Consider the following 144179-nt stretch of genomic DNA (forward strand, 5'->3'; position numbering starts at 1 on the left):
AAAAAAAAAAAGCTGCTCAACATGCTTGCAATCCTGATTTGATTAACAATTTAGCAATTACCTAATGTATTCCTTTAATCAATTAGAAGAGCCTGACATTTCAGAATATTGCAAGTCATAATGCTCATTATTATGCTTGATGGCATCAGTAAAAGAGTCACCAAAATGAACCCTGTCTACAGTTCATTTGTTACCAAAAGAACATGAAAGAGTTGCATGAATAATAAAAGGCAAAACTACAATTATGACATTTTTAATGACATTATTTGTAAAACCTTGCATCGATGTCAAATTCCATGAGCTCGTATTTGTTTTTGACAGGACATCCAAGCCTTTGGAGTCGTTTTTAATCAGTGTTTCCAGGTATTCAATCACTTCAGCTCGCACCACTAGATTTAGCTGCGTGGAAAATGACAAGCAACACTGGTAGAACGCCAACGAGTTTCAGGATTATGTCTTCCCTGTCAGTTCTCATAATGTGTATATGTGGTTGTTTTAAATAAGTCATTGACTAAATCCATTCATGTACAGCAGAGATGTCATCACTAGCATTGACCCTTGTGTGGCTTTTTTTTTTCTCTTTTGTCTCTGAAATTCCTTAATTAACTGGGTGGTGTAAGAAGACAGGGGCAGTGAAGAAGTAACCTACCACGGATGCTTGTCATTTCACAACATGGAACAGAATTAACAGACAAGAAGTGTCGTGGGGCCAAATGTGATCGTGTCACTTTGTGACAAGAATCTGGAGACAATTAGTGGATAAATGATCCGCCCCGCCCACAGGTTATCGTCGAGAACATGCCCCCGAGTCGCTCGAGTCCCCTCAAGGGGGAACACGAGTGAAGCAACAAGCCAAGGTGAGACATTTACTATGGTAACATACAGGAAGTGCCTCGAAGCTGCTGATTATACCCACATCACAGTTACTGCAGTTGTACTATTACATTCATTCACAGGTCGCCCATCAGTGAGGTGAAAAATCCATTCCTGCACATGGAAACGGAAGCAAAGATGACAATCTAATCACACAGTAGCTGTTCGGGAGCTTTTGATCTTATCACATGATCTTCATCAGCGGACAAGAGCTGCCCAGCTGGAATTATGATGTTTAATTTTTCCATATTTTATTCTCATGTTCTCACTCACATCAGTTTAAAAGATGACATTGGGTATGTTTACATGCACACGAAATCTTCACTATTATTCCCAATATGACAATACTGCATAATCCATTTGGCTACTCTGGATTAGACCTTTCTCCGAACGTAGCATTTTCTTATTAAGACATGGGATATGCCGTTATTATTCAGGTTTAAGGAGCATTCTTTGGACATGTATACAGTGCATTCGGAAACTGCTGTTTACAGTCAGCTCTCTGTGTTGTCATGGATACTTTGTACAAAAACCAACTCAGCAACAGTTTGTAAGGTTGTGGGATAGAATTGCATGCTAAAAAGAAAAGCCCACATCTCTGGGTGACTGGAGAAACACACTTACTTTTAAACATTATTAAGACTTGGATATCGGCAGGTTTTTAGATATACAAAAAAAATATTGACGAACTTTTCAAGACGGTAGTTGAAGGAATGAAAAGGAAGGCTGTGTTTGCAAGGTCCAAATCTACCAAAGGTAGGAAACATTGAAAAAATCCTGGCACAAGCAACAGCCGTTCCACTTTTCCATATTTTAAGATGAAAAATGAAATGTAAGGACATGTCAATTAGAGTATACACCAGGGGTCGATAACCTTTACTATCAAAAGAGCCATCTGCGGAGCTGCAAAACATATTTGAGCCTTAAACTGAAGGTAACATAGCCTTTTAATTCTAAATTAGTCTATACTAGTGCTCTGAATGAGCTGAATATGTTTTTCCACAAGCTGGCTACTGTGCAGGGCACTATTTATGATTATTTGGCACTTCGCAGAGCTGGCAGTGAAAGCAAACATGAACTACAAAATTCTCTATTTTATTCCAAGACTTTTTTGGCATCCAAACTCAAGACTAGTTGACATATTAAAACTTTATTTTTTTTTTATTCAGTATATAGACTTCACATTTTTACAATTGCAGAATGTAAGAACTTCTTTAGGCTTTCAACATTCATTCATTTTTCCGTAACCACTTATCCTGTGTTTTTTTTTTGGGGGGGGGGGGGGGGGGTTGGAGCCTATCCCAGCTGACACTGGGCAAGAGGCAGGGTACACCCTGAACAGGTCACCAGACTATCACAGGGCTGACACATAGAGACAGACAACCATTCACACTCACATTCACACCTACGGGCAATTTAGAGTCACCAATTAACCTGCATGTCTTTGGAGTGTGGGAGGAAGCCGGAGTACTCAGAGAAAACAAAATATAGTATATTTTGTGGATGCAAACGTAGTCAGTGAAAAACAGACGTTAACATGGCAAATGAGCAAAATACATTGGCTGATGAAGATCATGTGGTAAGACTGAAAGCTCCAGAACAGCTACTAAATAGACCTTGTGATGAGAGTGTTTTCTTCATAGCCGATTGTTAATTCTCGCTGCCTGTCCACAAGACAAAGGTCTACTTTTTTGTCAGTTATCGAGTCTTATTTTTCTCTAACAGCATCTGTCAGTGCTGTGGGTTTACTTCAACCTTTTTCTTCTCAATAAAATCAACCAGTTTCAATCTTTTCCTAGTGACGTTTTTATTCTCTTAGTGCAGCACTTTGCCTTTGCCTTGAATTGTTTGTGTCTACTAGGGCAAATATGTAGCCTGGTATCTGTGTTTTCCATGTTTTACTACGTCTTTCATGGTGACTCATCATAGCCACAGATATCTAACCACAATTGTTGTCAGCAGCACTTTGCTGACAGGAGCTCCATTCCAATTTTCAGAATGAGTCACCACCTTTTCCTACTTTGAGCACCACTTAGTTTCCGGTTACATTGTTCTTATCCCCCCCCCCCCCCCAAAAAAAAATAAGCCACCACATTGTCCCCAGACGGTATGTACAGCTGGCCCCATGATACTGACAGACAAAAGACTGAATCTCCGAATGATGAGAGAAATGAACCCTACACAGCAGAGTTTGAAGCCCCATAGCCACCAGTTGACAGAATTTGAGGGCTGAGTTGGTATCTGCTACATATTTTGTCCACAGGAGGGGCTACCATGATACAAAGTACTACAAAACTTCTTGTTCTTGTACAAAAACAAACATTTTTGTAGAAATCCTGCATTTTTAAACAACAACTGATACAGAGTGAAAACTGCAGACCGCGTGTAAGGACGGACATGGAGAAGGACTTTGACAGTATACATTGCTTGTAGAGGCTTTGAACATAATCATAGGCATGGTAGAAAGTTCTTCACGATGGCAGAACTTTGGCACGAGAAAGGCATTACAGAAGAAAATAATGAGTATTGGACAAGGTCAGCATAGATGATTCCAAACTAAATATCACTTTTATACATCGGTTCATAGGAAACCATTTGGCACTGACTACCCTTCCCTTTGTTGGTGTGAGATTAGTGTTTGTTTAAATCATTTGAAAGAAACTCAAACCACTGAAGGGAGGGACCGATGGGGTCAAACACACATGGAGGTAAGACAAAAGGGCATTGACATCAACAGAAAAACTACATCTGGTGTTACTGTCACAATAGAGTTTTCCCTTCTGCACAGGTGTGTCAGATGAGAGTGTGTGTGCATGTATGTGTGTGTATGTGTTACGTGTATGTGTTGAAGTCCACTTCTACTATGGACCGGACTTATGTTTTGACCCAAACCTGCTTGGATCCCTTTTTCAATTTACACACACTTTTGAGTCCATCCTTTCCAGCTCCCTTCCGAAAGTGAACGTCACAGTGAGGTGACACTGCTCAGGTATCTATATTTCCACAGGAAACATCTGTCTACATAAGCAAGTGGGTTCAAAAGGAGTCCTGTTTTGACTGCTAGCCTCAGTCTGTGGTTTAAGTCAGAGTTCATTCGACCCCCGTCTCCCCTCCGTGGTTTTTGTCGAGGGGGCATGCTCAGCGCTCATGCCATGGTTTCCTTTCCTGGGAGTCTCCTGTCGTTGAACGTGTGCATGTTAATGACCTCCTCTGTCTTAACGATGACGGGCGGCTGAGGCTTCTGTTTGAGACGGCGTTGGCACTTCAGAGACACGCGCAGCTCATCCATCATGGCGCTGCAGAATGATCGCTGCAGAAGGCAACAGGAAAGAGGGAGAAGTTATAGCTGGCACCATGCTGTTCATCACTCTACTCCAAGCAGTATAGCCATTGTTATTTATTATTACGCTATTATTTTCCTACATACAGTCTGTCTTCATTGGTAATACTTTGGCGGGGTTATCTATGTCCATGCTGGGCTAATTCTTTTGTTTCAATATATCACTTCTAGTGTGTTCTAATGCCTTGTTGTTCTTCCTTTACAACAGTGCTTCTGTGTTAATATCATATAGCAATGCATGGCCAAAAGTATGTGGACACCTAAACATTACCTCCAAAGCTATGAAAAACAAATTATAAAAAGCTGGCAGACGGAAATATTGGCATTGTACGATTCTGCAAACCACAAATAAATTACATTTGCATGTTTCATATCAACATTTCTAAAGTGATGTAACATATAAGCTGTCTTTTTTCAGGAGGTTGAGGTTATGGTGTATGGCACGACACCGAGGCACGACGCCTGCCAAGCTGCAGATTACAGTTTGAGACCAACAAACAAGAAAACAGGTTGTGTTTTAGCAAGTTATCGCTTTGTTCCCAGCAGCTTTTTCAGCACCAATCATAGGTATTTTGTAGCGACCCGTCTGTGTTTTTCCTGCACCTTTTTAGGCCTCAAATGTGGGTGCCAGGATTGTGCTCCCAAAAGCAGGTATTTTAAGCCAAAACATGATTTTTTCCAAACCATAAGCAATTCATTTTTGGCCTAAACATAACCACAAATTAGCCACAGAGTTGATGAAAGTTTCAACATATCTGCTACATAATAACGTGCAAATCTAACATGGTTTGCAGCACTGAACAATACCAACATTTTTCTGGCCAGTGGGTTGCATAAAAACCATAAAGACCAAAAGTACACATGATCATGTAGTAGAGGTGGGCGATATGGCCCTAAAATAATATCACAATATTTCAGGGGTTTTTTGTGATAAGATTTTTGCGATCAGATGTCCCAACCAGAGGCTTTTAAGATGGTCTCTGTTCTTGCAGGCCTACGACCTTGACATTAGACATATAAAAGGAACAGACAATGTTATCACGTGCCCCTTTGTGTTAGGCTTTTGCCTTGTGTTTCCTAAGCCAAATGACTGTTACTCATTCTGCCTGTTAACCTGTGCTCCCATTCTCTTAATTTTCTTCTCAGGTACCAGGGTTGCTGGTTGCTGCTGCTTTTTTTCCATTATTGTTAGTTATTAAGTAGTTGTAGTTTGGAGTGGGTGCGGGGGGGGGTTCTGTATATTGCCTCTCAGTCCCTCTCTCTCTGTTTCCTTGAGGTGTAGCCTGATTGCCTGATCTGGAGCACCTGGGCTAGGTGCTCCTCCAGAAGATAAAAGGCCGAAGCTTCAGTGCTTCTCCCTCTCTCCATCCTGGCAGCACCCTCGTTGGTTTTGTAGATCCTTTTGCACACACGACATCATGCAGCACATTCTCACACACCCACATGCGCAGTACTGATCCTACTGACTTAACACATCACATTCTTTATCTCATTCGTTAATATTTGTTAACTTTAATAAATTACATAATTTACTCGTTTTAGGCCCGTTTCCACTGAAGAAGTTCCTGGTACTATTTGGGGGGCAAGAACTACTACAGGAACGTCCTCTCGCTCGGCCCTCTCAACCGCCGTGTCTCCACTGAGAGAGCGGAGTAGGAGGAGGGTTCCTGTAAAGTTACGGGCTTTGGATGTGGATTGTTGCGCAACCATTTTGACCGGGGCGACGTAGGGACGCCGTTAGCTGTTAGGCGATAGCAGTGTCTGTAATAACTCACTAAATGGTCCGTGAAAAAATTATTTTTTCCAGCGGATGTCTTAGTTACAACATGATTGAGCTAACTGGAGTAGTTTCATGTCGTATCCGACAACGGGAGGCTTTTAACAGATGACGTCCTGATGTTAGCTTTGATGCTGCTGTTAGCTGTCCCTGTCAGCTGATGCTTTCTAGACATTGTGATTTCCCAAAACTGAATACATACCACACACAGCAACACAAAACTGCTTTGCTAGCTCAATCATGTTGTAACTAAGATATCCGCTGGAAAGAATATTTTTTTCACGGGCCATTTAGTGAGGTTTTTTTTTTACATGGTGGTGAAAGCTATATGAACGAGCTAACCCTCGTTTGCTGAGTTTTAAAAATGCCAGCTATTTTGTTGCTTTCTGTTGTCGTCACATCCCTCCTTGAGTATATCCAATCAGCACCAAGTAATCCCCAGGCCCCAGCCGGGAGTCTTTTGGGGCCGTTCTGAATACCTACCGCGAGACAATATATATATATATATATATATATACAGTACAGGCCAAAAGTTTGGAGACACCTTCTCATTCAATGCGTTTTCTTTATTTTCATGACTATTTACATTGTAGATTCTCACTGAAGGCATCAAAACTATGAATGAACACATGTGGAGTTATGTACTTAACAAAAAAAGGTGAAATAACTGAAAACATGTTTTATATTCTAGTTTCTTCAAAATAGCCACCCTTTGCTCTGGTTACTGCTTTGCACACTCTTGGCATTCTCTCCATGAGCTTCAAGAGGTAGTCACCTGAAATGGTTTCCACTTCACAGGTGTGCCTTATCAGGGTTAATTAGTGGAATTTCTTGCTTTATCAATGGGGTGGGGACCATCAGTTGTGTTGTGCAGAAGTCAGGTTAATATACAGCCGACAGCCCTATTGGACAACTGTTAAAATTCATATTATGGCAAGAACCAATCAGCTAACTAAAGAAAAACGAGTGGCCATCATTACTTTAAGAAATGAAGGTCAGTCAGTCCGGAAAATTGCAAAAACTTTAAATGTGTCCCCAAGTGGAGTCGCAAAAACCATCAAGCGCTACAACGAAACTGGCACACATGAGGACCGACCCAGGAAAGGAAGACCAAGAGTCACCTCTGCTTCTGAGGATAAGTTCATCCGAGTCACCAGCCTCAAAAATCGCAAGTTAACAGCAGCTCAGATCAGAGACCAGATGAATGCCACACAGAGTTCTAGCAGCAGACCCATCTCTAGAACAACTGTTAAGAGGAGACTGCGCGAATCAGGCCTTCATGGTCAAATAGCTGCTAGGAAACCACTGCTAAGGAGAGGCAACAAGCAGAAGAGATTTGTTTGGGCCAAGAAACACAAGGAATGGACATTAGACCAGTGGAAATCTGTGCTTTGGTCTGATGAGTCCAAATTTGAGATCTTTGGTTCCAACCGCCGTGTCTTTGTGAGACGCAGAAAAGGTGAACGGATGGATTCCACATGCCTGGTTCCCACTGTGAAGCATGGAGGAGGAGGTGTGATGGTGTGGGGGTGTTTTGCTGGTGACACTGTTGGGGATTTATTCAAAATTGAAGGCACACTGAACCAGCATGGCTACCACAGTATCCTGCAGCGACATGCCATCCCATCCGGTTTGCGTTTAGTTGGACGATCATTTATTTTTCAACAGGACAATGACCCCAAACACACCTCCAGGCTGTGTAAGGGCTATTTGACCAAGAAGGAGAGTGATGGAGTGCTGCGGCAGATGACCTGGCCTCCACAGTCACCGGACCTGAACCCAATCGAGATGGTTTGGGGTGAGCTGGACCGCAGAGTGAAGGCAAAGGGGCCAACAAGTGCTAAACACATCTGGGAACTCCTTCAAGACTGTTGGAAAACCATTTCAGGTGACTACCTCTTGAAGCTCATGGAGAGAATGCCAAGAGTGTGCAAAGCAGTAATCAGAGCAAAGGGTGGCTATTTTGAAGAAACTAGAATATAAAACATGTTTTCAGTTATTTCACCTTTTTTTGTTAAGTACATAACTCCACATGTGTTCATTCATAGTTTTGATGCCTTCAGTGAGAATCTACAATGTAAATAGTCATGAAAATAAAGAAAACGCATTGAATGAGAAGGTGTGTCCAAACTTTTGGCCTGTACTGTATATATTTCATTATTAATTAAAGAAAACCGAATTGCAGTAAAATAAATTATATAGTTTCACATGTTAACAGTTTGCCTTCAAATATTCAGTAAAAACTAAACAAAATAATCTCTCATTTCTTTAGTTTGTGAACAACAACAGTAACTCAGAGTGAGATCCAGATTCAGTATACAATATTAATAGTTCAACAAAATAAAATCTACCACAAATGACACATTTAAACAGCTCCCAAACGCAAACAATGTAACCTGGGATCTATATATATAAATCAACAGGTGATTTCCTTCTTTTAGCAACATCCTAAATGACTGAGTTGTGTTTTTTCCACCTGGACCTTTATGCTCTGCCATTTCTCCTCTAATCATCACACTGTAACCTGTGACAGGCTGCTATGATACCACAACTATTGAACATTCACATATATGTAGTTGAGCCATGAGTGCTACAAAGGTTTACATTACCAAAGGTTTAAAACAAAATTGTGCCACGACACCAACCCCCGTGTGCGCACAGTGAGAGAGGAGAGGGAGAGACGCTGTGCTGCTGCCAGAGGAGCCGCTGAATGAGTTCTCTCTGAGTGGTAACTCACTAAGAGTCTGAGAAGTCTGCGGCTGTTCATAAGACATTCAGGATGACACAGTGTATTCCACACTACTGAAGCTGCTCCTCTTTTTGGAGTCACTGCGGAGTCTGTAATAATTTCGCTTTCAGCCATGCTCATTATTGCTGTGGGTAACAGTATGACGACAGTATGTCAACAAGCTGAAATATTGCGAGTATCACGAAATGAATTTTTCATGTGATAACAAAATTATACTGGTATTATCGTGAACGAGATGATAAGGATAGACATACTTTTGGCTGTATCGCGTTATAATGTCAAGTCAGTCTTATTTGTGTAGCCCCAAATCACAGATTAAAAAGGGCTCTACAATCTGTGCAGCATAACACCCTTTATATTGAGAGTCACGGTTTGGATAAGGAAGAATTTGATGCATCGTCTGACGTTGATGCTGTTGAGTAGTGTCATCAACAGGCTACAAATAAGGTTCAGAAAAAGTGAAAGAGATGTAGCAGCAATTGATGACAGATTGAAATGTTTGACAATAAGTTAAGTCTTTAAAAAATCCCTCCAACCTCTTGATTTGATTGCTAAACATTATTTTTGTAAACTCAGGCCTTCGTGTAAAGGTCTGATGTGTCCCTGATTTTTACCCTTTTTCAGCTTAACTGTCACACAAATGTCTGAATGCTGTTTCACAGCCTTTTTCCACCCTGCCAAGAACTCAGAGAAACATTCAACACTTATATTGAACAAAGGACCAAATATCCACTTCAGCAGATTAAACCCAAAAATATTGGTAGCTTCTTTTAAAACATCAATCACCCCCTCATGGAGTGATGCGCGTTACGTAACATCAGTAATATGAGCCTCTGTTGTCCCTGCATTATGCATGTGGTGTGAAATCCTATAAAATGTCAATACGCTTGTGCATCAACATTGCCAAGACAAATTCCCATACATTCACACTCTGATTATGCAAACTCTAATTCAAATTCTTAGAGGGTGTAGGAGGAGAGGAGATATGAAAGAGGAGGGAGAGCAGTAATGTATGAAGCTATTATTTTTCTGTTTGTGTATGTACGTAGGTGTGTGAGATGGATATCTGTAGGTGGCTTATGCACCAGACCAGGTATTTTTGTTTTTCCCCCTCCGTTTTTACATATATTTGTCTGGCGCATGAATGAGATATTTTGTATACCCCGCAAGAGTGATTACAGACGTAGAGGGGGGCAGGAGGGGGTGAGAGAAAAAGAAACAATGAGGAGGGAGATGGATTAGAGTGATGGAGAAAAGAGAGAAAATGAAGGGGGTAAGAAAGCCGGTGATGTAAGGGTGGAGGAGGTTGGCAGGGGAAGAAAATAGAGAAGGAGAGGCTTGTTGTCTGCATGTAAATTACTAGCACCTTGGCAGCCGGGAGATTGTGGCATTTGCAAATTATCTGAATATTGTGACCCAGTCTTGCGGCTCTTGATTAATGATAGCTGAGATGTGCTCTGAAACATATGCAGACCGTAAAAAAGCCAGAAACTAATTACTGTTGCAATAAAGTAACACGCCGCTGCGCTGTGCTAATTCTGTAGATGTAAATAATTAAAATGCGCTATCAAAAAGACCTTTACAATTATCTGGAAACATCACATGTATGACTTAAAGAGCACTAAAATACATACTCCATGCAGAGTGATGAATCATGTGCACTCAGTACTAAAATAGAGCACAGATAGAACAGTCTGAAATATATTCAGTCTCTTGCTAGAAAGAAATATAACCAGAGGGGGGAAGAGGGAGAAAAAAAGCTGCAAACGTGCTGCACTGTATGCATGGTGCAATCTTGAGATTAAAGGAGAAGTTCACAGTTTTTCAAGTCTGTCTCATACTCGCACTGGTTGCTGTAATGATTCCTCTTGTTCGTACAAGCCGTGCAGAGACATAACATCCTAATGTGGTTTCAAATTAAGAGATGGGGGCAAAATCTGCCATCAGCCGGAGGAAAACAGTGACATTGCATGTTTCTGAAAACCATGAAAACGATCCATTTTAATGTTTCGTACATATATCAATGTTCTTAAAGTGATGTAATATATGAGCTGAATTTGTCATCGGGAGGTTGAGTGGATGGTGGATGGCATCCAAGGCAATCAAGAAACCCCTGTTGATTTAGTGAGTCATTGCTGTGTTCCCAGCGGCTTTTTAGCCACTAAACGTGAAGGTTTTTTAGCGACCTGTCACAGTTTTCCTGCAGTGTTTTAGGCCCTAAACATGGGTGTTTTGTAGTGACCCATTGCTGTTTTTCCTGCAGCTTTTTAGGCAAGAAAATAGACAGTGGCCCAAAAAGTGATTTTTAAAGTGGCTGTTTTTTTTACTGAGACATTGCTGCTTTTCCAACCGATATAGTGGCCTAAAAAGCAGTTCATTTTTATCGAGACAGTGCTTTTCCACCTGGGATATTGGCCCAAAAAGCAGTTGTTTTTTCGCCAAGATACGCTGCTTTTCTTGTTGGGATAGTGCCCCCCCCCAAACAGGATATTTTAAGCAAAAATGCAATCTTTTCCTGACATTACCCAACTGGGTTTTTGTGCCTAAACCTAACCACATGTTGTCCACAGCTTTTCTAAAACCTTAAAGGAATTGACCACTTCAGAATGAAAATACAGACAGTACTTACTGACCCTCATGCCGACAAGAAGTCCAGTGTAGTTTTTTAATCCACAAAACTCGTTCGGGGTATCGGAGGATAACAGCTAGCTGAATTTTTTCATACGCTTGTCCAAAATCATTTTGAAAATGTAATAAAACTCTGCTAATGCATTTCAAAAACGTCAGAACGAGAACACGAGAACTAGCACCACCACTAGCCATCAGCTAGTCTCGCGCGAGTTGCCATGTAAACACAGCACTTCTGCAGGGCTGGCTAACTGACCACGGTGAGAAATGATGCTATAAAGTGGAGTAAATTACATCTTTTCAAGTCAATTTTGCATGCCGCGGCTTCAGGGCACCAGGATTACGACGGACGAGCCGTTCTGACGTTTTTGAAATGCATTAGTTTTATTACATTTTCAAAATGTGGGTTCCATGCACTTCAAGTGTAGCTGTTATTCCAGCTAGCTGTTATCCTCCAATACCCCGAACGAGTTTTGTGGATTAAAAAACTACACTGGACTTCTTGTCGGCATGAGGGTCAGTAAGTACTGTCTGTATTTTCATTCTAAAGTGGCCATTTCCTTTAAGTTTCAATGTATCCGCTATATAAAAATGTGCAAATGTAACGTATCTGTAATTTGCAGAAACGTTCAATATTAATTTTTTTTTCTCATGATTGGGTTGCTTCCACCCATGCAAAAAAAAGGCATTGTAAATGTCAATAGAGGTTATGAGTTAGACAAATCAAGTAGGTACACTAGCTACTAAAAAATCACTTCATTATAAGTCTGACTCACAGGATGTTGACTGTAGGTATAAACCATGTGATTGGCTACCAATCGCAGGCGGCAACATGCTTCCTACCGTTACCAAAACCCTGTGAAGCTATTCTTGTACGGCCAGACTGATCTCCACACTTTATTTTCACGCTGTGTGAAACAACAACTTCCCGGCTAGCGACCTACACGCTAAAACATCTTTTAATGTTTGGGAATTAGCCTTTTTAATGCTAGCACTTGCTTCGCCACCAAAAATAGTTACTTCCCAATACTATTTTGCAAGGGCACTGTCGCTGTATCTTGGCAAGAGGATTGTGATTAGTTTAAAGAAATACAAACACCCCAGAGTGTATTTTCCCCTTTAGTACAGATTTATGATGGTTTCAGCTCAAAGATGTAGATTTTGGGAGGAAATATTTGGAACATGTCCATTTGCTTCCTGCCATAAAAACATGATAGTAGCAGAGAACTTTTATTCTGACCAAATTAAAGACATTTACACCATAAACTGATGCGGAAAAGAGACAAATTGGTGCCTAAAAATTCACCAGAATGCAGGAAATAAATGTTTGATGCTCAGAATTTTCTTGCAGAGGACCCCCAACCCCCCGTTTCATATGTGTCCACTCAAATGTGAAACGAAACCTATGCCCTTGGTTCAGCCTGACCTTTCCCCAAAGCTGGCACAGTGCAAGATAGGTCTGGCTATGGGAGATGACTTTGTTAAAACCCTTCCACTGCAGCTACACAAGGGAACACGCTCTGAAACACAAGAAGGAAGCTAACTTTGTTAAATACCCACTTCTCTGGCTAACCTCATATTGGCTTCAGCTTAAGGGATCTCTTCATGGCCAATATAGACAGATGGAAGAATTACTGAGACCAATGTGACTCAATGTACATATGGGCATGTGAATATTGTTTAAAAACAGACTTGAAAAAATGTGAACTCATCTCCATCTCTTTCCCGAACCTGCAAAAAAGAACAAACTGAGCAAACTGTGGTGTTGCATTTGGTAGTCTGGTTTCATTTCAGTTAAGTTTCCTTTAAAAACAGTGACATACCAAGGAGAAACAGCAAATCTTTATGAGACAAATAGTACATGACACAAGCTTTAATTCCTAACATGCATCAGAAAAGCTTCTAGTACCTTCTCCAGCTGGGCATTCTGCTTAGACTTGTAAAGCACCTCCCCTACAGCCACAAACACTGACAGCACCAGTCCCGCAGCCAGCACGATGAAGATCCCGCCGATGTTCTGCACCCCCAGAGCGCTGGCCTCCTTGCTCTCCTCCTCGGGACAGCCGTTCCCTCTCCACCATTTCTCCTTCATCATGTGCAGCTTCCCTTCCTCCTGCAGCTGCAGAATGGCTATCGTGATCTTGTCTCTGTATGGGGAGCCTGCGAGGAGACAACGAGAGATTAGCGAGTATGGATAATAGCAGGATATGATTAAGCCTGATTATGCCTTGCAAAGTTATTGTTGAGTATATGAGTGTATGTAACCAGCGGTGGTGGGAGTATGAAACGCACCACGGCTTGCATGTGATCATATAACCTGTCATGTTATTGTTGGCTGCTTAGAGGGAGTTTTTTTGTAAGTCCTCCTTCAAATCCCACTAATCCCTATATTCACAGACTGATTCCAAAATTCTCACTCCTCTCTGCAGTGTGTGAATTATAATGCACAGGGAGTTGGCAACAAAGACTTGGCTTTGTGTAGCGAAGCTGCTGTTGATTCTGACGAATTAGCTGCTGTTTGCACACTCTTTCATATGCCATAAATGGTGCGTATAAACAGAAAAAAATAAAACACAGAGGAGCCCAGTCGAGGCTACATAACGGTGCATATGTGTTTGGGATTAAATGTGTGTATCTGAGATAGGGTTGCTTTATCAGAGTGTTTTTTATGCATGTTAATGTCATGGTGAGTAAAAGAACCCAAATCCACAGACAGTGGGAAGGCGCCAGAATTAGCAACAAGGCATTAAGACTCAGCGGGTGCTGACTTGATCAAAGGAGGAGTAATCGCTGCAGAGTACCCGAGTGGGGTCGTGTTCCTCTCCCATCCACGGCGTGTGCGACATAGCACGCGGCCGATCAGGGCACGGCGCACACACTGTGCCCGAACCACGGCGGGAAAGAGCAACACTCATGCGAGCGTTCATGTTTCATTTATAAACTGGTTTAAAAGCTTGTTAGTGTATTAATATGATTACAGAACTCATGCATAATGAAGCCTGATTGTACATTTCCATTTCATGCGCTCATTCAGACTTAAAAGGGGCGAAAAATGTAAAAAATTTTATAATGCAGACGTCATTTTAGGAACATTTTGTGCTAAAACTCCTGGGAGCTAAACTGAACATGGCCCCAGGTAGCAGGTAGCATCACTGTCTGCTGCTCTCATACAGTTCTGCCTGTCAGCCCCTTTAGCTGATTCCCCTCTGTCTCATCTATCATTTATCTATTGCTATCCATCATCCTTTCATCTCCACGTCTCTGTGTATTTACACCGACAAAGGGGACATTAATACAAAAACTTAAAATTACCCAAAGTGCAGCTGATTTTTGAGCAGCATATCAGCTTCTTTGATCATCGTCTATTTCTGTGAGCGTACCTGTGGTGTGCACATGTGCTTTTATCTGTGACGTGCCCGCTTTAAGACAAAGTGCATATCCATTCTGTGCATGTGCAGGAGGTATGTGCAGCCATGAGCAGGCAGTCGTGTGTATGCATGTGCTTGTGCATGTAAAAAGCATATGCTTGCTTCATTTGAAGATGAGAAATCTATCAAGTATCCTAGTCCCCTGATTCTGGCTCCCCTCATATTTCAAATGATTAATGATGGCCTAACAAAGCAGGCCTTGGATAAATGCTAATAGGATGGGTCCTTAGAGAGGAGGATATGGAGAGCGGGGCCTGGGCAAATGGAAAAGCGCTGTGCTTGACACACTGTGCATACACAACTACCTGACAGATGTTCAACACCAGAGGACATCCATCACTCCCACACTGTCTGGCCTCAAGTATTAATGCGATCACAGTTAAAGTCGATAGCCGTAGATGACGCATTTGCGTTTTGGGAGCAGGACGTGTGAAAACCGTCAAGCGCTAAAAGGTTAAGACTTATTATACGGCGTGCTCTGTTTTATTGCTGTAACAGCCCTACGGGGAACGAGATGCTAAACAGTGTTGAGCAGGGCGAAAGTTATAGGCTGGAGGTTGACACGAAGGTTGAGATCTTCATGGCGTTTGGGACGAGGCAGCAAGGAGAGAGCCGCCGTCTGAAATAAAACACTCCCATTCTTCCAGGACGACTTCTGGCATGAAATCACTTTGATTTAATGAAGCAATTACCTATCTCAAGACTTCTTCTATTACAGAAGAAACATTTTAGAGGCTGTGATCAACTTTATTCCTGAAATATTGAGCAATGAACATCAGAGTTAGAGATTGAAATGAGTTAGAGGGAAGTAATAACTTTGAGAGTGGGCATTTTTAATCATTATTTTTATGCATTAAAATACTAAACCACTTACTGCTGAATTAAAGCAATTCAGGGGAATATTTTGTCGTCGTATATTTGATGCACTGTATCGCCACATGAATGGAAAACAGAGCGGCTCCACGCTCTAGGTCTGTGTCCATCTCAAGGGCATCAGTGTAAGTACTCCTGCACTTATGAGGCCACAGTGGGACTATAACTCACAGCATCACCTCAGCTTTGTTACAGCCGCCGCAATCATGGCATCCCTGCAGATCCATAACTGCCCCATACTCATCAGCAGTAGCCAGGTCCAGATGTGGAAGCCTGGAATTAATCCTCCATATTTTGATGGCCTTCATATCTGCGATGATATATGTAGCCATTACAGCTGGTTGCAGTGCTCTCCGTGGCCTCGTCATGACCACTCTAACCTCTGTGACATGAGGAGCGGATACCATCACCAGCTCCACGCCGAGGTCTCTGGGAGTGTCAGGGTTGTAAGCTGCACCTTTATTAACCCCGACAAAGGCTGCTTTATATGCAACAAAACTGAAAGTGGAAAATGGTTCTGACTCATCATGGGATAATGGCGCTTTAAAATGTAAGAACGCGACTTTTCTGACAGGGGCTCGGTCAAATAAGCAGGTGTGAAAAGTTCTAAGTGCTCGTTTCATACTCTCTGAAGTGTTTTGTTGTGTTTTAATGCTCAGACACAATTCAGACGGTGTCAAGTAAGTCACAGGGAATTGCACTAAATTGACTTTCGGGTAGCTTTCTGTGATTGTTTCACTGTCTTGCACTCGCTGCCTCGTGCGACTGCAAAGTAGGCGAAAACACACCATTAAAAGTATTGTTTAACACAGGCTTGCTTCCCCACTCTGTAAATAATCCTGTGAGAAAATCATTATGGCTTGGAAAAAAAAAAAAAAACACGCTCACTACAGCAGAGCTCGGACGGCGCCAGTTTCTCGAGCCCCGGGCACATTTTAACCTTATCCATAAATTCAACCTCTTCAGCCATTCGCTTTTCATTAAGATAAACCTTTTACACCTTGCGTGGTTCAAACATTATACCCGTGACCCCATCAATACAGGTCAACCTTTTCGTTCTTAGAGCTTATGAATCATCTACACTACATACCGTTATCTATTACATAGTATCTGCAGTATTTCTCTCTGAACTTAAGCTTTGCAATTGCTTCTTATCGACACATCAGGCAGCAGCAGAGGCATATAGAAGTTTGAGGTCACTTACCCATAGGTGTTCCCACTCCGTAGGCTTTGGAGTCTATGAGGCCTCCGATCTGGGTGAGGTTGCAGTTGCGCTGGGTGACAAACTCGATGGTGGTGGACTCCATGAGGAAGGCATAGTCCGAGGTCAGCACGCGTTGGATGCCCTCCTCCACATTCTTGACCATCACAGATTGCCTCCTGCTGTTCATGAACTCCCACATCTTGTCATAGGTTGAGATTTTTGTTTTCTACAAAATAGCAGAGAAGAGAAGTGGAATGAGATCGGTATCTGTGTTAGGAATAAATGTGGTTGTCAACTTTAAATTCTGCTTTCTTTTTCATTGTGCAGGCCATTTGTTTCATGTCGTTACAAAATGTAGTTGCTTGAAAAACAAAGGAAAGAATTACTTTCTTATCTCAAGTTATAGTCCTTTAGATTTCCATGAAACTAACCCCTTTGAATACTATTTAGGGTCAGCAATATTTACATTGCGTTACTGCGTTTTTATATAATAGTTTTCAGTGTTAAAGGTACACCATGCAGGAATTGTCAGCTACCATTTCATACAGTATCACCACTGAAAGTAAAAGCCAACCCCAGCTTTGTTCATATGGCGCTTTACCTCGCCATATTGGTGTTTTTTCAGCACTGTTGCCACAATTTTTGTAGCTTCTTCTTGGATGTTTGCTGCTTATTATCTGGCACCTGGTTGCTACCTTTTTATAAAACACCAATCTCCCCAACACGGTCCCGAAAACAGCAAAATAATATGAAAAAAAGAAAAGAAAATACAGGCAGTAGGCAGAGTCTCTGCAGATAAATACATGGCCACGCACTTCTGGTGGGTCATGAATGAAAATTGAGAGGGATTACTTTTGTGTGTGCGGCTATAAATTGTTTTAAAAAAAATCCTGCATAGTATACCTTTAATGACAGAGTCACTGAATTCAAATTGCCTACCTTCACATGACCAATTCAGAGGAAGCGAAGCATGTATATCATCCAACATCTATAGTTTCAATTGTATCTCAATGACAACAGCCTCACTGTTTGCTGTTCGCTCTCCTAACATCATATCAGAGCTGTTTTTAAAGGGAAAGTTCACCCCAAAATCTGAAATGCAGATTTTCTCACCTGTAGTACTATTTATCAATCCAGATTGTTTTGGAGCAGCCGAGTGTTGGCGTTATTGACCATAGAGATGTCTGCCATCTCTTAGATGATAACGGAACTAGATGGCACTTGGCTTGTGATGCTTAAACGCCCCCCCCCCCCCCCCCCCCCCAAAAAAAATCTAAAAAAAAAAAAACCCATACAAAATACACTGAAAAATTCAACAGCAATGTCTCTTTACAGAAATTATGACCTGGTTGCTCAATATAATCCATAGGCCTTGTTGTGAGCAGTTTTATGTAGGAACTATTTTCTTTTTACCGAGCTACATCCGCCAACCGGATCACGGTGTATCTATTCACTGGACCAGAGGCTTTGGAGAGAGCATTTGCTGTCAGGACCCTGAGGCTCTGGAGTCTTTCCTGATTTTACGTGAGTTTTAAGTTCATTTAAACTGTCTTTTATTTCCTCTGTTTTTATATGCTAAAGTATTTTTATCAGTTCTTTTTAAAGTTGCTGTTTTCATGTCTTGTCTGTTTTATTTTTGACATTTAAAGCACTTTGTAACTTAATGGCGTCCTCCTCAGCTGAGCTAGGTGAGCTAGCAGTAGAGAAAGAAAATAGCTCCTACATGAAACAGCTCACAAGAAGGTCTGTGGATTATCTTGAGTAAACAGGTCATGATTTCTGGAAAGAGACATCGTTGTTAAGTTTTTTAAATGTTTTTTTTTGGACACTTGAAGCACCATAAGCCAAGTGCCATCTAGTTCCATTATATTGGAGAGAAGGCAGACATCTCTACGGCTAATATCTCCAACATTCAGCAACTCACACCAAAACAATCTAGACTGATAAACAGCACTACAGGTAAGATGAAAAATATGTATTTTTGATTTTGGAGTGAACTGTCCCTTTAAGCTACTGCTAATGCAAACCAAACATTTCCTGCTGGTTCTCCAGTAAAACAACATCTGTGTTTGGCTGCAGAGTAAACAGATACAACAGTTGTTCATGTGCTGTATTTATGACACAGTATCTGCTACAGAGAGTGTTACCTGAACTATTAAACATTTGCTGTTTCAATTGGTGACAATGTGTGTCTGAAATCTCAAGGATTATAACTTTAATAAGTGAGGATGGAAGATTCCTCGTAAAGCCACTCTATAAACACCCTGGCAGACGCATCTACCTTGAAGAAGGTCATGGTGGCGCCGTCCTCCACCACCCCGTACAGGATTTTAGTCTGCTTGGCCAGGTCATCGGCTGAGTCTATGGGCGACTCCATCCTCTCCACAGTGAGGAAGGCAGCCAAGTTGGCCGTGTACGAGGAAATGATGATGAGGGTGAAGAACCACCAGATGCCTCCCACTATCCGAGTCGACAGAGCCTTGGGCATGAGCTCTGAGCCTGGTGTGAGTGAGGTGGCAGGAGTGAAGTGTTACACTGCAAAATGTATTCATCTCAGCAAGTCCTCAGTACGATTCTAATCTTGTGTTTAAGTTTATTTTAACGTGTTAAATAAAAATCAAATAAGATTAGTTGCTTTAAAAACATGTTTCAAGAGCTCTCTTAAAGTTTTCAGCTCAGGCGGACGCACCACTTGCTTCAAGAAGAAATCACTCGAGAGAGAGAGCTCTTTAAACAAGATGATTGTTGGATCTCAAACAAGTGACATTATCTCCTCTCTCAGTCATGACTGAGTGCTTTAAATAATGCAGGAAACACAGAAAAACACTATTTAAAATTTGCCTCCTGAGAACAAGGTTGTTTGCATAAATCAATCCTATCGAATCAAACACATTCAGTATCGAGTGTTCAGAACAGTGTGGAGAAGTGACAGGCTGTTTGGGCCAGAGAGTCATGTACCCAAGGTAACCTCACATCCTGACTCCACACCCCACTGATCTCTAGGTGCTGGTGGGCCAAGGACAAGAGGAGAGGACACTGGGCATTATCATAACTATGATAAAGAGCATATTAATAGCCTGCATATTATTTGAATAAATCTCAGCAGTCACGCTATTTGAGCTGCTGTTGATGAAAACATTAATTTACATTTATTCAAATTGTAATCTCTAATTGAGGGGTTTAAAACTATGATTTTACTCAAGTGGCATTCAAATCATACACACCTCTTATATATTCTACAGTCCTGTGAGCTAAATTCACTTAATTAAAAAAACATTACATGCACATTGACTCTAAGTCTGTCTCCCGGGCAGCGGACCCCCAGCGGTCTCTCTCTGTTGCCGCTGACTTGGACAAAACAACCCAACCCTCAGAGACAGTGGGATATAGAGAGCTCCAGCTCCACAGAGCAACAGCAGCCACAGGCTGAGGCAACTACCTTGCTGCATGAGAGCCCCAACGCCAAACCAGAAACTATTGAGCAGCGTAAAATTGTTTTCCACCACATCCGAGTCTGGGTTGCATGGATGTGGGTTGTACCACTCGTAAGGGCTGAACCTATAAAAGGGAAGAGAGCACAGAGACAGATATGTCAGCACAAAGCAAAGAACAGCGCGTTCCCAGCTGCAGATTAAACGGCACATAAAACATAAATTTTAAACCATTGTGAGCAGAGGAACAAAGGGAATGTGAATGTGTGGGAATCCTGTGTTGTGGCCTCAGGGTCAGAGCGTGTGCAGAGACCAAAGCAAATCATTCTGGCTTTCGCCGAGATCAACTTATTGGCATATTCAAATGCCATCAGTTTATTGTGAGAACAGATCAATAGGCTGGAATAACACTGTCACTGGTGATAATGTCCCAGTGCGAGATGATCTTTGGAGCTCATTTGGATTCACTGACTCAGGAGCCGTTATGTGTATCCCCGAGCAACTGCAATCACCGTTACTCTGCGGATGCCATATCCCCCTCACACCCCCCCCCGACATGGGGCTTTTTCTCATGGTTTCCAAACAGCTGTCTCTTTTCTTCCACCCCCTAGCTGCTTTTGTTTTTCTCTTTTCCCCACACTCCCCTTCAAAACTCCATCTCTTTTACCCATCCTGCGCCATTCCCACCTCAACAACCTACACCTCATTTCCCCCCGATTGCCTCGTGTCCCCTATGAACCTCTTCCCTTTTACCCCCCAGCCTTGCGCTGCCTGCATCGGCTGATTGTCAGTGTCTTCAGGTCAGTTGTGGACATTTCTCATTTATTATCCTAAGCAAAAGTGGCATGGCATTAGCGCAGGGTGATTGGGTTAGTGTTAAGCATCAGGAACTGATTGAGTTTGTGCTGAAGTGGGTGATAGCGGGAACATTGCTTATGCATAGTTGAGGGGCCCATCAGGTAAGGCTGTTTAGCAGCCCCAGCGACCCCCCCCAAACACGCCGCATGCTAATAAGCCAAAGACCGAGTCTTAAAGGTTCAGACTGCATAGAAATGTGATGCCATTTGTCAGCTGCAGCTTTAGAGATGCACAGGGACGTATATAAATATATAGTGTTTACAAGACACAGAGCAGCATTTCACATTACCAAACCAAATGTTAGATGATGGCAGTTTTATGGCGGCACTATTTGCCACAGAGACAGCGCAAGTGCTGCAGACGCACAAACAGATATGTCATTTGATCTCCCTTTGTTGCTGCAGCAGCCTAATTAAAAGCCGTAGTTTACAAGCATTGCGAACGTGTGCAACATTTTTGTCAGACTGCTCTTCCTTTTCCTGCTACTTTCTACGCCGTCCCCTTGAAAATTATCTACGTGGACACGGCTTTGATGACACGCTATAATTCTTCCTGTCAACCCCATCAGGATGTCTGATTTGCTGGAATGTCAATGAGCTCAGTCTCCTTGGAACCAGAGGCAACTGAAACGGCACAATGGCCTTGTGGAGCTGTGCAGAATGCAGTGTATGTGTGTGTGTGTGCGCTCGCATGTGTTCGTGTATGGGGGTTTTATGTGTATCAAGCCTCTGGCGCATGAATGTTTGCGCATGTGCCTTTATAGCTGTGTGGGTGTGCATTTGTCTGTCGTGGCAACTGTGAATTTGCATTTGCTCAATCAAATCCATCTCAAAGTCAAATATTTTCTCTGATGATTTATTTATGTTGCCGTTTACAGACGTTACACAGAGCGTTGAGCTGCAGTCTGAGGGCAATTGCGGGTATCATCCGATGCGGGCCATAGGTGAGGACGTGTAAATCTGTTTAAATCTATAAAACACGTTCTTGATTGGATTGCGTTTGTCCCTCTCAGCGTCTACATGTGTATTCTGTATGCACCATGCCCACGGCTCCTCTGTATGACCTTTGCCTGTAGCCGGCCCGTATTCCTGCGGGCCGTGTTCTGCACACCGATCACCAGGAAGAAGGGGATGTGGAACATGCGGACGTAAGGTCACCTCCTCACACCGAGCACAAGGGACATGTCGAATTGCACACAGAATTCTAAAAAGATCCCCCCCCCCCCCCCCCCCCCTCCCCACTCCCCCCCCCCCCCTTTTCTCCAGTTCCTCTTCTCCTTCGTCCGTCCCTGGCCACAATAACACAACACGCTCTCTTCCATTAACTGTCAGTTGGATTCAATTACTCTGGCTGGCATTATAGATCTGCTGCCTTTCTTCTCTCAGGCCAAGTGAAGAGGCTGCGTTGGGGGGTGTTCAAAACCACAGGCGTCCGGGACTTGGAGTGCAAAACTTTGACATCCTGTAATTACATGCAAACATTTTTATAATGCAATTTAAATCAGTCATTCTTCTTGGCAGGTGGACATTTTCTACAGTGGGAAAAGGTTTCGCGATCTGAGAGAATACCATTTCTTCTGCTAATAAAGAGAGGAATCAATTCAACCACAAACAGAGCTGGAAGGAACCACTGAGTGAAATGTATTTCTCTGGAGCTTGAAATGAGATAGCTCATTTAGTCGGAAAAAACAGTGTGTGTGTGTGTGTGTGTGTGTGTGGGGGGGGGGGGGGGGGGGGGGGGGTGTGGAAGCAGTTCAAAGACCTGAATCCTTGGTGAGATTGAGGTGTTTAGTGTTTTATTGTGCAAAACCGGGACTTCATAAGCTCACTCCACTCACTCTATTTGCAGGGGATTAAAGAAAATAATATACTCTGCATTTGGGGGATTGACCAATCAATCTGTGGCCGTGCAATCAATACTACAATTATGAGGGAACTAGCTCAGCGGACTGAGGAAGAAAACACTGTACTTCAGATTTTAACTTTGCTGAATATTTTTCGGTCACATAGTGTGAGGACAAGCACTATTTACTGCCATGGTATGCAAAAAAAAGGGCACAGTGCATGCACGCAGACAAGAGCATTTATAATTTAATAAAAGTACCGAGGCCATTTCATTACAAGCAGAAGAATATCAATATAATTGCATGCTAATCACTTACCCTGACCAACCGTGGAAACAAAGGGCTACGGGTATAATTTGCATATTCTGAACTAACTTAGGTGACAGTTGCTGCTTTCCTCTCATGTGATCATTGTGCCGGTAACATTTGATGAAACGTGCATTAAACCCAAACCTCTCAGGATGGAAGCGGAAGGAGAGGAGCCCTGGGGTTAACACACATCTTTGTACATCCGCCATGCATCAGGGGTTTTAGGGGGGGTGGGTTCATCAAGAATATTTTGTAAGAACTGTACTTGTTCAATGTCAGCATTGTACTTGTACATTTCTTACAGCAGATTAAGAGATATATAACGGGTAGCTGATTTTACAGTTGCTGATGCTTGCGTAAATATGCCCGAAATAGTGTGAGGAGTCAGCTGATTTTAATGACCATACCAGTGTTTTTTCTTGTTGTAGCTCATTTACCGTAGGGTACGGTGGGTAATGAAATCTGAGTAAACATTTAAACCCTTTTATTACACTTTTATTCTTTTCATCAAAGCTGCTTTATCAATGCGTGAAAATGGAGATAAAACACTTTATTGCTCTACAACAGTTTGTAGGTGGTGAGTTCAAGTGCTGGGGGGACAATCTGAAATCTGAGGTTTGTTGTTTTGGCAGCCAGCGCACCTTTTTATAAACCAGTCTGCACTTTCAGATGTATTTTAAAAGTTCCAGTGTGTAGGATTTAGGGCGACATATTGGCAGAGATGGAATATAATATAATAACTATCATCCTTCAAAAGAGAGCAAAAAGACAATAAGAGCAATAATCATGTTTAAAGCGAGAAATAATTAACTTCCAGGCAACATTACTTGTGCAATGGGCTGCGTGATGAGTTGAAACAAAGCACAAATATAAATCAATTTAAAAACTATACAAAAAAAACAACAACTTACTTGGACTTTACTTGGACTGTAACTAAACTGGGTTTATTACTGTACGTATTTATTTAATTGGTTGGCAAATAGACTGGGGATAGTTGTGTATTAGTTGTAAATAAATTTGGAAATTTGTTGAAATAATATACGAGCAAACAGAAGAAATGTAAGAAAGGAATAGAGACATATAAGTTTTACTTCTACCTGCTCGGACACTGTTATCTGTGTCTTGTTTGTTTTTTAGTATGTTTTTTTTTTAGTCATTTATTCATTCATTCATAAGTATGTTTTCTTTAGTGTATAATCACCTGAAAATAAGAATCATCATGTTTATTTTCTTTGAATGAGCCAATTATATCTACATAGGAGTGGATCCTCATCCATTGATTCCCCATGTTGCACTGCCATGTTTCTACAGTAGCCCAGAATGGAGAAATTAAACAGCGGCACTAGACAGGGCCATTTGTGTTAGCAGCCCCTCCACGACGAGCCAAACAGCATTGAAAAACACAGATTTTTACATGAAACTGCTTTATTCAGAGATTTTACTGGTTAAAATCACCAAATGTGTTTGTTTTGGAGAGGAGGAGTTCTCTGCGGATAATTCGGCTCCCGCTAAAAACCTCCTGAACATCTGGATCTTAAGTTATTAGAGAAAAAAGATGAGCACACATTAGCAGGTGCTGGGCTAGCCAGCATCATAGAAACATCTTTACTGTGTGCTATTACCAGTTTTAGTCACCTGGTCTGTTTGTTCTGGAGAGGAGGAGACCTCTGCAGACAATTCAGCTCCTGGTAAAAACCTCCTGAACAATGAACACTGAGGGAATTCTAACCAGGAGCTCATGCTTGGCATATGGGAGTTTCAGCTGGTTGCAATTTGCAGTGCTCACTGTTAGATGTCATTAAATCCTACACACGGCTCCTTTAAGGCACCAATAATCCAATTCTGACACAAATAAAGAATTTAAAAGCTACAGTGTGTGTTGTAAAATGGTCAACAGCATATTAAAGAATAAAGACACTGGTATGGTCCTTTTAAGTAATGTATTTAGATTTAATACTCTTTTGTTGTAGACCGGATCTACATCACTGAAGCCATCTAAGAATAAAGAGGCACGGATTGCCTCTCGCAGGAGTGCGTTTGCTACCAGTCACAGCTTGATGATTTTCAGTGAATAAATTCCCCTCTTCAGGCCCAGAGGGAGCAACTGCTGTGTGTTAGTGAAAGCAGGCAAACAGGTAGGGCAGAAGGAAGAGGAGGAAGGAAGGAGGAAAGGAGGAAAGAAGGGAAAGGAGGAGGAGGGGTGGTTGACATGTTACCTGGCTATGACAAACAGCACACAACTGACACCCAAGCAAGCCAGCAGAATATACATCCAGATATCGGGCGAGAGGGGGTTGAGGAAGGAGAAGACTCCGGGGTTGGTGCCGTTGGGCTTGCGGTACAGGATACTTATCCCCAGCGTCATGAACGGCTTCGAGAAGTCGATGACCTTCTCCCTGACGTAGGTGATGGCCAGAGGAGCCACTGCCAGGTCTGCTTTCTGCAATAACATAATGGGAATTGAGTGGGGTGGGACGGGGGGTAGGTGTTTGAGTCAACCAATAAAAAACAACCAATCGAATTAACATCTGATTTCTGTCAACAGCTGTTCTGGTCAATATGTACAGGAAGGAGGGAGAGCCATGACAGAGGAGAGAAAATAGCAGGGGTCATTAGTTCAGATGGATTAGTGGGTGGGAGGCTGACATTTTCTGGAAATTACAGGTTATATGTCTGAGCCGTCTCATGTGGGGACAAAGGTGAGTCACTCAGGTAACAATTTTGGGATTAGATTCATCTGTGACAAATTATCCCTGTGTTCTCTCAAAGTAAGATTAGCCGTCTTTGGCCCTTGGATTCATTTTTGCATAACCCCGTTTTTATAAGAAAGCGACAGTTTTACCTTTTTTCCCTTGGTCAGATTTTCTGCTTAAAGAGACAGTTCATCCCAAAATAAAAAATACATGTTTTCCTTTCACCTGTAGTGCTGTTTATTAATTTAGATTGTTTTGGTGTGAGTGTTGGAGATAGTGACTGTAGAGATGTCTGCCTTCTCTCAAATATAATGAAACTAGCCCATACCCATTGGTAGCTTTGTCACCTTCTACCTATGTCAATGCCTATGTGCAGTTTCACATAGATTGACCACGTCAGTGAGTAGAAGAACGTGGGACAGACAGAATGACTGACTGACAGAATGACACACTGACAGTGATTATGTACAGCATACCATACCATGACTTAGTCATACCAAAAATGAGAAAAAACCCCCAACATTGGGCCACAGGGGGCGCCACAGCGATCAGTCACATTTTAGCCATTTTTAAGCATTTTTCTGTTGTTATAGCGCCACCCAGTTGCCAATTAGAGTTAAACTTCTCCAGTCACCTTGAGGCATCCTGTTCTACATGTCTACCAAGTTTAGTAAAAATCGATATGGCGGTTACGCCTAGATGAGAAATTAGCTCTCTAGCGCCCCCATTTTGTTTGATCGGGTCAATAATGGAGGGGTCCCCTCAGATTATGTGTGGTCATATGCCTACAAAGTTGCATGGTGATCGGTGAAACCCTTGAGATGTTATACACCTTTATGTGATGAGCCACGCCCTCCGCAATATTCATTGCCTTATAGAAGCTCAGTTTTAGTAAGTTTTCCAACTTTTGCCAAGAGGGAACTTTAGATATTGGTCCCTAGATTATGTTCACTGAGTTTCATGCAGATCGGTCAAACTTCCTATGAAGAGATCGATTTTAAGTGTAAACTTCAAAATGGTGGAAAATCTATATAACCGGAAGTTATGGGTTCTTGAGGCAAATTTGTTCCTCATGAGGAGAGGCATCTCTGTTCAAAGTTTCATGTCTCTACAACATACGGGGCATGAGATATGCCCATTCAAAGTTTGCAATTTCAGTCAGTTGCTATAGCGCCCCCCTTTGGCCAATTGATGTAATATTGCTTCATTCGCACCCTCCCATGACCCTCTACCACTGTGCCAAATTTCACATGGATTGACCAAGTCAGTGAGGAGAAAAACGTCAACAGACAGACAGAGTTTTCACCATTATATAGTAATGGACCTGCATTTGTACAGCGCCTTTCTAGTCATCTAGTGACCACTCAAAGCACTTTTTACACTACGAGTCACGTTCACCCATTCACACACACATTCATACACTGGTGGCCGAGGCTACCATACAAGGTGCCATCTGCTACTCAGTTTTAACACACACCGATGGAACAGCCATCGGGCGCAATTTGGGGTTCAGTATCTTGCTCAAGGATACTTCGACATGCAGCCTGGAGGAGCCTGGGATCGAACCGGTGATCTTTTGATTGGTGGACGACCCGCTCTACCTCTAGCCACAGTCGCCCGTGAGACTAGAGACTAGTGAGACTAGACAGAACTCCCTCTGCACAGCCAGTCTCAGGGATCAGGTGCCAGTCGGTCGCAGGAACATGTTAGATTAAAATCACCAACATAAACCACAGCACTCAACTACAACTCAATTACTGTGATTTTATTAAAAGCGAACGACAAAAGTAATTTCCAATTCATCCAAAAAGCGTAATAACACAAATTACCAGAGTCTACAATGGTAAAAATATGGGTCCCTCAAGAAAAAGGTTGGGAACCACTGACATATATCAAAGAACAAAGCAAGATTCGTAAAAAGTTCAAGAGTTACAAGAATAATGTATGATTTAACCTCATCCCTTTACGTAAATGACTGATACAAAGATTTTATAATGAAAGATAGACTGCAGGTCCTACTTCTGTCCCTCTACACTGTGAGACGGAGAGGGGGCGTGACAGGGATCTAGTGGCTCATCTCTCCCTATGGAGAGAATCAGATCTTTTATTTCTTTTAATGATCTTTAAAAAGTGATTCATGCTTTTATAACATCTCTCTAGACTATTGTAATGCTGTGTTTACTTGCCTGGGTCAAAACTTGATTCAATGGCTTCAGGGTGTCCAAAATGCTGCAGCCAGACTTTTAACTAGAGCACGAAAACATGATCACAGCTTCCCTTCATTGGTTACCTGTACGTTTTTGAATTGATTTTAAAATTTTACTCTTGACTTTTAAGGCCCTGCATGGTTTGGCACCAAGCTACCTGGCTGAGCTTTTAATATGTTACTCACCAGTTCGTAGGTTGCAATCCTCTGACAAGGCCCTGTTAGTTATCCCTCGCTCTAGGCTAAGGACCAGGGGTGACAGGGCTTTTGCTGTGAGAACTCCAGCCCTACTTTTAAATCAGCTCTCAAAACTTACTTTTATCGCATGGCCTTTGTTTAAATTGTTGACTCCTGATTGTGATTTTGCTTGATAATTGTTGTTTTGCTTGTTGACTGTTGCTTCTTTTAATTGTTTTATGTGTGAAGCACTTTGTAAGGCTTGTTTTGAAAGGTGCTATATAAATAAAGTTATAATTATTATTATTATTATGGCTACAAGGGGGATATAAGTTCATATCTATATCACAGAAAAGGACTCAAATCCTGTGTTTCATTAAGTCCATATGGCTCAAGTGTGTTCAATTCGTGGATCCAAAATACTTCCCTTCTTGAAAGCTGGTTGATCAAATTACCCCCTCTTGGATTGGGTTGTACTTCTTCAATGTCAAGAAATTCAAAGGAAGTGACTGACCCATGGTTTTTCTCATTGTTGTGTCTAGCAATCCATTTTGCGAGACAGCTGGGAGATCCTTCCCAAATAACAAAATACAGTCCAGAGAATCTAAATCAGCATGCTTTGTGTTCTCTATGTTCCCATTTCTAATGGCAGCCTTTGTGCTGGCTGCCTTTAGAAATGGGAACTGGCTACTCTCTGCACTGTGATACGGTAGGTGGGTGTAGTTTGGTGGAAAGAAAATAGATCCCACATGAAACTGCTCACAACAAGGTTTGCTGTGGATTATCTAGAGTAGCCGGATCATTATTTCTGCAAAGAGACATTGCTGTTGTGTTTTTTTTTTTGGGTGCCATCTAGTTCCATTATATTAGAGAGAAGGCAGACGTCTCTACAGCTGATATCTCCAACACTCTGCACACCAAAACAATCTAGACTGATAACTGGCACTACAGGTGAGAGGAGAAATAATTTGTTTTTTTATTTTGGGGTGAACTGTCCCTTAAAGATTTTTACATTTCTGTAGGTGGCACTCTTAATGAAAATGAATTTCCAAGTACATAAACGGAATAGAAAATTCGGAAAATGTTTGTCAAAATTTCTGCACTTCCTATTTTCATTTTCCTGTATCTCACTGTATACAACCCCTGTGTTGACTCACATGGTCCATTAGCTCCCGCACCATGCCATTCCATTGGCCCGTGCTCTCATCCAGTGCGCCGTACTTCCCATCTTCCACTAATCGCACCTCATAGCGGAACCCCAGGATGCCAGAGAGCTCCCTTAGCAGGTCGATGCAGTACCCCTCGAAACGGTCGTTCCCATACAGAGGCTTGTCTGACTTCTTAAACATCACATATGGCTCCTCCTGTACAGGGAGAATAAGTTGGAGTAGAAGTGTGTTCAGTATTAGATATCATGCTGTTGTTTCTGTATTTGCTGACTGTGTGTTTGTGCTGCTTGTTTTTTCTATTTGTCTGTGTCTACCAGTATAGTGGATACACGCAGGGATTTGTTAGCCAGAGAGTCGGTGATGTTGGATGTCTTGCTTTTGTGAGACTCTGTCATATTCAGACCGCTGGGAGGATCCCATGTTCCAATCTGTTGAAACAATTCAATGTCTGGTTTATATCACCTCGTCTGCTGATAGGAAAAATAATGCTTTGAAGCACCCAGACCCACGCTTTTCTTTTTCTCCTTTAAGACACAAGAAGTGACACATCATCAACTACACCAATGTGTGACACACCTTTTCCAGCCCTTCCTCCTTCAGACTGATGACATCCAGGTCGAAATCTGTCCTCAGTCCATTGGTCTTGTTGAAGAGAACGCGTCCTGTCAAACCGTCCCAGTGAGCCTGCAGACAGGGGCGCACAACATAATAAACCGAAATCCTCTGCGCAGTCATTCCATTAACCTTAAAGTATCGTCTTTCTCGACAATATCAATCCGAGCGCTAGCCGCAATTTTTTTTTTTTCTGTCCCAATTATGAATTTTTCGTCTGGCTCTCCCCTCGCTGTCTATCTCAGCAACATAACAAGAAACAATAAAGCAGCCGGAATAGAAGCAGGTTTGACAGGTAAGAGTTCATTATGCATGTGGTTCATTGTGCTTGAAGTTTCACTTCAAAGCCATTGGAGGAACAGACGGGCATGGAGAGCGATAGCAGACACAGGAGGGGGAGGAAGCGCCTGCTACTACAATGGCTCGTTCTGAAAATTACCTGCAATGATACCATCCACAGAATGAAAGAGCTTTGTAGAACAAAGCAAATGGCTGACCCCGACTACAGTTAAGGAGACACACTGAGGCTTTGATATAAACACCGGCGCAGATATGCATGGAGAGAAAGTGGGAGACAGAGAGTGGAACATCATGGAAAAACACGTAGCCACGGCGGATAATGCAGTGGTTACTTAGATTACATTATCATAAAGATTACTGTGAGTGTTAAGATTAAGCAATAAATATGATAAGGATGTTTAATCATGAAGATCACAAGAGAAACTCAACAATACAAAATGTGCAACTCAGTTCTGAGAAAGCGCTACCCTCCAAATATGACTGCACTGATCAATAACACGCCAAAGCTTCTGTGTTCAGTGGATTCCATAGGTCAGAGGTCAAAACAGGGAGCACACTGATAGCACTGCTGGCCTTGTACCTCTTTGATGAGGCTGATGAAACGGCCCCCGAAGCGCCACGGCTTGTGGCGATTACACTGCAGAGAGCTGACCGTGATCTGCTGCGACTGCTGCACCGCCACCGCCACCACGTGCACAGCATCGTACATCAGCGCTGCATCCGTCTGCGGACAGGGAGGTAATATCGTTAGACATTTTTATAACACCTGCCAATACATCTGTCCACATGACCTTTAATCCGTCCATTTGTTCACCTGCGGAGGAACATGAGAAAGCGTGCAAAGTCTCGGGTGACTTGCTTTACTCTTTCGTCGGGATAAGAGGACATAAATTAGGAGTAATGCCAGCAGTAAATGCCCTGCACAAATGGCACGGTGTCTCAGCCTGTTAGTAAAAATACCCGACCACTGTCTGAGGCAATGAGAAAGCTCCGCCAGGGAGAGTCTCTCAGCGGAAGGCCGGCCTGTCACTGTGAAGACTAATGATTCCTGATGGGTGTGCCTGTTCTCTGGAGAGAAGGGAACGCAAAGCAGGCACCAGTGCATACGGGACAACTCTGACTGGCACACTTGGCGTAACATGCTAAGTACACAGCACAAAGCAGAGCAGGGATACACAGTGAACCGCATTGAAAAGCACGTCTGATAGCCATCCGTATAACCCCAGTAATAAGTCATCAAAGGGAGGAAATGCTGGAGCTCAAAATTCCCACACTGAACTGTAAGACGCTGAGGTTTATCTTTACTTTTCTGCCTGGCACACACAAATTCCTTTCACGCCGTCTGTCCTCACAGTTTGAGGCACTCTACATTTACCCAGGTCAACACATTACAGCTTAGCTCAGATCCTCTTTCCATGGTCCCACAAAGGCTGAAATACACTGTGGTGATCTTATTTGACAAGTCCTGGATGACCAACCTGTGAGGGAGTATGAAAAATGACTGTGAGACCACAAAGTATCTGCAGCTATAGGGTCTTTGTGGATGCGCCGGCTGTCAGAGTGAATGAGCGGGGCTTTGGCACAGCTAGGCACACAGCAGGAGACCAGCGAGCTGCTGTTCAGCTCATATCGGTTCCCTATGTTGTCTCTATAGGCGCAGTGGAGCATCCATGCCATCCACGTGGGAGAAAAGGAGTGGGACTGGGGAGGGGCAAAAAAATTATGCTGCAGTTATCCAACCTATATTTATAGTGGCAGGTCAATTAAAGAAATAAATCTTGCTTCCAACTGCAAGAAAAAGAGAAAGTTGAAGATAGCAAGGAGGGGAGGGAGCGGTGTGTGTAGCTGCGGTGGTGGGCAGATTGTCAGGTTTTAGCTCGCCCCCCAGTTCTCCTGTGCTTTTGGAGTTTGGCGACTGCTGATGTCAAAGGCAGCAGCAGATCAGAGGATGGGAGACCCATCTCTGCACTCTTTCATCTGCACTGCCTCCCTGGGAAAGGGGACAGCTACTGCCATATCTGCTCTCCCAGTGCAGGCAGTGTGTGGATGCCTGTGTATGTGAGTGTGTGTGTGTGTGTGTGTGTGTGTGTGTGTGCTAGTATTGTGTTCATGGCAAATGCTGATTAGGAAAAGAGTGTCATTCTGCTAATCTGTTTTGTTGAATACTGGGGAGGAGTTCTACACACAGACAGTGTCCAAACACTATTTTGTCCAATCATCCAATTATCGTGTTACCAACTACACACAAAGACATCGAGGCTTATTATATTTCTTTCACAGATGTAGTTTCTAAAACAGCTCAATCTGATTTGAGGAAAGTTATAATAATCACATTCAGTTTCAGTCCACTTCCAAACTCCACGATGCATTCTGAATTCATTTATTCAACATTTTCACTTTGGAAATGGTTTCGGTTTGACTGGGACGAGGTTGAATTCATGCAATTCAAATGAAATCTGCGCTGCCTTCTGCTAATCTTTGTTTCTAAATGCCTACCTCTTCACTTTAGTTTTTTTGCTTTTGACCTTGAACAACCTTGACTTCTTTCCTTCCCAAAAATCAAATCAATATTCCTATTCTTCACATCTACAAGCTCTTTATTCATTTGGGTCAAACTGCACTGCAGCATGCGCATGAAATTTTTCAATAAATTATTATACGTCTTTAAACATTATTCTGTGAAAAAACACTCCTGGGAAATAATATCTGACAACTCGTTCACTAAATACAGAAACATTTTGAAAGTCCTGCTTGGAAGTTTATTTTTATTCACCTTTTTAAACTGTTTAATTCCAGAGTATTAAATAAAGCTGGGATATTTTAACACGACCTTGATGTGTGAATATAGGCTGGTATTTTGAGAATTTTGTAAAAGACAAAGATTTTTTTTATGATGATTCATATACTGCATATGTGCAGTATGCTATTTCAAAAATAAAGTCTTTGAAAAAGCCTTGAGGGGAGACACTACAGATGAAAACATAGTGTTTCAAGCACTGTTCAATTTCGAGACTTTGGTCTTTTTTCAAACTGGTGGAAAGAAAAAGTCCAAAAATACACATTAAGGCATGTATTTAAGTATTTCAGTTTTTTTTTCTGGAAATGTATAAAAACCGTGCATATTTATTTATATAGATTTGCGTATTTAGACAAACCAAAAACAACTGCCTTAATGTAAATTCAGTCAGGAACCATTTATTGCAACAAATGGACATACAGATATGTTTGAGGGCTCTGCTCTTGAGGTGCTCCCTGGATTAGTCAAGCAGCATGCTAAGCCAAAACAGGGAGCACAATGCAGAAAACCCCACCAAGTATACAAGAGTGGACCCAAGTATGACATTAAATACTGTTTTGACCTTAGAACCATGTTAGGACTCTGTATTAGAAAGGTGGATGCTGGGGTGGCGGAGGTAAAGCTTCGCTGGAAGCGGCGACAGCGGTGTGTGGCAGCATTTGTGTAGCAGAGATCAGTGAGTCGGTTTATATTTAGTATATTTAAAATGGACTGCCTTGTGTGGGAATAGGCTGCGATTGGTTTGTGATGGATAAGAAACAATAGTCCTGTTTCCACCAAACACTTTTGGTATGGTACCTTTAGAACCAAAAGTAACCCTTCAGACATGGTACCTAGACCCTAGCGTTTCCACTGTAGACAGTACTCTTAAATGTGGGCGGGTTTATTGTCACCCACTGCTCCGTCCAGCTCTCACTGTATTTCCTCCTTTATCAGTCTGCACCTCGTTTATCGTCCACAGAACGAGGCTGCACGCCAACATTTTCAGAACAAAATAAAACAGGCTGCAGTGAGAGCCTCTCTCCATGGGATATTTAAAAATAGCGGGTTTGTGCATTCAGTCCTTTTCAGGAAAGCTCGGGGTTTAAGTGTTGCTGGAGCCCACAGGAACAATGCTTTGCAATGCTTTTTTTTTTTTTCTCCAAGTGAAGATTAGAATGTATGCAGCTCACATAACCCGGTCTACTCATTACTAAAAGTGTATGTCATAGAAGACTAATGGAATGGTTAGAGTTATCATGTTGAAATTTCAGGTGTGTTGATGGATTCACATCCTCAACTCATGCATTGAGTAACAAGTTAACGTTCCACCTTAAAAGTTGCCGGCAGTCGGCCCAGTGAATGAAGTTATTTTTTCTCAGACTCCTGCTGCTGTGAGAGGCAGCAAAACAGCCTTTCATTTTATAGTTACAGTCTACTAGTAAAATTCTACAAGGTATGAACAGTAGTAACATGAGCCTCAAAACCAGCCACAACTCAGCCCTGAGCAGAGTGACTGTCTTCTATTGACCAATCAACGGACCGCAGTGTTCACAGCTCCACCTTTTAGTACCAGATCTGTGTGCTAGGTCCCCCAACAGGGGGGGGGACCAAAAATGGGGATGGTATGAAACAGTTTATTTGTGTTATGTGTGCTGTGTTGTTATTAACATTTTACAGTGGAAATGGAAAAAAAGCTTACTGAACTAAACTGTACCGTACCGGACAGCTTGGTAGAAACAGGGCTAATGATCCAATCAGCTGGCTGTAAGCCAATTACAGCTGAGGTGTATGACTTCCGTGTCCTGCACGAACTAACGCAAAGCTTCAGTAATCAACTAAGGAAGTTTCATGGTGATACCTATTAGTTAAACTTTCTGATCTATTCACCTGGAGTGTCTTATTGTTTGGTCTACAAATGTATAGAATGTTAAAATCCATATCTTTAAAGGCCTTTTTCTCAAAATTAGTTTTTTTCTCAAACTCTGAACCAGAAATCTCCACTTCAGCAGCTCTTATATATACCAAAATTTTGTTTCTATGTATATTGTGAAGGATTATATGGAAGGGTTGGTTCATATATTATTCATAGCCTGGCTTATATAATATTTTATTCCTCAAAACATGGCAAAAATTGATTTTTTAAATGGCTGTTGACAGTAGCAATAATAACAATTCTGTAGAAACCTTTGACTCTTACTACGTTAACTACATTAAGCAAGAATTTTGAACCTGACTTTCTTTAATGTGCAGAATTGGGTTGTGGACATTTAAGCAAAAGTTCATGTTTATGTGGATAATGCCTCATTGACATATTTAAACATAAACATTTCAGAATATTTGTACAAAAATGCTAGTCTTGATGTAAGTAAGACACTGGGGAAGTTTCATGGTGATAGCTACTAGTTAAAAGTTGTGCAGTGTCGCCTCTTATAACATGCTACTATGCCAGTTTTATAGAGTGATAACATATGCATGCTTCATCAGCAGCAGTGTAAAGATCTGGGCAACTTTAGGGATGGGAATTTGTTTACTGTTACATAAAGATTGATTTTGGCTACAAGACGTATCCGTCTATTTGAGCACGGGAGTTTATTAGATGTTTTACAGTGTAAACACAGTTGTGGATGCTGCTGTGTTTGTACTCTGGGGCCAAAATACTCCACCGAATCCCCCATCAGCCTCTTTGTTTGAATGATTTATGTCATTCTATTAGCCTCTCCTCCGACTTAACAACCATTCCTGGAAATGTTTCCTCCATCTTTTAACTTGTGATTGCCGTGATATATCAAATATTGTCTGGCTCAGATGATTTATGTGGCAAAGATCTTTTTCCTATTTGCCTTTGGAGCAGAACAATTCCTGAAAACCCCTTTGTGATGGAAACAATGAGAGGCTGGCATCAAGTGGAAGAAGGAGAGATCAAGGGGGGGTGGCGGCGGCGGCGGTGGTGGTGGTAGTGGGGGACGGGGACGTGAAATGATGGCTCACAGCTCTGGCAGATTGCATTCAATTTAAAAACAATCCAAGAGCGATCTTGATATTTATTTCAGAGCCAAGCATGGGTCCTGCGGGGTGTTTTAAGTGCTTTAAGTGAAACCAATCTGGAACCCCTGGGACACTCAGACAGAGAGGGGAAAGGGTTTCAAACAAGATGCCCAAAACCTTTGTTGCCTTGTCTTTCTTGCCTCTCTGTGTCTCTCTCAAACACCCACATAACCATCTGAAATCACACAGTCTCCCTCTGCTTCAGTAAAACCGCCAGCCCAGATGCCCTTTCCCTACATTTAATGACTCCTTTTTTTTCCTCTCCAACACCTTACATCTTCCTTTTACAGCCCTCGGTGTCTTAGTTCATCTTTGCATGTTTTCCCTCTCATAAACATGACACGTGAGAAACATACAAATATTAACAGACACATATGGGAACCAATTAGCAAGATGTGTGTGTACACCACGCACGAAAAAACGGGAACGCAATCAGACATAGTGACAAACCTCAAGCTTCCCAGAGGCATGCCTCATTTGTCGTAGTTGCATGCAGTTTCCTCATTTAGAACAGGTGAACTGCAAACTCGACTGAACTTGCTGCTGTGTGTCTGTCTGTGTGTGTGTGTGTGTGTGTGTGTGTGTGTGTGTGTGTGTTTACAAAAATATATTCCTCTTTACTGCATCAGTATTCACACCAGCTCTCCACCTGTGCATAATTCCATAATTCCTCTGATAATGTTGCACCCTGAAAAATGACATCTCTCTTTCTCCGTCTCAATCAGTCGTTCTCTCCCCAGCATTCCTCTAAACACACATGCACACACACACACTCACCTCCCTGGTGATGGACGTGTATTTCAGCTGCTTGTGTACAGTAGAACTCCACTGTTTATACATATCATATACATCTGATTAGCCCTAATGAGATTAGCACTGACCTGTTATTCACCATGCATCACTAGGCTGCAGCTGCCAGGCACAGAGCAACAACCCACACACACACACATACACATACTCTCACACGTACAGATATGCGCCGAGACACACATGCACACTCGCAAGTACAGACGTGCACTCAGACACACACATGCGCACACACACACCGGCAGCATTGCCATCAGCATCAGAGTCACAGTGTCAGCGGGAGAGAGAGCAGCTCATTGTTTTCTTGGAGGCGAAGTCACTCTGCCCTCAGATCACAGACAGACCCATGGGGTTTGATGATTTGATGGAAGAAGGAGGTAATTATTCATTTCATTCCATAGTTTATATGTATTTGTGCTGCTTCGCCACGCAGTTGGTGCAAGTGTTTGAGTCACAAATTCTGCTGTCAGATACATGACCGCATTGCTAAACTTTACTATGTTTCGCAATTAAATCTTGACGAGTCAAGAAGAGTTTTCTGTAATAACGACACCATAATTTATACTTTCTTCTCTGATCGAGAAACTCTAATCCCCCGCCCCCCCAGGATGTACCCTGCCTCTCGCCCCAAGGTCATCTGGGATACGATCCAGCCCCCCTGCGACCCCCAACAGGATAAGCTGTTACAGAAAATGAACAAATGAATGAATGGAGCTAGCAGTCAGTTAGCTTAGCTAGCATAACAACTAAAACAGCTAGCTTAGTACAGACCTAAAATGACACATAGTGGTATTACTGGACTAAACAAAGAAGATATAGCATGTTAGTTAGTGAGCTTTGGAGGTACAGATAGGCCGGTTTTGTACCTTTGGACAAAGCCAGGTTAGCTATTTCCATGTGTTTCCAGTATTTATGCTAAGCTGCTAAGCTAACATCTACTGGCTCCAGATTCATATTGACCTGACATTGAGTGTGGTCTCAATCCTCTCATTTAACTCCCACTAAGAAAGCAAAACACACATTCACAAAATATTGAACTATTTCTTTTAAGTCTAAGAAGCATGCAGTTTGCAGATGTTTCCGAAGCTTCCGAATTGTCTCAATAGAATAAAGTGGTGCAAGAATGAGTCCTAAAATCCGTAAATGAGTTAGCATTTTGACATTCCTGGTTCCCTCACCTTGATGTGGGTTTTTGATTAGGTGTCTGAATTAATTTCTGTGGTTGACACAAATTTAAGAGACTTTACGATTTCTTTTACGACATGAAATACATCAGTAAATACTTATGAATTTTGAAGCTTTTACGTATCAATGAAGATGGCTGCTAACAAGTGGCTAAATGAGACCTTGTGGTTGTGACGTTATTCATGTGGCTGTAACAAACCACAACCTCAGAGGCTGGAAAATAAGGCCAACACAGAAGTGCCAAAAACTGCAGTTCCTCAAATGGCCACTTGAGGCTGGCTCCAGAAGTGAGTCAATCCCCATAGACTGCCTTGTTAAGATGCCCAACTTTACGCAGAAATTAAAATGATTACAGCCTTATATAAAAACAGTTCTGGTCTCTGTAGCTAATTTCCCACTTTTGACAACTGAACAGGAGGTGAAATTTTTATTTATTTATTTATTTATTTTTTATAAAACTCACCCGTTTACATTTTATTAAGGCTTAAAGTAACGCCGATAGTGTCCTCGACTTGTCATTAAGATCTACCCCTTGCTCCTCCACAGTTCCGGCTACTCTCCCAGATATGGTCACTTCTGGCCCCAAAAAAACAAGATGGCGATGTCTGAAAATGCCGAACTCCAGGTTTCAAAATAGGAGTCTACAAACCAATGGGTGATGTCACGGTAGCTACCTCCATTATTTTAACAGTCTATGTGTTGTATTGTTGTGTTGTATTATTTATAGCCTAATTAGCTTTTACTTATGGGGATCTCATTTATGCTTCAAAAATCATAAAAGCGGTGATCAAAATATACTAGTATAAACTTTTGTTTACCACAGAGCTTAAATTCTGCAATAATCCAAAATCCAATGGGAAAATCCCATTGGCTTTTTGTCGAGGGTACCAGGGCGGATAATTGTCTACTGGCTGTTTACTGTAAGTGTTGAAAAGAACTGCTAAACTCACACAAAACTCTACTCAATGAATAACAACAATAATAAACACCAAATGTAGTATAGATAGTATATATTCAGACTCAAAGGTAGGTTACCACTGTGTGTTTCATTTTGCTTGATACCATCAGATAAATTGTGCATGATTAGCTGACCTTTTGTTAGCATTCAGTTAGCATTTAAAGTTTTCTGACAGGCGTAGGCGCTAATGGCAAACACCAGATAGACATCAGGGGCTGTAAGATTAATGGGTGGTAGGCTGTCAAGGTCCTTTGACCATTCTTTATCTCCTAACTTGTAAGGATTGATATCATTGACTAACTTTAGTTTTGTAATATGTTAGAACTTCTCTTCATATGGGCATTTGTCTTTTGTGTGTATCAATACATTTCTGATGATGATCGATTGACAAATGACAGATGTTTAGAGCAGCAGCTACTACAGCTAAGGAGGCTTATCCTTCCAAGATGGCGGTACCACCCCAGAATGCTTCACAATTCCCATCCCCTTATATTATGATGTTTTTGTTCTCTCTTGTGCTGTTGTACTAATTAAATTCGAATGTCAGATGTAACCATGTATTCCTGTCATTGGTTTGCTACATGAGACCCTGGGCGATGAAACTGAGTCAATGCACTCAGAATTGTGCAAACTTTTACTTCCAGGACAAAAAATGAAAAGACAGGGTTTGGAAAAACACTGAAATGTGACATATGTGATTTATGGGGCATATTATGGCTGTTTCAGGCCTCGTAGCAGAGAAGGGAAAGCAGGCAGTGTCAGATCATTTTGGTAGGGAAAAAGCCCTCGGGTGACTGCAGCTCAGCATAGTGCCATCTCTCTCTCCCTGTCCGCAACTTTTCCACTCTGTCTCTCTTTGTCTCTTTCTTTCTGGACGCTGATGTTCTGCCCCAGTCCCTCCTCCCTTCACTTCTATCTCTTCCTCCCTTTTATCCCTTTTGTCTTTCTTTCTGTCCTCCCTCTGCCTTCTCCGGTTGTTGCTCTCTACAGTATTTCACTGAGCTGTGCGTGAGTGTGGGTATATGGGGGGCTTTGCCAGCGCCGTCACTGTCATTTTTCCTGTCTTTTTTTGTGTGCGTTGGAGGTTTAATCCCTTTCTCACATTGCATTTCCACATGCTGAGGAAACAGAGCTGCCTTGTTGCCTTTTTTTTTTTTTAAATGAGTTTTTTTTTCACGGGGAAGTAAGACTGGCTCTTTCCGACGAGGACCCCTGGGCAACGGATCCATTGATGGTGCTGGATTTATGTGAAAGCACATTCATGGTTTTATTGTAGATTTAAGCACACTTTAAAGGAGGATAAAGGACTACACCGCAGAGTTTTTTTTTGTTTAAAGAAAGGGTCCTGCGGGAGTGGTGAGAGAGTGAGCTGAACTCTGTTTGATGTATGTCTATATACATTTATTCAGTATCGACGGGTTGCTTTTTAAGTATCCTTATCTTATCAAAAACTGACAGATGCTAGACAGAACCTCCACTGTGACCTTACACTGTACTTTTATCAATGTCTAACTGATCTTTCGGTTTCATGAATACCTTGCCTCATCACTGCAGGTTTTTCTCCCCTGTAATGCCAATAAATAGTGGATTTGAACTTGAAAAAAAAGGTTGGAAGGGGAGAGAGAGTTAGTGACCTTATCAAATGCTGAAAACAAACAATGTGTGTACACAGCTAAATGGGGGAAACAGTTCAAACATGCACAGACTGCTCATGCTAACTACCTAGTCCCTGTTCTGTTTGCTCCAAACAAACCACCGATGCTTCTGCCAGATTCACTTTCTTGCACACCAGATTTTCCCCCATAAAAATGTGTCTAATGTTGGGTGAAAGCAAACACAATAAGCAGAATATATTCATTCAGGACATAACACCAATTAAAAAGCTACAGCAGGCGCTGACCGACCATTGAAAAGTTGGGGAATTTTCCCACACCCCTTGTTGAAAACTGGATGTAGTCACACATGTATCCCTCTTCTAACTTTGCCAAGTCTGCCAATAGCCCGTCAGCTCCATCAGGGCAGTCCGGATGCATTCACTCTGAGTGTCAGTACATGGGTGCACTACAGTCACTGGCTGATTTGACCACAGAGATGTGAGTGACAGCTTGCTTGATCGCAGTTATTTTTAGAACGTGCCCTGCAGACGACTCATTGGCTCCCTGCGGGCGACCAGGCACTTGCTGGCACCATGTTGGCTACCCTTAAAAAGGCATATCATATGTGATAGCCAGCCCAGCAATAAAAATGATTTATTACATAAGTCTTTAGTGTGCTTTGTGTGAACAGTGTGAACACAGTGTGCTCCTATGGATTGAGACTGTTGGTTCTAACTTAGTTCTGTGTTTAGACACTGTCGACTGTTTTGCAGTATTTTAAATCATTCTGAAAAACAGGCTATTAAGTTGAATTAGGTGTCAGGTGATCATTAATTCAACACTGATGTTTTGCTTTCTGTACTCAAAAACACAGGGAGGAAAACTTTGGAAAATTAATTACATCATTTTATATATTAACCTACTGCAAATGACCAAACAATACAAATTCACAGATTTTTTTTTTTTTTTTTAAGTATTCATTTATGGGTCGAAACACATAGTCAGTATGAATTTGGTGTATCAAATCACGGCCTCTTGACAGCAAATTCTGGGGCTGCTTTTTGTTGCCAGTGTGCCCCTGGTCTACAGCCAAGCTATGGACCCTTTTAGAGCTGATGTCACGATGATGCCACTTTGTTAGCTGGAGGCAAAACACAAGACAACTGGGGTTAAATGGACTGGATGGAGGGGATCATCAGAAATGCTTGTGTGTGGAGCGCACACTTCATATCAGGTTAGGGAAAAAGAATTAACTATTGTAGGGATGAATAACATTATGTGTATTAAGGGTTTTCACGGTACATTCATACAGCGCTCTGCATTTCCTTGTCTAGTTTGTGCCAGAGTGTACTCCGGCACTCAGAATGAATATTCCTGAATGCACCACTCGTATCATCTTCCTCCAATGTCTAAAACAAGCCAACAGAACTCGCTAGCTAGGGCTAGCTAACGTCTGCGGAGAACTGTTTTGCCTCCAGCTAAGCCCCGCCTACCAAAAACCGTCATTCTGTTTACTGACAGTAAAAGGGTCTATAGCATGCTAGCTTGCTCAGAAAGACAATGCTAACATGCTGATGTTTAGCAGGTGTTATGTGTACCATATCTATCATTTTTTATCATCACTACAGACAAACTAAGCTATAGCTGAGGCTGATGGGAATGTGATTTGTTTTGTAAGTTTGAGGTCATAAAAGATAATACTGAATAGATAAAAAAACCGACCTCCTGCTAAATAAACATTAAGGGATTACCAAAGTTATTAAAAGTCTTCTTGAGGGGGATTTGAATTCACGAGAATCTGTTCAATTTCATTCACAAACACAAAAGTCAACCTCATGGTGGCGCCAGAGGAAGAGTTGGGGATTACCCTATGGATGTAGGCTGTAAAATAAATTGGATACAGCGTTGAAGGTCGGACCCTGATTACTTCCATAAAAGTCGTTCAGTGGTGCATGAAGCCAAAAAATTACCCAGATCTTCGGCATTGTGGCGCCCAGAGAGCTAGCACGCAAGAGACTTAGGGCAGCTGAGCAGCTAACTTGCAGTTTGGTGCTCCGCTACCTTGAATGGAGATAAAAATGAGTTAATCGTACAGCTCCTCTGGACCTTCAAATTGTTATTGGACCGAATGAACCAAATCCTGATAGTTAAATGAGTCATTTTGCAGGATTTGTGACGCTAAAGAAAATGTATCCATTGATTTACAGAGGTCTCTTTCACAATGCAAGTCTATGGGGAAACGTCTTTTTGAGTCCCATGGCAACATGTGATGGAACTGGATGCTGTATTCCCACGTTTGACCATGATGTAAAATTGGCTTCAAAGCCCGTCGGTGTTCCTGGGGGCTTCAATCACCCAAGTCAGTGGTATACATCCTCTGGGGACCATGAATATGTGGACACATTTTCATGGCAAACCATTCATAGTTGCTGAGATATTTGAGTCTAGAACAATGGTTCCCAACTGGTCCAGCCACGGGGTCCAGATTTCTCCTTAGTCATTAGTTCAAGGTCCATACAGCTTAATACATTCAGCTTCATGCTTGTGTTTGGCCATGTCGTCAAGCTAGTTTGCTGCCTCTCTGAAGTAACTGTCTTTTAGTCACTCACTCTACAGCAGGAAATGACACTTCAGAATAGGAGCTCGGTGCTGGAAATCCAGTGTACTTAAAAATCAAGTGTGTTTTTACAAACAAGACACATTTGAAGGTCACTTGCGGTCCATTCAGAATGGACCCATGACTCACTTTTGGACCACGACCCACCAGTTGGGAACCACTGGTCTAGATCAAAGTGGTGGACCAAACGACTGACGGACCAACACTGCCATCCCTAGAGCCATGTGCTTAGCTATGTGCATACTGCTAGCATGGCTAAAACAAAGTGAAGGAGATCATAGATTCTTATTGCAAGTCACTGCCCATAAGAAACATCAAACATGATACTGTGCATGCGTAACTGTTTTATCAAGCCTGACAAAAGAGACTGTGAATGCTCTGAGCAGTGGTGTCCCACCAGACCCTTCAGGCAACAGCATGCTGTTGGCAGCACTGTCCACTTCAGAGTCCACCCTAATTAGCACCACGCTGCCTAACCTACATCTGATTAAGTGGCTGTTTAACATGATGGCCTTTCCTCATATTTAATCAGCCTCCAGCCACGTTCAGCTAAAAAAGCTAGTAGGTGCCCACTCCACAGGTTTTACCTCCCCTCTCTTCATAAGCTATACAGTTTCCAAAATTTCCACAGTAGCAAAGCTTTTACAAATCAAACAATATGATAAAGTAATCTGTTAGGCGGTGTTTGGTTGTTTTAACCTATTTGTATTATGCTAAATTCTCTTTCAGTGTACTTTATGAAGATGTAAAGGCTTTAAACAAATTAGACATTAAAGCGAGACGTGTTACGGGGTGCAAAATCAAAGGGAAAAAGATAATAAGTCTCTCTTTTTAAATTCCGCCTCTCCATCTCTCTCCCGCTGCCTGTTTTTGCTCACAAAAGGCTTCTATGGACCGAGGGAGCATTGGTGCTAATAATGTTGATGCTGTGCCAAGCCCAGCTGGTGGTGCCCGGCACAGGGCATCGAGTGTCTGCTCTCCACAGTTGCTGTCTTTAAAAGGCTCTTTCCTCTGCCAACTGGGATCAGAGGGAGGGAGATCACATTGCTGTAATGGACGCAACCAACCTGTGAACCTGTGTGGAGTGCAGTCTGTTAGCTCTGTGTACCAAATACAACATCGGAGAGGACTGTGCTGTTCTGTGTAGCTGCAAAAAATATGTGCGTTATGAAAGTGCCGGCTGCAATAATACCTCATTACAGCATCTATCTATCTATCTGTCTATCTGTCTATCTATCTGTCTATCTGTCTATCTATCTATCTATCAGGAACAATTAAATGTAGTTATTAAACTGAAATTAGCTCTTTAATCCCTTGCTACTAATTAGCTGACACATATATTGATACTTAAATATTTTTGCTAAGCCAAAATTTGCCACGAATATCAGTCATGGTGATGCATCAGTTGGACGCTGAACCACACAGAAGCTGCTGCACTGTTCTACTATGTGGATATTTACTGTGAGCACTTCCAGTGTGCTGTAAAACTTATTTGAGCTGCAGGGTGAAAACTCAGTTGGGAGCAAATAAAATGAATCCCCGAGTACTGGATCTAATTTCCAGTGGAGTTTATTTCCGCGGTGATTCATATCAGACAAAATGACAGAATGTGTCCTCTATTCAATATCATATTGACGGGGGAACTCCAAATTTGGCTCAACATCCGCACCGAGGACCCTCATTTGGTTGAAATGCAATATGAATGAAGCTCACATGGGGGAGGGATTCATGTGGCTGTATTCTCTTCCCATTGTCAGATTCCAGGCGGCCATGCGCTATACCCAGCGACAGACCTGAGCCAAGTCCTTCCCTTTTAGAGGAGAACTGAATTAGACACCTTACAGTGTGCTTCACACTTATGTTCATCACAATACAAACACATACTTGTATGTAAACATGCATGGTAAAGCGTCTTCTAACCAAAGCTGCCATCCAGCACATTCTTCTTTCCTGCTCTCACTGTGTGGGTGGCTTCTACTCTACTCCCAGCAGTGCTTGTTAATGCAGTGAGGTACCTGTTCTCTCCCCACTCTCTCCCTCTGTCTGTCTCTGTCTGTCCGTCCCCCTGTACATTTCTCTGCAGCCCCGCTCCCTCCCAGTGTCTCTTCCTGTGTGTGCAGTATCCCCGATTCGAGATACGGAAAACAAAAAAACATACAGACTGCAGTTCTTAATAAGTATACTTTTTAAAGACAGTGGGTCTCATTCATGAAATGTGAGTAGAAATGTATGTGTATTGGGGCATGTTAGTAGCTCTGATCTTTCAGTTAAATTAGTTGTCAATCAGCAGATTTAAGCTTCAGATTAGGATTCTTAATAATGTGAATACGTTATTTAAATCAACTTAATAGATGTGTTTTCTACATTTCTGGCACCCCGTTCCCACTTGATTCAATCAGGAGAGAGAACGCCACAAATTGAGCATGGCGTTAGTTCAGGTAGGACATGGTGTCAGCTCACATTCCAGCTACATCAGCTGATCTCAAACAATGGAGCAACTCATTGATGGAAGGGAGTCAGCTGATAGATCACATGATTCCTTTCTATGCAACCAATTGGCTAATCTCATTCAGGGCGCCCTATTTAAACTGCTCTGGCCTGCCTATTGTTGCTGCTTCCTCTGCAAGCTGCTTTGCAACCCCCTTCCACCTCTAGCCTGAGTGTCAGACTGAAGCTCCCAGAACCTTCAGTCTGACATGGCTTCCATTGAAGGCGATTTACATGCCAGACCAGTAATGCAAGCCTACTCAGTTGAGTGGGCGGGGTCTATGGTCTGGAACCAGGCTACTCCACCTCAGCTCCTCCTTTTCATGCTGTCTGACTTATCAGTGTCATCTCTGTTTGTCACTGATGCTGCTCTGTTCTGTTCCCGGGGGGTCTTTGTGGCTGCTGCTCCCTGCCTTAGGCTTTACATGTAGGCGCATGGAAGGGCAGATAGGTGTGCTCCCTCTGCCTCAGGCTTTCCATGTAGGTGCATGAAAGGGCAGGGAGGTTTGTGTCTCTGCCTCAGACCTTCCTTATTTGCACGTGGAAGGGCGGAGAGGTGTGCTCTCTCATTCTAAGTGTCAGCTCATGATTTATTGTTTGTCTCTGTTTTGTAGGATTTTTTTCTATGGTGTATTCTACTTTATCATTATTTTTTAAATGCTTGAAATAAATCAAATCAAATATTAAAGGGTGTGTGCCCGCTGCTTCCCCCCTGGAATCTACAAATATGGCCACAAGGATTCATTGTGTCATCGTTTTAAGTCTAATGAAGAAGTCAACTGAACTTTAATGTTGTGTTTTCATTGAAATACATGCATGCTCCAGATTTGTCTCAAGAATAACATGCAGGGGCCCGTTTCACACAACCGATTTGCAAGCACCGCTTGAACGCAGACTGCAAACAGTGGCAGTGTCACATTTCACAAATAATTGCCATACACAAATGCAGATAAATCTGCGAGGGATCCGAGATGCTCAGGGACGCGTCGCAGGTACGGGATTTGTTATGATTAGTGAAATGTGTCACAATTAACAGGAGAGGAAATGATCTCATGTCGCAAATCACAGCTTGCCTGTTGCAAATTTGTTGAAATGGGACCCAGCGTGTGCACGCATCCTTTCCTGTCAATCCCTTGTGTTGCACTTTGTATCCCTTGGGGGTAAGCAGACTGCCATTAACTACTATATATATAGGGAGGCAGTTACATAATGTAAATACACTGAGTCGCTCTTGGTGAAAAAATGCTGGCCATACACAGCATTATGTAACGGACATCTTAAGAATGATAACCATATAAGAATGAAAAATGTACTAAATTTTCACTTGGGTGTCCCAATACATCTGTCTCTCTATTTCCCCCTTCATCATCTGTATGTCACCGAAACGAGCTTTCCTTGTGTACTATGTGCAGTCACACAGTGTTTTTATGACTGGACAGCATTATAGGAGGAAGAAAAAAAAAGGCAATTTACTTTTCTGTGTTGGGGACAAATGCTGCGCTGTTTTTTTATTTATTTTTTTCAAAATCATTGTCATTAGCAATTGTTTACTATACAGTATCCTGGAAAAAGTTTGCTGAGCGTGCATGTTCTGTTGCTGAATTGAAGTTAAGTGTCTTGCCCTAGGATATCTCAGCAATAGCTGCTGATGGGAAGGAAAAAAATTAGTCACATTTGCAGATTTTCTTTACTGGTTTGTCAGTATATTAAAGGAGTACTTCACCCCGAAATGACCATTTGTATATCAATTACTCATCTAGTGTTACATTGAATTTGAAGAAAACATTGTGCTTTTTGTATGTCTGCGGTAAGCAAAGAATCCAAAAACAAAGATAAGTCTTGATGGATTGAAGTCAGAGGGGTCTCATCTGTTTGGAAACTGTCATACATCTTCTGCAGCATAATCCAAGTCTCATTTATCCAGTTATATGCTCAGTACTTCCTGAACCTTTTTGATGAGGAAGTCAGCTGAAATTGAATCTTATCTGCCTTCTGTTTTAGGGTGCTTTCAGACCTAGAGTTGTCTTGCTTTGGTCCGAATCAAGGACTAATTTTGTCACAAAGTTGCATAATTGCCTACAGTTGGTTCGTGTTCTCACGGCAGCATTTACAAGGGGACCAGATAAAATGCCTTGCGCGAGAAAGCTGCTCTTGATTGGTCAGAATTTCCATGTGGGAAGAATCCAGGAAGTAAACAAAACGTTGAAGAAGAGTACACTTGCAAGATAAATGCAACACTTTCTAGTTTCTAATTCTAACTATATTGCTGTCATTGTTCATTTTAGTCAAACCATACAGTTTGAAAATGAGGTGCGGCTCCAACTGGAAAACAATGTTTTGATGTGCTGAATTATGCAACCCAAACAATGCGTAATGTGACTGCAGCTGGCTCGGATCGAGGTCTGAACCCGTTCTCACATTTGTTTGTAACCGGACCAAGACCACCTCTTCAAGAACAAATTGCAGTTAGGAAGCAAATGAACTTGAGTTTGACTGAACCGAACCAAACAGGGCAGGTGTGAAAGCACCCTTAGCCAGACTCCATTGAAAACAGGACTTGTTGGTCTACCCCTGCCTCAATCAGTCAGCTAGTTGTGTGACTTTGGCTTTTAAAGGGTTAGTCACACAATAACACAAACAAACTACCAATTAAGTCAGTGGTAGATCAGCAACTCCTGTGCTTAGCGGGGTGAAATTAATGTTTCCGATGGAGTCTGGCTTTAAAAAGAGCACAGATAAGTTTCACTTTCTGTTCGGTCTTGGTGAAAATGCATGTGTTTGGGAAGTACTGAGCATACAACTGTATAAATGAGACTTGGATTATACTGCATGACTTGTTTGAGATGTTTTGATATAAGTCTATTCAATTAGTCAAGAATTTTCTCAGTTTTTTGGATTCTCCATTCACCAGAAGCATGCAGGAAAAACAGTTTCCTTCACAAATTCAGCACAACACGGCGGGAGTAATGACTACACAACTAATCATTTGTGGGCTGAAGTAGGCCTTTAGGTAAGTATCTCCATGTGTTTGTTGTGTTTCCAGTTCATTTAGCCTGCTACGCTAACATGCTTTTTACAAAGTCCCATGCGAGCGGCGGCGGCAGCAGCCCCATCATGTTATACATATTACCCAAACAACTGCTCTCTATTAATAAGAGAGTTATTATTATGAGCTATTACACCAGAATTGCACTGATGACACTGGAGAACATCCCGCCCTCTGTTGTGGTAATTATAGCTCAATGAAATGTAGACATAAATGAAATGATGCAGATGTAGAAATATCTGGCCCTAAAGCCTCAGTGAGGCGTACAATGGGGAAACTGTTTTTTTTTTCTTCTTCTTCTTTTCCTCAATTAAATCCAAGTATATACTTAGCCCAGTGAATGGGGATTTAAAAGAATGCAAATTACAACCAAGCATTAAACCAAATATCTCATTAGCTGCAGGCGATAATTATACACACATGAGACAAATAATACCTATCTATCTATTTATCTATCTATCTATCTATCTATCTATCTATCTATAATTAAAGATGTTGTGGGGCTCTAACTGCTTTTAATTCACATGGAAATTAAGGGTTACAACAATTTGAGCTCTAAATTTCTCTAGGGATGCAGTTAAAGAGTCGACACAAACAGGCGAGATCACACACACTTGCATGTCTACACACAAATGAACTGGACTAATTAGCATACCCCGCTCTTATTATGCAGCCCTCCACGTCAGAGATACCTCTGACAAACAGAGTTAAGAGGCAGGGGCCGAGTGTGTTTGTGGCTGCGAGCCTGCCCAGGCCGAGGAAGGACTTCTCATTATGCATCCTTCCCTGAGACAACACTCGGCCTCACCCAAGGCTCGGAGTGTCACTGTGATTATACACTACCCCGCATTAATGCGAGCCTAGTGGCGTGATAAAACATCGCATGCACCTCTTGACGCTCGTAACACCCCCCGCCCCCATCTTTCCTGCCTGTTCACCTCATCCTCATCAACTCCCCCTCCTGCTGCCGCCATCACACCTTCCCCACCCACCTCCTCCTCCTCCCCTCTCCACACATCTCAGTCAATCAATCCTTCATGAAATCACAAGGTGACACGGGCAGCGTTGTCCTGGTAACCATCGCTACACAACTGTTGCCTGGTCACCGAGCACAAACAAGCCCAGAGCCCAGCAAGGCTTCTGTGCAGCAGAGAATGAGAACAAGGTATGAGGGAGAGGGGGGGATAAAAGGCTGGAGGGAGGGTCGGGGTGGAAGGTCACACACTGGCTGCTGCAGCACACTTTAATATAATGATACCCTTCAAGGTGGCTTCTCAGCCCCGAGCACTGTAGCATAAATGTCAGGCAGATCTACAAATTAATTAAACACATTTGAGCCGCGGTGAAACCAAATATTATCCCAGCCCATACGTTTATAACGTAGGTGCGGGCTATTTTTCAAAATCACCAGCAGAACTGTTTCTCCATTATTCCTTTATTATACCATTAAAATGACAACGTTTTTATATTCATGCTGGCTGTTTCTTCATCGACGCATTACAAGGAATCCTCTTAGGGCGAAACACTCTAAAGAATAAAATACATCACAGCCGGGATTTATAAATAGAGCACTCTAATGAAGTACTTTATCAAGCTTGCATGAGTCTTTGGACGCATTATTCATTATTTAACGGTGGTTCCAGTCCAGTGAGATATGTCAATATGTGGTATAGGATCTGACAAAATGATTCATGCAATGCTAATGAATCAATTCAACATTCCCCACTAATATCCATTAATTTCCGGTGGAATGAAAAAAACAACATTCAAGTGATTTAACCTCCTTGTGCGTTGCATTAATCTTTTTGCATATATAAAGTAACTGCTTTGCTTGTTTTCGTTCCACGGGAGAAAAATGATACACACAGTGTTGTCTGAGAGAGATAAAACACGACGTGTCTATATTTACAGCAATATTTTTCTGGCAAGACATCATAGTAAACTGTGGTATATTTACACGGCTTTATCAGGAGAGTAAAGCAAAACATTGATTCCTGGAAGTGATGTGCGTTTTCATTTTTCATCCCATGTAAGGGACTGTGTGCTATTTATGAAAGGGGAAGGGGGAGGTGCAAAATGGGGGAGCCACTTCAAATAACTTTTTAAGCTCTAGGGAGTGAGTTATGTTTTATGATTTGTCTTAGGGGAGGGACGCTCAACTTTAATGGTTGTATTTTATATTTATAGAATAGATAAAAAATAAATATACTCAGAACCCCAAAACCTGCAAGTGTATTTTTATTCATAAACTGTGAAAACAGAAATTATCGTCACTAGGGCTGCAACTAACGATTATTTTTATTGTCGACTAATCTGTCGATTATTTCTTCGATTAGTCGACTAATCATTTTATCGAAAAATGTGTTAAAATGTTGAAAAATGTCGGTCTGTCTCTCCCAAACCCCAAAATTATGTCATCTAATGTCTTGTTTCGTACTCACGCCAAAGGATTTTAGTTCCCTGTCATGGGAGAGTGTGTAAAGTTGCCAATATTTGAATGTAAGAAGCTGCAATAAGAGTATTTTGGGGTACTTTTATAGTACTTTTCTATGAAAAATGACTCAAACCGATTGGTCGACTACTAAAATAGTCACCGATTATTTTAATAGTGGATAAGTCATCGATTAGTCGACCAATCGTTGCAGCCCTAATCGTCAGATATTCAAACTTCCGGTGGTCCTTGAATCTATCATGCGATTAAACGCCTTTAACAAGAAAATTTATATAATCTAAGCTTAAAGCAGCGATAGCTTAGCCTGGGCAAATTATTTGGGGTTGCTATTTCGGAAGAGTCATAGACAAAAGCCCAATTACTAGTACATTCTTTCGCAGTTTGTGCCGGACATGGACTTTTGCAATTTAAAATATTGCATAGACTTCACTTATCAAAAAACAAGCTCTGTAAAATGTATCCAAATATCAGTCCAGCGTGTGACCCTTATGGACAACCATCAGCCTCACACTAGCCCACATGTTCTGGCACTGCCCAAGAGTCACAACATATCCACAAAATATTTCTCAGTCGCTATCATACGTCATGGGTTGACCTGTAGATTCTGATCCACTGACCGCACTCTTTGGTATTAAAGGTTCTGATCTTGTGTTAACCAGCTCCTAACATAATATGATGTTATTTGTAACCCTACTAGCACGTAGATTGATACTATTAAATTGGAAGCAAACACGGGCTTCTGCCCATTCTGCCCTCCTGAAGGATGTGATGCACCACCTGCATTTGGAAAAGATTAAGTTCTTGTTAACAACCAGATCTGGCAACCCTTTATAGACCACTTTAAGAAAGATGCATTATGTTCTTCCTCTAACTAGCCCAGTTTAAATGACATTAAACATGGTCAATCTGACATCCCTCTAAGTCCCCCCACTAACCCCCATCTTTTTTTAAATTTAATTTTATTTTTATTATTATTATTTATTTTTTTAGTTTTAAATTGAACGATAGATTTTATCTGTAAATATATTATTTTGCAAACTTGTATCTTTTTCTATACGTGCATGACAAATCACCCTTTGGAGTATTTTTGATTTTTGACTTGACGAATATTTTCTATATTTTTGTACCAGAAATTGTTTTAAGATAAGATAAGATACACCTTTATTGATTCCATAATTGAGAAATTCCAATTTATACTACTGCCACTGTTTGTATAACTTAGAAACCCCCATTAAAAACATTTATATTCTCTCAAAATCACTTTATTTAGTGTCTCATTTAAAGTGTCAACCAAACTGAAGCCGTTCGCACCAGATCCTGCAATAAAACATGAAATCTGCGCTCCTGCGTGCGTGACAAAGGCGTTTGTCAACTTCAGTGTTTTGTTTTTTAACTTCTAAATGTTCAACTTAAGACTCTGTGTGTGTGTGTGTGTGTGTGTGATATGTAGGCTCATTAAGTTTTGTTGTGTGTAGCTGTCACGCACATATTCTGCTACAGTGGCAGACTGCTTTTGTGATGATATGATTTTTAAGGAGGATTTGCATTTTTTTTGCCACAAATTAGCTGTTTGTTTTTGGTGATAACTCCCTCTGTGCTGTTGGCAACATACTTACATTTGGTGTGAATATACAAAAATATGATTACTTATGGTGAAGGAAGATTCATGCATTTTCCCCTTGTCACTCAGGGAGGCTCAAAGAAAAATATTTGTAGGCCCTGGGAGGGTAAAGATAAAAAAACAACAACAAAAAAACAAAAAACAAAGCCACACCCCAGCCACCAGTCCCCTCTGATAAATAAAGTACAGTCCCTAAGTGTGAGTTAGGGCTGTGAATGATATATGTTCAGGCACTTCTAGCCTTTGGTCTTTGATGAAAAGATTTTTCACACCAGATCTTGAGTCTGCCAAGAGGAAAGAAAAGACTGGCTGAGAGCAGGGAAAAAGAGGTGTTTGTCTGCAAGGGAGGTGTTGTGAGGGAGGTGGAGTAAACTCACTATTTACAACAACACCCAGGCCCAGAGAGGGACCTTGAACGTCCATGACGAGCTCCATTCCCTCTTTCACTTTCAAATCACCTTATCCCATGATTTTTTGGACGCCATCCTAAAAAACCAAGGCCATAATTTCCATCCAATTTGTTCCCTCTCTCTGCATGAACACTGACAGATTGTCATATTTTGGCCACGCTCCCAGAGGAGAGTTGTGAGAGGCAGGAGGGCAGATAAACGGCTATTACCATTCACACCGCCTCATTACTGGGCATTTAGACCCAGGAGCACCGGCCCGAAAGCACCACGCAGAGGGCATTCACGCTGCTCCCGTGCCCACCCCAGGAGCCCTGCACCATGGAACTTGTGATTGACAACTGGTGCTCATTTATTTTTCTTGATAACTATTATCTATTTTAAAACATTGATTTTTTTTTTAAAGCTGTACCATGCAGGATTGTTGGTTACTTTTTGTAAACATACTTGCCAGTGACAGTAAAAGCCAACCCTAGATTCACTCTGGATTGGCATTTTGCCTTGCTATATTTGCATTTTTTTCTGCGCTGTGTCTTTTAGATGCGTGCTGCTTATGGTCCGGCACCTGGTTGCTGCCATAGACTGTATAAAATAATGGATGCAGCTACCATGAAGTCACCGCATTTCAGCCATCGCCATCTTGGATTTTCGGCTGAATCCAAACGTCCACCCACTTGACTCGCGAACTGAGCCCATGCAGACTTCAGTTGTACGCACTGGGACGAGTTCACCATCATCATGTAAAGTCTGTGGACAACCCTCGAGACTGGACTACTCGCTGCAGTAGAAATGTTCGAGTGACGATTACAATCATTGTAACTGCTCATCTGTCCCTGCAGATGATAAGATATAAATCCAGTGTATATGGTTGTTTTGTGGGTCAACAAAATAAATACCTGGACAACATCTAGACTGCAGACATTCACATACAGAGATGGTTGTAAATATGGATCTAACTATGTCTAAATAAATTGGGTAGGCCCATTAGTTACATCAGAAGATCTTCTTTTGTTATATTTCGGCCACTTTTCAAGCTCAAATACATGGCAATACACTGCGCAACCTATAGTCCGCACGTCTACAAGTGTGGCGAAGTCTGCATGTTTGGATTTAGCCTATGTATTGCAGAGAGGGTGGAGCTATCATGGAGTGGGGGGTGGGTCTGTCTCAAGGACTGTAAATTTCCTTCCTGTACTGTCGTCATGAATGTTAAGATTAGCTATAGAGACGAGAACTGTTTTTTGTAACAGGCTGTAAACTGGGTTATTTCTGCTTTAAGGTTAGACATTCTAACAAGACGGTTTATGTGGATTGACTCGATTCTGGAGCCATTCAACCCCGTTCATTCATTTTGTGTTGTCTTCGTTTTTCAGCCCCGGATGTTGTCACTTGGTCGCTACTTTCTCATAAGCTCCAACCTCACCTGAGCACTGTGGGTACATGTCTGTTAAGGTCCCAAACATGTAGCCTGGAAATCCAGGCTCAAATCTAGAAAGATTTTGAGTCTGGCCCTCACCAATACACCCTTCCTACTCAAGGGGCGGCACTAACTGAGGCATAGTAAATGCCGCCGCACGCAATTGGATAGCACGATAGCCAATCAGAGCAAAAAACAAGGTGACGTATTCATTGCACTAAGCCCCATTTGTTTGCCGACCAGTGGGGCTAACCGATATATTATGCTTTTGCCATATCCCGTCAGCAAAACGGCAAAAACGTCCTTCCTGGAAGCGAAGGCTTCTAGGGCAGTCTTCTGTTCCTCTCTCAAGGAAAAAGATAAGTGTAGTTGGCTTAGTGTTTCTTTCAAAGCTAAATTGAATGGATGCGGTCCTTTGGCAGCTGCCATCTTGGCTGTTTACTTTCCGACTCCTACAGCGCAGCACTGTCTTCATCATGTTATGCCCGTCCAGAGCCCGCCTCTGTCAGATAGACTTATCTGATTGGTCCGATAGGCGATTCAGCGGGCTCTGCTCATCGGGGCCAGATCCCCATGCAGAGCAAATTTGAATTTGCTGGGGGCGGGGCATCTGAATTTCCAGGTTATCAAACATGGACAATTAGAGCAAAAACCAGGTAGAGGGCAGAGTCTCTGCAGGAAAATATATGGCCACACACCTCTAGTGGGTCATAAGCAATGATTAAAGAGGACTCACTTCTGAATGAGTCTAAACATGTTTTTTCAATAAAATCCTGCATAGTAAACCTTTAATGTACGGTCACCTTGCTTCATAAAGATCATTATATAAACACACAAGTGCCTGCAGCATAAACCCCCGCAAAGGTGCTGTTACATCACATATGGCTTCAGATTGATTTGGTCATCTGGACAGACAGAATGAAGTGCAGCTATGAGCATGTTTCTGCACACACAGCATAATATTTACATTACGCAAGCAGCATGAAAAGGTTTGAGCCTACCGTCATGAATCCATCCAGCAGGCCTGAGTCCGGTTTGGGTGGGGCTTGTAGCCGCTCCATTGACCACTTCTCGATGATTGACGACACCTGAGAGTTTTCTGTGTTGAGAATGCGGAACCCGGTCATGTTGACTCCACTGTAACGGTACGGTTCCATGTCGAGGGCAAAAAGGTCCTGCACGCATACAGATGAAAGTCTAGATGTGTTTGAGTTGCAAAAATAATTCATTTCTCTAATTTATTTGCGTGTGCACCTCTGTACTGTACATGTCTCATCTGTCCTGGGTAATTAAGAGGAGTCATTTGAGTGGCAGCTTTAGCAAGTGACAGCAGAAGAGTGCAGTTGAAGGTATTTCAGGGAGTTATTTTATCTCATGCTGAGGCAGCAGCCTTGATGAAGGCAAGGCTCTCAAGGTTACAGGCAGGCTTTTGGTGGACTGCCATCTATCATGTGGAAGTGAAAGGACAACCCAATCGTCCTGCATACAGCATGTCTGGCATCTCACCAGGCAGATGTCTTTGGGATGCAACAACACAGTTGACAGAGCAACAGCAGGTGATGGACGCAGAATGGGGGTGTCACGGTCAATGTTTGCTGTCCTATTCCGAAAGCAGCACGGATGGCTCAGTACCAGTATACAGCAGCTTTGGCCGGCGCCGTGGCCTCCAACCGGCCAAACACTGGCTGATGTTAAAAGTAGGCATGTTTCCACCCCGACAAGCAGCAGCATGCCGCTGACACAGGCCTATAATCACTATTCTCTTTCCTTTCCCAATGACATACCTGCTGTCACTCACTCTCTTTTCATCCAGCCAGGTTCTTATATGGATGCACGAGGGACAGTTACATGTCCTGTGCACTGCTAAATGTCTTTTTCAGGTCAGTTTGCTGCAACCTCTCCCTCAGACTTTTCCAACTGTGCTCCAAACAACACACCACGCCATTTGTTTGTTAGCTATAATGGACCAAATGGGTGACAGTCTCATCTGCTCAGGGCTATTATGTGAGCTCTCAGTCTTCTGTTCTCTGGGCTCAGCGAAGATGTGCCGCTGTTCATCTGCAGCGTAGCGAGCAATCTTTGTAGTGGCTAGATCAAAGAACTTTGGAGAACTTCAATCGCTGCCAGAGTCGGAATAAAATATATCCAGCTGCTTTTGTTTCCTCCGCTCAGGGTTGCGGACAGCAGCACGGGGTGAAGAGGTTGGCGCGGGATTCAGGAAATAAACTGAAGTTAAACTTTCACAACCGATACTTAAAAATGCAAAGAGTGTATTTATAATCAGCTACGTGACAATGACGAGGCTTTTCAAGGCCGTCTATTTCTATCAGCACAGATTCAGGTTGTAGTTCAGGTTCAAAATTCTTCGCACAAAAGGAAAATAATAGCACGTTTTTCTTTGACTGGCTCCTGGTTGAGTCATATTTAATTTTATTCTCAGAGAAGAAAAAATGCTTTCAGATACACAGACAGACGGATATGTTTTTTTCATCCTTTTTTTTTTTTTTGCCTTGCGACAAGCATTGCAAAAAGCCCAAGAAAACAAAACAACCACACACTTTTTCAAGTGGATAGTGCTGTGCAAAAAAGAAAAAGACAACACAGTATATAATTGCATTTTGTGAAGATTAAAAAAGAAGTGCCAGCGTACTCACCAGGGTAGTAAAAATATAATGGTAGTACTCTGTCATCATACCCATGGCCAGGGCCTACAGGGAGAAAAGAACATCGGGTAGTGACTAGAAATCTAAGATTAATAGCTTAATGAGCTTACTACTTTATTCAATTAATTTGAATTCTTTATTTAGCTTGTATTTAACCTGTATAGTCACTCTGACGGCTTCTCGCTGGTTAGGAGAGCAGCTGAGAATGAAAAAGTTTGCAGTAAAAGAGGCCAGAAGCTTGTCTAGCCATTGAACTTGGAGTTCAGGTGATAATGGCGATTGATTAAAATACATATGTGACCATAACAAACACAAAAAAGCATCAACATTATTGGACAATTTCAAGTCAGTAATCTTCAGGAGTGCGTTGGAAGAGGCACTGAATGAAGCTGTTGACATGCAGTATATGTTTTGTTGTGCCGACCAAGTATTACTCACCATCAATAAATAATACATCTTGTTTCTTCCCATAGACACACAGGTGTCTGTGGGTGAGAATTCAAGCAGAGCAATATGCTCCTGAGAAGACGTCAGTTCAATAAGAACCCCCGCCATTCTCATAAATAATGTGCCTCTGTAAAATGAATTTAACATGCCTGTGAGCAGAATTAGACTTTCTAATTAAAAAACCTTTATTGTGCAATGGAGAGCTTCCATTATGACGGGTCAGTAGTAGAGATCTAATATTCCACAAAGAGATTAAAGATGCACAGAGCAGAAAGTAGAATCATTTGCATTAGCGCTAAAAGAGAAAGAGAGAGTAATAAAGGGAACGCATACTGTCTGAGTTTATTGTTTTAGTGCATGTACATAATGAATGAGCTATGTGTTTATGTAAGGGGGAAAGAACGTACATTTTGGGATTGCGATTCATTCTGTTTTAATGTAATTCAGGGAGCGCTGTGACACAATAAATCAGCTAAGTCACAAATGTAGCAGACTGTCCCCTTAACTTAACTGATCTTAAAAGTGAATAGTATGGAACTCCAAAGTGCTCAATATTAAATAAACAAAATTCTTATGAAATTAGAAAAAACATATGAATAAATTAAGCAAAATATATGAACTGAAAACATTTATACCCAAAAACTTCAATTAATAGCCCGGGCTATTAAAGGGCCAATGTGTAAAATGGGTTGAAAACAGTGACATCAGTGGTCAAATTCTAGATTGCAGGGCTCACTCGCTCACCCCTCCCGTCGGGTAAATGACGGTGGCCTCGTAGGGACAAAAAGCCTTGCGCACGACTTTTTCAGGAGTAGGTCTATCTAGCGACGAGGTGAATGTTTATTTAGAAATCTAAACCATGTTACGATATTGTAATGAATCCCTCACGAGCAGGAGACCAGAGGAGCGTTCGGGAAAAACGCCCGTTTATTTGAGCACTCCAGAAACTCTGGTAACACTCCACTCCGTCCCAAATGCTGACTCTTCTAGCTTAACAGACACACTTCATAACTTTACACACATACTCGTTTACCATACCGAGTGGGGACCCCCCTCCCCTCTCTGCTCCACCAATCTCCAGCCCGCACACTGACTGACAGTGTAGCCGGTAAACAGAGCTCAGCTGTTTATTTAGCCTAGCAATATCTCCGGACTATAGTAGCTGCAATGGACGACTTTGAACGTGATTTTGAAGAGTTTCTTGTAGCGGACACAGACCCAGAGCCATACCTGTTTGAGCCGGAGCATACAGATGAGGAACACCATGTGTTTGATGCTGAGCGGGCGAAAAGAGAGGCTGAATGCACAGAATGGGATTCGGTGCTACTGCTACCATCGTTGGGGAGATATATCATCAGGAGGGAAAGCGCCGCAGAGACTGCATCACAAGGAGTGAAGTTGCGTCTTCTTTTCCTCGCAGATGACGGTTCGGGTTCATTCTCTCCTGTTGCGTGGTAAGTGTGGTCCATTCGCAAACTTTATAAATAAAAAAACTTTTCACTACTCTCTATCAACGAACTACTAACACTCTCTGCTGTTTCCTCCTCCTCCTTCTTCCTTCCTTCCACTGTCTTCGTTGGTTCATTTATACACGTGAAACGCGTTCTCTGGCTGGTTGGATTGTCCGCTCGGGCTGCCTTACATACATGGTGGCGCAAGATGGCGACCTCTCTAAAGTAAGGCCCTTGCTATATATATATATAAAAGCATAATTTTAAGGCTACGAAAACCAAACGAATTTTATTTTATAGCGATTATACACTTGTATAAACATATTAATGGGTAGAATATTCAGATTCAGATTGACAATAAATCATGCTAAATATTACACACTGGCCCTTTAATTGCTTAAATCACTGAAATCAACAGGCCTATATTTGGGACAGGCCTTTAATTCATTTCACATAAAACTGTTGCTCAGCAAAGGTCAGAAAATTATGGTGGCCCTGAGAGGTCAACACACTGCAAATAAACTGCAAATTACTGCAAATTCAGAATTCAAACAAATGAAGTTACATCTTCACCAATCTGACGGCTAATTCAGCATTTAGAAAATGTGTTGCAAATCTCACAATACAATTAAAGTATTTCCAGAGGACACTTAATAGTGATGCACGCATGTGGATGTGCTTGTTTTTTTTTCTTAAGATTATTTTTTGGGCTTTTTGCCTTTATTTGATAGGACAGAGTATTGAGTGTGAAGGGGGGACAGAGAGAGGGGATGACATGCAGTTAAGGGCTGCAGGTCGGAATCAAACCCGCGGCTGTTGCAGCAAGGACACAGCCTTAGTATGTGGGGTGCCTGCTCTACCCACTGAGCCACCAGGCGCCCTGAATGTGTTTGTTTTTGCCTTGGTTAACCATTTACCACGACGTCATTCTTTTAAATGACATATGTGATTACATACTGTCAGGACTCCCTAAAAAATTGAGGCCGGTTGCACAAAACACCCTAAGTTAAGATTTTCCTTAAAGTCCTAGTTAACGTATTCTCAGAATAAAATCTGTTGCACAAAACACCCTTAAGTCTGCTCCTTGGTGTTTTCCTTAAAATGTTCACTTAAGTATTTATGGTTTTCTTCTGGTCTTGGTCTTATAGCTAGGGGATCTCTAGACTGTTGCACAAAATACCTTAGCAACCAGAGCAAGGTAAATAAAAACAAAAAATTAAGGTACCTCTGACTCTAACTTAATGGCAACGTGACAGAGTTTATGGTGATAAATGAAAAAAAAAACAACCCCAGCGACCAGGAGAACCCAATGGATATGCTTTTGATTTTACACTGTAGATTCGACTGAATTAATTTTCTGTTTTCTGGTATTCAGGGATGAAATTAACTGTCTTGTATGATTGTATTCCTCCAGAAGTATAATATTTTCCTTTTCTGACCTATATGTTTTTCTTGTCTTCTTTTCTTTTGCCATTTTTTCGCTATCTAACTATAAGCCAACTTCATGAGATGATAACAGGCATCACAAGCGTGAGTCCAAGCAAACAAACAATCCCAGTGGAAATGTTTACCGCTGTTAAATCTCTTTCAATGCAGAGGGTGAGTTAAGGTTTTTCCTCAAGGAAACCTTTCAAGGGATTCTGTACACCTGTGTAAGTCCCTCAGCTAAGGAGAAATCATGCCTAAACTGTCATACTTAAGGAGAAAACTTCAGGTGTTTTGTGCAACCTGTCCTTGGCATTTTACCTGAATGGGCGTGGTTTTGGTAGACATAGCAGTGCACACTTCGGCGAGCACTGTGACTGTTTCAGGCTGTTCGGAGAAATTTGCTTTCAGGGTTTTCTGCCAGAAAGACCTGCAGGCCCTATGACTGTCTCAGCCCCCGCTCTGGGTAGTTTTATTTCTAAAGCTTTGAAAATTAGGGAAACTACACTAAAATATACATGCATACAATATGAGATCAGTTTATTTGATACATGTCAAGTCTGAGGCATAAAACTTTATTATTCATGTTTTCTTATAATATGTACACTTGGTCTCACATCTATACATATGGAAACTTATAGTCTGCCTTGTAAGCCTGTTTGAGCTGGGCATGATGCCAGATACTACATTTATATCAGAATACAGACCCTATCTGAGTAGATTTTTGTTGTTGGACATTATTTAGTCTACATGTCAATAAATTTTAGCTCTATTTATTTGTACATATTTTCTAGTATAACGCTATGATGGTCAATTTGAGAATTTATCATGTCATTTGAAAATCTGCAGGAAAGACTAACGTTCATCAATGTCCCAGCCATGTCAGCAACAAGAAAAGGTTATTTTTGTAAATCAGTCATCACAAAATAATAAGAATTCATCTCTATTTGAAGATACAGTTAGGTGTGAGGACCTCTGTAGGTTTAATCTTGGGGTTGAGGCAAATATTAGTTTAATAAATACATTTTTAGGTCATGGTTTGGCTAGCTCGTTACAAGGAGCGTCTGTAGATCGGGGGTGCGTGTGCCACCGGGCAATCAAAACATTGAAAATGGACCCAAGACAGAGCTATGGTGCTACTGGCGCCCACAAGTTGACACAAGTTATTTCAACTTTCAGCATCTACAAACGCGCATCTAAAAAGACAACAGAAAAAGAATGCGCGTCTAAAAAGACACCAGAAATACGCTCGTCATAATAAACGCTTGAAAACCAGTCAGACGCGCCGTATCATAGGGAATCAATTGTTTTACTGGCGTCTCGTTTCTAACGCTCCTTGATCGCCCCCTAAGTCCTGTCACTTGCCATGTGATGTTGTCAGTAGTTGCCTCCCTCCCCACCTTTCAGCCAATCATCTACCACAGAATACCCTTGACACTGTTGTTGCTCTAGCTAACGGGTGCCAGTGGGCATGTGATTGGTTGAAGTGGGAGGGTGGTGACATTATCCCTGCATTCATGTGGTGTCAGAATAATCAGAAAATTGAGTTTCCAACTGGGAAAATTCATGTTAACGCCCCCCCTCAAACCGGCCGACAAAAGTAAATGTTTAATTAATAGTAGTAAACTTTTCATGAGTTCACATATTGCATGTCGATTTTTCACTCGTGTCATATTGAATATGGTATTAGGTTGTTACTGTTAGTTGCTGTCCGTGTAGAGTGACCTGGATTAGTTAGAACATTTATTTATTAGCATTAGTCAGGTAGAGAAATATTGGGTAACACTTTACTTGAAGGTATCTACATAAGGGTGACATAACACTGTCATAACTATGACATGACATGGTCATGAACCTGTCATGAACATTATGTACATGTCATAAACATTCATGACTGTTGTCATTCGTTTTTTGGAATGACAAGTTGACATTGTTTGGGTTGTCTTGATTATGACAACTTGACATTAATTAAAGTGACATTACCAGAAGTTGTCTTTGTCATGACAAGTTGAAATTTGTTTGGGATGTCCTTATAATGGCAACTTGACATTAACATAAAGACATCTTCTGGCAGTGTCATCCTGGTTAATGTCAAGTTGTCATTATAGGGACATCCTAAACAAATTCAATGTCAGCTTGTCATGACAAAGACAACTTCTGGTAATGTCACTTTTATTAATGTCAAGTTATCATTATAGGGACATCCTAAACAAATTCAATGTCAACTTGTCATGACAAAGACAACTTCTGGTAATGTCACTTTGATTAATGTCAAGTTATCATTATAGGGACATCCTAAACAAATTCAATGTCAACTTGTCATGACAAAGACAACTTCTGGTAATGTCACTTTGATTAATGTCAAGTTGTCATTATAAGGACATCCCAAACAAATTCAATGTCAACTTGTCATTACAAAAACCGAATGACACTTAATGACAGCAGTCATAAACATTTATGACATGTACATAATGTTCATGACAGGTTCATGACCGTGTCATGTCATAGTTATGACAGTGTAATGTCACTCTTATGTAGATACCTTCAAGTAAAGTGTTACCAAATATTTTAGTGGTTTTAGGGGATGTACTGCTGCAGCAACAAGTCTGGCGCTTTGTGATATGAAAATTTAAACAACAGTTTTTTTTAAATGCTCTGAGCAGTAAAATGTATCTTCTTTGTGGCATCCATGTTGTTTCTTCATTATGATTTAAAGCTCATGAACACACCAAAATCACTTCCCAACTCAAGTAATGCGACCATCAGAGGCATGTGAATGCAGCATATGAAATAAAAGGTGCCATTGGGAAAAATGTCACTGTGAAAAAACAACACCTCTTACAAATTCTGTTTTTATGATTTGTTGAAAACACCATTAATTCATCATTATCAATTTTTCTTATGTATCTAATATCAGTCCCTTTGGAGAGCCATTAATAGTCCCCCAGGCCTGCTTCTTGCACTGACTTTAATGAGCTATCATGGCTCAGTAGGGTGGGTTCATACCTGTTTTAGGATCCACGCGGCCATCTCATGTCCACAATCAAAGATGACATGGAACTCCTTTGCCTTCTTCATCTCCTTCAGAAGTGGCTTGGCATCCTTGGTCTCTGTGGGCAGCTGTCGGATCTTCAAACGAATGTTGTATCGTGACGGTGCCTTGATCAGCTCCTGCAGTCGAATGAGACCTGCAGACAAAGAGCACACATATAGCGTGAAAAAGGAATTTTAAAGATGCGGCTACATGCTGTGTTTGATCTGCTGCCATTTTGAAGTATCTCCGATGCTGAGGAGGCCACATAAAAAAAAAACAACAAGAAAAAAAAAACAACTGGATTCAGGTTTTCTCAGCAGAAAACGGCTCATATGCATGCCTTCCTAATCCACAGTCTATTGATCCTCCTACTCATGCTTGGCAAGCAAACAGACTGCTACAGACCTATCAAGAGAATTTAACACCAACCCAGCACATTGCACTCTTTTATACCAAAAGCACAAAATGGAAAGAGCCTGGATCTGCACCCTCCTACAGAAACTTCCAATCCCACAGAAGCCTCTGAAATGTTGATTCGCTCCCGTCTTCCATGATACCATACAGCAGCATGGAATAGGTTCAATTTTACCCTGATGGAAAGCTATGGTCAATCCTGTCTCTCACACACACTTCAGATGTGCTCTGATGAGAGAGAGCCTCTGTTTGCCCAGCTTGTACTTGCCCCTAGGGAGCCTGACGCCACCGTCACATATTGAGCTACAATCTTCACCTTTCATTTCTCGGCCACACACTCAGGTAGAAAGCTCTCCGGGAGATACTGCGATGAGATTACAATGAGTTTCTCCCCCAGTAAAGAACTTCAGAGTGCAGGGATGAAAGAGGCTGGATTGATGGGAGAGATGATTACTTGTCATGGGTATAAAAATGGATGGAGCGGCGAGGATAGTTTGAGAGGGGAACTGGAGAGAGATAGGATTTTTTTTTTTTTTTCGTGGAACCACTTTAAGATAGCTCAGCCTATTTTTTATTTTGAAATGAAGTGCTGTGTGAGCAGTTTAATGGTCTTACTGTGAGTGGGGCTGGGTCTCCCTGAGGCCTATAGAAAGATTGGTGTGAAATAGGAACATGCAGGTCTTGTTGTGAAAAGTACCATTGTGGGGAGGACTACTGAACCACCTAGAGCTTTCCCCAGGTAATCCCAATAGATCCCTACTCTAGGGCACGTCTGCGTCTCCCTGTTTTTGTTCGTACCGACACTTTGGGAGGTGTTAAGCAAGAAAAAAAAAATCTGTCAAGGGAGCTCAACGTTTGGGAAACACTGTCAGTGTAGATGTTTGCAGGCTCTGGTTAATGCCTTCAGACTTTCCCCCTGGATCTTCTAACGGCTGTGTGTGAATATTTTATCCCCTCCGATAGTTTTCCCTGCCAGCCGTCAGATAGGCTCCAATCAGCAGCGCGGGGCCCTGGAGCATGAAGCTGTGTGATTACAGCCTGGGACCAGGTGGGAGCGGTGGGGGGAAGCAACGCAGTTATGCAGCTGTCACACTTTTCAGGGCGTCAGGTGTGTTGCAGCAGAAAAGCTCCACTGAGGAGGTCCGAGCCGCTCCTATCTGACAGAGAGAGAGGCGAGAGGTCACCTTTTGGTGTCTCGTAGGGGCAGTTTGCTGGAGAATGAGGGTGTTAACGTACCGAGCTCCGAGGCAGGAAGTGAAGAGAGGTCAAGGAGATGAGTCAGAATAATGTGGCAAGCGGGACAAGTCATTGGGATATAGTCTGAGGTTAGCGCACGGGCACTGGCACGCTGCAGGATCGGCTTTTCCTGATATGTATGCAACAGATGTGAATGTCGAGATGCTGCAGGAGGCAAAACAGCAGTAAAACTATCACACTTAGTTGTTAAAATGAACAGAAAAGGGTTTAAATTTCTATTTAGCGGCGCAATTTAGGATGTCAACTACAAGACAATATTCATTTGCTCCAAGTAGGGAGTGAATTCATTATGCAACCTGTCTAAAATTTAAACCTCCTCTCAAGTCTGTCTAATTTACCTACATTAAGCTGTCAGCCACGTCACGCCAAATAGCTCATAAATTGCGAATGAGCATTTGAATATTGTTATCTTCTCCAGAGCGATTACACTTTTGCTCATAAAAATGTCGCTGCACTCCGGCGAAAATACGACTCGTCTTTTAAAATGCATATTATGAGACACTCCACAAAGTCACGGGGATTGACGAAATGGCTCACAGACACATTTGATAGCCACCCTCAGAGATCAAGTGTCTCTGTGTGTTATTAACATCTATTGTCAGCCCCCACATACTACAAATCTGCATTGCATTAATCTGAAGAGACAGTGGGTCATTCTAGGTAATGTGGTTCTCTCTTTTTTTTGTTCTCTATGCTGCTGCTCACTCTCCTGGAAGACTGACATGGGCAGCACCTGCAGGACCAAGGCAGAACAGTAAGCTATTGATTTCTGAATTAACTTGACAGGTTACAAAGCACTCACTGAACTCTGAGCAGCACTGCTGCTTTTTTGTAGTTCATCTGGTACCTCTTGTTTTTCTGGACATTTCGAGGCGCAAAGGCCAAAGGTCTTGAACTCGATCACGCTCGGCATGCAAAACAGAAGCCCCACTGGAAGATGAAGACAGACACCGACTGTACCTGTACCTGTGCTGTCGTCGTACACGACAGTGACCGTTCTCCACTTGAAGAAGTGCACCAGGTCGAGGATGGCTCTGCTGAGGGAGGAGAAGTCAGGGTACAGGCTGACATAGTACGAGTCCCTGTTGTCGGACACTTGGTGCTTCCACTTGGTCTGGATGTGGGGCACTCCCAAAGCATTGCAGATGGATTGTACTGCGTTGGCCGACGAGCTGTGTGAGGGGCCAAAGATGGCCGCCACCCCGAGGGAAAGCTGATCACATGCTGGTAGGGTAACAAGCAAAAGAAGCAACTGGTGAGCATGGGCATTTGAAATTCAGTTTCTAAAGGTTCTTGTTGTCCATTTTGTGTGTCACCCCAAACAAGCAATAAGTGACAGGAACAGGTGCTTCATTTAGGGTCACAACCAAACTGATTGGGGCACAACTGATCTTACTCTGTTCCACTTATCTGTGGCTGTAATGAGCAGGAAAGCACCAGCAAACGCAGGAGAGAAGACTGCTAGCAAGGATAACATTGATATACACATGCAGATTTTTAAAACAATCAAAAAAATGGCTTTGTAATAGTAGTAACCATTTAAGTATAGTGCATAATTTTCCACACTAAAATAAAATAGCAGACAGTGCATTATAGAGTAAATAGAGGGTGATGCTAGACCCAGCCAATGATGGGCTAAAGTGATTTTTGTGTTTGTCTCCAGTCTTTGGGAGTTAATATTCGATTCACATAATCTGTGAGCTGCTACACAAACAGCCAAAACAAAGATTTAAAAGTGATTTGCAGGAACATGTTGTAACAGAGCTTTGGATGAATTTTTCCTTCCTTGTACTGAATGCTGTTGTCTTGTGTGTCATTTTCATTACTTTTCTGTTAGAAATACATTACTGATGTCATTATGGGAGTCATATGACAAACCATATATTTCTTTGTTTCCATCATATGTAGCTGCAACTCAACAGATCTAGACACAGCCCAGTTGCCAGATGAAAATGGTAGTATTGTACGTTTCTGCAAACCAAGGATACGTCACATTTGTATGTTTCATGAATAGCATATCAGTGTTTCTAAAGTGTCATCAGTAGATGGAGGGGATGGTGGATGGTGTGATGCCCTGGTGAGATGGCTGCCAAGCTGCTGACCTCTGCAGACAACCATCTGAGAACAGCATACAACAACACATGCTGTTTTTGGGCGACCCTTTGCAACATTTTTACTGGTGTTTGTGGCACCAAACCTGGGCGTTTTTCACCAACACATTGCAACATGTCCCAACGGCATCTACTGTAAGGCACCTGTCCTTCACCAACCCGTACCTGCTTTTCCGAAGACTGTTGTACCTCTAACGTGGGTGTTTTAAGCCAAAACATAATATTTTCCCAATTATAACCAAGTGGTTTTTATACCTAAACCTAATACAGAGTTTCCCACACATTAACCTTTTGAAACCCGAGCAAACCGGCTTGACTTCTTTTGAAAACTTGGGAAGAAGGCAATGAGCAACGAAAGAAGAAATGACCCCAAAAAAACTGTGAGAAATTAGTAAAAAAACAAACTGAAAGCAAGAAAATTATATGAAGAAAAAGAAAAAAAAAACAGAAAGAAAGAAAGCTAAAAATAAACAAACAAGGAAATAACCTGAAGAGAGTGCTTGAAAATTATAATAATTCTGTAACATAATTTTAAAATGTAATAATGAATATGATTATAAATATAGTTTTTCCCTATTTTTTTCCCTTATTTTTAAAAATAATTTTCTAAATTTATTTATTTTTTTGCAGTTTCTGTGATTTTTTACCAAGTTGCTCATTGCCTTTTTCCCCCATGCATTTGGAAGAAATAATACCAATTTGCTCAAAGCTCAAAGGTTTAAATACTTGCAAAAGGCGTCTGAAAACAGCACAAGAAAAGTGATGTCGCTCCAGGTTTCAAAGGGGCCAAACATCTGCCGCCATGTTTAATTTTCTATTTTTGGAGCTAGAGCGCTCACTAGGAGTACTCTGGGTACAGATGGAGCTGCAGAAGTCAGGCACAGTGAAAGTGAAACATGACGTTAATTTTTGCTGGGTCTAAAAGTTTACCGCAGCAGCTGCTCCTCTCATCAACTGATTGGTTTGACCTAACCTTATCCACCCTGAAAAAACTCCACAAACTGCTGAAATGTAAAGTTTCAACATATCTCCTACATAATAATGTACAAATGTAAAGTATCCATTGTTTGCAGAAATCTACAATGCTAACATTTTTTCTGGCAACTAGGTTGCTAGGCAAAACAAACAATTTCACAGAGAAGCGAACTACAAAACCTGAAAGAACTACAAAACAAGCACTCATGCTGAGGCTCTGCTAAATCTCCTGACTCACCTTTCCTGGAGGCCTCAAAGCTGTCGAAGATGTTTATTCTCTGGATGTCATAGGTCAGCGTGGTGTTGGGGAGCAATGTGCGATTCCTGTTGATTGTGTTCAAGGCAAATTTAAAGGCTAGTTCCTCTGCTCCGGAGGGGCCGCTCTCAATGGATTCAAATATTCCTCCTAGGAAGGTCAAGAAAAAAATACTGCTTAGAACAAGACCTCTGAAAAACCACTTCCCTCTCCTGTAATTACAATACAGTTGACATTAAAGTAAATGATCGATACGATGCAGGCAATTACATCTCCAGCAGTGCTATTGTTTTCAACACTGATGCCATTGCGTTCAATGCTTCGCACAGCTCAGTCAGACGCTGACATGAGACTGATTTACAGTGCGGATTAGGCGTTCTGATCTCATCTGATTTGCATTCTGTGGCAGTGGTTGGCGTAATTATAGGCAATTAGTTAGATCGGGAGGTGAGTTCAGGGGTGAGCGCCCTTCTTTGACTCCCTCGCTCAGCCTTGACAGAAAGGTTCACTCTTCCACTTTGTCCCATTGATTCCAGCGATTCTCAAATGAGAGAACAAAAAAACACACACAAGAGCGCAGGGAGCAGAGAAATGAGGGCAAAAAGACAAAAAAAGGTAGAGGAAAGGAGACAGAGAGAGCCATGGGAGAGATCTGTAAGATATTTAAAGTGGTATAGAAAGAGAGTCATGAACAGAAAGACAGGCGAAGCAAAGGAGAAGGCCAATCAAATCAGAAATTAGGATAAAACATCAGGACGCTTTTAATTACAATCATTAAAAACAAATCGACTCCGAAGTTCAAATGATTGTCTCTGCATCCTATTTGACTGTTACTTTGCTTGATTTTTTAATGGGAGAGCATCCTGATGGGAGTTTCACGCTGAGCCAGTCTGAGAAATCTTGTTACCTTTTGGATATATGTGAATCACACCTCGCGACGCTCATTAATTGTCAAAGTAAAAGCCTCGACACAAAAATAAACAATACATGCTGTTTCACCACGCCACACGAGTCAGACAATATAATTACCGCTGCAAAGTAAGGTGTTGTCAACTTAAAACAGCTCCCTTCAGACTTGTCAATTACTTTGAGCTGAACAAAAACCATTAGAGCTCCAGATGGTCCTTCAATGTGGTTCAGAATCCTTAACAAAGAAAGACAATGCTCGACCGACCCACTCCAAATGTGCCTCATTTCAAGATTAAGTCAAGAAAAAGTTTACCTCAATGCATCTGACAATCACCAGAAATGCATGTCAGTAAATCTGACCCCAATGTAAATGGACGTATTGTAGTTACGACCAAATTATATACTATGCTGTTTTGATTTTCTACAAGTCACAGCATTAGGGCTGCAACTAACAATTACTTTCATTGTTGATTAATCTGTTGATTATTTTCTTATTTATATAATGTCAGAAAATTGTGAAAAATGACATCCTCAAATGTCTTGCTTTGTCCACAACCCATGAGACAATCTTGGCTATTTTTTTTCTTGAAAAAGTACTCAAACTGATAATCACTCATTAAAATAGTGGGTGATTAATCTAGTAGTTGACAACTAATTAATCAACTGATTAATCTGCAGCTGTACAGGACACACTTTAAGAAGTATTTCACTGCTGGAAAGATAATCTTTTCATAAAATTGGGCAGTCTGTGCAGTACAAAGATGCAAATACGTTTGAAATTGGTGCAGAAAAAAACAGAGAAAATGGATTGTGGTGTTTGCTTTTACTCAAGAGATTGAAAACCCACAAAACACTGCACCACACTGGACCAATAAACACTGCCACTGGTGGGTGACCTAATGCAAGCCTTTCCGTTTTGACACAGGAAACCAGACAGTGACCTGCTGGTAGCAAGTGATCTTGAATTACAGTTAAACAGTAGCTTAACTATGTTTCTGAAAAACAGTATCAGAATCTTTGTTCATATTTGATCAGCACTGCTTAGTATTTCGTTTTTCTAGCCTCCATTTTTACAAAACAGGAAACAGTATGACTCCAACTTCCTGTTCTTGTAATACAGGCAAACAGTGCACTAAAATGGGGTGCTCCAGGGAAGATGTTTTTCTCTAGGCCGACACGAAAGTTAGCATTGCCCTGGTTTCCTCGTCAAGAATCCAATGGTATTTTTCCATTGTATTTTGGACTACTGCCGGAAAATAAGCTCTGTGGCAAACAAACATTTGCATGTTTCATTCAGCAAGATAATCTTTACAAAAGTAACACCACTTTCATAATTTTTGAAGCCTAAATGCAATCGCCGGAAGTAAAAAACTAATGCTAACATTACAGTCCATGGACTTAAGTTTGGTTTTGAAGCTTCAAATTCACCGTCAGAATTGACCATATTTGGGCGAGTGGCTGGAACTGTGGTGGAGCGAGGGATGGATCTGACTAAGAAGCCGAGGACACTACGGACACACAACGGTCACATGAATCAACATCAAGACCACAACGAGGCTGTAAAGTCTTGTTCGGCATGATGATGTTTTATAGTCTCATTTAGCCACTTGTAAGCAACCCCCTTTTTAAAGACACAAATGTTTCAAAATTCACAAGTACGGTATGCAATAAAATTTTTATGTGGTAGAAATCCCATTGATGTTGAGATTGGGGAACCCCTAGTGCTAAAATGCTAACTCATGTCCAGGTTTTAGGACTCATTTCTGAAAACATTTCAGGCAAGAAACAGGCAACAGTTTGCTCAGTTAGACCTGAGCTTGGTCTGCCTTTCCGAGACAGAGAGAAGGAGGGACAGGCACTTGGACAATCAGAAGCACAATCTGTAGTTCGAGCAACAGCCCTAGAGCCAGCGAAAATCCAACAGGCGACACAAAACGCATCCTCCAGCAGATCTGAGCTGAGAGATGAGAAGGGAGCTTAGTGAGCTGGCGAGAAGGAGGGAAGTTTACCACGGTTCATTTACACACACTACCCACATTGTTATGGTGCAGAGCTGGTTAGAAATTCGCAAAGTAACCCTTTAATTTCAGGGAGAATGACGTATTTTCACACATCCATGATTAGAAAGAGGCGAAGTCATGTTGTAGGTGGTGCAATATGCCGGAATATGTCATGTATTACAGTTTCAAGGAGAACATTTCTATGTCAAACAGCTGAAACAGCTGTAGAGTCGAGCAATGACTTTCAACTTCCAAAATAAACATAATAACAAAAAAAAAACATGTTACGAAAGTCAGCGCACCTTTGAGGATGGACTAAATCCTGAGAAAGCTTTACAGAAATCAAACTTAAAAGAGAATGGATGAAGGGGAGGGTGGTGGTGGATGAAAGGGGGTTGTGAGAGCAGCTCTGAGAAAAACTCCCGGAGTCAAGAGCAGAGTTCAGTAGTCCATCCACGGCTCCCATCCTCTCCGAGGACAGAGAGTTGGTTTGACGAAATCCAAACTGAAGAAAAAAAAAAAAAAGAAAAAAAGTTTAAAGCCTGTTTATCGATTCAATTACACAGAGCGGAGGGGAAAGTGAGGCTGAAAGGGAGAAAGACAGAGAGAATGACGCAATTTTTTTTTTTTTTTTTTTTTTTTAGCAGAGACAGAATGAGAGCTGTACAGTAGCAGACACAGCAGCTATAAATAGCATCCGGCCGTGGCAGGGAGTGATAGAAAAGGGGTGCAGGAGGGCAAAGAAGATGTCATTAACTTGGGCTTTATCACTGTCACCACGGTGCACCCGTATGTTGTGCTTCCTTATTTTATGTCACGGCATTTTCTTTTATATCCTACAGTGAATTGAAGAAGGTGAAATGGAGAGGAAAAGAGGGATGGACGTGGCAGTTTAAGACGAGAGTAAACCTGTAAAGGCACTTTAGCACATGTTTTGCGCTTCACTGTCATTGAGTGTTTATAATAGGGCCTTCATATGTTAACCCCCCCTGCTATACAGCAACGTGTGCTGCTATTCACGGCATTTCATCTCACTGAAATCGCACATCAATCTACGAAAGAACGAATACCCGAGAATCACCATTAAAGATGACTGGAATCATGTCAGTCTGACCTAATAGATAATTATTACACTCTTGCCCTGAGGGAGCACACCGAGCTCCACCGGCCTGTTCAACGAGCTTCAGAATGAGCAGAAGGGTATTAAGTTACGCTCATCGGATTTCTTTTGGCACTCTGTATGGCACGGACATGCTGGTTTAAAACTAATCATATACCTCTGAGAACACAGAAGAGCAGGAGCATTAAATTAAGTCCACAAAGGGTTACGTTTCATATTTCAGAGGAGATTTCAAGGCAGTGAAATGGTTATGTGTTTGATTTAATGCTCCTTGGCATGTAGCATGTTACATGGGCATGCATAGGTGTAGGTTTCAGGGGGACGACTTGGAGCATGTGCATTTGTCCTCCCCATATAAAAGACATTTACACTAATAATTAATGCAAAAAAGGCACAAATCGGTGCATAAAACTTCACTGGAATGCAGAAATTAAGTGTTTAATGCTTGAAATTTTCAGACACAGGACCCCTGAACCCTCAGTTTCATATGTGTCCCCCCAAATGTTGACACAAACCCTACGTCTTTGTGACAATCCAAAATACCTGCACACATTTGCACTGGGTGTAACGCATATTTAGCTCGCTTAAAGTCTAACAACATTCGGTCCTGTATCATCGGTCTACCTGTCCTCCTCTCGGTGCTCGGTGCTGTGGTCCGTCTGATTGCAGGTGTGTGAGTTACGGCTGAGATAATCAGTGTGTGTGTGAATTATGGTGCCGCCATCATTGGGACTGGTGTGAATTATAGTGCAAATGAAAGCTCTGAGTGAGTTATGAGCTGGATAATCACCCTGACGAGAAAGCAGGAGTGTCTCTGTGTGCGTGTGTGTGTATGTGTGTGTGAGAGAGAGACAGCCTGAGCAGAAAGTGGAAATGAAAAGGGGAGGGAGGAGGGATGGGGGGGGGGGGGGGGGGTGCTCCTCTATGTAAATCTGACTCCCTTTTAATGTTTTTTTCACATTTAATCAAGCGCATTTTGGATTGAACATTGTAAAGTGCTCTCCAGTGGTCGTTGACTTTATTTCCGTTCAATCTGAAATGAGTTCCTGTAAATAGAAATCATTTACACATTACCAACAATTGTCATGGAGAAACCTTGAAATGCATGTACAGGTGAAATACAAAATCACTTTTGGTAAAATATATTCTGCTGCTCTGAGCAAAGATTGAAACTGACATCATATTTCTGTGACTTCAGTGCACTGTAAACACGAGCAGGGAGAATGTATTTACTACTAAAAGGGTAAACCATGAATGAAAATACAATTAGCCTTCTGTACTCAAGGACGCTCTTGTATACTGGGAGATGGGAGTCAGATATGTTGCCATGGCGACTCATGCATCTATGCTATGGCTGAGAGGCATCGGCAGTTTTGGAATCTGAGCGGCTGATTGGTGGAGGAAGGGTAGTGATAGTGTGGACGGCCTGTCTCTGTGACTAATGACCAGCAGCGCAGCTGCAGGATAGTGGTGGGCTGTAGGGTGGGTGCCATGGCAACTGGCGAGCAACCCTGTCACTAGGGCAAGTGGCCCAAGTATGAACATGAAGTTACTCAGTTAGGCTTTCAGACCTCCACCCACCACACCTCCTCCAAAACCCCCCGGCCTGTTTCTGTCTCTTCGTCTCTCGGCCGGTGAGCATCAGTGCTCGGAGCCAGTAGGCAGGAGGCAAAAGTGATGGAAATGCTCCGTAAATATCCCCGAAATTCCCGATGGGAGCGCTCCCTGACATGTTTGGCGGTGAATGGGACATGATGCATGAAGGCCTGCAGAGAGTCGTCGCCTCTGGTCATTAATCTGAAGCTCCCCTTGCGGTAGACTGACCTTCCTACGCTGCACAAGGGCCAATTCTCTCTCACGCTGAAAATCCCCAGAAATCTGACCAGGGCATGGGATACAACAACTGTGCAGGATCCTCGCCAGTGCTATGATATCACACAAACAAACCGACATCAGTGGAGTCTGCTTAGAATTCACCAGGAGGTTACTTTTTAAGGGAATAACATCCTGGCCTATGACATTAAGAGGACTGATGATGTGTAATCTACTCTGCATATGCTGCTGTAACACTGCTGGTAGCAGAGATATAACAGAGTATTATTTGACCAACTACGTCCTCTGTGGCCTTGGCTCAGAGATAATATCTTACAGAGCCTCGGTGTTGTAAGAGTGAGATAAAGCAAGCAGTAAACTTGTTTAATAGAGGTACATTTTCTACTTGATAGAGATCTTTCTCAGGTCCAGTGAACTTGTTTAGGAGCCAAACTTGAGCTTAAATCAAATTAGAGAAATAAGAGTAAAATCAATACAAGTGAATTACTAGTATTAGAATAGAATAGAAGAGCTGAATAGGAATTCATGTGTTGTATATCATGAAAAAAGGATCCACAAAAAGTCAGCCGATACAATGAGTAAGCGATCAATCAATAACCGAACCGATCACTCTGTTAGAGATATGGAAACTGAACATGAAAGCCCATTAGAAAGCAACTTATGTGAACAACACTTCAGCTGTTGTTATCTGACTTGTTTGTCTTGTTGTGTGTTTTATTCCTCCAGGATAGAATCACTCCTGTCACCCTAAAGCCTCTTGACACTGGACCGGACTGTCACCTGCCACTGCTGGACGCTAAGCCCCAGGCTGACTCACACACTCCAGCATAGCCATGTGAACACACATACACACACAAACGATCAAGCACCCCTTAAGATTGAGCCTAAACAAACCTGTCAGGTAAGAAACAACTGAGTCCGGGGAGAAAATGTGACTGATGTGAGAATTTAAAGCCCACGCCTGCGGCATTCGGAGATACCTAAGTTCACTTACACTAATAATAATTAGCTCCACCATTGCCAAAAGGTCAATTTCATCAATCTCTTGTAATGAGCACACACACAGCCTTCAATTAGAAATGTGTGCCACCACCCTCGTCCCTGACCCAGCTCCAAGTAGGAAACGAGTGATCATATAACATGTATTAATTCTGAGCGCTGGCAACAGATGTGCTAATTTGCCAGGCTCTCTCTATTCATAATAATGTGCCAGCTCCCTCCTCAAAATATGTGCTAATTTGCAAGGGCTCATTGTGGATGTGCTAAACTACCGGCTGACATTTTGTGTGCTAATTTGTCAAGCAGGGACCCCTTTTGGTACTAATTGTGCCAAACTGTGAGTACACTTCCACAGGCCTTGAATTGCTGAAGTCCCAAATGACTTCTGTCTGCTCGCAGTTTCCAACCTCTCCACTGCTCTCAAATTGCGAATGCAACTGAAAAGAAATACTTACCACTGTGAAAATAAGATGTATAAGCACTAAGTGCGCACACTCGCCTGCACGCACACAGACACACACACACAGATGCACACACACACACAAATATGTGCCTGCTCTCGAGATTAGACGAGCTCCTTAAAGAAACATAGGAGTGCAGCTAGAGTCAAATGCTGGTAGTTCTGTAGTATCATCAAACACACACTATACAGAAATAACAGCCTGTTCCAGAGATTAAAAAAGCTACTTAAAGAAACATAAGGTTACAACTAGTCTTTACTATGATGATGTGTTATATTAAAATGAGCTATTCTGTTGAAATATTCCACCTCATGGTGTGTCTATCCTGCAGTAACAGCCACATGTGTGGGCACAGTTTTCAGGAATGTTTCGTTTCTGCTACCTGCTCAGACAAACATAGAAACACAGTGAGAGGCCGGTGCATGTGTTTTGTTGTGTCAGTACAAACACATTTCAGAAGGAGAGGCTTTTTTCCCCACCTGTGCAGAGAGACAATGGTGCCCAAAGATTTTTTTTCATGGGGCCACTGTAAATCTTGGGGTGGCGCACCAAAACAGAAGCCATAACTGCAGGAATTCGATTATGCTGTTGAAGTATAAAGGCTAGTTAAGACAGCTTGAGACAGCTTACAATCAATCTACTCTTTCAAATTAAAGCTGTGTATTTATCTTTTTAAAGAAAAGGACAACCAGCATCTTGAAGAACAGTGAATTACCTGACGTATGGATACCTCACACATTAAAATGGTATCATTGTAGGAATGTCAGCTGTACTGGCACTCTCTCACTGACATAGTTTTCAAGTTAAGGGGAGACTCGTGGGAAGAAGCAGGGTGACAATTTCTGGAGCAACTTCACCTACTTCCAAGGTGCATGGAGAAAGGAGATAAGTGAAAAGGTGTCGAAACTCCAGCAACACTTGTAGTATTTAGAACAACTCTATTGCAAGACTGTTGGGTTTTGGCTTGTGGCCTTCATCAGGGTCATCATGAAATACACCACAAACAGCATTTAAATAAGGTAGGTATGAAAGCGGGGCGTCGGTATCGTAGTGGATAGTGCCGGCGCCCCACATACAGAGGCATTGCCTCGCTGCAGCGGCCGCGGGTTTGAATCTGGCTCGTGGCCCTTTGCTGCATGTCAGTCCCCACTCTCTCTCTGTCTCCCCATTTCACTCTCATCATCATTAAAGGCAAAAAGCCCACAAAAATAATCTTAGAAAGGTAGGTATGAAAGTAGACAAGCACTGAGTCTGGCTCCCGAAACTTTTGTGTATTAAATTTTCTAGAACCCCGTTATTCCACTCTCACTTGTAACCAAACGATGGATAGTAAGACCTCTGGCAACACGTCACCGAAAGATGGCCTCAAAGTAAGCTAAACATGGCAAAAAAGAGACTGTTATGACCGAACCCCCCAGTGAAGCTGACGATAGCAACAAACTCAACATGGCAACCATAACTAATCCCCTTGAAGACCACCGATAGGCCCTTTCCACCAACTTTAGGGAACCCATCTTAACACTTGAGGCAAAGCTGGACCACATTAAACTACAGTGGCAGACCAAGCTCAGAAGATTACATTACAAGATGAGCTAAAAGAAATAAAAATAAAAGCAACCAATCATATACATTCCAACACGATCGCACAATGGTGTATCTTCAAAGGTGGGCTGGGTAAATGGTTACGTAGCTCCAAGGCAATCATTGTCCGAGACTGGCAAAGAGGCAAAGGGAGGTCCAATAAGGAACCTGGGTGACACCATTTTGTTTCATAAACTGAGACTTGTGGGTCTGTAGCCAGTTTTAATTCAGATATTGAGGTGAGAGTTCAAGGGACCTCTTAGAAAATGGCCACGGCAGTTGTTCCCTCGCCAAAATTTTGCACAACATGGAGTGTAATTTAGTCTCTTCCCGACAAGCTATGCCAACATCTTTGGTATCAATGGATGCTTTAGATCAGTGGTTCCCAACTGGTGGGTCATTCTGAATGGACCACAAGTGACTAACAAAAACATCAAGTTTGTTAAAAAAAAAAACCACACACTTTATTTTGAAGTACAGTGCACTTCCGGCACAGCATCTTTATTTTGAAGTGCTGTTTCCTGTTGTAGGGTGACTGACTAACGGACGGTTACATGACAGAGACAGCAAACTAGCTCGACGACATGGCCAAACACAAGTATGATGCTGACTGTATTAAACTGTGTGGAGCCTAAACTAATGACTAAGGAGAAATCTGGACCCTGTGGCTGAACCAGTTGGGAACCACTGCTTTAAGTCATCTTGTGTCACAAGATACCATGACCTTCATGCTACCTTAAAAAAATGAGTGCACCGCAGCCTATTAAAGACAGTAATATGGGCCTCCAATTATTTACGGCAGGGGGAGCCAGTGAGGGTGGGGGGCAGCAACTGTATCGGGGGACCATGCTGCCCCCCGAACCGCCCTCCCACCGGCGATGCTAATGCACAGAGAATTTATCACCAGTCTTTATAAGCTGTTTTGGGGTTTAACAATGTATCTGTTGTCCTTTTTTGTAATGTTTATGTATGAAGGGAATATATTTACTTTTTTTTATGTGCTCTGATGATACAATTGTATGTACATGTAAAAACCAATAAACAAAGTTTTTAAAGAAATGAGGGAATTTTGTTACCTGAAAATCATCAAACTATATTTTACAACAAACATAATTCTATGTACGGCTGCAACTTAAAATGATACTGAAATGATTTTTTCAATGGATCAACTAATTGTTTGGTATGTAAGATATCATAAAATGTTCCTTAATAACCAAGGCAACATCTTAAAATTGCTTCTTTTTTATTACCAAGAGTCCAAACGCAAAAGATATGCAGTAAATTTTCACAGAAGTAATAACCATTGAGAAATGACTCAAATGATTAAATGACTGTCAAAATAGTTGCCACTTAATATTCTGTTGATCAACTCATCACTTACTGAGTCACAGTTTTGGCTTTTCTTCTTTTTAACTCAAGTAATCTTTGTTGGAAGCAAAGATCATTGAGTGGTGCAATAAATTCAGGCCAATAATTTGTTTTTCAAAAATGCTATTAATCAGTCAGATACTCTGTTGGTGGAAAATGGAAAAGTTTTAGTCTGTGGAAATTGAAAATAGTCTTATTTGTGAAGGTGAAATACGCACGCTAGAGCTGATTCAGTACAAAGCACATATACCTTATGTCACTCGCTACCAACCATTTTCCAGGCACAGAGTCAAACCATAAAGAAAGCTTTAAGGTCCTCGCTTGCAAAGAGTGAAAATATCTAATAAAGCTTCTGATGCACACAAATCGACAGACGCACACAGAGCAGAAGACAGACTGTAACACAACGTGCAGAAAGGTGGCAAGGTGTTTTGAGCTCTTCCTCGGGCAGCATTCGGCACTGCCTGAGGAAGAGCAGTCAAGCTTCAATAAATATTTTCAGTCTTTGCGAGCAAACACAAACGTCTTTATGTCGCTTCTCTGTGGGCCACTTTGGAAATCTCTTTCCCATTGTATAATCTGACTGACACCAAAGCTGGGAGTTTGTTAGATTTTCCGATGCATCCTTCCCACCTGTCCAAATATTCCAGGGTATGACATGAAATATTCACGGTATTACCATGGAAACAAACAGGAAACAGCACTGTATGTAAACCACGCAGTTATGATGCAGTGTTTATTGCAGCTGTGGCATGAAAGCACTGTTTTAGTGCGAACAATTATTTGATCGATGCACGCGCATTTTGGGAAAAATACAGTGACTTTCACACACTGTGGGTTTTATGAGCCTTAGAGCTCTCACACTTCATATCTGACTTCCAAGTATAAACACGCGTATTCCCAAAACTGCCGTCACAAGGTTATAAAGTTCAAGTAAATAACACAAATCCCAAAACTGCAGTCAGGAGCTTTTTTCCTGCCAACACAGAAAATATGTGATTTGGCTCTAATATACAGGCCATGGGGAGCGAGGGGAACCAGTTATTGAACAGAATGCTTCCTGATGCTTCATGCCTCACCCGTCTCTGCCATTTTTCTTTCCATGCTCCATATTTTTCTCTCCTTTATCAAACGGCCACACGCATACATCCACAACCACACACACACACACACACACACACTGCCTCCTTCACTCCCACTGACTAGAGTACGTCTCATGGTGGCCTCGGCAGGTGACAGATGGCGACCTCACAGCACTGCTCACTGTAAACTGAGTTTTAATCAAGCCTAAGCACGTGTGAGAGATGCTAATTATCCACTGCAGGCAAAGAGAGGCGGGAGTCCAGCCTCGAGAACGTTGTGACTGTGCATGTGCGTCTCTGGTTTGCTTTCACTTTTCCCCCATTGTGGAGAAAAAAAAAAAAAGTCATTATTATTCATTTATGGCACTGCAGCTGAGAAGTACGAGGCAGGGTGGACTGAGTGTCTCAAGCGTCCCTGGATACTCCAACCCTCAAGCTGTATCGCTCACCAAAATAAATATAGATGAGAACTTGACTAACAGTAATCTTGGAGTCTTAAAACAAACTCTCTCAAAGTATAGCAGCAGGGTTTCCAACTGCCTCATGGCAAGTATGCCAAGAGACTCTCACACACTTGTTAGAGGCTGATATAGCTGCGTCTTCTGCACCTTGATCAAGACCTTAGGTTCGAAATTGGTTGGTGTTTTAATGTAAGCAGCCATGTTTTTGGAATAAAGGCTTTTTGACTTAATCCAAGTGCATTTGTTTCTGCTCCATGCATGAGTACCCAAAGTTCGTTTTTTCCTTCCCATGTGCTGATATAATTGTCTTTAATTGGCTGTGGCATGCTCATTGTTTAAACTAGGTACTAGGAAAGTACTGGTATCTTGTGAAACTAGATGACTGGTTCCCAACCTGGGGGTCACAAGGCCTTCTTGATTCTAACCTTTTTGAAAAAGTATACAGTAGGCCTATGTCTCAGTAGCCTGGTACGACCATCCCAAGATGTGAGCTTAGCATTCTGTTTCGCTCTCTGTATCAGTCTGGACTCGGCGCTGCCCCGAACACTTCCAGTGGGTGGGAGTACTTGCCCTGAAAGACAAACTCCTTCAGCCAGTCAGCAGAACAAAAAAACAGCTAACATCTTTTTCATCACTACCAGAGCCAGTTGATGAATAAACCTTTTGCCAAATCCCGTCTTTTCCTCTGTGAGTGCGTTCTCTTGTTCTTGTTTGATTGTTGTTATTGACTCTATTTCAGCAATACCTTTAATTACTGCTGCGTTCACTCTGCTACGTTAGAGTTAGCACTTACCATTACGGTTCTGTAAGCTGCGGCCTGCATTTTACGTCATCGACTACAATGCTGTCCCTGATTGGCTGATTACGTTGTCAACTATGGTGCAGATCCCTGATTGGCCCTGACTGGATTCCTGGAAAGTGTTCGGGTCAGCAACGAGTCCAGACTGATCCAGAATGTTGAGGTCACGACATCAGGATGGTCTTATCAGGCTAATATCTCAGTATTTCACTTATTTCCAAGATAAAATTGTTATCTTCTAATGTTTAGATCATTATTCAAGATATTAACTCATTAAAAATCTCAGAGGATATTGGCATGGTGAAGGCCTGAAGACAAGCAGTATTCACAGATCCTTCATTCTCTGCTAAATGGCCTTGTGCTGCATTAGAAAAGTATTCAGTCAAACTAACCAAAGTGCTCATAGAACAAAGGCAAAGGGTCAGAAGAAAACACTGGCTTTGTCAAAAAAAGAGGTCTATTAAGAACATATGACTGGTAACATTTAAAAAATATATAATAAAAACAGAGAACTGTATTAAAATGTCCTACTAATGTCAGGAAAACTCATAATCTGCTCAAAGTAAATCGAAATTGCTCATTTTACATAAATTTCCTGCAGTTACTGAATTCACTATTTGGGTGTATTGTACAGTTCATCAGCTGCTCTGTGCTATTCTCTTTATGCACTGAATAAAATATTAAATATCCATAAAATATATCACTTAGTTAGGGGTCGTCAGTTTACTCAATAATAGAAAAAGGGTCCCTTAAGGAAGTCTGGGAATCACTGAACTAGACAACCTAAGGCATCCATTGGTACTAACTATGTCAGCGTAGCTTGTCAGGAAGGGGGTTAGATAATGCTCTAATGTCGATATAGATAGTAAATTTTGGCGAGGGAGCAACTGGCACAGCCATTTTCAAAGGGGTCCCTTGAACTCTAACCACAAGATATTCATTCATTCATTTGCCGTAACCGCTTACGCTGTTAGGGGTTGTGGGGGGCTGTAGCCTATCACAGCTGACATTGGACAAGAGGCGGGGTACACCCTGGACAGGTCACCAGACTATCACAGGGCTGACACATATGCTGTGTCTCAAATTGCATACTTCTGCACTTACACTTAATATTTTGAGTGCATAAGTACGTTCTCACTGAGAAGTATGGAAAAATGCAGTGCACTATGAGTAGGGCTGTCAAAATTGCTCAAAAATGACGTTCGAATATTCGTTCTAAAAATAACTCATAGGTTCGAACCATTCAAATTTTTTTTTTCACATTATGTCCACAAGAGAGCAAACTAAGACAAGGAAATATACTTCTGTATGTATTAATACAAGGAAACATAACTACTTGTAGGTATTTTTATTTCAACATAAACCGCCCGCGGAAGCGCTGCGAATAGCCTCGAAGCGCCTCGAAGTGAAGCCACTTTCCTTTCGGTGCCCATGTTAACCGATTATGTCATCCACACCGGCTGCGCCACGCCGCGCAGCTCCGTGGCCGCTCCCACCTCCCACTCACAAAGAGGACAGCTGCGGTGGTGTTTTTTTTTTCTCCACAATCGAATATCAATTTTCACATTCGAAGGTCCATTTTTTTTTCAAATTCGAATTTAAATTCGAATTTAGAATATTCGTTGACAGCCCTAACTATGAGTACCCGGATGGTGTACTCAAAACGGTCAAGAAGTTGAGTGTGGAACTATGGACACTTCTCGCCCTCAATGGTCGCCATCTTGGCTACGTAGCAGAACAGGAGGGACCACTTTTCAAACTGGAAATGACAACCAAGGACTGTGTGACCATGAAATAAAATACATGTGTTTTTTTGCACTAAGCACCACTATACTGTTGTCAGGTATAAGCCAGCAGTATGTTTATTGGTTAATTTAGCAGTCTGTAATGATTTGGTACCGCAAATGATAATTTGAATGCTGATGCTAGTTTGCTAACTAGCTAAGTTGCGGTCATCATTTCTGGTGAGTGCACAATGTGTTTGGTTTGAGACAACACTACCCTGTCTAAATTTACGCACTACGCCAATAAGTATAGTGCACATAGTATACTACATGGAAGTGTACTAACGGAAGTATGTGATTTGAGACACAGCAATAGAGACAGACAATCATTCACACCTATGGCCAATTTAGAGTCACCAATTAAGCTAACTGGAGTACCCGGAGAAAAGGGCTCCCCCGCCCTGGAGTTCCAAACCCCCACCATGGGTTGACAATTGCTCCCTCACAGCACCACCGTGCAGTGGTTAGCAGTGGTTGGATATCGAAATGAAAATGGGTTCTATGGGTACCCCACAACCCTAAACTGGAGATGATTTGTTCCCAGTAAATGTTTTGTTCCTTACAATCAATATGCTCTTTCAAATTTAAGCTGTATATTTATCTTTTAAAAGCCTATCTGACGAGCAACGAACCACCTAACAACTGACACATAACACATTAAAACAGGCTTGCTGTGGAACTTGAAATGTTAATTGCACCAGTCTGACTCAATGCACATCATATAATTAGAAACACTAACTGTAAAGTAAGAAGCCTATCAGTCTGCCTTAACTCTCTGTAGTGACAGTTTTTAACCAGCCTATATGCTTCAACAGCACTATCGAATTTCTGAAACTCAGTTATGGCCGCTAATGACAGGAGGATAAACATAACATCACTACCGTGCATTTCACATGTATCATGCACAGCCGACCATGTAACAGAGCTAAAACGAAGTTCAATTTATAATGTTGTAATTAGGTCGCAGCAAATTACACGAGACTCCATGGTCCTCTGTGCTCCCTTTCACCGCTCTCATTCTCATTCTCGCTGTTCTCCTGCTCATCAAAATGGCCCTGTATTACACTCTTTCCATTGTAATTTTGAACAAAATGGCTGTAAAATTAGACTTCCTTTCTTGTAGAAGGGCAGATGTTATCTTCCGTCGGAGCCAAAGGTCAAGAATTAATTCAGGAGCCGGCTCTTTAATGCTCTCGGCTTGAGTTTTTGTAGGGTGACGGAGCGAGACACGGAGGGAGAGAAAAGGACGTTTTACAGGATTTCAGTAATCTGATTATAATAATTTTTAATCTTCATAAATTTAGAGATACTTCCACAGTAGGTGGTTATTATTTGCAGATAGGTAATGACACAGAAGGTGGTAAACGCTGACTTCGATCTCCCATAAACATATATAGTAAAATATAATCGGGCAGTAGCACTTAGAGTTGTTGCTGGTACTTTCAAGTGAATATAAACTAGAGTTCTAGATCCATATGTCTCATCACAGCCATTTCTGTCATGAAAAGAATATGGATGCCACAGAGGAGAGAATCTAAGGTCTGGTTTTAAGCCTTGAGACAAATGAGTATTGTGTATATAAAGTAAGTCAAGGTGATAAAAGCTACAGCACAGCGCTCTATTCCAGGATTGGGGGGGAAGTTCAATAGAAACCTGAGACTGAAAAAGGTATTCTTCTGCTTTGAAATTCAAAAGGTACAATAGGAAATAGAGGTTTGGAATGTGGATGTCATGTGAGGATTCGTGCCTTTGTGCGCAAGGACACTGAGACCAGGGGAAGAGAGGAAGCGAGGCCTGATGATAGTGAAAAGAACAAAGTAGAGGGGAAGGACCAGGAGACAAGCTGAGAGCCAAAGGGAGACAAAGACGACACGGAGAGAAGGGCAGCGGAGGACAAAGGGAGAAAAATGGATGAAAAAAGGAGAGAGAAAATGGACTCTTTTTGGCTTGAATTCTGTATATTGAGCGGATGCCGAAAGTTCACCTCCTTCGCAGCCCGTCAGATGTGTTTAGAAAACAACAGGTGACGGCCGTGATGTCTAAAGTCAGAGTAAGCTGTAGGACATACGCAGATGGCGGAGTGTGCTGTCAGACGACCGAAAGGAGGAGAGTTTGGAGACAGAGAGAGAGAGAAAGAGAGAGAGAAGGAGAAAGGGAGGAGGGGTGGGGCATGGTATAAAAAAAAAAAACAGATGAGCGAAGGAAACGAAGAGGGAGAAATGGAGAATAAAAGAGGTCACTGGAGGCAGATAAAAGACACTCAATTAAACGACTGAATGGATGGCCCATTAGACCTGAACGGACACCTGCATCCTCCCCCTCCTCTCCTTCAGCCACAGGGCAGGAAAATGTCAGCTCTTGCTTTGGGTTCATCAGCCTCCCATCAGCCACCGCCGTACACAAGCTAGCTGATAATCAGAGCTACAGGTACAAGTCAATATGCTCCACTTCGCTGTGAAGGTGTGTCGATTTTTCTCGCTTGTTCTACAAACACACTCGGGCGACTGGCACAGTAGCAGGGAGAGGAAGAAATGAAAGAGACCTGCGCACTGACTTTACAGAGGAGAATAGCCAGAGGCTTACCAAAGTTCCTCAAATATGCTTGCTCATTTTTAACCGCCATAAATAGGAGAAGATCTATTGAGGATGAATGTAAGAAAGACAGTAGAGGTGAGGCTGGTGAGAAATCAAGAGTCCTGTTCTAATCTTCCCTCTGATCTGCAGTCTGCTGTTTTATTTCACAATTTCTCACATTCATTCACACCCTGCTGGGCAGGAAATTTAGTGTCTTTTGTCATGTTCAAAAAGCAGCGGCCGGGTGTGGGTATATCTTACTGGGAGCTGCACGAGGGAAACAGGTGATTGGCTTCATTATGTCTCCTTGAAATCTTAAAACAGATTGTGGAAGATGAGAAATCAATCCAAGTCTCCCATAAAGCTGTGTGTGCAGATAAGGGTCATATTAAACAAATAGGAAAGTGCGTCGTTCGGAGCGTGGGCGACTTAACGACAGAACCCCGACTGAGGCTAATGCAGCCAGCTAATGTAGTTAGATTAGCATTACAGCTTGTTTACCAAAATTAGATTGTTTTAATTCCTCAACTAAAGGCTTTCTGTGCTCATCTCTGGCCCATTTCCATTAGCTGACACGAATGTTTTCTTCCCTTCCCTCTCCTCTCACCTTTCCTCACTCAAACACCTTTGAAAACAGAAATTGGAAGAGCAATTTAGAGAAAGCTACACAAACACTTAAAATTCCTGCGAGCGGGAGGAAAAAGGAGGGACGGAAAAATGAAATTCAACGTGGCAGGGGGAGACGTTTTGCATAGCCCTGGTGGATCGTGGACAATGGAGTGTCATGCTAATTCAAAGAACATGATTTTAGGTAAGCCTGCCTCAATACGTCCTCCCACAGAGCCCATTTCCCCCTCTGTCCTTGGTTCACACAGAGAAATGTTCATACATCCGACCGGCTGTGCTGTCAATGGGAGTTCTTGCTTTCTCTCTTTCAGTCAGTTGCTCGCCCTCCTCCTCCTCTTCCTCCTCCTCCTCCTCCCCCTCTTACTCCTTTATTCAGCTGGCTGGAGATGAAGGTGAATCACCACATCCTAACCTGATCGGCGCCTCACATCATAGCCCAACGCGGGAGGTTCTTTCTTGTAATCGATTGAATTCTGAATCCCGTGTAGTTCGGACATTAGTGCTTTCATTTACGGTGTATGTGCCTCCACATGCCTTTACAGGGTCTGTGAGCTCACACCAAACTGTGTCTGTTTACACTACACATCAAGACCTTTAAATGTACACATCATTGCATGGATCAAATGTCACATATGAGCTTTCTAGAAACCAACACATCCAACAAATGACCTCGTGCGTGTATTAATAATCAAGGCAAACACACAGTAAACATTTACCCTGGCTCCAATCAGCACTATCACCACCGACAAGCCATGTTTGTTTCCCTCCATTATGCAAACACTTAATAGTTAATTACAACAGTTGAGCTGCACTGAAGTTCACGTTACTCCCACACATGACGCAGAGCATGGCGCAATATTGCAGTAAGAGATATATATATATATCACACCACTTTGAGCGCAGGCAGTTCAAAGCGGATATCACACAGAGTAAATTACAGAGTGCACCTGAATGAGTCAAACGTGTGGTAGCGATGTGATGATGTCTGTGTCAAAACCACATAGGGCCACAGAAGTCCCTAAAGTCGTCATTAATTCACAGTTACATGCAATATTAATCTAACGCCACACGTCCTTTTTATAGTACATATTAGTTCTTCTTCTGGTTTACATGTTTGCATTCTCACAGATGGTAACCTGTGATGGATACACGGGGGGGGGGCTATCCAAGACTTGGCACTGGTTCCCTGCTACTCTGCCAGTTTCTTCCCTTTTTTTCATTGCTCCTCTTAGCAATACAAACATATTGATTTTTATTGATTCCCACCACTTTGCAGTCTACTGGAAGTGAAGACAGCCAACTATGTAATAAGACAATAAATGTATGAGATCCTAATAAAAATACTTTTTTTGGTTTAGTTCCCCGAGGAGCCGGTAGTTAGCTACAAAGGCTGTTTTAATGCATATCTGTAGTCGCGCTTCCCTAACGCTATACTGCTGACATTTATACAGAGCCGCAGTACATGACTCCTGGCCTCCCACTATATTTCCACAACACACTCTCCAGTCCTTTCTGTCTCTCCTCACAGAAGCCATCAGAAAACAGTAATAAAAGAGCACAACTGAGAGTGGGCTGAGAGTGGACTGCTCAGAGGCAAACTAATCTATCTTTACTTTGTATCTGCTGGCCTCAACACTCACTGTTTTTCTGTTCTCGCTCACACTTTACACAGACTCCCCCCCCTCCCTCCTCTTCCTCTCTTTTTTTTCCTCTCTTAACAAACACACTTGTTTTTCTTACACCTCTCATTGACTTCAAATTTCCTTCCATGTCCCTCGCTGGGATTGTGAGAAGGACAGCACCGCACGTGTTAAAACGATGAGAAAAAATAATTCCTTGCGAGCGTTTTTAGATCTGACCTTCAGTCAGCTTGGAGCCTGACAACCAGGCGGTGAGACATGCTGCAGGGGCCCTTCTCCAGGGACAGTCTCTCAGAACAATTGCACATATAACCCCTAACCCTTCTAATACGCAGGGAAAAATGCCTGAGTGACAATGACAAGGAGTGATAGGCTGTGAATAATAATAAGAAGCTAAATCTTTCGCAAGGAATATAGGGCTGATTTTTAAAAATAGACAACGTGTCAGCGGCGGCGGTTGTGCTAGAAGTGGTTACCAAGCAAACAAGGTCAATCATCTAAAGCCTCCTTGGTGCAAATAATCTTTTTTCCAATGGTAAATCTCAAAAAATGGACTAAATGCTAAGCACAACAAGAAAACTAATTTCATACCTCACAGATATTTTCCATTTCAAAATGCCAAGAAATCTGTACCCTGAATTAATCACCATTGAGCCTTTTGTAGCTGAGGCATGACAGCAAGACCTTCAAAGTCTCAGGAATGTAAACATGTTTAAGAAATCCATCTCGATGGTTCCCCGCTTCAAGCCCATGTGTGGTGCCGCATGCTAATGTGCGGCAGATCTCCCTCTTTTTTTTTTGTTCTTGAAACCCACGGTGGGTATTTTTAAACCGTGGAAATCATTTGCCAGTAGAGAGGAGATAGTTTCATATTTCTATAAGCTACGGCGCGGCCAAGTGACACATGAATATTTTAAGCAGCTTTGTGCCTATTTAAATGTGTTTGCTGTGAATGTGCTGGCAGTGGGCCAGGGCGCAGGGTGTTATCCTTAATTCCTGCAATCCCAAACTAAACTCCGTGCTGATAATTCGGGGCTGGCGGAAAAAAGCAAAAGCAAATAAAGTCAATTAACAACAAACTCCCCTTGAGTTTGTTCCCTCTGCCCTTGCTTGTTCTTGACAACCTTGTAATTTCGCCACCACAACACAGCTGAGGGAATGAAAAAGAGTGTTAAATATAAGAAATGCAATAAAGGACCTTTATCCTGCCACAGCACTGTGGAAATAGTTAGATAAACATAGCTTTCACCAGAGGGGATAGCGTCTTTTGCCAGAGGACGGAGAGAAAAAAAATGACTTGATTTCCTTTCCAAAATGAAAAACAATGTTGTGTTTTAGTCATAAATATTCCCAGACATATCTGTTTTGGGAAAATATAAACATAACCAGGAAATAAACAAACAAAATGAGCATCTCTGAGTCAACAATGCTTTCAGCAGCAGTTGACAGCCCAGGGACATGCTGCGTCTGCCAATGTGGTTCGAAGATGGCGGCGATAATGTTATCACTCAACCTCACAGCCGCAGACCGACCCTGGTCATCAGAATTAAAGCACTGTCTCTGTTTTCATTGTTGGGTTTCTCCCTCTGTTTAACTGTTTCCTGAGGCGTTTAATGAATTAGACAGATGTCTGTAAATCTGTAAACTCATTTAGCTTTGATGGAATGGCAGATGTGATGACTCATTGCTGGTGTGACTGAGCAAATAAGATCATGCACATATAGATAGCGCTGTTTCTGTGGAATAAAACAAAATGAGCTGCTTTCATTCTCGCTTTTAAGTTAGCTGATACACACGGACTTTAACACAAGCCTGAATTTCCACCTCACTGAATTCTAACAGGTCGTCTCTGACAACTGAGGGGAGAGAAATTATGTAAGCCAACCTTAGTTCAAAACCAAGTTCAGCTTCTCATGCCGCACACCGAAGCTGTTACATTTCATTTTAAGTGGACATTTCACAGTTCTTCTGTAGCTTACATTGTACGGGTGGACGTGGAGAGAAATCCAAAGTGGCAATTGAAAGGAAAAAAAAAAAAAAAAAGGCATTTTGTTCCAGGAGACCCTTGGCAGCATCAGTAGCTCAAAGTCTCCTTCATCACTCCCAAAAGGCAAACATAAACTTGTTATAAATGGAGAATCTTATCTCAAGCGTGTCTTATTACACCTTGTAAGGGCTGCACCGAGCCGGCTTCAGTATCAAAGTAAATTAATTACCTGTAACATTTATAAATGAGGAACACCCAACACAATAATTCATGTCTGTGTCGAAATTAGCTCAGCATATTTGCCTGCAGCTGGTAGCCAGAACACTTCTTGTTTGCTGTTTTTTTTCTCTCTGACACTTGTCGCTCTGCACGGTAAGGCCCGATGCTGTGAATACAAAGAGCTGACTATGCTTTGGTGTTAAAGTGTGTATGTGTGTGTGTGTAAAGGTCTCAGCCTGACAGGAGAACAGTGGTTGTACAATGTGAGCCTTCTGTCTGGGCAGAATGGAACTTGGGGCAGGAAGGGAACAGACGGACCCAGGGGAGCTGACCTCCTCATTTAGCCAGCCTCCTGCAGGAGCAGCTGGGATGATCTGCTGAGCAAGCACATCCTGCAGGACAGGAAATGCTCGGGGAAAAGGGGCCAGTGGGGCTCCCGTTGTCTCTCAAGTTTTTTTTTTTTTGTTTTTTTTTTTGTTTTTCTCTTCTCTCACGCACTTGCGCACACTGACATACATTTACTTTCTTGGTGATAAAATCACCCACACACAAGTCTATCGTCATCTATCTTTCCCTTTTTGGAAACTCAGCTCCTTTACAAGAAAACACAGAAGACAGATAAGCATATCCTCTTCTTCTAAAGAGAATGACTTACACTACGGGAAATGGAGCCATCTTACAAGGGAGAGATGAGAAGCGGCTGCTACTTGACTGAGAGATAATGCTGTACAAAAACCCACAGACTAAAGCTTTTACAGAAGTCTATTAAAAAATCACAAGCGGTTTGTTGAGCAACAGGCAGCAGGCCGCGGTGCCTGTGTCTCTGGCCGTGGTCCTGAAGCAGCCGGCTTGTTTGGCCGCTCGTTCAGCACCACGGACAGCGACCCGCCTCTCAGCCCGGGCCGCATCATGGCCACCAGAACACCCGCAAAATCAAGCACGAGCTTCACCTCAGAGCAAAAGATCTCAGTGACATGAATCACCTCTTATCTCGTGTGGTTGTGTTTGTCGTGCCACTGATGCCGGATGCCTTGCAGATCCAGAGTGTCAGCTAGACGACATATTGGGCATGAGCCACAGCAAGGCAGGCAACTCCAAATCTAATCTTACACTATTTGACATGATCAAATTACCACCAAAATTTCCTCCAAGGTGTAAGAAATATCTTATCAATTACCCCCCCCCTGCAACTGTTGCAATTCTCCCAGGAATTTAGTCATTATATGCCGGCTTAGAAACTTTCGCGTCAAATGCTATTATGCAGGGGACTTTGTCGTCTCCCCCCTTAGGATTACTGAATAAACGCCCGGCGACTGTCAGACAACGTGCGAGACGGGAAATCGCTCATCGGAGGCTGAGGATGCAGCAGGAAGACAAGCACATCCCGTTGCCATAGCGGCGGCTCTTGCGGACGCGGCCTGACTCTTAAACAGGACCCTCGGGGGAATTGGGGATTGTAAGGATGTGTTGTCAACACTTGATGACATCCGCTGTCAGGGGGGGCCTCCCCTGTCACTCCAAGATGCTCTCTGTATGTAGCCTACATTCAACAGAAAGCGGCAGAATAAAAACACAGCCATCCCCGTCCCAATCTCCATCCTGAGACGGATCTAATTAAGCAGCCAAACCTCAAGAGGCCGGGCTTTAATGATTTCAGAGCAGGAATACAGGCGGTAATAGGACACTTTTGAAGTTATGAATCGGCAACAATGCGCCGTAGTGGCAACTGTTGAAGAACTATTGTGATAATCAACATTAATTAGGCAATATTCCTCCGCCAGGCGATATTATGGGGCTATAGTTCTTAAAGAGAGGAGGGTAATCAATGTTAAGACTAATAAGACGCATTTATCAGTATGAGAGATGATTTTTCTGTGCATACATTTCTGTGGCTTCCAACGTGACTCAGCCAATCGCCACAGAGCACCGGAACTATTAGATGTATCGATGCCAATGAGGTTATAAACATTGGATAGCAGCTGAGTGGGATTAAGGATGAAAAGTACTGCCGCGTGCATCGATCGGCCCTTGTGACAGATCAGAATGATTGATCCGCACCCGGGGTGTAACGTCTACATGTAAACATCTACTGCAGAGGACATGTTGGGGTGTCAGCAGTTTAAAGGGCCGTGGAGGTGGAGGTGCACGAGTGCGTGAGGATGCCGGAGAGGAAATGAGTTTCATCAGCTGTTCATACCCGTGAACTGTTGCATAGGAGTGCTGCTGCTCTTACAGTGGATTTGCTTTCAAAGTTACTGTAACACTGATTTCAAGGCGCGTGGAAAACACTATGCATCCTCCGGGGTGTGATGCACACCTAGAAACGGCTTTGAAATAGTGTTGCAGAACATTATGAGGTTATAAACTGCGAGGTATTCGTTAAGAAATGTGATTGTTAGGTCAGATTGTTGTGCCAACTCTCCACTAGAACAAAAAAATGTCTCCATACATTTTGCGTTTGCATGCCGTGATTTCATTCATTCACTATCCACATCCCACAACAGGCAGCTCGCGCGATCACACAGCGTTACAGATGATACCGTGCTACAAACAAACAAACAAGGTTCTTACCAAATCTTAAAACGTGTGGCATCCCGCGAGAGTAACCAAGAAACAGCAGCAGAAGCGGGATCAGCCTGAGGTTGGACCTGAAAACGAGACTGCTTATCATCAGATGATGGGAGGTAATCTTCATGTTGTTTTTAAAAAAATGCACAGTGGTTTAATCCCCCCGGTGCGCGGGTTCGATTCCCCCGTAATTCTTCTACGCTCGTTGGGCAAGGCAGGGTGACGGCGGCCCTGGATGCGCAAGATCACGGCATGGTCACTTGCGCTTTCCCTAAATCCATTAGCAGTCCCGGCATGATTCCTTCCCCTTCCCCTTTCTCCTTCTCCTCCTTCACTGCGCCAAGAAACAACAATCCTCCGGGTCGAGGGACGGCGGGACATCCATGTCGAAGGGTACGGATCCAGTGGGGAGGGGGGAGCCCGAGCATGGGCTGGTAAAGGTAAGGTGCTGGAGAGGGGTTGGAGAGGGGCTAGAGAGCGCCAAGCAGAGGATACAGCAGCGATATACAGCCCCCTATGAGGCGCTCTGGGTTGCTTACGCTCCCATTATACTGCACTGCTGCACAGGCTCTGACGTCGAGCCAAGGTTAGTGTTGTGAACGCGCACCAGAGAGAGACAGAGAGGGAGAGAGGGAGAGGGGAGAGAGGAGGGAGATGGATGTACAGATAGGGGGAGACGGGGGAAAAAGGAGGGAGAATGAGAGAGGAAGCGAGATGGATGGAAGGGAAGGAGGAGAGGAAAACTTTATTTCAGACTGTAGTATCTCTGCTGCCTCCATAACTTGCCGTCAAGCTCGCATGCATCCAGAGATGTGTTGGCAGAGATGCAATCTGTAAAGTGCACACAGCAACAGTAACTTCTGCTTCAACCTTTACTTGCAAAATTGCCATCAAATACTATCCATTCATAAAAGAAACGCTTGTATAAGATGGTGTAAATAAAGTCATTATTCCATTACAATAAAGTGGCATGTTTAAGGGAACTGCAAGCTCTGTTAAACTACATATTTTGCTTGTTTGTCTGTGCAGGATCTCCATTCAGCACCATGGACAGAGACACAGCCAGCCTGCACAACAACCCAGCAATTAGTTGGTGTCCACTTTGGAGAAGCTTTGGCTAACTCTATAGGCACTTTTCTTGCACAATCACATACAGAAATAACTGCACACACTACACTGCACACAATATCTGCATGGCCAACCTGTGCACACAAGCGACACACTCTCAATCCTGCAGGACATCACTGCACTGACTTTTTTAGGACATGTAGGCCCTCTTTGTGTTCTGTCATTCACAACTTCCCTCTCTCTTTTACGGGATTTCAAGCAACAACCATTTCAACAATTTCCGCCATCATTCCAGAAATGTGGGAGGAGTGGGATGAAAGGAATTAAAATTGGCAGAACAGCAAATCCGTAATATCGACAGAAGCTGCTGAAAGGCGCGAATATTTAACCTATGCAAATAACTCCACTTTAGACTTGAAAGCCTTCCAGCAACAGACTATTCTCGAGTGTGAGCCATCCTCCGATGTGAAGGTGTGTGTGGCACACACACCAACACACACACAAAGGCTCCATTGCTGGTTAAGTTTCACGGGGGGGAAGACACGCAATATCTCTCGAGATTCTAAGTAGGGACTATCTATCGCCCTTCTATCTGATTAGCGAGTTCAAACGAGGCTGAATCCTATAGGATGCAATGCAGCGAGAAGATGGATATCTGCAGCTCTTGCGTGGGTCTACATGCTATTGATTTAACACTACATGCACCTTATCAGTGCCTGCCCCCCGATGAGCAGCTCTTCATGGGCCAGTGCATTAGCTGGAGCTATATAGGTACAGTGTAGCACCCCCCGCCCCAACAGGGTGGAGGGCTATTTAATCCCAAGGGAGATGTGAAAGGAGGCCTTTGATCGGCGCCACCAGACTCCAAAGCCTGGATGAACACCGCCATTGTGTGACTCAAGTGTGAATGGCTGGCCTGTGTGTGAGTGTGTGTGGTGTGTACTCCAAAAAAAAGTCACAAAAATACTCCTGCATGGCCTTATAGTGTATTTAAATAGACCTTTTGGGTGACCTTGGAGTTACTTTGTGTTTAAAAGGCAAATCCTCCCCCAATATATTAATACAAATATATATAAACAAAAAAATAGCCACTACAGGCAACCATGGACCACCATCTGAAATATCATTAACAAATGTAATCATAATCATAAATAAACTAAACAAACTGCCATTACATTGCCCCTTTTACACTGCCTGTTCAAGGTGGGAATTTCATGCCATTATTCTGCCTCACCATTCTGTGTAAAAAGTACATATGCTGAAAGGGGGCACAGAGTTGCCTCGGCTTTAAGCCAGCAGCAGAGGTAGTAACAGATGTTGGTGTAAAAGGGACAGTCGGCAGGATGGGAAGCAAATTTGTGAATCCTAGGGTAGCGAGGTAATGACCCACCCTACCGTCCCTAAGATCGGCCAGTTCTCATTGCCTTCGTTGGCTGGATTGGTTAGGTTTAGGCAAGGGAAGTGGGATGGGTTAGGGTTAGGGTAAGAATGTCAGGGTAAGCCAATCAGAGGCAGAGTAAGGCAGGACATTCCACTGCTGGGAGATTTAAAGGGCAGCTTGCATCAGTTAGCAGCTAACTCAAAGATGAATTACAGCAACCGAAAATGTCCGCAAACTGGGGAGACAAGGAGGTCTGGGAGCTCCTTACCCTCAGAGCCAAGGATGAGGTCAATCACCACATAACAGAGAGGGTTAATTAGTGTTATTACCATTTCATGCCATTGTCATTGTTAGATTGCGCTGCCTGATGCGTATATGTCACACCATAGATAACGCCCTACAAGCTGTGCCAATGGTACAAATCTGGTCTTCTAGGTGGGCGTCATCTTTTCCTCGCATAACCCCACCTTGTTTGGCAGTGCAGTAAACTTCGTGTGGATGGAGGAAATCAGATTAAAAACAAGACATTAAATACAGTACAAATTTAATATTTCACCTTCTATCTTAATGTCTGATATCAACTGACTATAACATCACATCAGTTGTTGCCAGATCTCTTGAGAGTATGTTGCTAAAACAGAGACATGTCTGACACAAAGTTAATTTCCTCCTGATTCATATGTATGAAAAAATACCATTTCAGTAGCAGAACGTTTAGAAGGATTGGGGCTTGGGAAAAAATGGGTCCAATATTTACTTCAGAGTCTATGCTGCAAAGGAAACGGTGATAAGCTGTGCTCATGTTCACTTCTCCCATTGGAATAAATAGACTCAGGACTGCAGTTAGTCTCCTAAAGGGGTGGGGCAGTGGTGAAACATACGTCACACAGATACAGGAAATTAATCTGAAGTGGGCCGTCTTGGTTTATCATTGGTCTCTAGTCACACTAGAGGCTGTTGTGTTTCACATTATACCTCTTTTTTTGCTTCCCGAGTGTCAGCATGCAATTTAAAATCACACACTGAGGCTGCATTATTCAGGCTTTGTTTTGTCCTGTGGAAAAAACAGAGCCCGCATAATGAAGGGTCTTTGTCACGGCCCTATCAAGGGATCTCTGGGTAAAAAGGGCTAATGTCAAACACTGCAGCATCTCTATCATATATTACTTTTGATGTATTAAAAGGTAGGAAGGTAGAATGTAATACGATTGTGCCCCAGATGTTGACTCCATATCTCGGGCCTTGTGTGTTTATACCTTCTGATGTCACTGAGATATTCTTGAAGTATAAAATCACTGCTGTTTGTCTACGTGCTGGATCTTTATTAGACGGCAGAATAGTGAAATTAAAAGTAAATGTGTGCACAAGTAAAGGATTCTGACACCTACTCCCTCCTTTGCTGAAGTGCTACTCCATTATACATTACCGCATCTGTCAAATCCCCCATTCACAAATAAAAGCGACTGCATTTAATAGTGAAGAGGGCGCTTGTATCAGCTAAAGGCAACACAAAGTAATTACACGGGATCAAGTAGGTGGTGTGAACACTGACTTTGAACGTGTGTCAGTTTGCGTGGGTCTGCACACCAGCAATCTGCAGTGTGAGAATATCAAAGAGAATGGCACTCATCATGCCACCATCTGGACCATTAGCATAATTATGGAGAAATTCAGGGTTCCCGTATAAGTCAGCAGAGCTTCACACAGCATGAAAGGAATGCTTATTGAGCTCGGGGAGAAGACATCAACTGACAGGCACATTGGTTTTCCCTCTTAAAGTCACAGCGCCCTCTGGCCAAATGCTACGGTACTGCGCTAGAAAAAGGCCTCTGGTGCCTCTCCACTCAGTGCAACCAAAATGTAATTTGCAGAATAGAATTAAGGCTGCCACAAATGCCTCTGACTTAATTTTCTAATACAAATCTAAACAGCATTGTCTGCGTGTGCCTCCGCATAGGCCATCTGAGGACAAACAAATCACTTATGCTCCCCTTTCAGTTGTCGTCAAGTATCTCTGGTTCATTTTTGTCTGTAGTTTAGTTTCACACATTCTCCACTTCCCAGTAAGCCAGTCAGCAAAACATAACCATGTGTGTAAACCAGTTTAAAAAAGGAGGAGGTGATGGGGATGGTGAATTGCCTTATTACGATGTTAAACTGACTCCTGCTCCTTTAGCTTGTTGTAACTAATAGGAAAATACCATTTGGGAGATGTACTCTTTTTTTTTTCATCTGTGATCAAACCGTGTCGTTTTTGAAGGAGACCACAAATTAGATTACTTTATACACACCCACTTGCTTGTAACCCAGGGAGGCTTCCACATGAGCTGGCTGGTGTGTTTATTCAGACGCCATTCATGCACTGGGTAATGCAAAGGGGACTTTATGCAAAGGAGAGATAACCACTGCTAAAAGCCTTCTGTCATTCTCTCTCTCTCTCTCTCTCTCTCTCTCTCTGTTTCCCTCTCTCCCCCCCTCCCGCCCTCGTTCACTCTCTCGCACAGGCAGACTGGTGGAAAGATAGCATTGGCACAGGGAGGGGAAACCATGGAAACGAAAAGCTGATGCACTTTGAATGGTAAGACCCTGAAAGAGAAGACATTCATTCAATTCAGTCGCCCCTGTACTAAAGGCTCATCTCTACTGCATTATTCTGAATGCTACAAGTTTATTCTAACATGGTTGGCTCCAGAAAGCCAACAATGGTCTCACTTCTTCAGTCCATTATGTCAGGATGACTGTAGCTAAGGATGTCTTAACATTTTGGCAAGTTGAAGAAGGGGGCCCTACACAAACACACACACACTTACTCCCTTTGCACTCACACATATAAAAATGTATAAACCTGCTCATTTTCCCAGCGACAGCATAACACTGCCGCGCTCATCCCTGCAATTGCACCACACCACACTCGAGCCTGGCTTTTTTTAAGTTCAATATATTTACATTTCCCACTTGTGGCTTTGCTTCAAGCGAAAGCCTTTGAACATAACAGCATGCCGCAGTCAGCGCCGGCCTATATGTCTTGAGAAGTGCTGTCAATGAGATCCCAGGGACCTCAGTGGGAATACATTCTTCAGAGACGACAATTAGTCAAGTGAGACAGTAATTAGGACCTCTCTGCACACTGTCACTTCCAGTTAGTGCTGACAGATGCCCGCAAATCCCCCCCTCTAGCATTTGCAGTCAGGCAGACTTACTTCTGGAGCTGCTCGCTGTTGTGACAGCCGTCTGTAACTTCTGTCTACCAAGATAATACTTTGAAAAAAAAAAATGGCAAGGAAATTTATTCAGTAGCATGCTGGTAAAGTAATGTGGTAAACTCCATCAGCTCTCATCACTGCGACCAAATTACAGTTGTCACTTTATTTCTGTGGTAGCACCATCAATAGCAGCCAAATCATCTTCCTGCAGTACAACAGTAGTTAGAAAGTGCCAATATATTGTAGCACTTTGTAAAGTAGCGTACTGCATGTGCATACAACATGTTTATAAAGACGAATATTACTTGAACAGCTGCTCCATTTCAGTTAAAGTCCATACAAAGAACATACAGTGTGCCAGTGGTTCTCAAGTGGTGTGCCGCCTGACTGTATCAGTATGTTGTGGCAGCCATTTCCTAATAAAGAGGCTAAAAAAAGTAATTTAATTTAATTAAATTTTAAGAACCTTGATGGGGAACATATTTGTCGCCATTCACACGTGGGAATTTTAATTGTGTGACACACTACATTATCTTACATTATTTCCCATTTAAATGGATGTGTGATTGGTCCTTTGATGTCATTTTAGAAAGTTTAAAATTAATTCTTGAATCATTTTCTTAAAGGAGAAGTCCAGTATTTTGCACTTTGAGCCCCATTTCTGGGTTGTTTATGATGAAATAGAGTGGTTAAGACCAAAATAGTGATGATTGCTCCTTTTTGGAGAATTTGGCTTTCCCCTGCCTGGCTTAACAATGCTGCGTATATCTGTCGTAAAACCACCCTAAACATTCGTTTTCAAAGCCATGAAACTCCCGGAGTGGTCAGTGGTGTTCATTGATGTTCTGACATAAAAATCGTAGCAAAATGTGGTTTCCATCCATGTTTTCACTATTCATCTCGATTGTGGAACTATTTTTTCAGCTGCATCACACTCGTGTGTAAAAAAAAACCCGCTTGATCGTTCATTTGACCCTGAAGCGTTATACACTCCAGCCCACTTGATGGCGATAATGCTCCTTTACGTGGGTGTCACCAACCGGCAGGAAACCATTGCAATGTGATGGGACACAGAAAAGAAGCAGCAGAAGAAGAAGGTTGGCGTTGTGTTCAAAGGCATCGTACTGCGAAGGTTGTTTACAAGCGAGTAATCCATTGTGCTGTTGTTTTAACTTATTACAAAACTTTTTCGTTCGTTCTCGTTCTTCCTCCGGGAGCGCACCCAGCACTGTCGAGGCTGCACTTTCGCTGAGCTAAAGGACTACAGTGACTTCAACCTTGTCGTAAACAACCCCCTTTCCGTTTCCGGTGGTGGATTGCTACCAATGGACAATGAGGCTTCCTACTGAAAACCAATGGATTAGACAAAATGTCAAATAAATCATCACGGAAACCACACTTTGCTACGATTTTTATGTCAGAACATCAACGAACACCACTGACCACTCGGTGAGTTTCATGGCTTTGAAAACAAACGCTTACGGTGGTTTTAGGGAAAGGTTCACACATGGCCATAGGCAGCACTGTTAAGCCAGGCAGGGGAAAGACAAATTCTGAGAAAAGGAGCAATCGTCACTATTTTGGTCTTAGCCACTCTATTTAGAAATGGAGCTCAAAGTTCAAAATACCGGACTTCTCCTTTAATAAATATTTCATGGTTGTCAATTGTTATTTGATATTAGTAAATAAAAACAAACATTTATGTCATGATAAGAGTGATACCACCTTATAGAGGTTATTGTGCACAGACACAAATACAGGTGTGCCTTGAGACTTTGGTTTGCCCTTTGGTGTGCCTTGGGCTCAAGAAGTTTGAGAACAACTGCAGTATGCCAAATTGATGCAATGTTGAGCACACAGTCCAGCCAGGACAATATTATTAACTGGCTTTTGTGCCAACTACTTTCTGCTGTCAGAGACATATCACAACATTGAAAATATGACACAAACCTTACAGCTGAGGAAAAACTTCCTGAGTTCAGCAAAAGCAAGGATGTGGGTTTAATTTCAACACTGGGGTGGGACACATATGAAACAAGAAGTGCTATGCACCAATTTGTGCCATCTCTGCAGCAGTTTATGGCATAAATGTCTTAATTTTGTCAAAATAAAAAGCATCCGCTACTTTCACATTTTCACTGGGAGGGACACTTGTAAATACTAAGAGGGACGACCCCAAAAGCAAAAGTATGAAGCTAGCTTACAGACAATTGGCAAACAGAAATACCTTCGCAATTTGTCACTGCACTCTCGAGTCCTCTCAGCCAGCTGGTCCTGAGGCTCACCCCCTCTAACAGCACAAAGCCTCAGGACAACCCTCACACAATCCAGCCCGACCAAATTATAGCTGAAGAAAAAGAACATCAGCTATTGGACATCTACCACAAATACCCCAAACAGACTTCAGTGCTATTTGGCCCAGAACAGACAGTACATGATGCCAAACTAACTAACCACTGTGACAGATCAGAAACTGAGAAAGAAACTGACTATGTACAGACTCAGGTGGAGACACAGTAACATTTCCTGTTACAATGCAGCACATATGAAGACATCAGGACAAAGTTCTCTACAAAAAGTAAATGTAAACTCCGAGATTTTGATTCACTAAAATGAATCCTCTAATTGGAGTAAACAGTGTCAGCACCACAGATGCAGCAAGATGTGTCAGTGCATGTCACAACCAAGAGACAACCAACACAACAACATTTCATCTCCTCACAGATCACACTCTGCCTTTTTATTTACTCCTTCACTCCACATAATGAGTTTTTTTCTTTAAAAAGTTTGTCTGTGATTTTGTAATAATAAATTGTTGTTAAATGTCTGAATTTACTGCCTTAAATTGTATATGTGCTTTGGCAACACATAAGAAATGTCATGCTAATGAAGCTCATCGAATTCAATTGAAGTTCGATGCTATTAGCTAACACAAGCTAACGTTTTTTTTTTCTGCCACATCAAACACGTCATACTATGTCATGTGACGTCCTGAATGAGAGCCAACATTACTATCAATATAATAATGTATCAGTCATCATGGTTGGTAAATCAAAACTTGCTTACCAAGTTCCCCTCAGTGACAGCTCCACAGTACGAGTTCTACTAACTGATGTTTTGAATGTATTAAACCGGAAGTCGAACGCTGATTGGCTGATTCGAGAGCCTGACCAATCAGATCGCTTGTGGGCGGGGCGATTGTAACACCTGTTATTTGGATGTACAAATAATTTGGTTACAGTAACAGCCAAATATTAATATGAATCCCATAAATATATGAAATATAAATATGCAAACAAACTGCTTATCTCAATAAAATTGTACAAATTAACAGACCCAGAAAATAATACTTTTTTTTTTTTTTTCATTTTTAAATGAAGACCAAATAACTTTGTTTTGTATTTTTCATCATTTTGTCTTTTTTTTTTCTCTTTTTTTTCTCTACTCAGTTCATTTCGGTTCATTTACTTTGATAGCATGATGGACGTGCCTTATTTTTGTAATTACAAATTGTTCGATAAAGTTTATATTAAAGAAAAGGTTACTGTAACACCAATAAATTTGGGCTTTTTTGGTTATGTAAAGAAATACAAAGGAAAATGGAAATAGAGAGAACTTTATTCATCCCCAAAGAGAAATTCAGCTGTCCAGCAGCTAATAAAAAACAACAACCACACTTAAAAATAAGTTAAAATAAGTGCATAAATAGAATTTGAAAATCAGATTAAAATTAAATTAGTGCTATGACATGAGTCAGACATTAGAATTTCCAATATAAATCACAGTATGTAGGGCAATTCAGCCAAAAAAAACCCCCAAAACATAAGAAAACTCCTAGGACTTCAACATTACCAATAAAATAAAATACATATTACATAAAGCAATAGAGGAAATACTGTTATACTGTAAGTCCATTAAATTCTGACAAAAATTTGAGTCTTACAGGCATTGTATTTTTTTCCCCTAATTTGTAAATTCTGTGTATCTTTGTTCATTGTGTTGTAGTCCATTGCATCTATTTTGCAGTGTATCATTGTGATAATCAAAATCAATACTGGCTATTGCCTTGACAATTGTGACCTCTCCACCCCCTGGGATACGTGTAGGCTAGATCTGTAATGATACTAATATGGCCCTTTTTATGGCAGACATTTTGACAGGTCACATTAGGAAAAGCACAGGTGTTATGTGTATATGACATGAAAATAAAGTTACTGTATTATGCCATCGGTCACGTGATCATGTTATAAGAAAGTGGCACATCTAAGGGGCAACTACAACAGCTATTTTACATATATTTTTTGCTTGTTTGTTTGCACAGGATCTTCATTCAGCCCAATGGACAGAGACACAGCACACCTGCATATCAGCCGCAGAGAACAATGAGAGTCTGAAAGACATAAGAATATTTCTCAGGGCTCAAACAACCATACATTAACAACAACTGCATTCCATTTAGATTAGCAGTTCCAGCAGGGCTCGGGTATCAAGCATGTTGATTCACCGTTACTGCTTACGTAGCTTACACTTAAAAGAATAGTGTCTATGGTTTAGGGTGATTTAGTGGCATCTAGTGGTGAGGATTGCAGATTACAACCAGCTGAAACTTTTTCCAGTTAGAATTCCGTCAGTGTTCATTGTTCAGGAGGTTTTTACCAGGAGTGGAATCATCCGCTCTTCCTTTCAAAAAAAAAAAAAAAAAAAAAAAAAAACCAGATCTGGAGTTTAAAAACACAGACTAGAGCAAAATTCACGTTGCCAACAAGCTGTTACCCCAGCATGTCATCACCTTCTAATCAGATGTTCAGGAGGTTTTTACCCTGAGCCGAATTATCTGCAGACGTCCCGTCCTCTCCAAAACACTAAATAAAGCAGTTTCACTTTACAAATCAGTGTTTCTCCAATGCTGTTTGGCTGCTACCCCAGCCCCTGTTACTGTGTGCTCAACTCTTTTCTCTAATACCTTAAGATCAAGACGTTCAAGATGTTTTTACCTGGAGCCAAATTTTCTGCAGAGGTCTCTTCCTCTTCAAAATAAGCAGAGCCACTGAGTAAAATGGGTTAAACCACAGAACAAAGCAGTTTCACATTAGAAATCGGTGTTTCTCCAATGCTGTTTGGCATGTCGGAAGCAGGCTGCTAGCCCAGCACCTGCTAATGTGTGCGCAACTCTTTTCTCTAAAAACTTAATATCAAGGGGTTCGAGGGGTTTTTACCTGGAGCAAAGTTATCTGCAGAGTACTTATCCTCTCCAAAATAAGTTGACCTGATGATTAAAATGAGTAAAAACACAAATAAAGCAGTTTCACGTAAAAAAAAAAAATAAATAAATAAAATAAAATAAATCTGAATTTTTCCAATGCTCTTGTCGTAGAAGGGCTGCTAATTATGGTGGCTGAATCAAAGACTCAAAAACACAAACGGCCCGTGTAGAGCCAGTGAGTGGTTTGTCTGTTCTGGGCTACTGTAGAAACATGTCCATGCACATCACCATCTCTGTGAAGGAGGACCTACTTTCTATGTGGATACAGATGCTCATTCTAAGGTAACAAAAACACAATGATTCTTAGTTTCAGGTGATTATACACTAAAGAAAACATACTTATTATATTTAATTTCTGCCAATGCAGTACATCCCCCTAAATCCTGCACAGTGAATTTTAATGGAACTGAGCCATTGCTACTTTTAATAGCCACATCACTGTGGGTGCAGCGGCAGTGGGGTTTGTGGAGCCTTCAAATTGGCTCCTGTTCAGATTTTACACTATATATCTTAAATTAAATCTACTTCACTCTCTGGATCCATAATTTTTAATTAGCTTTAGTTGATAGCATCGCAATTTCAGACAAGAATGAACAAGGTTACCAATATAAGATTATGCTTTATAGTCCTATAAGGCCTATATCCATTTGAACAAATGTTCAAAATAAAAGCCAACAGACTGTGTATCCAGTGTTACCAAATGATGACCCTCAGGGATTGTATTATAATGTATCTGCACCTTGATTTAAATGACACTGCAAAGAAATACGCCATCAAAACCCTACAGTTTGAGTACAAAACACACAGAGGCGGGTCTGGGAAGTTTGTGGTAGCTGTTATCAGTGTGAACTCGTACCACTTCATATTGGATAGGAGAGCTGACCCAGTTTCCTGGTGTAAAGAAGTCAGAATGTCCACAGAAACTTCTCAGACTTCTCCATTTCTGTCTGTCCTGTCATGTTCCAAGCACTCATTTATTATAAATTTTATTTTTCCTCCCCATTTTATTTATGGTTCTCAGACTACGTATGCCAATACGAACAGCATTATTTATAAAAGAAATACATGATGCTGGTATTTTACTAATAATAAACTCCAATTACAAATAAGTTTATATAAATAAATATCTTCAGTTTTTTTCTTTATTTTGTACGAGTTGTTTATGTCTTTGTTCTTGTTAGGAAAATAAATGCTTTCTGTTCTTTGTGTTTTCAGATCTTAGGAAGAAAATCATACATATTCACAGACCAATAACAACAACAACACACACACACACACACACACACATGCATACATACACAGCAGAGAGCCAGGCTGATTGGATGGTGGACGGCTGGAGTTGTTATTACAGAGCATCCAGCAGAGTCTGGTTTGCAGGATAAGGACGTCCTTACAGGGCATTTCTCAGTGTGAACGATGAGGAAACAGCCTACTGAGTGTGTGAGTGTGTGTGTGTGGGTGTGTGTGTATAAGAGAGAGAGAAAGAGAGAGACTGATAGAGACCCCAGAGAGAAAGTTTGAAAGAGAGGAATAGACAGAATGTGGACAGATGCATCTGTCTGCCTACATATTTTAGCCATCAAATAGAAATCTTGGCAATGCTTGCAAAAAGTGACTTTCCCCATTGGACTAGTCGGTGCCAAGGGTTTGCCTGCAGAGAAAGAGACTGGAGAATAAGAGAGGAGCTCACGAGGCTTCACATTCTGATACAGGAAAGCCTCCAACAAACTTTTCTTTCTGCAAAGACATCTCCTTCTTTGGTGTCCATGAACTAGAGCAAGAGGAGGGACTTTCTGAGCCAGACATGGAAGTGTTAATAAAGAGGGGACATGTACGGTTGGTTTTCATGTATCTGGGGCTTTGATACAGTAATGGGCTCTCTTGGTGCTTGTTAGTAACACATTAGGGCTTGATCGAACTCTCACCATTTTACAAACCACTGACAGCAGAGACATGAAAACAACCTGGAATGTGAGTGGCACCAACACAATGAACAGAGGTGGGACTGAGACTGCTCTCACACCTGCCCTGTTTGGTTCGATTCAATTGAACTCAAGTTTGTTTGCCCCCTAAGTGCTGTTTGTTTGGGCAGGTGTGAACACAGCAATCGCACTCGGGTGGCACCAAAATAACCAGACTGAGACCTTCTTGAAGAGGAACTCTGGTGCGGTTCATTTGTGGTGAGAACGTGTTCCGACCTGGATCTGAACCAACTGCAGTCACATGACACATTTTTTGGGTTAAACATGAGCATGTTACAGTCCTGGAGGATTATTAATGTGCGCCTCCTGCTGTACTGCCTTAATATGCACATTCAGCACATCCAGTGCATCAAAACATTGTTTTCTAGTTGGAGCCACGCCTCGTTTTCAAACTGTATGGTTTGACTAAAATGAACAATGACAGCAATATAGTCCACGATGACCAGCGCTAAAATCAACCTGCGTAGTGCTCAGGTCAAACAAGTTATGAAATTCTGATGATCTAATCCAATGTTAGCTGGAAAGCTAACATTGGATTAGCCAATAAGCTAATACTTTAGCTAAAAAGACACATTCACATACCTTACTTTCAGGGTTTGCAGTGACAGATGAAGTTAAATGTTGTGGGTGTCGTGTCACTGTTTTCTGAGTACAGATCTTGCATACTGCTGTTCTCTTCTTACTACCGTATTCAATAACATAGTCCTTGAATCCAAATGTTATCACTTTTGGACTAGCTCTCTCAGTGACAGCTGCCACATTGGTTGGTCTGTTGATAGACTGAACTTGTCTAATTTAAAAAAGTCCTTTTGATTCATCTGTCTCAAGTCTAAGTCAAGCCTCAAGTCATGCATACCAAGTCAAAGTTGAATCTTTTAATCTTTCACCTCCAGCATGCACTGGGACAGTTTGCAGTCCAGTGTGAAGCAGTCGGGATGAGAGTCAGCACCTCCAAGTCTGAGGCCAAAGCAAAGTAGTTCTATTAGTAGTAGTAGTATCTCGGGGTCTTGTTTATGAGTGTGGGTAGAACGGCGTGTGAGATGGATCAGTGGTGGTGAAGAGAGAGCTGAGCCAGAAGGCAAATTTCTTGATTTACTGGTCCATCTATGTCCCAACCCTCACCTATGGTCATAAGCTATGGGTACTGACGCAAGGAATGAGGTCACAGATACCACCCTTTCCTCAGAAGGGTGGCTGGGCTCAGCCGTAGAGCTCGGACATCTGGAGGGAGCTCGGAGTAGAGCCGCTGCTCCTTTGCGTTGAAAGGGGTCACTTGAAGTGATACGGGCATCTGATCTCCCATTGGAGGTGTTCTGGGCACATCACACTGGTAGAAGGCATGGGGGCAGATCCAAAATATGCTGGAGGGATTACATATCTCATCTGGCCTGGGAATGCCTCGGGGTCCTCCAGTAGGAGCTGGAAAGCATTGCTTGGGAGAGAGACGTCTAGAATGCTTTGCTTGAATGCTGCCCCCACGACTTGGCTTTGGATAAGCGGTTGAAAATAGATGGATGGATGGATGGATGGATGGATGGATGGAAGTTGAATCTTTTATCAATTTTAGTCTAGCAAGTCTCAAGTCCTTAAGTTTGCAACTCACGTCTGACCTATGTTATGTCAAATGTCACGAGTCCCCCACTTCTGACAATAATTCATGTCACATGTCATATAAAACCTGTGTTGTCACATATGAATTGATGCATGGAAACAGTTACACTTGAAAAAGTCTTCTGAGACAGGGGTTACAGCAGGCACACATCTCTGACCTTTTCAGGCTTCCATCGAAGTAATGCAATCCACTTTGTTTCCACATAGATCCAGGGATCAACTGTTGCAGCAGGGGATGAGAGGGCCCAGCAGCCGCCGCAGACATCCAGGATCAGAAACTCCAAACAGGGATAACACCCTCTCAGCATTCAATGTTTTCAATCAAGGGATCAGCTACTGTGACTGGAAACAAAATGTCCCAGACAGCTATCACGCAGGAGTTGCCGGCAGGCAAAAGCTGGCACGACTAATATGGCTTGTCAGAGTGAAAATAGCCTGGTATTGTTCTCACCTTCCGGAAAGGTACAGGCATAACGCTTTTGTCTTGTTCATCTCTCAGGAGTCATGCTCTAATAGCTTTTCAGGCTCATATTGCTTTGGTAAGAGGGATTTAAAGTTGCTGTTTCACTACCCACAGAGTGCAGTGATGGAGGTTGAGCTATTCATTTACACATAATTCAGCATGAATCAAATTTATACCATCATAAATGTGATAAATTCGTGTCTTTAGATTAAATGGCATTTGACGCATGGATTTGAGAATTATCAAGCTGCCTGGTTGGGGATTTATTAAAAATAACTCAAGGTACACGGACTGTGCCTTCTACAGCTCAAGTGTTTTCATGAGTTGCCAAGACTGCAGTGGTACAAAAATATATTGGACAGATAAACAGAAAATACTAAATAGTGTGACAAATCTGTCAAGCACCAGTTGTTTGGTGCTCGCAAAGAACTGTGAGAGATTAAGGACATATGAGATGTGTTCAGTAGCAATACATTTATGCAGCTACTTTGAATTCCAAACTTGTATACTTGGTGACAGAGAGACAGACATCTCTTTTGCTCATGCAAACAATCAAATTCATTGCATAAGAGATAAATGGTTGCATAAACTCTCAGTATGGAATTCCAAACATCCCACTCACAATTATATGCAGACACCTTTCTGCTTTTCCTGGCAGACAAAATGGTAATTTTTTTTACGTATTCAAATCTTCTGCATTACTTTCAGTGGTTTCTTTTCCATGCCCAAATCCTTAGAGTGGTTTTAATAGACAAATACTTGTTACAAAGGTCCTCAGCATCTACAGTAAGCCCTGTACAAAATCCACCCTGCAGTAAAATGTTGCCACCTAAGCCTCTGTAAAACCCAGGGAAAAATCTGGATGTGGACCAGCAGATAGAGCGTCAGTGTGGAAACATAAAGAAGGGTTTGATCTCATTTATGCCCTCACTGTTCTGGAGGTGATGAAACGAGGCCGGTCTTGAGCTCGGCGAGGTCAGTCCTCTACTCTCCTCTCCTCTCTTCTACTCTCCTCTCCTCCTTCCCTCTCCCCCATTAATCACGTCTGTACACATGAAAATGAGCTTAACCCTTTTTCCCATGCCGTGCTCTACTTCCACTCAAGGACACGTCGCAACAGCATGTATAAGTAGCATCTCTCTGTGCATATATTCCTCCTGCATTACCCCTTAATGGACACCCCTCAGTCTTAGCGAAACATGCTACACAGGGCTTTATCCTGCCTTGTTAAAGCTGTCACTCTTCCTTGCGTTGCCTCATAACAATTAACACTCCCATAAACCCTTTTGTCAAATGCTTAATAGGGGAAAAAATGTAAATGAAGGACTTATCCATACCCCCTTGAGTCTAACATAATTTCACTGGCAACTAAACTATGTGAAAGGAGGTTGGTGTATAATATACTGTGTGCACGCTCATGAAAAAGAGAGGGACGAAGTGAAAGAGTGAGTAGATAGCGAGAAAGAAGATAATGTCGCCAAGGGAAAGGAAAGTAAGAGAAGTAGGTAGAGAATGAGTAAGGAAGAGAGAGGACGGGAAAAAAGAAAATGAGCTTGGTTCCCTGTGTGGCACAGTGCTTCACCACTTAATCATCCCCTGGTCTATAAATAGGCCGTCACAGCCATGGAATATTGGGAGATTAATGGAAGAGAATGGAACACCATAATGCTGTGAAGCTTCAACACTTCTGTTGAACTTCAGTCGTGCAGATTTCATTTTACTTCCCCCTCTCAGTTTTATCATTAAAAAAAAAAAGTAAAGAGGGGAAGTTCCCCAGATTGCACCCACTTTACCCTTCCTCCTCTTCCCTGTCTTTTCCTTCGCCTGCTGCAACACAGTCTTACTGGGCGACAGACGTGCATACTCGAAGGCAAATGCCACCAACGTATATAAGCACAGAAATATTGATGCAGTGCAACCATGCAAGCATTAGCAATACACCCCTACAGCAGACAGTGGAAAAAGTTTTCTCCCCTCATTTCACATTCTGTATGATGCACTGCAGAGTTTCTGTTCAGCACCTATCACAAGTGCTTATCTCCTGAGGAAATGTTGACAGTGTTGATGTAGCAGGAATCACCTTGTATCTCCCTGCACCCCTCACTGCGTGCGTGTGTGTGTCTGTGTATGTATGTGTCTGTGTGCATAACAGTGTACATTCAGGGGAACTTGTGCAGGGGTAGGCTCACATCGGGAGCGTTTGACTTTGAGGGAAAAATGACAGAGGTGTGATTTAGGTCAGGGAAGAGAGAAGGGAGAAGGGGTTGTGAGGACACTAAAGCTGTAGCGATGGGCCAAAACGAAAGAACAAATCTTTCTGACCGACTCTTTTTACAGAGTCAGCTTGTCGAATGTCTGTGCACTCAAAATTCCAACTTTCCCCATTCACCCACTTGCTGTTATCGTAGGGTATTGCTCATGCTGCCTTCTACTGCCTATACTAAAGCCCAACCTAGATGGAAATGCACTGACCAGCCAACCTTATATTCATTAGTAAGATACTTGAAAAAATAATTTCAGTGCAAATAAATTCCTTTCTTAGAGAGAATAGTATTCTGGAGGAATTTCAGTCAGGCTTTAGAACGCACCACAGCACTGAAACTGCTTTTACTAAATTAATCAGTGACTACAGACTAAATTATGAGGAAAATAACGCCTCAAAGACCTAAGCATAGCATTTGATATGACCGACCACGGCAGGATAATCAGTCGTCTTGAAAAGTTGGTTGGTCTTTCTCACTGTGTGTTAAACTGGTTCAAAACAAACATCAAACAGTTAACATGTGTCTGAGAAACATGACCTCTGTTTTGGGGTCGCATAAGGGAGCAGCCTTGGTCCATTATTATTCTTACTGTACATGCTGCCACTTGGTAACATCATTAGAGAACACAATGTTTGTTTCCACAGTTACGCAGATGACACGCAACTGTACATCTCTGCTGAACCAAACAATGCTGCAGCCATAAACTCCATCACTACCTGTCTTTTGGCAATGAAGAAATTAATGAGCACTAATAAGACAAAACTGAAATCCTGCTTGAGAAATGCTGCTTTATAATCTGAGGAATTTCAACTCCCTGGATTAAAGCTATGGTCTACGTTTAGAAAGACGATGAGAAAGATTTGAAAAAAGCATCCCCCCCCCCCGACACACACACCCCTCCCTCTGTGCTCCATGACCCCTCCGAGCTCGTGTCCCTCTCCCCTCGGAGTCTCCTAACGACGCCCCCCCTCCCGCATAGCAACAAAATGTTTTGATGCCGTCTAACCACACAAAAAACTAACGGCAGCTTTCACAGTCATAAGCCAGTATTGGCATACAGTTATCTATGTCACAACATCCACAATAAAAACGAAATATTACCTGTTCAACAAAAAGTCCGTTGTATCAGCATCACTTTTCAGGCCCATATCTTGCCGGAGCTTTCTCCATCAGTCAAAGGATGACCCGATGTTTACTCTGCTTTGAGCCCTCAACTTGTTGCATTTCCTTTTTGTTTCTGCCTTTTCAGAGGCAGACTTATGCTTCCTTTGCAGGGGCAAGCAGAGGCCGCTTGCTGCTGTTGCTCTCTTTATTTTCCATATCGAAACTCGTTTAGCTGAATCGCTCAGGGCCTTACAAACTGCTCGTACTTTCAAATGCGGAGGGGGGTTGGGATGAGGCGGGATGAGGAGTAGAGGTATGTCAAAATGGAGCGAGGGGATTGGACAGAGGGTAAGAAAGAGAGAGTGCAAATTTGAGCAAGGAGTAACTCCCATGCGGACCAGATGGCTATGATTGGTCAGTTTCTCTGCAGGCCTGCAGCCGCCAGAGGGAATGGATTTTTTTTGGTTCCTTTTGCTCTTCACATTGTGTAGCTAGCACTATTGGGCCATAACCACCATCTAAATGATGTTAATAATAATGATCAATCTTTCTAAATGTAGACCATAGCTTTAAATCTGAGGTTACAAGTCTAGGTGTGATCCTAGATTCAGATCTAAACTTCACGTCCAACATTAACAAGGTGACGAAAACATCATTTTTCCACCTCAGAAACATAGCCAAGGTATGACCATTTCCAAATGAAAATGATGCTGAGGAATTGATTCATGCCTTTATTTCAAGCCGCCTCGACTACTGTAACGCACCTTTCACTGAGAGATTCAGCTTATTCAAAACTCTGCAGCTCGGCTATTAACCAGAACCAAGAGGAGAGAGTGCATCAGGCCAGTCTGAGCTGCTCTGCACTGACTTCCTGTTGCATTTAGAATTGATTTTAAGCTCCTCCTCCTTGTATACAAAGCCCTAAATTGGCTAGGACCGAGTGACATTGCTAACTCCCTTTGCCTCCAAGAACACTGCTATCATCTGCTGCTGGTTTATTGGAGGTTCCCATCAACAGCTAGAGGTAGATCTGGGATGCAACCTTTATCAATTACACCCCAAAGCTATGGAACACACTACTTATAGATATCAGGGAAGCTAGCTCGCTAAATATTTTTAAAAGAAAGCTAAAAATGTGTCTATTCACTTTAGCCTTTAACTAGCTCTGACTTCCTGACACAGGTCTGAAACACTTTTGATGCTTTTACTTTCTATTTAAATTAAAATTCTTACATGATGTAATGATTTACAGTTTTACAACTCTTTATGAATCAGCTCTGTTTTATGTTCACTCAGTGCTTATACTGCCCTCATTGTAAAGCACTTTGTGCTGCATTTCGTGTATGAAAGGTGCTATATAAATAAAGTTTATTATAATTATTATTATTATTATTATTATTACTGTGAGAGGTGATTGAATCAAACATGAGTAAAGATCTGCATAGAGCCAAGGCCAGCAATGCAGTTATGTGCCCCTCTCTCTTCTTCTGACTGGTGTGTTCATGAGCTTCAAATTGTAATGTGGAAACAATGTGGACCCTACAAAGAAGATGTGTTTAATTGACCACTCGGGGCGTTTAAACAACATATTGTTGATGAAAAGCAAAGAAAACGGATCAGAAGAGCCATGAAATGTGATCAGAAACTAATTTTTCAGATTGTTCCGAAACCACTTGAATGCAGCACAAGGCAGAGTAGGTAACTAGGACGTCTGCTATTTGTCCCTTAAAGAAAGACTTCTTCTTCCATTGCTGTTGAAATGATATCCAGCACCTCCTACTGTCTGTGTATCAGCTTCCACCATATGCTGAAAACACATGAGTCTGCATTACTCACAGCAAATTAAACCCTTATGTGAGAATGTGAGCTCATGACTACAGGCCTACTGAGCTGGGCAAAGTTGTTATGAGTAAAATGTAATGACAAAAGGGATTTGCAGTTTTATTGCACTTTTATTTACCGTTGATTAATTACCTACAATAAAAGATGATGATCACGATAGACTGATAAAGCACATAATAAGCCCTTGTGTTCACAGAAGACATTTTGGCATAGTAAAAGCGCAGGCGTAAATAATTAAAACAATTAGAGCTGAATTCCATATTTAGCTGTTTAGGTGTCACAGTCCTGGTATCACACATGCTGGCTGAGTCACACTGTCATGGCTCACTGGGACACTTGAATAGAACAGAGCCATTGTTATTGTTACCAGAAACACCTTTGCTTTTCTTAGAAGTCAAAATGTCTGCTGTGAAGAAGTGGTGTACAGTGCTTCTGTCATCAGGCACAGTGAGAAATAACATGTAATGGGAAAGAAAAAAAAGACCAAAATTTAAGTGATAAAAATTTGAACGTTGTCTCTTCTTAAGCTTCTTGTGTTGGCTGTGGAGGCAGGGCTTAATTACTTGCATGGGCATCCGAAGCGAACTTTGTAGTCACGGCACGTGCCAGATTTCTGGTCTGTGTTGCGGCAAACAAATCCCTGAGTTGGATTGTAGCTGCAAAATGATACCAAACAGTCAGTGTGATATTTAAAGCAAGGAAATACTGAGAGCAAACAAGAACTTCTCAGTAATGGGTTACATTGTTAAAATGATACATGTAATTGAGCATAGCGTTAGTTCAGGCAGGACGTGATGTCAAGCTCAGCTCACACCCCAGCTACATCAGCTGATCTCAAACAGCCTGATTGATGGAAGGGAGTCAGCTGACAGATCACATGATTCCTTTCTAAGCAAACCAGTTAGCAAATCTCATTCAAAGCGCCCTATTTAAACTGCTCTGGCCTGCCTACTGTTGCTGCTTCCTCTGCAAGCCACTTTGCAACCCGCCTCCACCCCAGCTCCTCCTTTGCATGCTGTGTCTGACTTATCAGTGTCATTTCTGTTTGTCAGTAATGCTGGTTCTGTTCTGTTCCTGGGGGGTCTTTGCTGCTGCTTTCCCTGCCTTTGCCTTTCCATGTAGGCACATGGAAGGGCAGAGCGGTTTGCTCCCTCTGCCTTAGGGTTTCCACGTAGGCGCATGATAGAGGCTCATTGTGTAGGCCCAAGGAAAGGCAGAGAGGCCCCAGAACAGAGCCTTACCGCCAAATATAATACTGCAAATGGAAAGAAAGGGTTTTTTGCCACAAGTGTTTTTGACTGAACTATAAAATACTGATCTGCAGCAGTGTTTCTCAAATGGTGTGCTGTGGGATTTTGTGATAATACCCCACATTATATTTGCAATATTCAACTGGGCCTATACAAAAAGTTCTGAATGAATTTCTAATTGACTTTATCAGAATGTTGTGCGCACTCATTTCCTAATAAAGAGGCAAACTAGTTAAAAAATGTAATTTAATTAAAAAAACCTTCACAGGGAACCTATTGGCGGCCGTTCACGTGTGGGAATTATAAGTGTGTGACACATGAAAAGCCCTGATTGGCAGCCAGTGCGAGGGATGATAACATTTAAAAGGACAAAGCTGTGAGTGGGACAATGGAACGTTTTATTGTATGGATCAAATTACAACAAAGCACTTGTCCTTTTTTCTTATTTTTATCATCTTATGTTGTGATAAAAGTGATAACACATGTTATAGAAGCTGTTGTGCACACATATAAATACAGATGTTGAGATTTTGGCTTGCCCTTTGGTTTGAAAAGTTTGAAAACCACTGATCTAGAGTATTGTTACTCGGTCAAATTACAATTAAATCTGTTCTTAGCCTATCTATTCTCATGTTGTTCTTGGTGTCAGGCGTAACTTCTTGTGAAATATCTCAGATATCCAATGAAAATAGAATAATTAGTCAGAAATAATGAACACCAATAAACTGGCTTATTCATGTTTCTCACTCTTTAGACCACAAAAAGCTTTGTTTTCTCAGACAAAGCTGTTAGCAAAAGAATAAAGTAAAGCTCAGACATTATGTGCCTATTACCCAGTTTCCTCATGGGGCTCATTAAAATTTCATCTAATCTAATGTAAATGTGCATCTACAAAGTTTCGATTCACTGTTTAAGCAGTAGCTCCAGGCAGTACATCTTGGTGATTTGGAAAGTTTGGGAAAGAGTTTTTAATGTTGAAAAGAACTGATTTATTGTTGGGTTGTTGGGAGAAAAATTAGTACATGCAAACTTTTAAATTGTTTCCCTGTGAGGCAACTTACATATGGAGGATCTCCCCTGTAGAGATGGCTGGGGTCATTGTGTCAGTAGTAACAGCCTCAATGTAGAGTGGGTGCTCACAGATCTGTCCTGGGTTTTCTTTCTTCAGGTTACTCAAAAGTTCCCAGTCCCCTGTTCCACTGGGATCGTCCCGGTCATACCACTTTGTCCAGCACACTGCAGGGAGCAGTAAAGGAGAGACTGGGTGACTGGTGGGGAACTGTTACCTAAGTATTATTCTAAATGGATGCTTATATGCACACGAACAATGAAAGAGAAAGGGAAATCCACTTTGCATTAGCAGCTTAACACTGCACAAGAATGTACACATACAGTACCTCCTCCACCACAGAAAGGGGGGTGGCAGCTGAAACGAACACGATAATCATTGCACATCTTTTTGGATTGGTCCTGGTTTCTGCAGATGAATCCTGAAGTTGTGTCACTCCTGAAAAAAACAAACAAACACAGGCACACACTTACTAAAAGCGATTTATATATAGTGGCATAGCTCCAGGGATGGCAAAGTCAGGTTTGCCACTTTGGCCCAAATTAAAATATCTCCAAACATTTTGTACAGACATTTCTGCTCCCCAGATGATGACTTTTCCTGGCTTTGGTGATCCCCTAAATTTTGATATTTTAATCTAAAGTAGTCCATACCCATTGAGTGCACAGTTGCCCACGTACAGTTTCATATGGTGTGTGTTTGGGATACAGGTCATAGGAATTTGCAGATTAAATAGTCAGCTGAACCCATTAAGAAGAGCAATGTATTCAGAAAGAGTTTTTGTGAATTTGATAGTACGATTGCTTTATTGAAAGTACAGTAGTACCATTGCCAATAGTGGGATAGTTAGTGGGCTAAAACTGTACATTAGTAGTTGAGGTAGCACGTTGAAAGGCAGATAGTTAAAGTCATTGCCTTATAGAGGCTAAGTTTTAGTAAGTTTTCCAACTTGAAAATGAACAGGGTTTGGCTTTAGAATCTTATGGGACATGAACACTGCACTCTCGAGTAAAAGCCACTGTTTGCTGGACTAATCAACCACCCAAGGCGACTTTCAGCGCCTTAACTTTTGTCCTTGTCCCACAGCGTTTCTCCCTGATGCCGCCAACACCATTACACTATAACACCAACCGGCCGTGTATCATGCCAACGTTAAACGACGCCTTATTTTGTTGGTTTCTGCATCACAAGTCACTGCCCAAATGCCAGATTTTGACGGCTTCGGAGTGAGACCAGGCTTTGAGTTTTTAGTTTGGCCCATTTCCCATACGCTATCATGGAGGGGGTGGGGTTAATGACCTATACTGCCGCCAGCCACCAGGAGGCAGTCGAGATATTTTGGCTTCACTTCTGGGGAGCTGTCATGTTGTCCATCTTTAAATACAGTTGATGGTACAGCCTCATAGAGCCTAGCATTTGCTTATTCTGCGTTTTTCTGGTGCTCATTGGTTACCAAGTGCTTGACTGATCAATAGAACAGAATAAATTGTCGAAAGTGAAATCAGTGGAAATATCTTCAGTCTCACCAGGTAAACAAACACATACAGTAGCAACATCAATGCAACACCTTCAGTAGAATACAATATGAATCACTGCATCCTACTCACTTATAAATCACATCCCCTGCTGCCGCCACACTGAGTCCAGACAGAGTTTGGGCCTCAATATCCTGTGGTTTAGAGCAGATCTTCCCTGGGTTCTCTTTGCGAAGGTTATAGAGGGTTTCCCAGTCTCCAGTTCCAGAGGGGTCGTCTCTGTCAAACCAGTCTGTCCAGCACTCTGGACCAAAGTATTCACAGCGGGATGAATTAATAACAAGACATTTGAAATCTGTCTGTAAATGCTGGGATTTGTCAAATGTCAGAAAAGATACAAAGGCGAATGAAGTGTGAATGTAAAAACAAAAGGTGTAATCTGCTTACGAATGTGGGTGGGATAGTAGCAGGGCCACCCTGAATGTAGTTAAACAAACAAACAGTGGTTGTCAAACCTTTCTATACAAAGTGAAACACTTCAGTCTGCACTTTAAATGTTTAAAGGATTGCGAGTGAAAAGAATCTCTAACCTGGCTTCACTGGAAGGAGGGAGACGGGCTTAGCCACAAGCTGCTGTTCGCTTTCTGTCAAAGGTAATCAGAAAGACGTTGTATACTGTGACTGCATTTATTCCTGATAACAGGGTCGTCAAAAGTGTACATACTATCATGAAGTTATTGAGATCAACCTACCTAAAAACAATCCTGCAACAATAGCGACACTTAACTGTGAGACGGAAGAAAAGAAAAAAGGTTACAATCACAGGATATAACATACTGCATACAGGACTGTAAATTTGTATTGAAAAATATGGCCATATAATACAAAGTCATATTACCAATTTGATCATGATTGCGGATAATGGATGATCTTTAAAACTGTAAGGGAAGTTTTTTGCATTTAGGAAAAAATATGAATGTATATACTAACATCTTAATTTTAAATGCATTTTAATTTAAAACATACATTTACAAATATACCCAATCATAAATACATAGATAGTTGAATACCAGTATCTTTGACGGTACATAAAATTCTAAAAATTAAGTTCAGAGTAGACATTATGTTATCTCTCTCTGCAGAAACAAACACACTCACCCACAAGACCTCTCAGTTGAACAGTATGGCTGCTTAAACCTCTGTGTGGCTTAATGAGGCTCTCTCCTGTCTCTCAACTTAAATACACGTCTGGAAGATACTTGAATACATGTTCTGCAGACCTCACCCCGAGAAAACAATGCACATGTTGGCACAATAATTTTCACATTTGAAAGGGTTAATTTAGAACAGAACGTTTGGAGATAAGGTGTCCGCCATTCTTCTGTGGTCACTTTAAACCTTCTCTGCATACCTGTTTCATGCAGGCAAATGTAAATACAAAGGGATGCAAATGTGTCGGTTTCACAATAGGGTAAAAAACATATCCTGTTTCAAATTCTCAGATTGCAGCATTTAAGACCCTTAACTGCAAAAGAGGTCATTATGACACAGAGTACGTGTTGTGAAGTCAACCAGATCCTATTCCCAATTGGCCAAAACATGCCGTGGAAGCCCACATTCGCACAAAAGCTATTGTGAAGTGCATGTGAGCAGGAGAAATTTAATCTTGTTCCCATGATCTAGACATCTAATGATAACAATCAGAATGTACTAGGAAAGGTACCACCCCAAGTCTGCCGTGGAAGCCCACATTCGCACAAAAGCTATTGTGAAGTGCATGTGAGCAAGAGAAACTTAATCGTGTTCCCATGATCTATACATCTAATGATAACAATCAGAATGTACTAGGAAAGGTACCACCCCAAGTCTGGGTAATGCAGTTCACCTTCATGTGTTCATCAGTGAGTGATCATCATGCAGCACTGGTTAGGGTTAGCACAAGAGCGTGGTTACTCACTTGCCTAACGACTAATGACTGAATAATTAACAAAATTAACTCTAGTGTCAAGAACACAGGTATCCCGGGCATACATCCCATGCTTGTTTGGCCCATCCGCTTCCCTCCCAGCCATTCTAAGCAGACTTTCTTGCTCATTATTCTATGTCTGTTGCTCTGTCAGTCAAATAATGACACAGATGGGTTTGTTGAAAGCCCAGTGTGTCTCATACAGATGCTAAACGGTATATTGTGCGTTTGAATCTGACGCATGGGGATGAGATCAGGCTGTATTAAAAAAAAAGGGGGCTGTAGACTGCTTAAAGGAACAGTGGGTAAGATTTAGGAGGATTAGTGGCATCTAGTGGTGAGGATTGCAGATTACAACCAGGTGAAACTTCTTGTAGTTAGAATTTTAGTGTTCATTGTACAGGAGGTTTTTACCAGGAGCCAAAATATCCGCAGAGGTTTCTTCCTCTCCAAAACAAACTGACCCGATAACTGAAACTGGTAAAAACACTGAATAAAGCAGTTTCACACTACAAATCAGCGTTTCTCATATGCTCTTGTCGTGGAGGGGCTCTTATCTCCAGTGGCCAACACAAAAGCGTAAATAGCCGTAGTTTAGTTTAGTTCAGCTTAGTTTAGTTTAGTTTAGCTTAGCTAATTTTGGTTTAGTTTGGTTTAGTTTACCTCGGCTCGGCCCAGCTCAGGTTGAGGTTGAGGTTGAGGTTCGGTTTGGTTTTTACTCGTTTGGTTTAGTTTAATTTAGCTTAACTTAGCTTATCTTAGCTTAGCTTAGCTTAGTTTATTTTGATTTAGTTTAGCTCGGCTTGGCTTGGCTCGGTTCAGTTCAGCTTAATTTAGTTTAGTTTGGTTAGGTCTGGTTTAGTTTTGTTTAGTTTAGTTTAACTGTGTTTAATTTAGCTTAGCTTAGTTTAGCTTAGCTAAGCTTAGCTTAGTTTATTTTGGTTTAGTTTAGCTCGGCTTGGTTAAGTTCAGCTTAGTTTAGTTTAGTTTGGTTAGGTTTGGTTTGGTTTGGTTTGGTTTGTTTATTTTAGTTTAACTTAGTTTCATTTAGCTTAGCTTAGTTTATCTTAGCTAAACAATATGAAAAATGTTACAGAGTTCATTACACATTTCTTTTGTAGTTAGGCTTAGTTTTCTTGTTTTCCCTCTTTAACAGCTGTAAACAGACAAGTCAAATCCATGCCAGTTCAGGGCAACCACATAATTCTGTGTTAAATAAAAAAACAGAAACCAAAAACCCAGGCATGCTCACACATTAAGAGTAAATAGTAGTAGCTATTGCACATACAGGAATATAAGCCATATACTCATCACAAGAATTTAATGATCAAATGTGTGATTCAGTGCTAAAACTTCAGGCAAAGTTGATGCAATATAAAAGGACATGCAATTTTTAAAAGCACTAGAGGCAGCAGTGACATATTTATAACTATATTGTAACACAAGCAGGACATGCTGTCAGCAGCAGCAAATTCATGAGTAATTTGCTACTATAAGGTGCTTTATGATTTTACATGTTTCTCTGTGTGCACTGTGTTCCACCCCATTGCTTGTATTCTGGTATTGTTTGACAAGACAAGTATGGCTTCCATTTGTATGCCTCACAGTCTGCCACTCAGTACTTTAAAAACCAGGGTAGTGCACAGTTGTGTCCACTGTTGCCTTATGTATGCTCTGATGAAGGTCAAACCAACCGAAAGCTCAATAAAGTGAAAACACTGCATAGATGTAGGTGTGCAGCAATGTTTTTCTACCATAAGCAAACCATACCATAATTCTACCTATTCTGGGGTCCTGTAGAAACATGGCAGTGCAACATGGCTATCCCTGCGGACGAGGACCCTCTATGTAGATATAAATGGCTTATTCTATGGTAGGGAGAACACAGCTGATTATTCACTGAAGAAATATAATTATTATATTCAATTTCTGCCAATATATCCCACACACTGAACCTTTAACTGAAACTACAACAGTAATGAACATTTATAATTGGAGCACTTACCTTCTTGTCCTTTACAGAACGGTGGGTGACAGCTGAAACTGCACAGCTGCTGCAGCGAATGCTATAATCCAGGCAAAATTTTGGCTGCCTCTTGCAGTTAAAGGCAGCTGTCATGCTATTTCTGAAGTTATAAAAGGATGATTCAGGTGCAAGTGGCTGATAGGAATTAACGCATATCACCTGTACCAGCATTACAGTTATTTTAGAAAGTGTTTAGGTGTTGTGGTTATATAAGGTGGATAATTTGTCTCATAGTAACAGAACATCTTGACACCTGGGTACATCAACACTCGTTCTGTTTGGGAGGTTAAACTAAACTGGCTTCGCAAAGATCTTCTGGGGTTTTACTTTCAGTCATTGAGAATGACCTGTCCGTGTACTGTCCCAGAGTCATTTCCAACCAACTGTGTGTCTGTGTGCGTATGTGTGTACATTCAAGGGAACTTGTGTGGGTGTTGGCTCACAGCAGGGACATTTGACTTTGAGGTAAACATGACAGAGGTTTGATTCAGGTCGGAAGGAAAAGAGACAGGCTGTGAGGACACCAAAAAACAAGCCATTTTTTCCTTAAATAGAGGGGAAGTGATAGGTTGAGAGATAAAAAAAGAACCTTAAACATCATGTGTGTTATAACTTTGCTTGATAGTGCTCCTACGTTAGTATGACATTCAGATTTACTGACACATTCCTTTTTACGTTCCCAATTTACTGTTTAAATGATATCCAGCACCTCCTACTGTCTGTATATTAGTTCCCACCATCTGTTGAAAACACGAGTCTGAATTACTCACACCAAATCATAACTTCATGAAAGCCTGTGAGCTCATGAGTATGCTCCTAATAAGCTGGTCAGAGTTGTTATGAGTACAACGCAATGACAAAAGGGATTTGCTGTTTATTAGTGGTTTTATTGCTGTTTACAGTTGATTAATTACCAATACAGCATCATGATTTCATACTCAATAGAAATAAAAAGATAGCCTGATAAAGCACATAATAGGCCTTTTCCTACAGGGGATATTTTGGCTTGTCATGTTGAGAAAAGCACGGGCGTAAATAATACAGTTAACTATGGATGGATTCCATTTAGCTGCTTAGGCTGGTATCACACATGCTGGCTCGCACTCACTCGCACTGTCATGATTCACTGGGACACTTGAATAAAACAGAGCCGTTGTTAATGTTACTTGCAACATCTTTGTTTTTTGTATAAGTCAAAATGTCTGCTGTGAAAAAGGCCTGTTATACCTCTCTCATCAAGCACTGTAAGAAAAATCAGACAAATTTCAGTGAGATAAATTTGAGCATTGTCTCTTCTTATGCTTCTTGCGTCGGCTGTGGAGTCAGAGCGTCATCATTTGCATGGGCATCTGAATCGAACTTTGTAGTCACAGCACCTACGGGATTTTTGGTCCTCTTGGCGGCAAACAAATCCCTTAATTGGGCTGTAGCTGAAAAATGATTCCAAACAGTGAATCAGTATGATATTTAAAGCAATATTCAAATCAAACAAGAACTTCCTTTTAATGGGGTACATCACTAAATCCAGAAATGTATTAAAAATGTGATTGAAAACATTAATGCTTCACACACATCTTCACCTCGGCAGCACAAAAGATCTATACAATCAGCCCAGTTTTGAAGTGGGCACCCAAAATTACAGTCACCAATTCAGTATCTGACCACATGTAACCTCTTCTGTTTCTGACGCTCTAACCTCTTCTGTTTCTGACGTTCTGACGTTGCGAAATGGCCAGTTCAGTTTTTGCAGAACATTATATTGTCAAAGTGAAGTTGACCTTTGACTTTTTGAATATAAAATCATTTATCAATTATCCTATAAGACATTTGTGTAAAAGTTTGTCGTAATTAGCAAATTAATTCTTGAGTGATGACCAAAATGCATTTTTAAGGTCACAGTGACCTTGATCTTTGACCTTTTGAATATAAAATCATTTATCATAGATCCTGTAAGACATTTGTGTAAAAGTTTGTCATAATTAGCAAATTAATTCTTGAGTGATGGCCAAAATGCATTTTTAAGATCACAGTGACCTTGATCTTTGACCTTCAATGATCAAATTTTTTTTTTTTCCCCCACATAATTTTTAATTTCCAAAATAGAGCAGATAGAAGACACAGTAATATTTGGTCAATCCAATAGTGGCACAACAAAAAAAGTTAAGTATTAAGTTTTACCATTAAATGGTAAAAAATAGCACTAAATACTAAAACATAATATAATGGTTGTTGGTCGGACAACTGCCTGTCACATCACAATTTAATGTCTGTGAAATAGATGATCAGTCATTCAGGGATATCTGAAAAGTCCAGCTCTCGTACATACTCAAAAAAGGGATCCCACATCATGCAAATTTCCTAGGGGAGCCCCTCATTATGCACCTGATTCTTTCCAGTCTGACAAAATGAAGGACTTCCCTTATCCATAAGGTGTGTGAAGGAGGTATTGGGGACTTCCACTTGAGTAACACCAAGCATCTGGCTAGTGAGGTAACAAAGGCTGTAACAGTTCCCTCATGGGAAGAGAGTAGTACTGTGGGTGGAGTTACACCAAACAAAGCATTAGGTTCAACAGATTTCCAGTAACCCTTGACAGTGATCTAAAGATTTCTCCACAGTACGTCTGTAATGCAAGACAAGACCAGAACATGTGTACATGGCTCGCTGTTGCTTGGCTACACCTGTCACAAGTTGAGTTCACATCTTTATAGATCCTAGAGAGCCTAACCTTCCTGAAATGAGCATGGGGTACTCTTTTGCACTGGATCAGTCCATGTTTTGCACAGACAGATGATTTGTGAACTTTATCACGGACACCCAATGACCAAATTCTAATCAGTACAATGCTGAGTCCACGTGGATGCTGGTGCCAAAGTTGAAGAAATTCCCTCAAGGTGTTCTTGAGGTATTACGTTCATGAGAATGTAAAGGGTCACAATAATGTTGACCCTTTGCTCACCAAAGATGTGAAATACTATCAAATTGTTTATTTAAACCATTATGAGAAGGACTTTCAAAAAAAAAAAAAGGGCTATCTAACTCGATATCAATTATGAATTATTATTTTGAACGAGCTCCAGCTGACAGTTTATCCACGCCAACCTCATACACTGTTAGGGAGGCGGAGAGGGAGACTGGCAGACACAGGCAGACCTGGCTGTGTCTAGAGAAGACAGGCTGCGTCAGCTCTGTCCTCAGAGACAGGTGGAGACACAGCAACATTTCCTGCTACAATGCAGCACATATGAAGACTTCAGAACAATGTTCCTTACAAAAACTAAATGTATACTCCAGGATTTTGATTCACTCTCTGACCAGACTGAAATGCAACATCTACTTGGAGAAAATAATGTCAGCGCCACAGATGCAGCAAAATATGTCAGTGCCTAATGTGACCAGTGTCGCAGCCTAAGAAACAACCAACACAACAACATAGAGCATCTCCTCACACTTCACACTCTGGCTTTTTATTTACTTCTTCACTTAATGAGGTTTTTTTCCCTTGAAATTTATGTCTATAATTTTGTATCAACACGTTGTTGATTGTTTAAGAAGTCACTGTCTTAAGCAAGATTTATACTTGTGCGTCAGCTTTATGCACAGCCTACACCGTAGCCTACACACTTGGCCTACGCCATTGTGAGCATTTATACTTGTGCAGTAGCGTGTCTGTGCAGTTACACCTCCTGAACACTAGTCGGCGGTGGGGTTTCTGTGAAGGGAACTGCCCATTGGTTCGACAGCCCATTGGTTCGACATCCCATTGTTCCGACCATATTAAACTCATTGTTCCGAAGTCCGTTCCGAAATCATCATGATGCCCTGTGGTTAAGGTCTGGTTAGGTTCAGGCACAAAAACCACTTGGTTAGGGTCAGGAAAAGATCATGGTGTGGGTTAAAATGAAAAAGAAAGTGACATACACATAAGCCGTGAGCCTGCTCTGCCTCAAGCCAGTCGCGGCGCACCATACGCCCGCTGCAAGCCGTTCAGCACCGCGGACAGTCGGACTAATGGGATGTCGAACCAATGGGCTGTCGAACCAATGACATGGACCCTCTGTGAAGTCCTGTAAAATTTAGTTGATTCGAAACACACATTAAACATGACTTAATAGCGACAATTTCAAACACAAGTACACAAATCAGCTTCACTATAACTCGCAGCCTTCACAGACAAAGCACTGGACACATTTTCCCCACAAATACAACATGCTAATGTTTTTAGCACAAGCCTATGGCATTTTACATTGTATAAATTAGCCTAGTGGATAGCAGATTTTCCTCTTCTCTTATGAAGCCAGGGACAACAGCAACATTTAACTAAGCTAACGGTACAAAATTCAGCTCCATTACAACTCACAAGATTCACCGACAAAACAGTTGTCTAAACACATACTTCTATATACTAAACATGTTTTCCCAACAAATATAACATGTTAACGCTATTAGCACAAGCCTATGGCATTGTATATATGTATGTATGTATAAATGAGCCTAGCGACAAGCAGAGATTTCATCTGCTCATATGAAGCCAGGATAAATCACACACAAGACTTAAAATGCTATTTTTGTGAAGGCTTTATTGTCTTGGCAATTTATTGTTTCTCATCTGCAAAATTAAAATAAATAAAGGCTTCGTTTCCACTGAGGGAAATGGTTTCAGCTTACAAAGATAGACAGGAGGTCTGCGTTGCTGCAACATGTAGATACGTTTCCGGGGAGGTGCACGTCAGGCTACGCCGTAGGGTACGGCTTCAGAGGTTAGGAGTCACCACCTTTTTTTCTGCTCTCTTTTTACCATGCTGGTAAATCTGAATGAATTATAGGCTACTTTGGTGCTCATGGTTTCAGTGTTAATGAACTCAACGATTAAATTATGGAGAATCTAACCAAGCTAATGATGTCTAGCATGTCTATATTGACAAAAGTTTAAACTCTAAAGAGTTTAGCTGACATATTTGTATGCACGATCTAGGCAGCTAGCAAATGTTAGCTCATGCGGGTATATAGCTGACAACCCAGATGGTTTTAAGAGGTTTTATATCCAAAGAAATAACACAAAAATAAACTGCTTTACAGCACCAATGGCAACAAGACCTGCCGTCTAATTGAGAAGTGTTGCCATACCTGGTTAGTGAAAGGAGCTTGACATTTAATTGGGGCTTGGCTTACATCAAAGTTTTACAAAAGCCATAATTCCAACATGGTATCTCTCTTTGGTGGTATCTCAGCACGCTGATATGCAAACTCCATCAAATAACACCAGGCTCGACTTCACCAGACCCCTGACACATAAAGGGTTGATGCAGGTATCACTGAAAATTTTTCAATACTACTTGGTATTGTTTGGTTGATACCTTATAAGGTATTGAGTACCAATACCCAGCCCTAATAAAGGCTGAAATAAATACTGAAATGCCCATGTATTATTTATTAATCTATTTTTGGACTTGATTTTTTTCTCTTGACCTGAATCCCTATTACATGACTGCTAGGTGTCTTTCTGTGATAACAAAAAAATGGTGGACATTCATGTCAATTTCAGTGGAAAATGCAATGTTTTAAGAGTTTCAATATTAAAATGCCTTTAAGAAAACATTTCTAGCGAGAAAAGTGCATTTTGTTTTCAAAATTTTTATTCAGTGAATGCATATCCTCCTAAGACCCTGTGTCCTCATATGAGTGCATTAGACCTGCTGTCCTCCTTTGTGGACGCTTTATTGTGCCATCTAGTGGTAGTAAGAGCATAATACACTAATCCATGTAAAAACAAGAAGGCCGCCATCTCTACCAAGTCAGTCTACAGCTGATCCCGACACAAAAGTGGACAAGGTTCAAAACTTGATCACATATTATGGTTGAAACTTGTATATTTATGATTAATTATGCTCGTAGTTTGTATGCTCGTAGCAACAGTAACAAACTAAGACACTGTTAATTAGGAAGTACTTGTTTGAAGACACTGGAACTTTATTATCAGCTCATTTGAGGACACTGAGACTCAATTATCATTGACAATGTTTAGTTTTTTATATACTCCCAAATAACTAGGAGAAATCAAAAAAGCATACCACACAAAAGTTTGGGTCTCAGGAGGATATGATCTTTACTTTGTTAATATGAAGATTATTTCAGTCTCACTAGAAAATTGTTGTAATGCAACATTTTATTTCATCTTTAAGTAGAAACTATTTATTATTCTTATCATATTATTATTATTTTCCTGTGAGGCAACTTACCTGAAGAAGATCTCCCCTGTGGAGATGGCTGGGGTCATGTTGTCAGTGGTAACAGCCTCAATCTGCAGTGGGCTGTCACAGATTTGTCCTGGGTTTTCTTTCTTCAGGTTACTCAAAAGTTCCCAGTCCCCTGATCCACCAGGATCGTCCCGGTCATACCACTTGGTCCAGCACACTGCAGGGAGCAATAAAAGAGAGGCTGGATGACTGGTGGGAAACTGTGGCACCAAGGCACCATTCTAAATGAATGCTTATATGCACACGGACAATGGAATAGAAGGAGAAATCCATGTTGCATTAGTATCTTAACATTGCACATGAATGTGCTCATACGGTACCTCTTCTATCACAGAAAGATGAAGGACATCTGAAGCGAACACGATAATCATTACACTTCTTATTCCTGGATTGGTCCTGGTTTCTGCAGACAAATCCTGACACTGTGTCACTCCTGGAAAAAAGGAAGAACAGAATAGCACTCATTTAATATGGCCTTATAGATGCATCAACTTTAACATTTGTTTTTTGTTGGCATGGTATTGGCTTGGCTCTAATGTTATGTTCACACCAAACATGATGGGAATTTTCGCATCACATTAGTAATGTGAGTATGAATGCCACTGAAATGTTCACAGACCCAGAGAGCTGCTGTCAGTGGGACACGCAGTTTCAACACAATGTTCGGATCGTTCTAAATTGGAGGATGCAAGCACTTCACACTTTACTGTTTGTTTGGTAAGTTGATTAATTTATTCGTAGATATTTACCATTGTTTTACCTGTTGATTAGGTACAGCAGTGCTCTTCAACATGTGTCTCTGGCTTATTTGGCAGTGGTTTTACATAATCCTCTTATGAGAAATCTTCACTGCAAACACCGAGATGTCTCAGTCTTGCAGGTAAAGTGGTGATGTCTATATTCAGTGTAACTAGCCACAGCTGCTTTCATTTCTTTGTTTGAATAGAACCAAGAAACACAAGTACAGACCTTCTAAGAAACCTTTACAAAAGTGAAGCTTCAGTTTAGTTGGGGGGGGGGCTGGAGCCTATCCCAGCTGACATTGTGCGAGAGGCGGGGTACACCCTGGACAGGTCACCAGACTATCACAGGGCTGACACATAGAGACAGACAACCATTCACACTCACATTCACACCTGCAGGCAGTTTAGAGTCACCAGTTAAGCTGCATGTCTTTGGACTGTGGGAGGAAGCTGGAGTACCCGGAGAAAACCCACGCTGACACAGGGAGAACATAAAAACTCCACACAGAGGAGCTCCCCACCCTGAGTTTGAACCAGGAACCCTGGGACCAGGACCCAGGAACTCTCTTGCTGTGGGGAACTGCCCACTGGTTCGACAGCCCATTGGTTCGACATCCCATTGTTCCGACCATATTAAACTCATTGTTCCGAAGTCTGTTCCGAAATCATCATGATGCCCTGTGGTTAAGGTCTGGTTAGGTTCAGGCACAAAAACCACTTGGTTAGGGTCAGGAAAAGATCACGGTGTGGGTTAAAATGAAAAAGAAAGTGACAAACACATAAGCCGTGAGCCTGCTCCGCCTCAAGCCGGTCGCGGCGCACCATACGCCCGCCGCGAGCCATTCAGCACCGCGGAGAGTCGGACTAATGGGATGTCGAACCAATGGGCTGTCAAACCAATGACATGGACCCTTGCTGTGAGGCAACAATGCTAACCACTAACTGCCTACACTGATGACAGATAATAACAGTAATAATAAAAATGCATTTTATTTATAGGTACCTTTCAGAGCACTCAAGGACACCTTACAAGACACAGTTAAAACACACAAAAAAAGCAAGCAGCAATGTTTCTATAGAAAATAAAATCAAATAATTCTATAATAAGTTAATTAAATGACTAGACAAAAATCATTATAATATTAGGGATAAAATCATCATCATAAAATCATCATCAGTGCAGGTCTCAATATGTGTCTCTCCATTAAATCAGACTGAATATGCCAGCTTGAAAAGGTGTGTTTTCAGACGGGATTTGAAGGTGGAAAGGGAGTCAATATTACGATTGTCGTGGCGGAGAGAGTTCCAGAGGCGGGGGGCAGAATGGCTGAAGGCTCCAGAACCCATGGCAGTCAAGCAGGCAAATTGTGATGTGAGCTGGATTGCAGAAGAGGATCTAAGAGTACGGGAGGGAGTGTAGATATGAAGGAGTTCAGACAGGTAGGAAGGGGCTTGATTATAACGGGCCTTAAAGTTGAGAAGCAGAATCTTGAAACTGATGTGATATTTAGATAGATAAGATAAATAGATTACTATCTTGTGCAGGTCAACTTCAAAAAATCTGAACTATCTCTTGAAGTGTTTGTTTTTCTTAGCCATTCTATTGGTGCAATGTATCCATATAGAGCGGTTTATAGAACATCGTACGAAAATGCACACACAACAGTTGGTATGACATCCTAGAAATTAGCACTCCACATATGACATTACATCCTTAAGGTACTGTTATGTAATTAACGTAAAGTTACGGAGGTTAGGTTTAGGCAAGTAGAGTTACCATGGTTAGGTTTAGGAAAAGAAACATGTTTAGGACGTACCATAAAGTGAGTCAAAGTTCACATAGTTACAAACACGCGTCTCCTGATGAAAGTCCCAAGAGAAAACCTGCCTCCTTACAAGACCACTCAGGACTTCTTCCTTGTTTACTTGTCAGTGCATTGGTCACATAATCATAGTCTTTCAAATACGTGGGTTATGTATGACTTTGGGATGCAGTACAAAAAGTTTATGAGAACAGCCTGATTGGCGCAGCTCCAATGATGCCAATGTCAGTCTCTCAGTCTTTCTGTTCGTCAGTCAGTCCACAACTCAGTCTGAAATATCGCCAAAAACTTTGGATGGGTTGCCATGAAATTTCATACAGATAATTCTGGTTCCCAGAGGATGAACTCTTCCAATTTAGGTGATCCCCTGGGTTTGGTGATCTCCTAACTTTTAATCATCAGGTCAAAATTTAAATTTCAACACATGCAAAAGTATTTGAGTCCTTACTTGTGAATAATCTCCCCTGCTGCAGCTGGACTGAGTCCAAATAGAGTTCTGGCTTCAATATCCAGTGGTTTAGCGCAGATCTTCCCTGGGTTCTCTTTGCGAAGATTGGAGAGGTCTTCCCAGTCTCCAGTTCCAGAGGGGTTGTCTCTGTCGAACCAGTCTGTCCAGCATCCTCGACCAAAGTACTGACTTTGAAATAAAGTAACAACAATTCGTCAAATGTCAAAGAAATACAAAGACAGATGAAATGTGAGTGTGAAACTAAAAGTTGTAATCTGCTTAACACTGCTCTTTAAGTGTTACAGAACATGACTGTGTGTGTCATTCAGTTTGTTTAACTGCATGTAACAGAGACTTGCTGTGCTCGTTCTCTGGAGTTACAAGGTTTTATTTTTTCCACACTCATAGAGATAGTGCATGTTGGGGTGTGAATATTATCAGACTTCAATGACTTACTGTTTACTGTAAGTCGGTCCCGCTGCATAAGGCACACCATAGGACTGCTGGTTGCCTTCTGGCAAAAGTAATCAGAAAAATGATAAAGCCTATACTGTGGCTGTGTATATTTCTAATTAAAATGTGACAAAATTGCATGTGTCATCATGCAGTTATTGAGAGGAACCTACCAAAAAACAGTCCTGTAACAATGGCAACACTGATCTTTTAGAGAAAATGGAAAATAAAAGAAGTTTCAATGACACTGAACATACAGAACATGTAAATCTAATTTGTAGAAAAGTCATACATTACCAATTTCATCATGATTCCAGATAATGAGGGACCTTTAAAAGTTACAGGAAAGTATAACATTCATCGAGATGTACACAATATTTAAACTATTTACTTTTTTATTTAACACATCTGGATTTAAATTTGTAACATAAACTTACAATAAAGTGCCTCATCATAATAACACTAATTGTTAAATACAATTGTATGAAGTTACATAATATTCTCAAAATTAAGTGTAAAAGAGACAATATGTCACCCTTCTTCTATAAAAACATGAGAAATTCACCCAAAGGTCATCTCAGTTGAACGGTACGGTTGCCTGTGTGGGTTAATGTGCCTCTCCTGTCTCTCAAATTAAATACACCTCGGGAAGATATTTAAATATTGACACATGTAAACAGTCATGTACAGCAGTATCATGTGCTGCAGACCTCACCCATAGAAAACATTCTCCCATTTCAAAAAACTCATTTGAAAGGGTTGAATGAAAAAACAATGTTTGGAGATAAGGTGTGGACCTCCACCAATCTTCTCTGATTACTTTAAATAAATACTTTGTGCATACCTGTTTCACATGGACAAATGCAAATACAAAGGGGATGTGTCCGGTGAAAAGTGCTGCAATGTTATACTCTTTACTTCACTATATCTATTCAATAGCTATAGTTAGTAGTTACTTTTCAAATTAAGATTTAACATACAGAATATAGAGTATGATCAGTTTATAAAACATGATCAATTGTTACAGACCAGTGACAACATTAAAGTACTGGTCCATAATGTAATAGTAAGGTTAGGGTTAGGGTTAGAATTTGGGTTTCAATTTGGCTGGACTGGTCTGCTGATCTGGTGTGTAACATGAATGGAGAGGAATGGTGGTGTGGAAAAGTTTTGCTTCTCCGCTCAGAGGACCAGGGTTCAATCTCCAAGCAAAGGGTAGACCACTGGACCTGAGGGCTGCGGAATAGGTATGTCCAATTTTAATTTTGAGTGGGTGGTGGCTGGTTGATGGGGTGACTGAGGGGGCAGGGTCCCGGTCGAATCTGTGGTTGTGGTGGGGGGTGATATTGGACAACACACTCTCACTCCAACCTCGTCACATTTTGACGTTTTGGTCATGGAATTTTCACGTCCACATATGATGTGCAAGGTACCCTGGGTGCAGGTTGTTGACATTCTGAGACACTGAGTTAAATTCTCTTCTTTCAAGATACACCTCTGTTTTCACAGGAAATTTATCGTTTACATAGTCTCCTGAAAAAAAAAAGCACTACATCTTTGCAGCACCGCGAATTGACATTTTTTTCCTTCAACAACAAACACATATCGTTGGGTTTAGGCACCAAAACACGTGGTTAGGTTTAGGAAAAAAGAACAGGATTTGGCTTTAGAATCTTCTGGCAAGTGGACAACCCTCTCCTGGGTGAAAGTTGGTGTGTGTTGGACCCATCCACCACCTGTCCCACCTGCCCCACTTAGACTTTCACCACCTTAACTTTCGTCCTTGTCCCAACGCGTTTCCCCAAGCGCGGTGGGTCAAGCGCTGGATTTCAATGACTTCGGAGTGAGACCAGGCTCTATTGGATGGTGATGTTGGGTTATGGTAGAGTTGTGGTGGCTTACCGTCAAAAATGAGCTGCTTGGCTGTGTCCCAGTCCCAGTCATGCCAGTCCCCTGACCCGTGGGCTCCCCCAGGCAGGTAATATTTACACATAAAACATATGTTATTATTGCAAGACATACAATATGTATGAGCTACAGTGCGATCACCTTATAAAACATGATCACTTGTTACAGATTAAACTACTAAAAGTATATGAAAAACTATCTCCATCTTGACCAATGACAACATTAAAGTACTGCTTACAATAGTAATGTTCCACTTTTATAATAGTAAGGTTAGGGTTAGCAACACTGACACTATTCTGCATTATGAGTACTTTTACTTTTCACACTTCACATGTGAGTAAATGTTGTTGCTGATACTTCTGTACTTTTACAGACATTTTGATGGAGAACTTTTATGTGTAGAGTATTTTCATACTGTGGAATCGCTACTTTTACTTAAGTAAATTATTTGAATGCTTCATCTGGGTAGTGGGTAGTGACCTCTGGTCATAAGTTCTGGGTAATGACCAAAGAATGAGATCGTGGACACAAGCTGCCAAAAAGGAGTTTCCTCGGTGCGGTGGCAGGGCTCAGCCTCAGAGATTGGGTCAGGAGTTCGGACATCCAGAGGGAGCTGGGGGTAGAGCGAAAGGGGCCAGTTGAGGTGGTTCGGGCATCTGATCAGGATGCCTCCTGGGCATCTCTCGTTGGAGGTATTCCGGGCACGTCCCACTGGTAGGAGGCTCTGGGGCAGACCCAGGACACATCAGAGGTATTACATGTCTCATCTGGCCTGGGAACACCTCGGGGTCTTCAAGGAGGAGCTGGAAAGCGTTGCTGGTGCTTTGCTCTGTCTGCTGCCCTTGAGACCCAATCTTGGATAAATGGATGAAAATGAATAGATGGATAGTATTCATCTATCAGTGTTGCGCAGTTGGGGGATTTAACTAAGTACATTTACTTAATAGGCCTACAAATTCAAAGTACTTGTAATTGATTTGCACTTTATTGCCCTTCTATGCAACTTTACACCTCTACTCCGCTACATTTAAGTAGCAAATATTGTACCTTTTTTAAAAAGTCTGACAGCTTATATTACCTTCCATTTTACATTTTTACATGTCATCTCCAGATGTGTTGATTTTTGATGTTTATGATAAAATGAAGAGTTCCTTTGTGTTGAGAAAATTCTCTGACTTCTAGAGCTAAATAAACTTTTTGAAAACCATCTTGGATCAGCTGGAAAATGCATCGTCACAAAGCTGAAAACAAGGTTGACTTTTTAGAGATACATGGCTCTCACTGGACAATGCTGCTGCTAACATACAATGATCTTGTAGAATATGATGCATCGCTGTAAATTAAATTACCCCAAAGTATAAAAAGGCTTTAAATACTGAAATAAATGATTTAAATACTTTACCGTGGGGCAGCTGTGGCTCAGGAGGTAGAGGTCATCCACTAATTGGAAGATCAGCAGTTCAGTCCCCAGCTCCTCAAATCCGCACGTCGAAGTGTCTTCGGGCGAGAAACTGAACCCCAAATTGTGTGTGTGCTTAGAAATGTTTAACTGAGCAGCATGTATGGTAGCCTTTGAATGTAGTGGTAAAGCACCATGAGTGGTCACACGTATATAAATACAAGTCCGTTTACCATGCACCACTGGTAGGCACACAACAGGATCCATGTCCAAAGCTAACTTTCTTTGTTATTTCTTTCAGTCATGTGTGTCTGTATTAGTGCATCCTACTGTTACTGTGTCACCTGGCACTTGCTTTAAAAGAAAACAAAGTCTCTGCCATTAAAATTGTGTAATCGCACCTTATACAAACTTTGCCACAGCAACACTCAGACAGTCAGGCAACAGTGAAACTTAGACTGGGTGTGTCTTAATTACGTAGACAAACAATGACATGTGAGAGTCAGTTTACCCATACGTCACAGTGGATGATCCACAGTCACACAGTCAACATTTTTTAGTGTCTTAGGTATGAAATAGTTTCAACGAAGATTTGCATTGCATTGTTGGCATTGTTGTTGATGTATTTTGTTTGTTTGTTTAGGCAATTTGAGTTTGGAATATTAAGAAGCATTACAGTTAAAACTGAGTTCAATTGACCTTTCGCTAAGCCCTGCCGCTTTGTAATGGTCCGACAAGCTGTCGGAGTAAGCATGGAGCCCACACTGTAACTAACTGCACTCCCTGAAGAAATATGATCATATTTTTGGAAAAATGAAACAGTGATTCCAGAGAGAAGCAGACAGAGGGGTCTACAGTCTGTGTTTGAAGGATATATCCACGATGTCAAACTGACTCAGCAGCAACAACAGGTTAAAAAGACAACGATAGTTAGAAGCTAAAGCCAAACTATAGGCTACAGATCACAGTGTAAAAGTGAACCACCACATCACTGCTGATCGCCACACAAGACAATGAATATAAAGGGAAACTTTGCTGGTATTGAACCAGCTGTGTGGCATCACAGTGTGTGCAGATGAATGTTTGGCTTTGCCACTGCCACCACCAAGAGCTCCACTGCCGGACGGGCAGGGATCTCCAGGAGAAGTCGAACAACGTTCATCTGCGCACAATGCGATTACACACAGTTGGTTGAATATCAGCAAAGTTTCCCTGCTTCCCTTCACTGGTTCCTGTACAGCAGGGTCGGTCTTTTTTCACTGTTATAATCATTAAAAAGCAAAAGCAGCTTGTGTATACATCAGGGCAGCAGTCACCATATACATTGAGGGGAACACGTCCCCCCAATGTTCAGATATGCCCAAAATGTCCCCCCCAGTATATAACTGAAACTGAAAAACAACAACAAAAAAAGTTTTTTTGTTTTATTACTATTCTACGGCAGCCTTGTAGGCCAGGTTCTGCTTTTTAATTTGAAGTGCAACATCACTATATTTTTTTACCCCCGGGTAAAAAAAAATTGCCACTTTGGGGCTAAAGCCCCTGATGTTTTCAACTCCTAGCGACGCCCCTGGTCCCCCCCAATGTTGACTCCATGGCTACAGCCTTGGTATACATTCAGTGGGCTATATGTTCAGTAGCTAGCTAGCTAACCCTACACTTTTCAGGGTTTGGTTTTGGTTTTGGAACAGGGAAGAAACGTATATCTTTTTCCAATTTCTCCAGGTAACGAGTATCATTAATACATGACGTGCCCCAGGCACAACATTTAGCTCCAAATCCACAAAACCAGCCTGAAAATGACATCTGAAACAACTGCATTAGAGTCAATGAAGCACAGCTGTGTTGTTGTCAGACCCTTGTCTGAACTCACAGGTGAATATACTGGATTTATTTGTTCCCTTTGTTTATTTCTAATGTGACAGCTGCACATTCTACAGCTCTAAACACTTTACACACATTTACACAAGCACTATATTTCAAGCACATAAGCACTAATGTACCATCCCATAATGAAGGAGGCATGGAAATCATTTAAGTTTTGGGGCAAATCAAAGTGAAATTAATTTTACTTAGTGAATAGGCTATTCTCTGTAATAAATACCAATAAACTAATCAATTTCCTGTAACACTTTACAATGGTACACAAAAAAACGAGTAGTTACTGAGGAATGAGGAACGAATGAGTTACAAACCATTAGTAAATGGTCAGTTCTTGAGTACCTCCCAATCAAATGTGATAGAGTAGCTAATGATCAGTTAATTGATAATGACTGAGGGAACTAGTCGTTTTTTGTGTAACCCAATTTTCTAATCAATGTTCTATTAGCTGTAATATACCAGCAGTGCACAAAGAACTTCAGCAAATCATGACCAAGCAACTTTGGCAACTTGACATTAACCAGGATGACATTACCAGAAGATGTCTTTGTCACAACAACTTGACATTAACAAGAAATGCACCTCTTTTGTGTTTATGACAAGTTGACATAATGATTATTATTGTTATGACACTTAATGACAGCAGTCATAAACATTTATGACATGTACATAATGTTCATGACAGGTTCAATACTATGTCATGTCTTATGACAGTGTCATGTCACCCTTATGTAAATACCTTCAAGTAAAGTGTTACCCAATTGTTTAATGTGTATGGGTTAGGGGTCACTGTTCAAGTCTAAAACTGTACAAAACTCTTCATTTCAATGTGTTAACATGGCTGTGCAAAAACAAAATAACACACTACAGTTTACAAATGTCCTTTTTGTCTGTAGGAACAGTCTGTCACACCTAATTGGCCTGTGTGAAATGCTGGGATAAAACAATAATAACGTCCCAGTGTCCTCAAACAAGATGATAATTTAGTCCCAATGTCCTCAAACAAGTACTTCCAAATTAACGGCATTTTATCTTGTTACTGTTGCTAAAATTAGTCAAATTTGTAAGCCTACAGACATTATTTTGCGCAAATAAACAAGTTTCAACAATGAAATTTTATCAGGTTTTGTACCTTGTCCACTTCTGTGTCGGGATTGGCTGCAGAATGAGCATTAAAATGTTCAAAATGGAGGACAACAGGTCTTAGTTAAGCAGAATTAAGTATAAGGTAAAGGAAAACCCAAAATGTAATGTCCTCATATGAGGACGCAAGGTCTCAGGAGGCAATTCACACTTCCAGCACATACAGAGCAACATACAGTAAGTATTCATTTGGCACCATGTTTGTGTCCACCTGACAAATTTATACGTCTCCTTTAAGCTCCCATTCAGGCAGGTAGTTTACCATACATGTGGATTTTAGATTTTTTTCACTGGAAACAGCTGCCTGCTGCTGCGGAAAACAACACAATGAGCGCTGTGAAAGTGAACCAAATCAGTACAATGGCCGGCTGTAAACCCAAATCAATGATGCTAAAGGATGCTAAAAGGCTATGTATAGCTGAGGGAAACTGCAGAGTCAGGCTTTAATTCTGTCTGGGTTTATTATCATGACTGACCCCTTTTACACTAAATGTAGTCATTTCATCCATTGCACATATAAGAATACATCCCTGTCTCCCAGAAATTACATTTGTAAACTGCTTCCTTCATTATGTTGTTATGGCAATTTCATCGTTGCCTGGATTATGTTCAGAGATGTTTCTTTCAGATAACAAACCCTACATTCATGTACCGTGCAGGCTTCGCAAGGAGGTGCTTGGGGAGGATATCTGGCATACGAGAGCTTCGGTTTTGGTTAAAGTTTGTGGTTTTGGTGAAATGTAAAAGGTAGAGATTGAAGTTGGTGATGATGGCTTTAAGCAGTACAATGTCATCACTGCTCTGGACATGGACGCCATGATGAGTACGATCTATACATGGTTGGACAACCCAGTGAAGTTCAAGAAGTCTCATGGCGTCAATAACACCCTGGATACTGAGATGGTCCCAAAGTTTGACCATAATGAGGAGAAGGAGACTCACATCCTTATTGTGGAGGGCTTTGTGCTTTACACCTACGGACCTTTGATCGACGTCCTCAACCATCGACGTGCTAATTTCCATCCCATACCAAGAATGCAAAAAGAGGAGGTGGTTTAGGAACTACAGGGTGCCAGACCCCCCCGGCCTCTTCGACGGCCACATCTGGCCCATGTATTTGAAACACAAGAAACACAAGAACATCAACAAGAACTGAATTTCCAGGAAGGAGCTTTTATTTTGAAGTGCCATTTCCTGCTGTAGAGTGAATAACAGACAGCTATTTAACAGAGACAGCAAACTAGCTTGACGACATGGCTAAACACAAGCGTGAGGCTGAATGTATTAAACTGTGTGGACCTTGAACTAATGACTAAGGTGAAATCTGGACCTTGTGGCTGGACCAGTTGGGAACCACTGTTCTAGGAGACAGACATAGAGCCCGTTTAAAAAATGTTGCTCTCACAAATCAAATATCAAATGACCTACAAGTTATTGTAGCAGCCACTGCAAATGTAGTAAACACTCAGACAGAGAGACAGACAGAAAAAAGGGGGGCTTTAGACTGCCTAACTGAAACTATGACGATAATGAACATTTACAGCTGGAGCACTTACCTTCTTGTCCTTTACAGAACGGTGGGTGACAGCTGAAACTGCACAGCTGCTGCAGCGAATGCCATAATCCAGGCAAAATTCTGGCTGCCTCTTGCAGTTAAAGGCAGCTGTCATGCTATCTCTAAAATTATAAAAGCTTGATTCAGGTGCAAGTGGCTGATAGGAATTAGCGTATATCACCTGTACCAGCAGTTATTTTAGAGAGTGTTTAGGTGTTGTGGTTATATAAGGTGGATAATTTGTCTCATAGTAACAGAACATCTTGACACCTGGGTACATCAACACTCGTTCTGTTTGAAAGGTTAAACTAAACTGGCTTTACAAAGATCTTTTGGGTTTTTACTTTCAAACATTGAGAATGGCCTGTCCATGTATGTACTGTCCCAGAGTCATTTCACACCAGTCTGTTAATCTGTTTGAACAAGGAGACCGAAGAAGCCATTACAGTGAGACAAACTGAGAAATTAATCTAATAATTCAAATTAATTATATTATTCAAACTTCCATAAATATTTTTGGCCACTTGGGGCAGTTGAACCATCTGTGAGCACAGCTTGGACATATTATCTTCTACCAAAGCACCTTACACCATTACATGATGCCATGAGGCCCAAAAAACCTTTTTCCTATTGACTTACAATGTGAAAGAGACATCTGAGACATCAACGTAATACTGCTCTCTGTCTCTTAGCTCTTTTCTTAACCCCTTGTTGTCTCTATTTCTCTAGTGATCACTGCAAATCCATTAAGGCCCAATCCCAATAAACCCCCTTGCCCACTACCCCTTAGCCCTCAAAATGAAGTAAAGAGGGGTAGGGGTTGAAATCTTTCCCTAGGAATTGGGACACAACTCACTACGTCATCGCGTCAGTTACGTTCATGCATACGTAACTATTTTAAACAGGAAGCTGCAAGCCATCCACATTTCCAACTGGCATCTACAATGGAGTCTCATTCATCCTACTGATCGCGTTTGCCGCATTCATCGGGTCCATGTCATTGGTCCGACAGCCGATTGGTCCGACATCCCATTAGTCCGACGGTCCGCGGTGCTGAATGGCTCCCAGTGGGCGTATTTCTGCCTTGATGGTGCGCCGCGACCGGCTCTGGGTCAGCTGGGAAAGGCTTGAGGTGAAGCAGGCTCACGGCTTATGTGTTTGCCACTTTCTTTTTCATTTTAACCCACACCATGATCTTTTCCTGACCCTAACCAAGTGGTTTTTGTGCCTAAACCTAATCAGACCTTAACCACAGGGCATCATGATGATTTCGGAACAATGGGACTTCGGAACAATCGGTTTAATATGGTCGGAACAATGGGATGTCGGACCAATGGGCAGTTCCCCATTCATCATGCTTCGTTTGATGAACGACAGACGACAGGGGACTTCTGCTAGCTAGCTAACCAGCTAACATTACGAGGCAGCATAGTTATACTAGCTGGCGTGTTATCGTAATGTGAAAAGTCAGACAATTTTGCAGAACAGGACAGATGACAGACGCCAGATAGTGTGAGCTAGCTAGCTAGCTAACAAGCAACCTGACGACGGTAACGTTAGCTATGTATGAACTTTTTTCCCCGTCTCTTGCTCAGTGGTAGCCATGGCGATGTCTACCCCTTGCTGGCAAGTCAGCATCTGAAATCCCTCGCTCTGAAGGGCTAGTTTCATACCTACTACCCCTCGTTATGCCCCCTACCCCTACACGCAAAAAGGAATTGGGACAGCACTACCCCTCACGGGAATGCGCAAATGTAGGGGTAGGGCCAAGGGGTAGGGCTAAGGGGGGGTATTGGGACGAGCCTTAAATATATACAGTATATAGCCAAGACATGAGAGAGACCCATCAGGAAGTGCAATGTAGCCAAACTGAGGCAGAGTAGGGCGGGCCTTACTAAGAAAAGCCAATAGGGAAGCAGAAAGCAGAATAAACTGAAGGATTAGTATGTGATGTTATGCGGAAGTTCTTCCCTCGTCTACATGCATTGGTGTGGCACTGGCGTTAGTCACATTACTTAACCCTTGATTTTAATATCCCTACTTTTATCCGGACCTTGTAACTTTTGTGGACACTACCATGCTACTAGGTCAATTAATTAACTTTGCTACTGAAAAGCTATTTGAGTCAGATAGTTGTGACGTTACCATCACGCTACTGAGAAATGCTGCTAAATTTGTATCGTAAGTTTAATCGTAAGTTTATGTTATACTTAACGTGTGTTTACATCAAATATATATGCACAATAAATGTAATTATATTTATCAAAAATTGAAATAATGCTGTTTTTGCAAGTGATTGCATTGAAAACAGAAAACATTGTGGGTGATTCTTCATAGAAGTGAATTGAAAAGAACAAATAAATAATGATTAATAAACATTACACTTAAACTGTTCTGGAAATTTCACACAAAAAAAGACTGTAAATCAACATCCTCTACTCAGGTAAATTATAGAAATGTGTGATGCATTTATGTTAAAATGGTGTATTTCATCTGTGTTCTCACAAAGCCAGAGCCTCTTTTGGTTCCCGCTCCCTCTCAGGTGTTCCTAATCAACTCCACTGACTTGTCTGTATTTCACTGTTCCACACACAACACCAGAGTAATGCTGCCCTTTTTCAGTGTCCATCCTCTGCAGTGGTTGTGTGTACACTAATTAATTGCCCTTTGAGAAGAATAGCTACCTCCCTCTGTTCAATAGCAGCTGGGGATAGTCTCTGTCTATTCATACATCAGCATTAAACTTTGTCATCTGAAGGGGCCAGCGTAATATTTTACACTAAATTGTGCTTTGGACTGGATGCCAAAGTACAAATGACAGCATGGTGTAGACTCATTTATCATCCCCCCACCCCCCAACGTACACACACCTCCTTCTATCTCTCTCCCCCCACACACCCTCAGTTTCTGTGTGTGTATCTCTCTCTCTCTCTCTCTCTCTTTTTAACTGTCTCCATGGAAATCATTGGTGTCTCCATCCTCCTGTGGTGAAGGAGCTGACTGCAGACTTTCTGTTGACCATCAGCCCCATTTACTCACACGTAGCTCTGAGAAAACACAATTTCTAGAGCACACACACACTTTCTTGTTCATCTATCTTTGCGAGAGCTTTCCGCTGACCAATTTACTACATTCATTTCCTAACAACAAAGAGGCACACACCTAATGCCCGCCACAATTATTATGCAACTCTACCAATGAATGCAGGAAGTAGTGACATGGTCATAAAGTGGCGTAATGGAGTAATGTGTCTCTCTTCTAGTCCAAGTGTTCAGCAACACTCTGTGCACTGTTACTGACTTTCACTTAAAAAACTAAGACAGAAAAACAAAGTCAATATCATGACATGAACCAATCACAATTTGTAAAAATTGTGTCATAGCAACAGTCAGTTAATACTGTCACACAGCAGTAACATTTACACAAGGTGTGTTATAATAGAGGACAAACAAAAGTTGCTGGTAAAAACAAAACAAAAAAACAATAGGCCCTTGGCACCAAGTACGTGCACACAGTGCACCCTTCACTGTCTATTTGAGAAGCATCAGGCTCTGAACAAACTCCAGTGTAAACTCATCCATGTTTTTATGAGATGGTCAGAGCGTAGATGTCATTTAAAGTGCACTCATCTGTGATTATACACCTAGAGAGATTATACAGTTATACAATAAGAATACTGGACAAAAGGTCAACAAGGTCACATCCTGGAAAAGCAAGTGTTTACATGGCCGGGTTCTTCAGTCTCTCTGCAACATGGTGGGACCATTACAGGAATTTGGATTGTCCACTAGGATTATTACTGCAGAGAACTGTATCGTACCGGAGGACCCTCTTTGGTTTGATGTCCTTTTCTGTAAATTCAGCTAACATATGCCTGTTGAACTCAAAATCGTCGCCATTTTAAAGTGGGGGCACAATCTAACATAGGGTAAATTGTAAGACAGACTTTTTCAGTGGTTACACAGAGTCAACTCTTTTGTGCTTCTGGCCAGTTGACCACAATACCACCAAAAAGTGACCTGCAGAATTCCACAGAGACTGGAAGTGTTTCAGCAGAGTTCGGGAACAAAAGGCCCTTTTCACACTGCCAGATTTTCCATGAATATTGGGCCGTTTTGCCGGCAAACTGTGAGCGTTTAGACACACAGAGCCAGATTGGCAAGTTGATCCAAGGTGCCCAATTTTCCACCTCGTAGGGTAGACATATTGGCGGAACCCTTTTAGTTTAAACAGACTGAGGCGGCCTTCCGCAACGGGAGGGGCTGTTGATGACTTGTGGGAGGAGCTGTTGATGACGCTGCACGTGCGAGCCACTGGCGGTGGATAAACAGGAAACAGCTGATAGCAGGAATTAGCGAGCAGCTAGTAGCAAGAGGGAAACGCAAACCTGAAAGACACTGTAAAGATGAGCAACTGGGGAGACAAGGAATTGCGCGCCCTCCTTGTCCTCGCAAACGAAGAGGCCATTAACCATCAGATGATGGGAACAGTGAGGAACGGGCCGACTTACAAAAGAATCGCCGAAGGACTGACCAGCCGCGGCTTCCCTCCCGCGTCACTGTTTACGTCACACACTGAGCTACATGTTTTGTTACTTGCTCACACCCCCCATTGACCCTAAAAAGGCGCATTCTGTATAAACAAAAGTAGGTAGGCAGCATTTTGCTGCACTCCCCGATTTTGTTTTTATACTGCCAATGCTGAAAAAAGACTGATTGGGCTTTCCTGCAAATTTGCACAGTTCCTATCTAAAAAGGGCTAAAGAGTGTTTTCGGCCGATCTAAGTAAATGTCTTTGTCATACTTATTTTTTGATTATTGAGCTGTCTATATAAGTCGCCCAATACAACCATATATCACCTTAACAACTGTCTTGGTGCCTAAAAATAGCACCATTCTGAACCATGTAACCAACTTCCAGCAAGTGTTAGCTAAGGCTTGACAAAATTTCCAAACAGCAGGGTTTGTTGAAACGTCGTGTTACAGCTAAGCTGCCTATGGTGCATTTTCCCTCGAGTTCTCATGTTCTGCCAAACTACCAAACTGAGCGCACCTCGGGTTGCGCTGCTCGAAACTAGCTCTGCGAGGGGTCCGCCATCCTGCGCTGCGCCAGGAAACTAGAGCCCATAGTGTCAATGCTTTATGCAGCACAAACGAAATTCCATTCACTTCCACTGTATGGGCAGAAATCCCAAACCAAACCTATCTGCATTTGCTAGATGCCACTAGGGGCAAGTGACAAAATGATGTGTTTGGGATATGTAGGGTATCAGAATATAGCCTCTCATGATAGAAGTAGACAATTCTGCTTCATCCATCTTCACTTCAAACCACTAAACTTGAATCAACTACTCAGTAACGTACAAACCTTGGCCACACATTGACGAATTTCTGCAGAGGTCTACAACTCAAGCATGTTCCTGTCAGAGTAAGACTAAAAGCACACACAGAAATACACTTCACACCTTTGTATTTACTGAATATCTCAGGTCCTTCAGCACTAAAGGCAGCAGGAGGGTACAAGGCTATTTGTAATGTCTCACAGCTGAAATGTTTCTCGCGCACTCACGATGCATTAAGACCAATATGGTATGACTGCTGCGTGTGACCTTTCGATGCTCCACACTCACCTCTAATGAAACAGGCTGTTTAGCGGGTCATAAACTTAACCA

At 41.8% G+C, this 144179-nt stretch overlaps 3 protein-coding genes and 1 long non-coding RNA gene across 6 annotated transcripts; all 4 read right to left on the minus strand.

The window, feature by feature from the left end:
- Window positions 1–237: 237 nt before the first annotated feature.
- On the minus strand, window positions 238–93521 carry LOC117270700 (glutamate receptor ionotropic, kainate 2-like). 3 transcript variants are annotated; one of them, XM_033648448.2, is made up of 16 exons: window positions 92935–93519; window positions 68902–69069; window positions 66544–66801; window positions 63879–64060; window positions 57541–57594; window positions 55888–56061; window positions 31051–31194; window positions 30135–30242; window positions 29873–29986; window positions 29547–29753; window positions 25530–25753; window positions 20312–20430; window positions 19154–19371; window positions 16873–17098; window positions 13277–13527; window positions 238–4183 (listed from the first exon to the last, which is right to left on the minus strand). In XM_033648448.2, exons 1-16 carry the CDS (start codon window positions 93056–93058, stop codon window positions 4019–4021), a joined length of 2736 nt encoding a protein of 911 aa, XP_033504339.2. In that variant the 5' UTR covers window positions 93059–93519; the 3' UTR covers window positions 238–4018. The 3 variants fall into 3 exon arrangements, with proteins under 3 accessions (XP_033504339.2, XP_033504338.2, XP_078029988.1); XM_033648447.2 differs by having other exon boundaries at window positions 66538–66801; XM_078173862.1 differs by lacking the exons at window positions 238–4183; window positions 13277–13527; window positions 16873–17098; window positions 19154–19371; window positions 20312–20430 and having other exon boundaries at window positions 24451–25753; window positions 92935–93521.
- A 19681-nt stretch (window positions 93522–113202) lies between these two features.
- LOC117270972 (uncharacterized) lies at window positions 113203–118133 on the minus strand. The gene is made up of 9 exons (XM_033649024.1): window positions 118065–118133; window positions 117805–117844; window positions 117659–117692; window positions 117497–117550; window positions 117354–117383; window positions 117039–117210; window positions 115760–115869; window positions 115424–115598; window positions 113203–113768 (listed from the first exon to the last, which is right to left on the minus strand). Exons 2-9 carry the CDS (start codon window positions 117814–117816, stop codon window positions 113672–113674), a joined length of 684 nt encoding a protein of 227 aa, XP_033504915.1. The 5' UTR covers window positions 117817–117844; window positions 118065–118133; the 3' UTR covers window positions 113203–113671.
- A 3617-nt stretch (window positions 118134–121750) lies between these two features.
- Window positions 121751–130588, minus strand: LOC117271157 (cartilage intermediate layer protein 1-like). The gene is made up of 5 exons (XM_078174135.1): window positions 130572–130588; window positions 130170–130358; window positions 127476–127588; window positions 127138–127312; window positions 121751–122328 (listed from the first exon to the last, which is right to left on the minus strand). Exons 1-5 carry the CDS (start codon window positions 130586–130588, stop codon window positions 122232–122234), a joined length of 591 nt encoding a protein of 196 aa, XP_078030261.1. The 3' UTR covers window positions 121751–122231.
- Window positions 130589–130606: 18 nt separating this feature from the next.
- On the minus strand, window positions 130607–134085 carry LOC144466474 (uncharacterized). Its single transcript, XR_013493088.1, has 5 exons — window positions 133933–134085; window positions 131188–131265; window positions 130920–130951; window positions 130796–130829; window positions 130607–130683 (listed from the first exon to the last, which is right to left on the minus strand). It is a non-coding gene; the product is annotated as an uncharacterized LOC144466474 (long non-coding RNA).
- Between the last annotated feature and the right edge of the window lie 10094 nt (window positions 134086–144179).

The sequence above is a fragment of the Epinephelus lanceolatus genome, chromosome 13 (assembly GCF_041903045.1).
Source record: "Epinephelus lanceolatus isolate andai-2023 chromosome 13, ASM4190304v1, whole genome shotgun sequence".
Taxonomy (NCBI): Eukaryota; Metazoa; Chordata; class Actinopteri; order Perciformes; family Serranidae; genus Epinephelus; species Epinephelus lanceolatus.

Coding starts and splice junctions, on each gene's coding strand:
- LOC117270700 (XM_033648447.2), bottom strand. CDS start 93,058: ATGAAGATTACCTCCCATCATCTGATGATAAGCAGTCTCGTTTTCAGG. Junction 17,099..19,153: donor CCACCATGACCTTCTTCAAG/GTAGATGCGTCT, acceptor GCTATTTTGTAG/AAAACAAAAATCTCAACCTA. Junction 4,184..13,276: donor AGAATGCCCAGCTGGAGAAG/GTACTAGAAGCT, acceptor TGCCTTCTGCAG/CGATCATTCTGCAGCGCCAT.
- LOC117270972 (XM_033649024.1), bottom strand. Junction 115,599..115,759: donor CCCTTTCTGTGGTGGAGGAG/GTACTGTATGTG, acceptor TGCTCCCTGCAG/TGTGCTGGACAAAGTGGTAT. Junction 113,769..115,423: donor ACAGGGGAGATCCTCCATAT/GTAAGTTGCCTC, acceptor ATCATTTTGCAG/CTACAATCCAACTCAGGGAT.
- LOC117271157 (XM_078174135.1), bottom strand. Junction 127,313..127,475: donor ATCTTTCTGTGATAGAAGAG/GTACCGTATGAG, acceptor TGCTCCCTGCAG/TGTGCTGGACCAAGTGGTAT. Junction 122,329..127,137: donor ACAGGGGAGATCTTCTTCAG/GTAAGTTGCCTC, acceptor ATCATTTTTCAG/CTACAGCCCAATTAAGGGAT.